Source organism: Juglans microcarpa x Juglans regia, chromosome 5S, assembly GCF_004785595.1.
Source record: "Juglans microcarpa x Juglans regia isolate MS1-56 chromosome 5S, Jm3101_v1.0, whole genome shotgun sequence".
NCBI classification, from domain to species: Eukaryota; Viridiplantae; Streptophyta; class Magnoliopsida; order Fagales; family Juglandaceae; genus Juglans; species Juglans microcarpa x Juglans regia.
This window is the reverse complement of record NC_054603.1, coordinates 380,878-502,980: the sequence shown is the minus strand read 5'-3', so window position 1 is coordinate 502,980 and position 122,103 is coordinate 380,878. Positions and strand designations below refer to the sequence as shown.

The following is a 122,103-nucleotide window of genomic DNA, read 5'->3' as shown; positions in this document are numbered from 1 at the left end:
TTGATATGAGGTAAAAATGTTGTGAAAACATTGATAACATTAGACTTTAGTCTTAAAGGAAAAAACCAGGTGTAACGGGTATAATAATCAACAAAAGATAGATAATATTTGTATCCAAGTCTTGAAACTTGAGGGGCTCGGCCCCAAAAATCAGCACAAATTAACTCTAAGGGTCGTGAATAGTTGGCTCGACTATTACAAAAAGAAAGTTGATGATGTTTGGCAAGAGAGCATTCGGGGCAGTAAAAGGTAGACTCCGTGGGAGATTTTGGAAAACAGTTGGAGTGTAGGATTTGTGAGACAAGTGAGAGATGGATGGCCTAACCTTCCGTGCCATTGAGCTAGAGTTGTACTTTCACCATCATGGGTAGAGAGAGAGGAAGCCGTAGACAATTTTGTTGGAAAAACGTAGAGGCCCTTACGTGTGGGTTTTGTGAGGAGGATTGTCCCCATTTGATTGTCCTTCACAGAAAAATGGGAAGAGTGAAACTCAAAGAAGCAAGAGTTATCAATGCAAAACTGAAGTACATAAACCAAATTTTTCGTAATGGATGGAACATGGAGCAAATTTTGAAGAGTGAAGGATAAAGAGGAAGAACCAGTGGAGAGATAGGAATCACCAAGGTTCTGAATAGGAAGACCAGTTACTTTTCCTACACGTATAGTATTGTCACCACCATGATACTGCTCATATGAAATATTCAGATTACTCAGATCATTAATAATGTGATGTGTGGTTGCAAAATCTGGGTACCATGTAGAATCAGAAAAGGAAGATGGTTTGCCGAGAATGAGCTTGGAGGAACAATTTGATAGGAATGATAGCACTGGAAGAAAACATGCCCTATTTTGTTGCAGACCTGACATGTAGGTCGTTGGGCTGTGTAGTGTTGGGCAGGATTACTTGAAGAAGACGAATGTCCACCACAAGAAGGACTGAAATGATGACCACAACCTCTGCCTTGAAGACCACTCCTAGGAGAGCCACGACGTTGATCACCACCACCAAAGGCACTGAAATTAGCAAAGGGCTCAATGGTGGAGATAACATTCTGAGTTAAATGGGAGACACGAGTTTCATGTATAAGTAAGAGTTGGTATAACTCATGAGAAGAAATAGGCTCTGCCCTTGTAGTAACTGAAGTGATAAAGGACTCGTAAGAAGGGCCAAGGCCATTGAGCAAGTAGGTGACAACCTCTTTATCTAGGAGGGGAGTCCCAGTAACAGCCGGAGAATCAACAAAGAAACGTACCTTGCCGAAGTATAAGGAAATCGTTTGATCTCCTTTGGAAAGATTTGTAAGCTGAAACCGAACCTGATACTCCTTTGCTTGAGAGTGCGAGGCAAATATTGAGTCTAGGGAATCCCAAAGCTCTTGAGCTGTTGTGGAGGAAAGAACATGTCCAAAAATAGAGTCGGATAATGAGGAGAATATAATACTTAAAACCAACTGATTCATACCGCACCATGAAGCGAAGGTTGGATTTGTTTTGGCTATGTTGTCTGTAGGGTCAAGTAAGGTTTCAGAGGGTTGGGAATGGGTTCCATCGATGTAGCCGAAGAGATCTTAGCCTTTTAGATAGGTTGAAATCTGGACTTTCCATAGAAGAGAGTTATCAATATTAAGTTTGGTGGTGACGATATGAGAGAATGAAGAAATATTTGAAGAGGAAGAAGAATTGGAAGAGCGTAGGGTAGCCATGGATCAAGGTGACGTTAGTCCTTAGAGGCTCTGAATATCATGTTAGACAGACAAAGTATATGGGATTTCAACATAACATTTCATTAATAATTTTGCATGTATTTATACACAGTGAAAAAAGAATAAAAGAATATTGTTTTGTTACAATATACTTTAGACAAAATAGTAACTAATTTCTCTGCTGTTAGCTTCTAGAATACATTTGTGTCTACTGTTGTACACTGCAAAATCCTTGCTATTGATTGCTTTCGATTGGTGCAGTGTCTAGTATGCCCTACTTGTGTTTGTGATAATGCACCATAGGATCACTTATTCTAATATGAAGGACTGCTAGCTATTCGTACATCCAAAATATTGAGATTTGACTGAAATAGCTGTTAACTTTTTTTTTCCCAATTTTTGAAGATTTTTGGAAGATGATCAGTTATAAAAATAATTTATTATTCAAAAAAAAAATTAAAAAGTAAAAAACTCGGATCAAATTTCTGTATTTTTGGCGTCCAATTATCATCTTCCTAACTGATCAAATGATGCTGGCAAAAGGGAGTAAGCTGGTTAAAAACTATTAAAATTAACAGTTCATGTAAATTAACCCACTCAAAATTAATATTTTTAAAATTTAATTTAAAATTTTGAATTAGATTTAAGTAATGTCCAATCTCAAATATGGAAAAAAATTAACAAATGAAGCACTCTGTAAAATCATAAAGGTTAAACAAGATTTGTCTATCTCATGCCACCATATCTATATGTGTTCCGCGAGGTTCACCAAGTTGCAGACTATTTGGCGGCCAAGCTGGGAGCCACAAGCTGGGAGATGTCGATTTATAGTTGTTGGTGATCTGATATCTCATGGAAATTAAGCGTGAGGGGTAATAAAATTAGATAAAATAGACTTACCATATCTTCGTAATTGTAACCCTTATCTTAATTTGTTATCACCGTTTTCCTCCGCCATATATAAGTGATATTATAATATTATTTTTATTTTGAATAAAAATACACTTAAAAAGGTACTGATCCGGATACACTTACCATGCATATTTTTGTTTCGATTTTTGCGGATTGAATGGAGCTACTAATTTTCGATCAAATTAGCACAGCAGATTATAGATATCCTTGATACATAAATACATACATACACACATAACAGTTGCCCAAATGATCTCGGATTAACGCATTATATATATATATATATATATATATATATATATATGATGTGGCTGCCATAACGGAAGAGACACTTCTCTTCGGTTATGTCAACCACAAATAGGAGTACTGGCATCTGCTTTAGAAAACCCAAGTACATGAATCGTTCACGCTTTCTTTTATCTCTAATGCGATTCAGCGGTTGAAACTTTTCAACAAATTTTTTCCTGAGTTTATGTCATTTTATAACTCTTGTTTTTTGTTATCTGCCTCTTACAATCTCATGTATTACGGCAACCATGCACCGGTTTGATCAGAAACAAGCTACAGGAAGACTGTATCCTTTTTTCTTTTAGTAGTCATAGCATTGGATGCTATAATATTTCTAGATGATCATGATGAGGAACAAATTATGCAGCAAGAACTTAGAAAATTTGATCCATCTTACCAAACAAGATCATTAACTACAATTTATATATACATTGTCCGTGTCTATCTGCTTGATGGTCTTGATTTTTACGCGTGACCTCTTGAGATTGATAGCAAAATTAATTTTAAGAATTTCAGTTAAGAATAATGCTATTCATTATCATTTTATTTATAATCCTCTATCATATTATGATGTTACATGAAATGATTAAAATATTATATATTATATTTTACTTATTTATAAATTATTTGACGTTATATTAAAAAGATAGTGAATAATGTTTTAGTGGAATTAAAGGTTGAGTAGTATAACATTGTATTTGAGTATTTTACTACTATTTACAAACAATTTATTACTATTTACAAGCTATTTACAATTTTTTTTATTACTATTCATAAATCATCTGATATTATCTTCCCACCGGCTCAAATGTATCCAAAAGCTAATATAATTTGGGTTCAGCGGCTCGATCCAGGTTTCAAAGTAGCAATAGAAGGAAACAATCCAAACAGCTCTTAAAACAAAAGTTAAATTGGATAATAATTAAGATGAAATGAGATAAAAGTTAAAAATTAAATAAAATATTATTAAAATATTATTTTGTAATATTATTTTATTTTAAAACTTTTTTAAAAATGAATTATTTGTTATATTTTATGTAAAAATTTTAAAAAATTATAATAATAAAAGGAAAAGAAGTTGAGTTGAAATATTTTACAAACTAAAAATAATTCTATATACAGTCAGTTTTATTTATTTTTTAAGTACTTTATTAACATGATTGATTATATTTTTTTTAATATAAAATAATTATTTTAGTTAGTCATACAAGAGACTGCATCAAAATTATATAAAATTGTCAGTATACAGCAGAACTACTCTCAAACCTCTAAACGAAAGTGTCCTTTTATCTTTGCCTTTATCTCTCTTTTTCTCCAAAAAGTCAACTGCTTTCGTCCATCAGTCTATGCTATCCGTCCATCATATAGCAGAAGGACACATGATGGCCCACCCATCGAAAAGAGGTCGGTCGGACCCATGCACATTCTCCGATGTTGTCAAGACAAGAGTTCCTTCCTCCTCAAATAATCCAGTCCCAATTAGAGGGTTTCAGCTCTTGAGTCTTGATGTTGCCATGTCGAGAGCCTGCCTGAATAGGGTCATAACAAATTAGGCTTAGCAGTGTTTCGTACCTGATCAGCGTGGTGAATGGGCCACTCGTGCACCCTTTTTCTTGTTGTCTGTTGCAATGCGTATGCATGGATGGAACGTTCTGCTCCTTCAAAAGCAAGCTATCAGATCTGAGGCTCTGATTGTTCTGAATCTGAGTCAGAGACTCAGATAGAGAGAGAGGGGACTGAGATGTTTCTGTAGAGTACGTTACGTTCCCATGTATTCCATTTTTATCCAGCCTCGTTACTTTCTCCTTTGTTGATCATTTCTTCTTCTTGGAATAGGATTCACTGTGCCTTTTTATTTTTTCCCTTCTTTCGTTTTTCTCTTTTCCTACGTTGACTACAAAACAATCAGATTCATATGCATACATCATATAAACACAAGGATGGAGCAGATTTGCGTAGGGATTGCTTTTTTTTTTTTTTTTTTTTTTTTTTTTTTTTTACGTAGAGAAAGGAAAAACCCCTGTCTCCCAGCTTTCTCATGAGGTAACCTCCACACAGGCTCCCTGCTGGTGGAGTTACTGAGCCAGGAAATGCAGATGGAGAAAATGGATCGATAACGGCCTTATCCTTATGGTTCTTACCGTCTGCTTTCTCGTAGACTTGAGAAAGACCAGTACTCTTATAGAGAAATAGGGCTTGCAGATATTGATCCCCTAAGACGGAAGACGCGATGCTTCTATAGACGGAGAAAAAATAAAGCTCGACAAGCTTACTAACAACACGCTTGTATAGATAGTATATTGCCTCTCGAATTGGTAGATCATTACCCCTGATCTCCATAGCAACGGAGTAATTAAAAGCAAATACATAAATATTGAAGAAGACTGTATAATTACGAAGGATTATTATATATATATATATATATATATATATATATCAGGAAACAAACTAATAAGCGATCTTTTTTTCTCTTCTCCTTCCCCATGTACGTCTTGATCAAGTTTTTTTTTTTTTTCCCCTGTTTTTAATTAACAACGTATAGAAAAAATTTCAGCCCCCATACAGTACTCTCCCAAAAATTTATCCATAAGCTTCTTCTTCCAACTAAACGGATAAGATTATGTATAAATTACTTGAGTTTTAAGACGGATGAAGGATATCTTATTATGATCACGAATGAAATCATATATGTTTGTTACTTTCATGTACTCTACAGGAAGCAATATTTGATTAAAGATCTAGGGAAAAATCTGAAAACTAAGGAACTTAAAACATTCTTTGCAATTATATTTGTTACCTACAGACATAAGTAAGTGATGATGTAAATGTAATAGACCCGGGACGAAGGGTTTACAAGACAAATAAACTTTTTTGCATCTTTAGGCTTCGTAGCTCAAGAAAGGCTACCTCTTACGTCGATGTTACAAAGTTCGTTTTGTTGCTAGTTTGAGTACTAACATATTTTCAAGTATTTTGAAGTATTCACAGCATACTTCACTATATACATTCATCATTTTATTATTATTATTTACTATTATTTAATATTTTATTATTTTTTATTACTAATTACAAAATAACTCAAAATACCTTTTAAAATTTTACCCTTTTAACTACCACGGACTTGAGCTCACAAGCAAACTGCTGATTGTCTAATCGAAAAAGACTTGAAAGCCACTGCAGTCGTAATTCAAGACAATTGACAAAAGATCGCTAGGTATGTACCGCGTTCGTAGTACACATTAATTAAATGCAGGTCGTGTGCACTGTTTAACATGTATAGTACCACTAAAGTATCGTTTGGATTCGAAGATGAGTTGAGATGTGTTGTGAATAGTAGTGAGATGAGTTGTAAATAATAGTGATATTTGTGAGTTAAAGTTAATGAATAATAATGAATAGTAGTGAGATGACTTGAGATGACTTGTGAATACAAACCGAGCCTAACTGCTTGTACTTACATGGCCGGGCTTGATCTCTACATACATACGTATATACATTATATACAAAGTAAGTAGCTTAATGTATATATTGATCATATATAATAGAATGACAACTAATATGTCCAAAATTAGATCAGGGTTCGGTACGTATCCCACAAATTAGCTGATGTAGTATTGATATTATATATTGCAAAGATTTTGGATGTTGAACTGAATTGAGTTGAGTTGAGTTTAGATGATAAAATATTATTAGAATATTATTTTTTAATATTATTATTATTTTAGGATTTGAAAATTTTGAATTGTTTATTATATTTTGTATTGAAATTTGAAAAAATTGTAATCATGAGTTGAGAGGAGTTTAAGAAGCAAACGTTTCTAATGTTGAAAAACTCAATTTAGATTCTCATTCGCGCCTTATATCATCATGCATTGTGAAGCATGTACTTTATTATATATTTTAGTTGTCACGGTGGAGTCTGTTAACCAAAATTCATTATGTGATCCTAATAGCCTCCAGCTGGTTTCCAATCAATCCAAGATCCCTGAAGACCAGTCCACAAATTCTACCATTAGAACTAATTTACCATGATAATGCTCTTTGTTACCTTATTTAGATATTAGTCTAATTGTTTACTCTTTATTGATTCAATGGCTGCAATCTCTCAAATTCTTTGTATTCAAACAAATCATTATCAATGAAATCATATACAGTTTTTCATCCATCTTCTGCTTTCTTACATGGTACCAGAGCCCCTCGAGTGATACCTTTTGATCCAAATGGCCGACAACACATCTTCATCCTTTGTGATTCCCAATATCACACAATTCATCTCCATCAAACTAGACCACCAAAACTATCTACTGTGGATTTCGTAATTTTTTCCAGTATTGCACACTTTTGATCTTCTAGGAATAGTTGATGGTAGTGAGCCATGCCCACCTCAATTTATTCCTAGCTCACAGGATGATCCCACCCCCAAACTCAATCATGATTTTGTCCTTTGGACAAAGAAGGATTAGTTCATACTTAGTTGGCTAAATGTCACCTTATCAGAAGGGCTGGGTACAGGCCACAGTTCATGGCCTCCATTCATCCAAGCAAGTTTGGACTTCTCTAGCTAGCAAATTTGCCTCTCACTCAAGGTCTCAAGTGGCACATCTCAAGAGACAGCTACAAACCCTTTGCCAAGACTTCAAAACTTGCACAACATATCTTCAATTAGTTAAGCAACTTGCTGCAGTTGGCAAAATAGTTGATGATGAAGATCTTATTACTTACATTGTAAGTGGTCTTCACCCCTCTTACACTCATTTTATCACAACATTTTTCTTTGCTAGCTGTGATCATCCCATGACTTTTGAAGCATTTCAATCTGAACTTCTTAACTTTGAAGCTCTCCTTACTTCTCAACAACAATATGTTCTTCTAGACTTGGGTAGCTTTGCCATGTTCTCAAACAAGCCTAACAAAAGCTTCCCTCTTCGCAAAAACAAGAATCAACACCCAAACAAGTCTTTTTATTCAATGAAACCAACAACTAAAAACTGTTTCCACTTCCTTATCTGCATAGCCCACTCCTGATAAAACCAACAATCCAAGTGGTGTTAACACTTGCTGTCACTTTTAACTGGCCCATCACACAACTGGACGTTTCAAATACTTTTTTACATGGTTCTTTGCAGGAAACAATGTACATGGAGTAACCACAAGGGTTCAAACACCCTTTTTTTCTTAATTATGTGTGCAAGCTCAAAAATCCATCTATGGACTCAAACAAGCACCACGAGCTTGGTTTAGTAAGCTCTGCCAAGTCCTAATGTCTTTTGACTTTATTAAGTCACAAGTGGATCACTCACTTTTTGTCTTTCAGCGGGAAAAATTCTCATCTATGTACTCATGTATGTAGATGACATTCTGGTCACCAAAACACATTCAAACCACATTTTATCTCTTATAAAGCTACTACATAAAGAATTTTCCCTGAAGGACCTTGGTGCTCTATCATTTTTTCTTGCCATTCAGGCCACACGTGATCACACTAGTCTATATCTCAACTTGTCCAAATATATTCTAGATATTCTACATCGAGCCAAAATGATAAGTGCCAAACCTTACTCTTCCCCAATTGCTTGTGGCACTAAACTCTCACAAAATGATGGTGATTCTCTTGATAATGAAACTGAGTATCATCAAATTGTTGGAGCTCTTCAATACTGCAGTTTGACAAGACCTGATATAGCCCACTCCGTTAACCAACTCTGTCAAGTTCTACATGCCCCAAGAACTAGCCATTGGTCTGCCGCTAAGTGAGTTTTACGATATCTCAAAGGAACCATCACACATGGGCTTCACTTCACTACTGACTCTATTAATCTCAATGCATTTTGTGACTCAGATTGGGCAGGTTCACTTGATGATAGACCAATGGCAGGTTCACAAGTGGTTTCAGCATCTACCTTGGATCTTGCCTCATTGCTTAGGGCGCCAAGAAACAACCCATTGTATCCCACAACAGCATCGAGATAGAATACATGTCTTTATCCATTGTTACTGCAGAATTATATTGGCTCCTCATGTTGTTAAAAAATTTGCACATCTTCCTTCCCAATACTCCAACCATATGGTGTGACAATCTCGGTGCCATAGCCCTTGCATCAAATCCTATTTTTCATGCAAGAACTAAATATATCGAAGTAGATTATCACTTCATTAGAGAAAATAAAAGGTACTTAACCAAGAGATTCAGATCAAATTCATCTCTCATCAGATCAATGTACTGATATCTTTATGAAGGGGCTAACTAGTGCAAGGTTCCTTTGGCTATGTGACAAGCTAATGCTCTGAGAACTCCCCACTAGCGTGAGGGGGCGTGTTAACCAATATTCATTATGTGATCCTAATAGCCTCCAGCTGGTTTCCAATCAATCCAAGATCCCTGAAGATTAGTCCACAGATTCTACCATTAGAACTAATTTAGCATGATAATTTGCTCTTTGTTACCTTATTTAGATATTAGTCTAATTGTACAAATTTTATTCTTTATTGATTTAATGGCTGCAATCTCTAAAATTCTTTGTATTTAAACAAATCATTATCAATGAAATCAAATACAGTTTTTCATCCATCTTCTGCTTTCTTACAGTCGATCACAGACGAGGTGCAACCAGGGGTGCAAGCTAGGCGCAATTTTTGGAGATAAACATTGATCATCGATCTTAAGATGGGCGAAACTTACCAGAGTATATTCTTCTTGTTTAATTAGAATTGATTATTTTCAATCTATAATTACAATTACATTGGAAGTGTTTTTGATATAAACTATATATATATATATATATAATATAATATTGATCCAGCTAAGACATAATGTCTATGTCTTTTTCAATTTGATTGAGAGTGATACGGCCATCTATTTAAGGTACGTTTAGAAGTATATATGTAAGTAGGTTTGTTTAAATGATGAATAAGCCTACTTATAAATATTAGAACAAATTAAAGGGTCAGTGGTAGCCTGAGTCCAGTTACAATTCAAAGGTCTCGAGCCATTTAAGAACTTTGGTTCAATATTGGACCTGATGCAGACATAAAGTACCTACGTACGTACACCAGAAGATGAATATAACTAGTAGCACTAGCGTGCAGCTGCAAGCGACCGTTGGTGCAAAATGCAGCGGCACGCTAGTGCAAAATTAGTGTTTTTTTTTTTAATCTAATTTTTTATTCATATTTTTTTAAAATATTTTTAAAAAATAAAAAAATTATATCAATATACTTAAAATCACTTCATTAATCACTAAGTAAAAAAAATGGCAAGCGGTCAAACTGAACAGTATAATTGGGGCAGCAGACTAGCTTTATTGAGAGCACTAGCATTGAACTCATCAAATGAGTTCAATATTCAAAATTTGATGATTTTAGTTTTAAAATCTTGGCATTAGATCCATCATATGTTCAAATATTAAGCTTTTAGTTACAGTACATTTTCCTTCATTTTCAAATTTAAAGACTCACTATTTACACTCTATAACTATTATTTTATTTACTTAAATTATTATTTTCCAATTTTGAGCTATAATATATTTAAGTTGAGAAATAATAATTTAAGTATCAAATTAAATTATTAATTAACATATAGTTAGTGTAATTGTAAAATATGAAAAAAATAAATTAAAAATATTATTATTAATAAAATAATATTATATTATTATTTTGATGAATTCAATAATTAATTTAATGTGAAATTATAAATAGAAAAATTTTAAATTTATAAAAAATATATATTTTTCATCAAATTTTAAAAATAAAAATGATGAATCCTTACAACAAGTTATAACAATGACCGGGAGTCTTTGAAGATATACCTAGCTAGCTAGCTAGGACGTTGAATTAGGCGTACTGGCCGGGACTAGCTTGAGTTTTTCTCACCATGAATATCACTGTACTTGTACTCTACTTTCGTAGCTAGCTAGGTCTTTATGTTTGGACCATGTAAATCTTATATCTCTGGAATGTGCATGATTAATTTTTTGGCGTTATTCCGTCTTCGATCTCTGTTACGTAAACAATAAATTGTACGTCGTACAAGTAGCTAGTATGTACATTCGTAACTAGGCATTATATATGTGTAGACATTTACCGCGTTGCAAGATCAATACATTATTGATCAAATGAAATTAATTATTTGCTTGATATTAACACTTAATTGGTGGTGATACTAGCTAGCGGCCATTGCTTGCATAAATAGTCATTAATTGTAGCGATCGACCCTTGAGTACATTGCGCGCGTGTAGGTAGTCATGTTTGTATATATATAATATGCATGCAACATGTATTTATGTATGTATGTACGTAACTACATACGTAGGCTAGTATGATAATTAATTAATATTCGAGTTTGTGAAAAAGTGTTGGAGATTTACACAAACTCGCGTGTTTAAAAGCCGAAATTCCATTATAGGCCGGATTAAAAAATTGAATAGATTTTATAGACTAAATACTTGCCTTTTTTTCCTTTTTTTTTTTTTTTTTTTTGCCCAAGTTCAGATAAGCACCATTAACAATTCAGCTATATACAGTCGAATTCGCGCACAAACTCACGCACCCCAGTTGACGTGGCAGCTTATTTTATTAAAAAAAAGTGGAAAACACCAAAATACGAAGAAGAGAAGAAGACGATGGATAACACTCACAGCAAGTCAGATTTTTGCCCACATCTTCCGATTTACGCACTCCCCCTTGTCGGCGGTTGTGGGTGGTTCTCTGTCTCTCTCGTTCCTCCCCCCAGTGTTCGGCTACTCTCTCTCCACTACCACTCACTTCAGATCCTGGGTTTCGACAGCTCCTCCACTGGCACTCATGTCTCTCTCTTAGATCCTTAGTTTCGGGCGCTACTCCTGACCACCACCCACGTGATCAACCAGAAGCTCCCCACTCCTCAGCGTCGTCAAATCTAGTTGGTTGGTAGGAATATTTGGTATTCTTGGATTTATTCACATTGTTTTTGGGTTGTAAATGGGTAGAAATTTCGTATTAGATGCATAATTATTTTACTCTAGCAATTATATTTTAGTTGTAGTATTAGAATAAGTGATCTGAATTGAGGAAGAAGATTAATTACTTTGATTTTTTTTATAATATCTCGAAAAAAGATTAAAATGTTGGATTTTGAGGCTTGAGCTACATTTGTAATTAATTATATGGTCTAAAAATCATATATAAATTATCACATTACAAATAACCAAACTTTTGAAAGCTAGTTATTTCAATTTGCTGGTGGAAAATGGTATCCCACTTTAAATAGATTTTGTAGGAGAAAATGGTGGATTGGTGGGAGTGAGAAGGAAATATAGCACTGAACTTAGTACCATGTATTATATCAACATTTTCTGGTCTCAAATGTAAATTAGTCCATGTGATGGCTCCTTTCCTTTTAGGCCGATAGTTGAAGTTTTTTTACAAGCAATATAAGTGGAGCAGGTGTGAAGAGTGAACTAGTGTAAATGAGAAGTCATGTTAAAGAAAATACAACTTCAAAGAAAATATAATAGGTGTAAACATGATGATAGATGCCAAGCAACTATTTTTCCTCTCTCTCTAAGCAGCGTTGTTAATGCTCACCCAAAGTGAGGGGGAATAATTTGATGGTGGTCAACAAAGATGAAGATGCATCAGTGCTAGTAGGGCCTGTACAATCACATCTCTACCAACTCAACCCTCAAACTCCAAGGTTTCCAACACTTTCTAAAGTCTCTCCTGTAAATATTCAAAATGAGGTCTGCCACTGCCATCATCTTATGGTCCCTCATATAATCCAGGATCACATAATTTATTGGGGCATTACATTGAGGGAAAGTTGTCAAACAATTTTAGAAACCATACTACAAAGACACCACAAATGGTTACACGATGGCTGACAGGCCTTTTACCAGACCAACCCAGGATGGTGGATTTATTTCTTTCATGGAGTCCCATGAGCATGAAAGTCACTTCAATGTTCCAGCTCAACAAAGCAAGTCTAAGAACAGACCAAATAGATCACCCACATGTAATATGGAGAAATCCTTAACATGAATTCATGGCTGCCAGTAGATGAATGGTCGTTCTGCTGCCAATACTGATTTAAAGAACAGACCAAATGGATCACCCACATGTAATATACTGATTTAGAAATTTCATATTAGATGCACAATTCCTAACATTAAACACTTTAAGCAAACACACACAAGGGATTCAGACATCAAACATATTTACCCTTTTAATATTACTTTCCCATAAATTATGTTAAAAAGAAATATAATGTTGCGTGAGGTTTTAGAAATGAGTCCAAAAACATGTAGTTCATTTCTTCATTTAGGATCTACCATTTTGGGGCATATGAAATGATAATTTTTTGGGTTGTTTTACAGCTTGATTGGTAAGAAACTATACCAGTTTTCTTTGGAAAAATTTTCTTCGGTTTCTTTTTGTCCCTTATAGTCATTACATTGCTAAACTGTTTTTTTTTAATAAATATTGTCTATTGGGGAAAGGGAAAGAGCACGCATCTCCATTAGCATGGCCCGCTATCCACAGATCCATCAACAAATCTCACGACTCAAGTATTCAAAATATTATTTTGAAAAATTCAGTTTAACTGCTTCACTTAATGTCTAGATTTAGCATGTGAGTTTTGGTTCATTAGAATGATTGGCTTATATGTTAGGAGATAGCAAGACCATATTATCCAAATTTCTCAACACCTCATACCACAAATCTGGCCCGTTATTTAACTACTATTAATATATTTATCTTAGGTCTTCAACACATTACCATTATTGGTTTATATGTTAGGTGATACCAACACCACGGTATCCGGATTTCTCAGCACCTTCTACCACTCATCCATCAACCAATCCAGCAACACAGATATTCTGAATATTAATTCTGAATGTTAATGACTATATTTATTTTTGGTCTTTGGCTCATTATCATTACTATTTTATATGTTAGGTGATACCAACACCATTTTATCCAGATTTCTCAAACTATATGCATGGTTGCCATGTACCAATGCCACATACATACTTACCACCATTTGTTCATCATCCTGATGCCACCCCATCTGTATTGATGCATCAGGTGATGGATTCATTTTTTAATATATGTACTTATTTCTGACGATGTTTATATTGATTTACACTTGGATTTTTATTGTTGTAAACTATAGAAAAAGCTTGTGTCCTTATTTCACTCTTCAACTATCCCTCTAATTGATTTAAACTTTGCAAGCTCAAGCCATGTTGAAGAAATTCAGGATCCCACACTTGACTCCATGGAGGCCGAGACTTTGTCTACACCCTCTATGCATTACTGCTAAATCCAAAGATAAAGATGCATTCGAGACACAAAATACAGTGAACACTGATGAAAATAATAGTATTGAGGAGCCCAAAATGAGAATGTTGTTTAAATTCAAAGAAGAGTTAGTTTCTTATTATAAGAGATATGGGAAATAATGTGGTTTGGGGTAATGACACAAATGAGTAAGAGGGATGTGCATGGATGAGAGTCTAAGATATGTCACGTTGGGTTGTGCTTGTGGTGGGAAGGCACGGAACTGGACATCAAATTTCGCAATGCCACATCCGACATTAAAGACAGACTGTAAGGCGAAGATAAATGCTACCTTGATTGATGGGATTTTGAAATTATTAACGGCTCACAAGTCTAGTAGTTCACACAAAGCTACATTCAACACTCCTTCATCCCTTGCTTTACAGCTACTACATCCCTCATTTACCAAGTTTATTAGTTCACACAAAGCTAAAAGCTTCCACCCTTTACCACTCTTTTCCCTCTTGAATGGACCAAAAGTTTTGATCTAAATCACGACAGCTGTTTTCCACCACCCTCATATGCATCATCCACATCCATCAGCGGAAGGGGAAAAAGTAGGTTAAACTAGGTAAAGAAAGTACATTGTGACATAAGGTATCAAACAACAAAGACAGATAAGGATTATTAACATCCCTATCCTTATATTTATGACTAATGCTGTTTGGAGTATTACAGAGACAGATGAGAAGAGAATAACATACTAAGCTACTGTTGTTTGAAAGTACATCAAAACAGATATTTAATCTTTTCTTCTGTTTTTATATCATCATTTGAGTAGAATTTTATTAACGAGAAATGTAGGCATGGCCCAAATAGTGCAACAAACAACATGGAAACAACTAATTTTCAGCATTCTAGTTAAGATCAAAGGTTTGTTTGCATCAATGCTTTCATAATTAAAATGTGTAAACTTCAAGGTCATGCCTAACCCATTTGTAAGTTAGAGGTTCGGGTGTTGTTAGGAAGAAGAAGAAAACCAAGTGATTCACACACTTATATCAAATTTTTATTTTTTTTTACAAAATAATGAGGGCGAGGCATGCAAGATTTCAACTACTTCCTGTCTAATTTCCTTGTCAATAATTGATGATTTCAAATGGAGGGCCACAATAATGCTAAACTATTGGATGGGTACTTTGGTGAAAGAGTAAGGAACCCATCCCAAAAGAAAAAAAAAGTAATAAAGAGAGATTTTCATATTACTTTTCCATAAGATATGTTTTTAAATTTTTTTGAAAATGTATCAGATATTTTCAAAAACATCTTACATCTATACAACTTCCTAAACTATCATTTTCCAAACAAGCCAAATATGTAATGCCAACTGGTGTGACTAATAATTCAAACAAGCATCTATAATAAAACTCCCATAAGTAAATCGTCAAAATCAGCAGAAGAAACATTAAGACTAGATCGTGTAAATAAAAATTTTCTTGAAAGATTCATAAAAAAAAAAAAAAATTAAGACTAAATCTATGATTGGTTGCTAAAGTGTTTATACTCTAATGCAAACAACATTGCGACATCAACAGAAGAAACATTAAGACTAAATCTAATCCAAGCAACGTTGCAGCAGTAGCAAAAGAAACATTAAGACTAAATCTAATGCAAACAACATTGTAGCATCATCTGTAAACCAAAGGACATGTTTTGGGATTAAGACTAGTTCAAACAAAATATAAACTAAAGCTAGAAACAGCCGCAGAAAACATTTCAAAAAAAATTCTAACACGTTGTACCATATATGAAAGTTTTTATCAAAAATTCATCTCAAAGCTATCAATTGAAAACCTAACTTTTACATCCTAGATATAAACAGCAAATCAAAATATATCTACAATGCAAACTTAATCAACCTAAATTTATCGAAAATCACAAAGAGATAAAGATACCGCACTGGACGAAATATCACATAGAAGAGGGAGAGTGAATCTAGGATTTACAGCAGGTGAAGATAAAGAAGTGGGGGTTAAACAAAAGAAGAAGAAGCGACGGCTTAGGGTTCAGAACAAAAAATGGGAGAATGAAGAAGAAGAAGAAGAAGCGACGGCTTTACTCACCCAAAATAAACTGTTTCATTTTACAGCCTTTCGCTCCCAGCACCCTCAAAACCAAAATGCACTGTTTGTTTTTTCTAAATCCCGCACAGCACCCCCGAAACACTCGTTCTCAGTTTCGAATAAAACGCCTTGTTTTATTTTTCATGCATGGCAGGTGGGATTTGTGTGCAAGGAGTATGCGAAATCGACTGTCTTTAGCATTTTTCCATCCCTAATTTCTCTTTTTCTTTTTACTCTTCCCACAGAGCATGAACGATATCGTTCAAGCTGCATGATGTGACGCGGCGTAATGACTTGTTGGTTCATTTTGTGTGTACACATGAGAGAACTCCCCCTTTTTTCATAGATGATACTGTACTCACATGATTGAGAGCTATCACGTATCAACAAAGGAATTAATCCTAGGCTCCTAGTTAGGAACTTTGCATTTTTCCAACAACACAAATCTACTTCTGATTGAGCCATGCTACGTTCCCGTAACATTCGCGTTAAACTACTAAGTTTGGCAAATATATTAATGAATGCTACATCAACCTTAAAAAATCATGTTGTGCAAATGTTATCCCAAGATTGTTACAAACATAATTTTTTTATGGCAACTCCGATCCATTTGTTTTCTTGCCCCAAGCCACACATCTCTCATTCACAGCCCCTAGCTAATTGATGTTACTATTATTGATTAAATGTAAAATTGGTCTCTAAGATTACATTCATATAAAAGAGTAATGCTAGATGCAATTTTAAAGTATGCAAACTTGAGATCATTTTAAAATAAGTGAAATCCATCAGTAAAAAATAATTTTTTCACATGGATCACAGATTTATCCACTTTTTTTCAAAAGAAACCTGTGAGATTTGCACATACACCTTAATATTGTAAATATCATTCCTCTTTAAAAAAATTCTTCATGAGTTTTTAATTTTTGTATTGTATTTAATTTTTCATAAACTTTCCATTAGGACTTTCTGTCGTACTCTCTCTCTCTCTCTCTCTCTCTCTCTTTTAAAGAAGACGGTACCTCAAATTTTATTGATAACCCTCACTTATGGTAGAGAAAAATCGTGGTTACAACAGGGACTTGGGGGTTACAAATATTCAAAAGACCAAAACCCAGGCCTAAAAAAAAAAACCTAGACACCAAGCCAACGACAAATACCTGGGGGCTACAGATATTCAAACAAGAAAAAAATCCAAACCCAAGTATAAAAAAGGCCATGAGCCAACCAAAACACTATACCATATACGTACCCAGAATACCAGAATAATCCAACCAAAAAAATTTCAAATAAACATTAAAACATGTGAGGCAAAACAAAACAGACCCAGTTAGAGAATAAAACAGTCCTAAGTAGATCGAATAATAGGGAGACCTAGTCTTTTTATACGCAAAGAGCACCTCAAGCGAAACGAAATATCCATAGAAGACCACCATAGGCATACAGTTGCTTCCCTCCGCTCTCATCCTTGCCAGAAAATCTGCCGAAACATTCCCCTCTCTAAAGATATGGAATACTTGGACTTTCTATCGTACTGTCGTTAAACTTTAAACAGCGCATAGCTTGCCACATGCATAGCATTAATTTTAAGTATGAACTAATCAAAATCGAAACATAGCATCAAATGCCATGTCATCCACCTGTTTAAAAAATTATAAAAAAAAAAAGAAGAGAAATGATTTGTATAATTTCTAAATAGACAAGTTTCGCCTAAGTTTTTTAAAAAAGTAGACTACATGTTGAAAAAGTAGAAAAAAAATTTATTCATCATCTATTTTCTCATCTTTTCATGATATAGTATTAAATAATAGGTTTATAAGTAAAATATAATAAATAGTTTCTAATCATCTAATATCACATTATGAAATGATGAGAAAATAATCATGAAAATTGAGATAGTAAATATCATTATTCTAAAAAAAAAAAAAAAAATAGTGAGACTAACATTTTTACAAAGATACTACGCAAGACTTGTCCATTAAAAAGTACAATACGTGTCCATTACTCTCAAACTTGAAATGCAGAAATTAAGCAAGTTAAATGCCATGGCATCTCGTAATGGCCCATGGGGTGAGAATCCCCTTTTCCTGTATATAGGCAGCCACCGACGGGGAGAGATATATAGTGATTGCCCAGTCTTGCAATTTTTTTGTCATTTTTAATTTTAGTTTTTTTTTATGTTTTAGTTTTTAAAAGAAAGAAAATCCCAAGTCTTTTGCAAACAATTAAAATTCAAAAATTCATTTTGCATTTTATTGTTACTATTATACAACAATATGTTTGTTCGCTTTCTCCTTTGCTATATAATCCTCATAATTGTATGGATATTATATATAATATGACATTACACTATAAAAAAAAAAAACCTGCTATACATTTATTACTAGTTATTTTCTATCAAAATAAATTTACTTTTGTCACAAATAATCATTCTTGTGTCGTAAATAATTCATCATAAATATTCTTTCTTTCTTTTTTTTGTAGTGTTTTCAGTTTCAAATTAAATCTTCAGATCGATTATTTTAGAGTGTCTTTCTAGTTTCTAACCTTCAATTTATATATACACCGAATCGAAGGAGCATACATAAATAAAGAGAAATAAGAGTTTACACGTTACATACGCTTTCATACGGACATGGGACCATTGTTCTGTACATAAATTCAAGCCTTTTCGAGGACGACACAATCCGAGTCTGACGCTCATATCTCTCTTTCTTTCTCTCGATACCTTTATCTTTATTCTCAGCCTTCTTTCTATTTCCTTTTTCTCGTATTTCAAACCCTATGGAAATGGAGGATCAGTACGGCATGCCTGATCTGAGGCAACTTATGAACGGCAGGTCGTCGTCCCATTTCCCGTCCATCCCTCAGCCCCCAGAGCTGTTCTCTAGCCACCATCGAAACCTCTCACCCAGCCACCACTACAATATGATGATGGTGGGTCGTGAAGTAGGGGCCGATGTGTTGTCCCGTGGCCTCCCCGAGTTTCGCTCTGATTCTGCTCCAAGTGTCGCTGCCACTACTCCCACCAATGCTGTCGCCACTTCTGCGTCCACTCCTTCGTTCAGTGGGTTTGAGGCCGAGACTGCAGGGTGCTTAGGAGGTGATGGCGGCACTGGAAGATGGCCCAGACAAGAGACTCTCACTCTTCTTGAGATCAGATCTCGACTGGATCCCAAGTTCAAAGAGGCAAATCAAAAGGGCCCTTTGTGGGACGAAATTTCAAGGTTTATACAATATATTTCAGCCCTAATCGTCCTCTCCTTTCTTTTTCTTTTATCATTAAATCTCTCTCTCTCTCTCTCTCTCTCTCTCTCTCTCCATATAAATATATATATATATATTGTATATATATGTTTGGGGAGGGGGTCTAGGTGCAAGTTTCTTTCTTCTGTTGTCGATGAAGGATTGAATGTCACTGAGTAGTATAGAGAAAGAGGACTGCTGCTAGTGTTTTTGGCAGTTACATCTGAAAACTTTGGAAGCGATATAAGGCTTTATAATCCGGTTTTGAGTTTGAAAATGAGCTTGATCAGTTGGAGACCCGTGTGTTACTTCTTTTTTATTTCGATTTGAAAAAATTCGAGGCTGATCGTCTGTGTAGTTACTCGTTATGATCTGTTTTGAAAATGTATAGTACCTTTCTTTCGAAGGCAAGGTGTTATTTATTTATTTTTTGGATGATTTGAAAATTGTGGACGACGCTTGGGATATTGCTTAAGCACCCGCAACTGCAAAAAACTCTCATATCTGAGACCTATCCTTGTTTAGCAATTTGAATGGTCAATATACTAAATTAGGTTAACTGTGATTACTCAGCAAGGAAAGGATATTATGAGATTCGCAGCACCATCATTAAACATCATCACCACATGATTTTTTTTTTCTGGGATATTCCTTTTTTTTTTTTTCCTTACAATGCAATCTAGGGTTCTCTCCTACCATGATTATGCATTTTCTTATACAAATCTTATTTCAGCATGTTAATGTCCATTTCTTTGATTTATTTTTATCTCCTCTCTTTTCAACTTTTTTTGCAGGATCATGTCTGAGGAACATGGTTACCCAAGAAGCGGGAAGAAATGTAGGGAGAAGTTTGAGAACTTGTACAAATATTACAAAAAGACAAAGGAAGGCAAGGCTGGAAGACAAGACGGTAAGCACTACAGGTTCTTTCGCCAACTCGAAGCTCTCTATGGAGAAACCAGCAACACCACCCCAGTCCCAGAAACCCATTTTGCTGGACATAGTCTTCGATTTCATAACACAAGCCAAAACACAACTCCAGCAAATCAAGAGGCTTTTCATTCTCAAAAGCATTGTGATCATAGTCTTAGCCTCTCTAATTCCTGTGAGTACGATACCTCTTCCTCCAATGACAATGATCTCAGCACCACGGTGCTGAGGGAGAACGATTCGGCGGAGAAGCGGAGGAAGAGGAAAGGTGGAAGGAGCTGGAAGGCTAAGATAAAGGGCTTCATTGACTCGCAGATGAGGAAGTTGATGGAGAAACAAGAGGCATGGTTAGAGAAGCTGATGAGAACTCTTGAACAGAAGGAACAGGAGAGGCAGTTAAGAGAGGAAGAGTGGAGGAAACAAGAGGCAGAAAGGATAGATAGGGAGCACACGTTTTTGGCTAAAGAACGGGCTTGGATTGAAGCTAGGGATGCCGCTTTAATGGATGCCTTGCAGAAAATTACAGGAAGCGAAGTAAAGGCTTCATCGTCTGAGGGTCTAATGGCCGCTGAAATCCAAAACCACAGTGAAAACCAGAATGAGGATGGAAGTGAAATACTAAATAATGGTGGGAAAGGTGAAAGCTGGCCGGAATCTGAGGTTTCGAGGCTGATACAATTGAGAAATGCCATTGAGTTAAGAATTGGGCCAAGTGGGTGTTCAGAAGAGGTTCTGTGGGAGGAAATCGCAGGAAAGATGGCTTGCTTAGGATATGAAAGGAATGCTTTAATGTACAAAGAGAAATGGGAGAGCATCAATAGTTATCCGAGAAAAACCAAGGCAGGTCACAAGAAGCGCAAGGAGAATTCACGAGGCTGTGCTTACTTTCAGAACAATGGATCGTCCTTATACAATCAAGGAGGAGCCTTCTGCGAAATCAGCGAACAAGAGCCAGAGACGGTGAGACTACAAGGGAATGATGGTTCTTCCCCTTCCAATTCCAATGCCGGAAATTCTGTGCACGAGAGCTGCTTTCCTTTCTTGTTCGGCGATGGGGAGAACTTGTGGGACAACTATGGTTTAAAGGTCAACAAAGGCGATCACAACCAGTAAGTACTAAAAGCGCATAGGCAGCTGGCGAGGAAACCTGAAACTGGGCGGGTGAAGTATTTGACTTATTAATTAAGAGGGTAAGAGATTTGAATTACAAATATAAGCCATGGGAAAATGGCCGGCTGTGAAAGGAAAGATCAGCTGACTGAGGATCATTAATTATGTATAGGGGTTGATATCTAGTGGGTATTAGAACTTCAGAATATGGACATTTAAGATCAAAATAATGGGTTTTTTGTTTTATCAGTTGATTGGGGAAGCTGGGATGTTGCGATCATGTTGCTCAAAGTGGTGCGGTTATCATCTCAACACTTGTAAGATTTCCATTTTGTGCTGAATTTCCTTCTTGTGCATGCAACTTGTATGATAATTGTAGTTCATTATTCCATCCGACATTTTTTTATCACTTCCATCATTAATTTTTTCTGTTTTTAATTAGCTAATTTCTTAACACCTACCGTATAATTAACTGCGGATGTGTCTGGGAGCACGTTTGTGAGAATTTGGATAATAATTCTCTTGGCATTTCTTAATCGATGCAAAGGAGAGCTAGAGAGGGGAAGAAATGATAGATATTAATTAATTACTAGCGGATGTACATGTTATATATACCATGATGATCAGCCTATATATGAACAAAATTATGTCCAAGTACTTAATTCGTCCTCTGATTTGCAATTAGCAAACTTATTTTCCAACTATTCAGTGCATGGATTACTTTAGTACCGTGAAAAAAGGTATTTAGTAAGTTTGGTCAGAGCAATTAAGGAAGGGATCGAGACATATGACAATTCATCATATCAGATTTCAAGAGTAGTAGAAAGGAGTCATGACTTTGCAATATGTCATAATTAATTCTGAAAGTGATTTGCAGCTGGGAATAGAAGTTAATAGTTATAGGCCGAAACAAGATTTCAGGTTTTTTTTTTAATCAAAACATGAACTACTTGATTTCATAGCGGAAACAAGATTTCATATAAAATGATGAATGCCTTGAAAGGATAATGTCACCTTTATTTTATACGTTGCGTTGATGGTAGCTCTTCAAAGAGCTCGTTTTGCAATTTCCAAACAGTGTATCAAACGTTATATGGATAGCATGAACATAATGAATTAAGAACTTGTCATTGGATCGAAGTTAAAACATGGTAATGACATGAGTTTTCTGCAGTTTGTCATGCTTGCGCTTTCATCCATGGTGGGGAAAATATCATGAAGGAGATCATATATATTGTTCGAATTCTCGGGTTACTTAACTAAGCGCTATGCATTCATTCTCTTTGAACACTCCTTTATATATATATATATATATATATATACCAGGAGATCAGTATTAATTAATGAGGTTTGCCTGTCAGAAAGAAAATGTTCAAAACAACTATTTATATTGAGGAAATTAAGGATGATCACGACTAACATATTTTTGCTATGATATTTATATATATGAATATTTCCATTGGTAATATGCAACTGAATTGTGCTTGATTTTCTTGCTGTTAATTTACGTAGTACTTATGCTGTTTGGATCTAATTAACTATTATTACTATATATTCAATGTTAATTTAAACCTTGCCTGCCGGACTCCAGATGATTTACATTCTTATAAGTTATAATAATCAGTGATTTATGGCATTAATTGGTAATGCTCTGGAAAGGAATTTTTATGAAAATAGCATCTCGAAGACGCATGCATATATATATATATATATATAGGACCAACAAGCGGCCATAAATGAATGATTGATTTGACTTATTTTATTCATTCTGTAAAGTAATTAAACCCAGTTGACGCACCATTAATTGATTAGTCAATTAAAAAACAGGTACCTGTATAAAGAACAAGCTTTGAAATTCGAAAATATTGTGATGAATGAGATATCTTTAGCCCTATAAAGACAGAAAAAAGTTGGATAGATAGAAAGATGGGATGGGGGCATTGCTGCAACCTTACTCTTCCTTCCGCAATAGACGTCGAGGTACGACTCATGCATAGTTTATTATTACAATCCAGAGAAAATGTGTCAATACGTTACACTCCAAGACAGTCACTGACCGTACTTAGGAAGGAGTAAAGAAGCTTCCCACCAGGGGGAACAAAACAAAGACAGATGTTGCAGTCATTGTCAGAGAGACTCAAGTACCAGAGTTTTGGGTCTTTTGTTTCTCTTTTTCCTCTCTCCTGAGTTTTGAGCCCAGGGAGGTTCCTTTGTCTAAACCCTAGAGACAGTTTTTAGTCATTAGCAATCAAAGGAAACGAAATTAATATCAATTATGGGAAAAATAATTTCGAATGGATCGGCTTTTTGGTGATGTCACTGAAGTCTGATGCGACTAGACTCGTAACTGAGTCAACATTAAGGCCTCGTAAATTCAAATTTGAGTATAATCTAACGTCCACAGTTATAAATCATTAAATATCACTTAACTCAAAACCATTTTAAATGTAAAACTCACTATTTTTTCTAACTTTTTATAAATATATTTAAATTCATCTTAACATCCAAATATATATAAACTCACTCTACCATCTTAACTCATTACTATGTATAAAAAATTCAACTAATCTCAACTCAACATGATACAAACGAGGTCTAAAAGCATCACGCCTTACTTTAAAACATATGCCAAATTAATACCAAAACGCCACTGCGTTAAATTCCTTCCGCCATGAAAGGCAACCATCAGTTACTCTTTCTTCCACTCTTAAATAGAAAAATCGATCAACTCTTTGATTTAACGTTCTTTTCCCTCAATAACAACACCAAATTGCGAGCTTTTATGATCAATTTCAGACTTATATATAGAGGCGTTCAAAAACAAAAAGAAAAAGAAAAAGGGAAATGGGAAAGTGAAAAATAATAAATAGGAGAGTCCTCGGAGGTAATAATCAATGGCCGGTTCTAGATCATGACCAGCTAGATTTCTTTTTTTTCGTCTTTGTGATCAAAACATGAAGAAAAATAAAAAACTAAAAAATTAAGTAAAAGCTTAACCTTATATAAGGGTATTGAATCCGAAGAGGTATCGTCCAATGGCGTTTATGGATGCTTTTGATTTCTCCGCGACCGCTTACTATACAAGGGCCAGAGTATTATGGAGCTTAGCTCACAGAGCCAGCAATTACCGGTATTAACTTTTATATGACCTCATATTTAAGAGACGAGATTACATTTTAAATCCTAAAATTTCAGACAAAAACTTCAATAGATCATCGATATGGATTATAATATAAGGATCATGCAGATCGGTCTGGCCCAATTTACCGAATGGATAATTAAGAAGTGAAAGTTAGCACTGCGATCTATTTTGCAGCGGATTTTTTTCTTTCTTCCCTTCATCGGAGAGATCACGGTATTCTATCAAAAAATTAATGGTAGTCCTTTGCTATCAGGTTTTGTTTTTTGTGTTTTTGGTTTCCGGGAATGAGTAAGATTTCTGCTTCATGGCCCAATAGGAAACATCGTTATCCTTGCTGCGAGTGAGAGCAATCCCAAGGAATATATAGGACCACTGCCATGAATCACAGCACTAATTTCCATTTTTCTGCCAATTCAAGCTCTGATATCTTGCATACGCTAGCTAGCTATGTTATTGATTCATAACTTCACTCCACAAAGCTAATGTTTGCAGCGATCCGTCAGTTCCAAATGACCAACTCATCTGCCCTCCTCATAAATTTCTCCTGTGCTATCTAGAGAACCGAGAAAAAAAAAACATACAATATATATGAATCAAATATTGGAAATCCATAAACTCGGTATAATAAATTGGGATTATAAATAATAATAATAATAAAAAAAAAAAAAAAAACCCTACATCACAAAAAGTACAGAGCGGATAAAAAAATATAAATATCATTATTAATGTCAAATGTTAATAAATATATTAATGCATCTTTAGGTAAAGAACCTGATCTATATATCTTGATGAGGAGGAGAATAAGAAAGTAGGAAAGAAAATGGCAAATGTTGCAAGAAGTTAATTAACCAACATGCTTTTGTGTGAGAGTTGAATTTCAAGTTCAATGTAAAAAAGGAAAGAGGGTGTAGTTGTCGTCATAGATTTTGGAGCATGTAGTAGCATATATAGGCTACAAAAGAGGTAGCGCTGAGACCGTACGAGAACCGCCGGGAAATCAGTGGCGATCGATGGCGCGAAAAGTGTATTAATTTTAAAGACTTGACCAGATTCTATTAGAGTATTGGCCATGATCTAGTAAAAGTTCAAATTAAAGCTTACCTGGAGGAAAATGTTAGTGAAGCCCTTCAAAATTACAGCTCAATTGTTTTAATTTTTTAATTTTTTTATTTAATGATTAAAAAAGTAACTATTAGTAAAATTATCTATTTTTTTTCTTAATAATTAAGAATATTAAAAAATTGTTGAAAAAACATAAAAGAAAAAAAAAAGTAGACTAGCCGTACGCCCAGCAGTAACCCCTAGGTGGCTCGTTAGAGCACTAGTATTGGTCTATGCATATGCATATGCAAAATCATCTCTTTTGCATATCCACTTTGTCATTCAAGCAAAATTTTCACATTGACTTATGCATATTTGAGACAAAATAATAATAAAATATTATTATTTTATTATTATTAATTTGTTTTTTATATATATTTTGCAATTAGCATCCACTACATACATTTGACATTAATAATACAAATACAATAATAAAAAATGTAATTTTTTTATATATTATATTAAAAATATAATCAAATGAAAAAAATATATAATATATTATAATAATAAAATAAATGTGCAAGTAAAGATTTCTTGTGTTGTTGAATGAGAGAGAAAAGGAAAGGATTGTGAGAGAGAGTGGGAGGAGAGAGAAATAATGATTAAAATATGATTTGTAGAGTGCATAGTAGTTATCCAAATTTGGATAAGAACTGTTCATAAGTAGCTAAATATTTAGATATGCATAAGTTAATGTGGAGGATTTTAAGGTCATATTATGCAAATATGACTTTGCATATGCATATGCATAGACCAATGCCAATACTCTTAGCACTTTCCTTACCTAAAATCACATGATTTTTCTTTTGCCTTTATCATTCAAGATATAACTCAACATTGTATTATCTATCTATAACCTAAAATAATAATAAAATCATATCTTTTTATAATTTTTTTTATATTTTGTAATTATACTATCATATGTTAATTAATAATTTAATTTTTATTAGTAATTAATAATTTGTCGGGACTCAAGAGCTCTCACGAGGCAAATGAAATTGGAGCAGTTAGAGTGAGCAATATTTGGAATAAAATTTTTTATGAACAGTATAACGCCAAATATGACTTTCCCTTTGGATTTACTTAACTCAACGGTTGAACTTATTCCTTCTAACTAGTCCAATGAAACAATTTTCAGAAGAAATGAGGCATATTTTTGGATTGGCTGGCATTTGGCTAAGTGCTCTAAAGTTCCCCGTGGGCGGATAAATCTGGATCATGTCTGATAAAGAACACCGTTTAAAGATAATTATTTTAAAAAATTAATAAAATAGTAAATAAGATCCATGTCACTATGTCACTGGAATAAAGGATTTGAGGGCCACGATCGAGTTAGATATTTTTAGAGAAATGCTACAAGAAATTCTTACACCACACACATCTACTTAATCAATATTTGATTTGTCGTTTTTGTTCTTCTATTTAAACATACACATTTAAAATTTAAGATAGAATAAAAAAAAATGACAAATCACATGTTGATGAGAAGTACTTAGCACTGTATCAGGGTTCGGGCGTCTTCTTTTCCTTGGGCTTAATGGATTTGGCATGCTAAGCTCTCTAAGAAAATCTCCATTATGATGTGGAAAGCTATCAATAACTGTTTTGAGTGTGGATGAGAAGATTAAAATGGTTGACATTCCTATAGTTTTAAAATGTAATTGTTGCTCTATGGGCCATTTTGAGTATCTTAATCATATTCTTTGTACAGGTGATTTTGCTATACAAATATGGCATTTGACAGCAATTCAATTAGGTGTGCATATGGGTCTTTTTCGCACCTGACAGAAGCAAGTTAATTTTTGGTTTCGTCATGCTGGGCACTCATCTCACATTCGGACTGTCTTTGGTCTCCTTCTATCTATTGTTTCTTGAAAACTATGGGATAGACGTTGCAAAGCCCGGTATGAGGGTAAGGTTGATACGATTGAGTCGGTTTGGCATGTTATTAAATTTTGGATCCGTCATGTCATGCAAGTGTCTATGAAATCTTTAAGGCTCCCTATGCAGGTTGTTGTTACTTTAAAGAAGTTGGATATTCCGATTTTAACTCCTAAAGCTAAGAAGGTTACTCTGGTGAAGTGGATTCGGCCTCAGCAAGATTGGGTGAAGCTTAATACTAATGACAATAATTTGGTAATCCAGGTCTGACTGGTGCCGTGAGAGTTATTCGAGATGCTAGTGGTAAGTTGTGTGTGGCTTACTATGTGTTCTTAGGCTAGGGCTCTAATAATTTTGCCAAAATTAGAAGTTTACTGGAAGGAGTTAGGAGGTGTTGTTGGCTTGGCTTTTATCGGGGTTATTTTGAGATAGACTCTCAACTTCTAGTCAACTAGGTTACTAGGGGTATTTGTAATATTTGACATTTTGAGGATTTTTGGGATGAGATCCAAGCTTATCTTCTATGCATGGACTATAAAATTACTCATATCTATCGCGAAAGTAATATTGTGACTAATTTTCTTGCTAATCAAGGTACTGGGGTTTAAATACAGATTTGATTGATGATAGAGATACTTTATCTAATCATTAAGAGGCCCTCTTCGCATGGATATAATTGGTTTTCCTTATTTGAGGTTATCAAAGTGAGATGTTTGATTTTTACTTCTCGTTTCTTTGTTATTTTCTTATATGTGTGATATGTTCCTTTTCTTGCAGGTTGGCTTCTTAGGATTATTCTTTCTATTTGGTTTGTAATTTTTTGGCTTTCTTAGTTTGTGGTTGGGTCTTTTGGTTTTTAATACCTGGATTTTGGTTTTATACTTATTTGTAACCCCCAGGTATCTGGTTATAACCACGATTTTCATTCGCCAAAAGTGATGATCAGAACTATCAATAAAATTGAGATATCGTCCTCTTCTTAAAAAAATGACTAGGTGAATGTGTGTGATGTAAGGTTTCTATGTAGAATTTCTCTTTTTTTATTATTGGAAAATATTACTATGACGCTTTAGTTATACCACTCACTTTATTCCATTGACATGACACCATTATGTCATCGTATCATGTGATATATTAAAAAAAATTAAAAACACATACATAAAAAGGGTAGATGGAACTTAGGGTTCAGTCTTTTTTTTTTTTTTTTTTTTTTTTTGTATTTTCAAACATATTTTGTATTAAATATATATATGTGTGTATGTATATATATATATATATTAAACCATGTAGCACCAAGTACTAGTGGTCATGTCACGTCAATAGAACAAAATGAACGATATAACTAAGGTGGCATAGTAACAATTCTCTTTTTTAATTCATTTTATTTAATATACATTATTTTTTCTTTTGTTAAAATTTAAAGATATTTTAAAAAGTTAATTCAAGAATTTTAGGAATTCCATCAAAGAATGATAAATTAATGACAATTTTAGAGTGCAAATTAAATTTCGTTTTCCAAAAATTATTTTAAGCCAATGCAGTAATCCAAAACAAAGTCTATTATTCACGTAATAATAAAACTCATTCCAGATTTCATGGTGGTGCATCGGGAAAACTACTGGACGCTTTATCTTTCATCAGTCGCCCCTTAATTCAACTTCCAGGATTGCTATGCAAAACTAGCAGGATGGAAGGGGAGTTTAAAACACTTTTTCAGAGCGGAAAGTCGACGCCGCACCAGAATGCTCGGGGCTCAGCAGGGAAGCCCTTACTAATACCCTCAGCATCAATCCCTCTTGAGCCAATCTTCTTCCAAAAGAAGAGGGTTTTGTTACCATTTTTCTGCTGGAACTCGTTCAAAATGGGAACCCCCTACATTAGAAAGCGTGTTTTTCGTGTTTTTGATATGGAACTTCCCAGTTCCACGTAGTGTGTCGATTGACAACGGCTAAAACACAGGTGCCAACAACGAGAACACCACGATCCGTTGCGCGCGCCTACTTTATACCCCTCCAACAGGGGAGGAAAAAACCGAAGCCCAGTCAGTCGCATTTCAGTAAGTTGTAGAATCAAATGATTGTTATTGTTTCCTATTACTCGCTTTTAAAATGACATAGAAATATAAGCAGTTCTCGGATTAAAAACCCAAGCTTGGGAATGCTTCCCGAGCTTTATTGCTCTACCACCGTCCTACCATGGCTGAGAAAACAAAAGAACTTCGAAAAAAGTGTCCTAACCCTATAACTGATAATAGGGCAAAATTAAAAACCGCATCAACTCTCCAAAACAAAACACAAACCACCAAAACCTCAATTTCATCAGTACTTGTAGTCCTTGACATGGAGACTCTCGGAGGCACCCTCACTGAGTTTTGCATCACCCTTGTAAATTCCCAGAGTTGCCTCTGAGTTTGCCTTGGCCCTAGCAAGAAATGCAGCCTGCGCCTTCTTAACATTTTCTGGCTTTCCTGCCCATGTCTTGAGAGTGCTCTGCTGAAGGGCCCGCCCAAAGGAGAAGGAAAGAGACCATGGCTTCTTTCCCTTGAGTTTGTTCATGGCATTGAGGTTGAGTGTCGCCTCCTCCTCACTCTGTCCACCAGACAAGAACACAATTGCAGGAACTGCAGGAGGCACAGTTCGCTGTAGTGCCCTAATGGTGTACTCAGCAATCACCTCTGGTGCAACCTTTGGCGCCTCAGATCCAGGGGTCACCATGTTAGGCTTCAACAAAGTTCCCTCAAGCAGGACATGGTGGTCGTTTAGAGCTTTATAGACCGCAGCAAGAACACGTTCAGTCACGTCAGCACACTTTTCAATATCGTGGGGTCCATCAACAAGGATCTCAGGCTCAACAATGGGGACAAGACCATTCTCCTGGCAGATGATAGCATAACGGGCCAATCCATTGGCATTTTCGTTGATGGCCAGCTGAGATGGCTCGGTCAGTCCAATATTGAGCACAGCACGCCATTTGGCAAATCGAGCACCAGCTTCGTAGTACTTCTGGCAACGCTGTGCAAGGCCATCAAGACCCTGGGTGGTGGTCTCCCCATTGGTGCCTGGAAGCTCAACAGTGCCCTTGTCGACCTTGATGCCAGGGAGAACACCGCCTTCCTTCAAAACCTCAACAAAGGGCTTACCTGCAAAGTATATATAGTATACGGAATTATATTCAGGGGAAATAAACATTAAAAAAAACATTAAAAATGGACTTTCAAAATCTTTCAATGACAGTAATTTTAATTTTTGTAATCAAACCTGGAAGTTAAACCAAAACACAATTTTGAATATTAGAAACTTAAAAGTATGATTTATCATATTCAAAATAACAGGACTAGAGTTGATCACAACACCTGAAGCTGTCTTCTGATAGAGCGTCTCCTCAAAGAGAATTACTCCACTGAGGTATTGGAGGGCACCAGGAGTGCAGAACAGAAGCTCACGGAGGGCACGCCTGTTGTCCTCATTATTCTCAACATTGATGCTAGAAAGACGCTTGCCAATTGTGCCAGTTGACTCGTCAGCAGCAAGGATACCCTTTCCAGGGGTGCCAATGTATGCAGCATTAGCAATAAGCTCATCTGAAGAAAGTAGACATTACTCAAAGAAACATTGATGACAATTTATGAGAATAAGAAAATTACAAATAAAAAAAAGGAAGATTACAAATAATCATTTCACTGTCAGTGAAGACGAATGAAATATATTGAAATAACCACAAATAAGAAATAAGAGGCTCAATATAAATAAAGTAATAAAAATATCAAGTTTGAATTTTTTTTCAAGTTTAAAAACTGATTAATGTTTAAGGGGCAACATGAGCGCAAAGGATAACAGCTGTGTATTACAAAGTTAAAAGACGTTACAACTTCAGCCTTTTTTAATAAATAAAGAGAAACGATATTTGCAATCCTATGATGGCAAGCTCCGTGCACTTTAAAAAAAAGGGGGGGGGGGGTTAATTTGGGAACCACATGAAAAAAATATATATTTTTTTTAATGGTGGACCCTACTTGTTTTCAATTGGAGTGAGAGGTGCTTGCACACCCTATGACTGTATCTAACATTACTCATAAATAAATACATAAATAAATACATAAATAAACCTTAGTAAATAAAGAGAGGACATTAAAGTTGTTAGCTGCTAAGTTTTATTGGACTTGAAACCACCACAAATAAGAAACAAGAGGCTCAATATAAATAAAGTAATAAATATCAAGTTTGAACTATTTTTTTAAGTTTAAAAACTGATTCATGTTTAAGGGGCAACATGAGCACAAAGGATAACAGCTGCGTATTACAAACTTAAAACACGTTACGGCTTCAACCTTTTTTAATAAATAAATAAAAACGATCTTTGCAGTCCTATGGTGTGCAAGTCTCACGCACTTCTTTTAAAAATAAGTAGGTTAATTTGAGACCCAAATGGAAAAAAAAAATTATTTTTTAATGGTGGACCCTAACTTTTTTCAAATGAAGTGTGCAGTGCTTGCACACCCTAGGACTATATCTAATATTACTCATAAATAAATACATAAATAAACCTTAGTTAATAAAGAAAGGACATTAAAGTTGTTAGCTACTAAATTTTATTAGACTTACGGCCTGTTTGGGAGCTAAATTGTTCTCAGACTAATTCACTACTATTCACAAACAGTTCACTGTTATTTTTTTTTTATTGGCACCGGGTGTTCAGGAACAGCATCCCGACTAATCCCAGGAGTGCATAGGCCCTCAGCAAGGAGTTTCCCGTCAAGTGCATCTCGGGTAATTCAAGGAGAAAATCCTCAAATCCAATGACCCTTAGAAATTGTTTGCACCCAAAGAGATTTGAACCTTAGATCTGGGGGAGCATACCCCAAAGCCCAAGGCATTTACCAATTGAGCCAACCCCTAGGGGTTAACAACATATTAACTAGGCAGTTACAAATTTAAAACACTAATTATATGCAGTACAAATAACTCTCAACATTTACTTCGATGAACCAGTAAACTTGGTCAAGTATCTAGAAGAATTATAGTATGCATTATGACTATTTAGATTCCTTATATATCTATGGAGCAAACTCATACAACATAATAAAAAAACACAATTCAAAAACCAATTTTTTGGTTCATCAATATTTCCATAAGCCCATGATTCGAAGAGTTTTGTTGGGTTACTACCAGATTTGCGTCATGCCCTTACAGACTGAATACGGAATTGATGTGGCATATGTCACAGAATTGACAGGGGCAATCTACGCATCGCAGTGAGAACAAAAATGGAGAAAAGAAACAAACTAATTGACAAAAGAGAAACTCATCCTCACCCTTGGCAAGGCCAAATGGCCGGGCTAGGGCAGGGGGACCCACCCAAGTACCTTCGCACAAAGAGGCTGTGAGGGGGACAATCTCTCCCACCCCCCAACCCCACAAACATAGTTGCCACTTGCTTGTGGATCTACACCTAGCATGACCTCCGGTACAAGTAAAAGAGATCTTTGAGCATGGAGGCAATGATCGAGGGAGGGACATCTCCTCCCCTCAATCGCAGTTGACTTGTGTGGGTCTTTCGCATGGGGAGGCAGCCAGAGGTGTTCCCACCCTCAATAGCTGCCTCTATGCAGGGAGACCATGACCAGGAGGTAGAGATGTCCCCCTTATCGCCCCGTCCGCATGAGGAGGCCAAGAGAAAGGCAATCTCCCCCTCTTTCTCAGAGCACGGAGGCCACAACCGAGGTAGGGAGAATTCTATGCAACAGCCTCAAGCCTCTCCACAGGAAGGCTGCGAGGGGAGTGTTCTCCCCCCTCATTGTGGCCTCCGCAAGGGGAGGAGGGCCTCCCACCTCTATCATGAGGACCACACGGCAGCGAAAAAGGATGCTGGGACCGAATTTCCCTTCAACTAAACTCATCTCAACTCATTATTACAACTTTTTCAAATCTCAACACAAAATATAACAAGCAATTCAACTTTTTCAAATCTCAAAATAATAATAATATTAAAAAATAATATTCTAACAATAGTTTATTATCTCAACTCAACTCAACTCAACTCAACTCAACGCAGCCTAAGAAATAAACTAAAAAACATATCCGTCTCTACTCCGCGTAGTTATTATTCGATTTATCACATACTAACCAGAAGCTGTACCATATAAAAAAATGAATTAAAATCATTTTTTGAAAAAAAAAAAGGATCTTGGGCGATTAGGGACTACTTCGGATTTCATTGAAATAGAGCAGCCAACGATCGGTTCAAACGCCCCCTATCTGAAAGATCTATATCTGTATCAACTAACAAGAAGGGTGATCTTTCGCGAGCAAACGGGAATTTTATTAATAATTGACTGAATAAAACAGCATCAAATAGAGCAATCGTCCCATAGAAATTCTAGATCTACCAGCGCCGAGCGATAGGCGGAAAATGTACAAAACTAAAGCACAAACAGGGAGAGAACATGAGGAGTAATTACCCTGGTATTTGCTCTTGAAAGCCGACATTTTTGTTATAAACGGAGACTGAAAGAGAGGATTTTTCACAGAGAGAGAGAGAGAGAGAGGGTTGAGAGAGAGCGGAAGGCAGAAAAATAGAGACCAGAGAGGGGTTAGGGTTTATATTTTAGGTGAGGGAAAGAAAGGTAAGTGGGAAGGGGTGTCATCAATATTGTCGCTTCAAGGTTCGGCTTTTTCCGCAAGCAACGTTGTCCATCAGATTGCTCTTTTCGATCGTTGATTTTACTTTTTCACCCTTGGGCCAGTTTTTGTGTTGAGCAGTACTCGCTTCCACGGCCCAACTGGATCCCGCAACGCTATGTGCTTCTATAGGAGTGTAAAATCGTGTTAATAGATTGTATTCATGTCATATCAAGACATATATATTATATTATATGGATCAACTCTAATCTGATTATTTAAACTTATGGTGTCAAAATCTCAAACCTTAATACGACTCATTAACATAACGAGTCGGGTCGAGTCAACTCGTTTTGACCTGTTTATGTAAATGGGTTGAACAAATCTAAAATTAACCCGTTTGACTTAGTTAATTTTAGCATAATTTTATATAAATGTTAAAATCTCAATATCTATAAAAAAAATATAAAACTAACTACAAATCTAAAATTACAATTCAAACAATAAAAATATCGAAATTAAAATTTCAATAAATTTATTTTTATATATAAGGATATAATTATAACTTTAAATTTCTTAACAGATAACGTGTCAAAATGGGTTGATTCGTTATCAATCTGCAAGCAATTATGTCTTAACCGGTCAACCTGTTTTGACCCTAACCCGTTTTTATCGTATCATGTTTGTGTTAGATTAACGGGTTGTGTCACATATTGTCACTCCTAAATTGTTGCATATGTTTCTCTTTTATTGTGCAGTGAATTTTTTTTTTTTTGGTTTTTTTGGAAGAAATTTAAAATTATATCATGAACTTATTTTTATCATAATATGTTATTAATCAGTTTCTGAAGTGTTTTTTAGAAAACAATTCGTTTAAGTTAATAAAATTAGTAACAAAGTTCCGACACAAGTTTTATTCTCTGTGGCGTGGTTCCAATGTCAACTAAGAAACCTTATCTTCCATTTTTTTTTTTTTTTTTTTTTGGGGGGGGGGGGGGGGGGGGGGGGGGGGGGGGGGGGGGGGGGGGGGGGGGGGTGTTGTTTTAATTGGGCTTTTGATGTCTATGCCTTCGGCTCAAGAAATGTTCTGTAGAGAGGAAGGGTAGAATTGACAATCAATTAAACAGTGGCTAAAAGGGAAAATGGTGGGGTACCCAGGTTTCACAAGAAAACCGCGGCTGAGGTTGGATTAGGTGGGGTCAAAATTCACCAAGATTTTTTCTTGAAATAAGTAGCCAACCTAATTGTGCGAGGCAGATAATGAACTCTCATAGGGGTTAGTTGGAAGTTTGAAGGCGTAACTCACCTATGACCTATACTACACCTCCGGTTAGGTTCCCATCTTTACTTTCAAGACCTTTTGGTTGTGGGTCTGGTAATCGGCATTATTTCTCTCTTTTGGTGTCATTTCCACTCCGTTTCTTCCACATATTTTGATTTTCTTACAGTTTCTCAAGTTCACGAGCATTTTAACCTTTTGTTGGGTCCCCACTATCTACTACGAGTTATTGACTGAATCGAAACCATAAACACCCTTTGCTAATTATTGCATTATTTTTATACCATTCCTACTCGATATTTATTTCCTTTTTAAAAAAGAGGACGGCACCTCCATAACGTATTAAACACTCATTTATAGCATAAGAAAACCTTAAAAACAACAAAACAAACTCCCTTTACAAACACAAACTTCCACCAAACAAAAAACAATAAAAACCAAAACAAAGAAACAATCACACTTTATGCCTAACATAGGCCATACCCAATTTATCTAATCTATGTAAGCCTCTCAAACAACATGGAAGCTGAGCAGCATCTAAGAAAAAATATTCCTCCCCCAGCGCACCAAGCCTAGCTAACGAATTCATTACTAACTTTATTCTCTTCCCTAAATAAATGCTTGATAATGAAATCAAAATCAACCAACAAATCCATCAACTGGTCTCAAAAATACCACACTGTACAAGTCTAAAAAATTAGAAAATTTACCAATCCTACTCGATATGGCATCACTTTGTATTTGTTTTCTACGAAGTATTTCCTAATCCCTGTACGATTCAAGCTCGGCCGTCCTCTGTCACCAACCAACTCTTCACTACTTAAAAGTCAAACAATAATCTACACACTTCATCTAACCAACCTTACCAAATATATAAATACGCATCATTAGTGGTTCGCTTTAACATTACTCTTTTATTGGCAAAACATTTTCTAAACAGAAAATTAAGGGAAAACTCGTCAGAAGAGAATAACATATCTTAATAATCACCTTCAAGAAGTAGATGCTAAATAGAAAAATAAATATAATCCAACTGAGCATTTATAATAAGTAATATTAGATATAATTTTAATATTTAAAAAGAATATACAAGACTTGCTCACTTTAAAATTGTAAATATCATTTCTTTTCAACAATATTCTATTAATCAAATTCCTTTAAATTATTTATTGATGACTTTGTTGGGTAGCCATCAAATAACTCCAATCCGAACTCTTTTAACATTTTCAAACAATGTTTGGTAGATAAAAAGGTACCTTCATTAAAAGAAAGCAACAACGCACTCTGAAAAAAATAGTGATGTTAAGTTGCTCCCAAAAGTGCCTTCAAAGTATATTTTATTTTATTAAATATTAAATAAAAAAATGCATAAATTTACTAGTGATAATTTTTTTAAACATTATATCCCCAAAAAAATAGAGGATATAATAGATGTTTATAAAACTAGCTACAGTAGTATTATGAAGCTCCATAGGTCCAGCTTAGAGCATTCTCGTTAGATTGATCAAATTCATCTTTAAAATTTAGTTAATATCATAGATTGATCAAATTCATCTTTAAAATTTAGTCAATATCATACTTTTTTATATTTTTCTATTCCATTTAAATTCAACCCCACATTGGATTATCCATTCACTTTCTATATAATAATAAAATATTAATAATTTAATATTTTGTTTATTTAATTTATTTTTATCACATTTTGTATCTCTACCAATTAAATGTTAATAATAATTATATTCTAATTAAATTAATATTAAAAAAATCATATTTTCAAAAGTTATTTAATGTTAATAACAAAAAATATTTGATTAAACTCATTTAAAATTCTATCTAAATTTTTTAATTACAAACCAAATAGTATTTTTGTTTAGAGTGAAAAATTAATATTTTAATATTTATTTAGAGTGAGAAATTAATATTTTAATATTTGGTGAATCAATTATAATTCTCCATATTTAGCCAATCACTATAACAAAAGTTTAAATTATTTTAAATTTATCTAATTTAATATGAGATGTTTTTTATATCAATTATTTAAATTTTAACCAATCTCCTCGTTTGGTCATGCCAGCAAGTACGATCTTGCAAAGATATTCTTTTCTTTAGAGGCTGCAGCGATGAACCTCAGATTTCATGTACGCATGCGCGTAGCCGGGGTTGAGCACACAGAGTCAACTATTCTCTCGCCTTTTACAAAAGAATGCCGTGATCTGCGGCATACGCTTTTTTGTATTTTTTTTTAATCGACTCGGATTTCATACCTGAAAATTCATTACCACACAAACTCACGCCCTTGCCACCTTGCTTTCACGGGAAAGTGGTGTGCTTCAGGCATTAATAATATATTTTCTGCTTTGCGTTTGTTTAATGTTGCCTTATCGAGTAACTAGGTGTGAATAGAAGGAAAATTAAATTTTAATATATCGTCAACTTAATATAATACAAATAATTAAATTTTTTTTTTTTTTTCATAAACTTAAACTTTACAACAATAACTCATTTAAATATAATTTTTTCTTTGTTATTTTGTAATAATTCAGACTTTGTTTGGATTCGAAACTCACATCAACTCATCTCAATTCATCATTATAATTTTTTCAAATTCTCACATAAAAAATAAAAAATAATTTAATTTTTTCAAAATTATTTTTATATAATTATTTTCTACAAAATTCAAAAGCTTTTTATAAGGCCGTTTTATGTTTTAGAAAATGGCTTACAAAAGAAATAACAATTGCACCATAAAATAAAAGTGCAAAAAAATGGTCGAGCAAGAAATGCCTCTTTAGAGATTTTAAAAGTTAACCTCTGTGATTGAAAAAAAAAAAAAAAAACAACAACAGTAAAAAAATCTTTTAAAATAAAATTACTAATAATTTGTTCATTTCTGTGGATGCGTCCAAAAAAGAAAGTTTTTTAAACTTATAACTGTGGAAGACGTTGATGGGCATGCAGCATGTGGCTTTTAAGACAGACCCAATCAATCGGCCGGTACCAAAGCCCAACGGTGGTCATGGATTAGACCCAAAATAGATGAATTTTAAAATTCTTCTTGGGCTGGACTTGAATCAACAGACTCTCACGGCTTCACATTTATTTTTATTTTTTATTTTTTATTTTATTTTTTCTACAGGTGTGTGATATAGAGCTGTTGGGCGGAAGAACACTCTTAGAAATGGAAGAAAGTAAAGAGGGCTCGGGATGCTTTGTATCCGAACCCATCTAAACTATCCTTTTACATATGGGAGAATAATAGGTGACAGATTAATTTTAGAAAATAATATAAAAGAAAAGTTAATTGGTATGATCAATTTGCCCCCACTAATAAATGCTTACTCAGTATATAAATGATACAGTGCAAATTCATCTATAGTCTTAATTCTTTCCTTTCTACCATTTTAATTTCCTACCAAATTGAATAGAAGACACTTTAGTGAAAAACACATATATTTTTCTAATTTATTGTCCTAGTTTTATAGTTGAAGTAGGACAGAAATACGTGGAGTTGGTACCACAACATTAATTAAATATTTATTATTATACAATAAATTCATTCAAATAACTACAAATAAGAACACAAACTGTTTGAAATCTACATTGTTTAAAAATGAAAAATTTTTACTTTTTATAATGTTCAAATGAAGCTCTAATTATATCATTGACCAGTCATCTTAGAATATAGACCATATAACTTGAACCCTCCATTAGACATTACACAAATCTCTAGATAATTAGGAGTGAAGGCAAAGATAAAACTACATAGCTAATTTTTATCGTTTATTTCAACAAGTCTCACATAACTATTTATATCTAAATTTTTATCGTTTACTTAAATCCTATGGAGCTCAAGTGAGAGGTTCATATTGGCGGCTTGAATAATTTAGTTATCCCTAGATAATTATCTTATATGGTTAATGTTAAATATTAGTGACACATTTTATTACATTAAATATTAGTTACCATTCACCCTTACATACGATACACTTTACTAATCACCCCCATGTACCAAATCCTAGTTACATTCCTATCCAAAGGTAGCTTAAGCTGAGACCAAGAAGAAATCATTTGAGTTGCCACTATTATTAAAAAGCTGAAAAATAAAGGTTGCCTAGGTATCCATCCACGTGAGACTACAAACCAAATGTGCGACGTGCTTATCTGCACAAAGTCCAGTTAAGTTGTATTCTTAACAGGTCCACAAAAGGCATATTTAAAAATTAGAATAGAGAAGCAAGAACAGAAATTATAATCCATTCAAAAAAGATGTATCATCTACAATTACATCACACTTCTTTCCATTCCAACCAAAGTCATATTTTAAAAGTAATCATGTCCCTTCTTCCGAATGTTAAAATCATGACAATAATTAAGAAATTAGTTTGTTTTTTTCCCATGTATGTACTGTTTGTATTACTTACTCGTTCACCTAGTAGAATTTAAAAAATAAAAATAAAAAATTGCCGACAAAGAATCAATCAGGGCTCTTACAAGCATAGATTAACAACGAAAATATCTCTTGTTCCTTCTGCTCCCAATTCTTTTCCTCCAACCACAGCCTGCTGTCCAACCCACTCCTTGTCCTAAACATGAAAACAGCGCACCCAGATGTTGGATTGAAGAACCAATCATGAACATCCCACATCATATCTACTACCAATCCATCTACAAAGATGGCTTGGTTCCCCCTAAAATTCCACCTTAATCGCTTCACCTGAAAACTCTCTTTATTGTCCATGCAAACAGATAATACCGGGCTCTTTGATCCTTCTTCTCTAACACACTTGATCAAGATGTCATGAGGAGTTCCTTTGTCGCAGAACCGTGCCTTGGTTGAATAAACAGCGTTCCCAGAGAAGTGCTCGCTCCTAGAAAGCAATGAGAACTTTGCGTTCGGGGTTTCTGTTTTGTATTTCTTCTCGTCCAATTCTTCATCCTTGTCTCCAAGGCGCATACCAAGCTCTGAGTCGGCCAAAACCACGACATAAAACCCATCGATCGGCTCAGGTCCAGCGCCATCATAATTGGCTTCGGAAATATCCCAGAAGACCTCAATCTTTAAGTTGCAAGATTGGAATGTTTTTGTGCCTTTACTCTTTTGCAGTCGGTAGGAATTGGAATTTAACTTGGAGGGGGAGGAGGACGTGTTGTGATCACCGACGTCAATAATGAAGCCTTGGCCCGTTAGGTTTCTGCACCAAGTGAGTGTGATCAGGAGCTCCTTTTCCGTTGAGAGTTTGGCTTTGTATATACATGTGATTGCATTTGGGAGTGAAGGGATCAGGTTGGTAGAAAGGTTGGGCTGGTTTGAAGGGCCTGAACAATATGAATCGGAAATCTTTATGGCGTTTTCACTGTAACAAGATGCTATTCTCCTCATCGTGGAGAAGATCAGAGAAAGGAAATTAAAAGGAAGATGACAATTGATTGAGGATGTGTTTTTGTTATGAGAGGGAGGGAGAGATTGCAGGTCTTTCTAATTTCCTTTACTTGAAGAAAATGAAAAGACTGAAGGTGACAAATTAAGAATGGATTACTTCCGCCCAATGGTCTTTTCAAGTGTGGAGTGTAGGCAGCTTTCTATTTTTCCATCTAATTTTAGGAGAAAAATCTGAACGGGATAATGATGGAAGGAGATAACATCCGTTACCCTTCCTTGCTCTGCTGTAGAGAAGAAAATTGAGACTTTGGAGGTTTAAACTGACAAAAGAAGGGACACTTTTCCAAGTGTAGTAGATACCTTTCTGTTTCTATTTTTCCATTTAATTTGAGGATCAAAATCTGAATTTCCTAATAAGTGAGAAAAACGGAATACGTTAGAAAATGAAATACATGTTCCTCGATCGCCAGCTCATCCACCTTCATATTGAATGCTCCCATAATCATAATGGCATAACCTTAAGTTTTATCTCATAAAACTTGGAAGATATGACCAACTCTCCTCTGTTTCGTTTGTGCAAAGTAAATATCTTAACATAAAACAAAGTTTGACCTAATCTGTACTAGGAATGCATAAATGTGTATTTTTTTTTTTTTTATTCCTTTTCGTTGGAGTAATCATAGATTTATGTTAATTTCAAAGAAATTAATGGTTTTTTGTTTTTTTAAAGAAGAGTAATTTGGATAGGTGGGAATGAAAAACAAGTGGCAGATTTAAGCCAAACAAGTTTATATCTTTCAATATACATGATTACACGAAGCTTTCCTACCACGAGATTACCTTAAGGTGCCTCTCTCTCTCTCTCTCAAAGAAGCCTCCAGAAATTTGTTTTTCACCGAGGCTTTCTCCTCCTTTTTTTTTTTTTTTTTTTTTTTCTCATTTTCTCATTTCTTAGTTTATTTTACTTCTTTCAAGAACAAAAAAAAAAAAAAAATAGATTTATAATTTTTTGACAACTCTTGAGAGACACTCGCAATACAAAAAGATTCTTAGGCTGCAAATCGTTCAGAGGATAGTGACGATTTTACGAAAATCACAGTACATGATCCTCACATACCATCCCTTCTAGCAAATTTTCTCGCCATATACGCCGGATCACCGGAATCGCCACTACCAAATCTTTCAGATATGACTTTTGTTGTTAAAAATAGACAAGCATGCTGCCTTCACACGCCGTCACAAATTTCAAAATCTACCAGAGTTTATCTAAACTGTAATCTATTTTTTTCGTTCATATTTTCCTTATTGTATAGTCAAAATAAAATAAGAAGTTGACCTCTTGGACAGTTTGATTGTAGAGGTTTAGTTCTCTCTTTTTATAAAAGGTAAAACTGAGTCAATATTTAGGCAGAATGTTATCTCGTAGACATTCGTCTATAGAGAATATTAATAATAGTAAGTTGTATATTAGTAGAACTCTAAACGATTGAAATAGAAATATCTCTACATATATCCATTCCGTAAATTTATTCTTAATGAATGAATAATTATATTTCTCTTAAAATATATATATATATATATATATATATATATATACACATGATAACACGTGGTATGTGGATGACTTGGTATGGGGCTGATGTGATGGTGATGACTATCAATTGATGATAAGGATGGTCGGTCCCTAGAATTAAAGAGAGGCCTGAGATTCACCCACTGCTACTGGAAGACCAAGATGAATATGGGTTTTCCATAGAACCCTATTCATTATCCTTAATTGGAGTTAGCCATGCAAAGTCTCAGTTACAAAAGTCCATCCTTTTAGAATTAGGATGGTCTTATTATTTGATTAAGATATAAAATAAATAATAAAAATTATATTTTTTTATTTGCTTAAATTTTTTAGATAATTGATGACTTTATATTTTATTTTATTTAATTAAATATTCTACGTGTTGGACCACACATTAAAAGAGAGTCTATCTAGATATAAAATAAATAATAAAAATTATATATTTATATCAATTTAAACTTTTGAGACAATCGGCAATTTTACATATTTGCATTGTACCCAATGAACTTGTTTCAAATGCAAATGAACTCATACTCTACCATCGTGAAACAGAGTAACGTTTAACTTCTCTATTTTCCTCTCTTTCCATATTAGGAGACTAGGGTTAAGGTAAACAATTGAATCGGACAGTACTTGACCGAGAAGATAAACAATCCCCAATTACAAAATAGCGTACATAATACATATGCATCGTGCAGAATATATGAAAGATAAGAATATTCTTTTCTTCTGCTAAAGTTCCATCTTAATTCCCTTCTCAAAGGTGATGAAGCAACCGTTCTTTATGCGACAAATAGGCTTGGCTGGCTTCACCTTTAAACTCTACATTAATCCTATACCCATCTTCCAACAAGTAAGTTAATCGTGTGGAATAATAATCTCAATCAGGCTGCAGATAAGAATATTCTTGAAGTGGTCGAGCATCTTAGAAGGCATAAACTTTCCAAAGACAATATCCAGCTAAGGCAGACTCCTGCCAAAACAACACGGAAACATACTTTTTCTTTCAGAACTCAATCTTAATTCCCACGATAAATTCACTTTCTAAATTAGAAGAAAGCGTGGGCATGTAGTTGGTTATATCATGCCCATTTCAGATGGAAATAGAGACCAAGAAGTAGCATAACCATTTAATTTATTCTTCATTCCCTGGGAAGCCTTTATAATCTAGTATTTTTTTGTTTTTTCTATTTTTTTAAACTATAAGCTTATTTTTTTACCCCAATTCAGGCTAGACTATTTATAATTTATATATATATATATGTATTTATATATAATTTATTCATATATAAACTATTATTTTAAAATTTAAATTTTATATATATTTATATATATAATTTATTTATATATCGACTATCCCAAAACAGTATTAATATCGAAATATTTCGTTTTAATGCTTTGACGGTAATCAAAATATTGATCCCAACAACTACAACAGTCCCTATCTACAGGAATTGAATCAATTTCCTGAAGAAAAGCACCATTATTAATAGGATGTTGTCGCAACAACTAACTGGGCCCGACGCAAAATGTGAGGCCCCTTGGTGATGGGCCTTCGCAACCCAAGAAGGGATCGATCTCCTTTTCCTAGTAAAACTAAGAGCAAAAGCCCAATTGACATTTTCTCAAGGAAGATGATGAATCCGTTGCAAATCCAGTATAATACCCGTGGGGACAAAAATCTAGAACAAAAAGTTCATCTCCTGCACACGTACGTAAAAATTCAAATTCGAAAGTACGTGGAACAATACGGATGGCTCCTTTAATATTTTGATGCTACTGTTGGAGATTTGTAATTTTATGAAACAACAAAAACAAGGCACGTGATCAGAGCATAAGACGACCTGATCAGATCCCTGGCCTTTCTCCACCAAAAAGTAGTCCATATTTTCATATTAATTGAAGAATGTTCATGGAAAAGTGTGCACGAATGTTGAGTATACAATAAGGACGGTGACCACCTTGATCTGTGGGAGAAGGTACGTTATATACTTGATAGTTGATATATGAGGATATCAAGTACTACTGCATGTCTTTTGAATTGCATGTACGTACGTTATATCCTTCCGTAATCAAGATAGTGCCAAAATCTTTGGACCATGCTCCAACAAATTAGAAACGATTATTTTATATAATCAATATATATTTGTTTGAACTTGTATATATATATATATATATAATATGAATCACGTACGGGCTCAGTGAATCAGCTCTATCGAGGGACTTGAAAAAAGAAAAAAAAAAAAAGAAATATATATATATATATATATATAATTCCAATCTGGGTGGGTTTACAAATTGCAAGGAGGGATGTGGCCGTTAAAAATTTAATACCCCATTAATTGATTGATACAGTGGCGAATATATGAAACCCTGAAGAGGTAGGCACGTGAGGCACGTCATGGCCACACTAACCTATACAAACTCACGGACCGTAAAACCATCACTGTACAGACAACATATATCCAGTTCATAATTATATTAGGTGGGCCCCACCACCACAACTCCGACCAAACGAAATATGAAAAAGAAACATAAATGCTAAACAGAAATAAGACAAAGACCGATAATGTAAAGTGAAAAAAAAGTAAAAGATCACTGTCAGTCAAACTTCCAACTCATTGCCAAAAATGTCATCCCATGCGTCATCATCATCTATTGGACATCTCGATGGACTTGAAGCTTGCCGACCCGAGATCCTTATACGGGCCGGGTGAGACCTCACCCTCCTCTGCCCGGGTCTTCCTCCTCCACATCTTGTACGTCCAAATTCCGATAGTACCAATCAAGACCACCGCCGCCAGACCCCCAAGTACATACCCAACTCGAACGGCTGCGTTCCGTTTCTTCTTCCCTACACCTTCCCGCACCTTGAAATACCCCACCTTACTCTCATCTGTGGCGGCCACCAACGTTTGAATCGGATAGCTCACCATATAACAAAACCCGGACCCGTTGTTGTACACTGCTCCCCAACAACTACAGTTGTTCTCGCAGAGACTCACGCACTCTCCAGGCGAGGAAGTCGTTTCGTACTGCATTTGCTCCTTGTACGGCAACTCCACGCCGTTCCTCCTCAGTACCCAAAAGTTATCCTTGATTACTTCTTCGCTGCAAAAGTCACCGGTCTCCAAGGGAAGACACTCCTCACCTGAGTGAAACGCCGTTCGGTTGTCCAAACATGAGCATCCATACCCAGGTCTGCACAAACCGTACGAACCGCACGGACTCGGGAGCTCGCATGGGTCCGAGATCGACTGGTAGTCCAAGGCCCACGCGGATCCGTCCCAGTAATACCCTTTGAGGTTCCCGTCCGGTTCTAACCGGAGCCGGAGGAATCCATTGATGGGTCTGTGGAAGCTGTTGAAGGGTTGTATGTCCACTGGTTTGCTTCCATTTTGATACATGCCCAGATATCCGTCTGTGTTTACTTGGGCGTAAATCGGTCCTTGTCCTTCGACTACCTCTGCTTTGGCCTCCATCGCTGTGTGTTTGCAGTATATCTGATCAGAGTTCGATCCAAAGTTCGCGTATAAGCCCCAAAAGTCGTAACCTAATCGCATCGAGTAAAGCCCATTCGATGAAATCAAAGACATGCTAGCGGTCAAATTTTGGGTCTCGACGAGGGTATCAGTGGGAAAGTCAAAACTTTGCCAGATAACCGAGGGGTGGTCTTCGAGCTTATGTATTTGGAGATTCGAGGAGTTGAGGAGCGCGACAAGGTCACCGTCGGTCCGAGTAGACCAAAACACATTCGAGTGAGGATCTGAAATGACGAGACTGCCATTGAAGAAGAGCTGCGTGGTATCGGACCAGCTAGCTAGCTTAGTTAGGTTGGCGAGCCAGAGTGATTCGGAGGACCGCAGGTGGAGGACGGCGAGGGAGAGCTGGGTATTGTTGACTCGGAAGAAAGCGAGTGAAAAATTGCCTGTGGAATCGTTAAGGAGAGGTTGGAACGACGACACCTTAGGGTCTGGGGTGGCTTTGAAGCCTCGGAGAAGCCCCTGGGCGGTGGCTCCAGCGCTAATATGCGTCCGTATGGACGTCAAGAGAATATAGGTAGTGAAAAGGAGGAGCCGAGTTTCACGTAGACGAGTCACCGATTTGGCGAGTGCGTTCATCGCTAGATATAGAGATATCGTGCAGATTGAGTGAGGATCAATCTTCAGAAACAGCGACGAAAAGTGTTCATGATATCGAGACGCACTTGATTTTCATCTGGTAGATAGCTGGCAGGCAGGGCTAGATGAATCAAAAGTAAACAATTTAAATGCAATAGACTAATTTATAATATATATAAGAATAATGAGTTTTGGGAAAGTACGAGATATTCTTGTAGATCGCCGATTTAGTTGAAATGAAATGAATTAAATTTTTTTTATGGGTAATAATAAATTGAGATGTTGAAGTGAGTTTAATAAGTTATATGAAAAAAATTATAAGGTTTTGTTTGTATTTGTAAATTATTTTAACTTATTTTAATTTATTTTATTATTATTTATTATTATTCATCAATTTTAACTCATAAATTTTATTACTATTCATAACTCATCTCATTACTATTGACAATACATCTCAACTCATTTTTGAATCTAAACAATACCTAAGTTTTGTGTGTAAAAAGATATTGAATTGAAAAAATTTATAAATCTTACGTATTTTGTGTAAAAAAATTTAAAATTGAGATGAATTTATTAATTTAAAAATTGATTATTTACATATTAAATTTAATTTAAAATTAAATTGAATTAAGATCCAAACAAGACCTCACAAAAAATGAAACCTTTTCACCGTCGCAAGTTGCTGTCACATTAACCTTATCACCGGCATTAGCTTTTCCGATGTTAATTAAATAATAGATTACCAAAAATAAGAAGAAAATAGACTTGTTTGTTTTCATAAAATTTTTCAATTCATTTTATTTAATTATTATAATTTTTTAAAATTTTAAAATAAAAAGAATATTAAAAAATATATTTTAACAATATTTTAATTATTTTCTAATAATATTTTAATTATTTTTCAACAACATATTTTAATAATATTTTAATTATTTTCTAATTTTTTATTTTTTATTTCATCTCATCTCAATTTCATCTATAAAAACAAACTATATCTAAGTCATAAGGCTGCGCTAGGTTGGTTGAAATCCGTATTAATTATTAATGATTTCATTTGCAAGTTGATTACCAAAAATAAAGAAGAGACCAATGTTTTGAATACCGTACCGGATAGCGTACCGGTCAAGGCACTGGAACGAAATATTTCGATACCGGTACCGTTTCGGGATAGCGTTTCGGGATAACGTTTCGGGATAGTCGATCTATAAATAAATTATATATATAAATATATATAAAAATTATATTCTAAAATAATAGTCTATATATAAATAAATTATATACAAATACATATATATATAAATTATAAATAGTCTAGTCTGAATTGAAGGTTAAAAAATAAGTTTGTAGTTTGAAAAAATGAAAAAACGAAAAAAAAAAAAAACACAGGCCGAAATATCGGCCGGTACCGGCCGAAATATAGGCCGGTACAGGCCGAAATTGAGGCCGGTATGAACGGTACCGGCCGGTATGGCTGGTATTTTGGCCGGTACGGAACAGGTATAGTACCTGTACCGGACGGTTGAAACGAAAAATTTCGACCGTACCGGCCGGTACGGTACGAAATTTAAAACTTTGGAAGAGACCGTTAATTACATATATCAGATATGGTTGAATTCTAGAAAGTAGAAACTACTTGAAAGGGATAAAATACAACATGCTCATGATTTTTTCTAAGCCTAGCTCAAGAGAGACTCATTAGGAGAGAAGAACAAAAAAAGAGAAGGAAATGACAAAATGCTGAGGGAGTCCAGACTATCGAGAAGAAGAGGAAGAAGTTACATAAAGCAATGAGGCAGAAGATAAAAGGGAATGGACACAGACGACTTGAAGGATTTTTGGCCAAGCTTCTTCTCAGGGGGCTTCTTCAACCTCATGACTGGAGTTCCAGCGATGATATCTCTACCAGAATATAGACATCCGATATCCATTGTACAATGAGAATGAGAAACTGTAAAACAAGTATATTATAGTGGACTATTCTCTTCCTGAACTTTCGTGGACATATGCCCAGTGTCAAACTACGTAAATCTGTGTGTCTCATTCTATTTATTTTCTTTGTATTTATCTATTGTTCATTGTCAAGAATGTATGCATGGATATCATATAGCCACACCGGACTACCGTTGGGGGCTCCACACCACACCGCTCGAGGCCCTGAACAACTTTAGCTGGCTGGGAATGGATATTTCTCTCATTTCCTCATGTTGTGCCCTTTTTAGGCATTAAAACTATGAACCATCCAAAATTGGACGTGTCATTAAGACTGTTCATCTGGGTTCCGGCCTGGGAACCCAAGTATACCCGAACTGAAACTCGGGTTTCAAACTCGAGCTGAAATCGAGGCCGGGTCTTTCTGGGTCAGACCCGGACCAAAACTCGGATGAATTCGGGATTTTAAAAATCCGGATTCCGAGTTCCGAGTTAAACCCTCTTATATATATAACATAACGGCCTACTTGTTTTGAACATTTTTTCATAAAATAAATGTTGATATAGGATTCAAACTCTATTTATTTAATTTTATAAAATAAATGTTTTTAATAAGTATGTTAACATTGTCCACAATAATAAAAATATATGAAAATGGAAAGCTAAATTTTATGTAAAAAATTACTAAAGTTAGAAACAACTAATTACCTAAATGCATCTAAGAAAAAGAAATATAATATTTAAAATGCATACAACACAATGCAATTCATTACATATTACATTACATTACAAAATAGAAAATTACAACAAATGAATTATAAATCAGTAACATGTTCTTCCATCAGCAATTTGCATTCTTGTATTTCAACTGTGGCTCTTTGTTAGGATCCAAATCTGAATACAGAAAAAAATAAGTTAAAACTACAAGAGATTGCCATATTCAACATATTTTTACTTGCACATGTTGAATCAAACAAACTATGTTGTTTGATAATATCTAATACCTATTGTGATTCTGTGAAAAGATTAACCATCTTATCAGATTGAACAACATTGCTTTGTAATAACAATATAAATGATCAAAAATTTATAACTATAAAGGTAGCTTCTTTAAAGTTTGGCACACAATAGTAGACAAATCTATTCTACTAACAGTCTCTAGATATATCTGCTATTTCAACCTAAAATCTCATGCATTATTGTATACAATATGTGAGTCACAGAATACAAAGCCTATTACCAGGTAACTAGAGGTTAAAAACAAGCTTATCACATGTCTAAAACAACACCGTCCAATTACTAAATTTTAAAAAATAAATCAAACATAAATAGCAGGCACAAAAGCAACAAATCCCCTTGTGTGCAAAATATGTTAAAATCAATATCATTATACTCACATCCAAGTCCAGAACACCATTATTTAATCACAAAGCGCATCGCATTAGACAGGACTTTAATGAAAATAACAATGATCAAGACAAATTACCGCTTTTTAATCAGGGCCATTGGCTTCCGCTTCAATCCCCTCTGGAATATGTAACGCCAACAACCAATACACAGAAATTAAACTAATTTTCAACCTTAACACAAAGGACCCTCAAAAATTTCAAAACCATATCCTTATATCATTTGCAAAAGTTATAAAATATACCTTCTACATCCAAATCTACAGCATCCTTCAACATTCACAATATGCATCAAAATCTATATCTCCACAAGTCTATAAAACTCTATTCACCACAAATCACAACTAACAAAATAATAACAACAAAGAATCTAAGCTAAACAAAAATCTAACAAAACACTACTCATGCACTACCACAACATAACAGGTTATAGATCTGGGCAACAAAATAAAACCCAAAAAGAAAAGAGCAAATCTAGCCAAATGGCAACCTCTGCTAATCACCGACGACGATGGCTAGGGTTTTGGCTTTCCCAACACACTCTAGATATGAAAGAAACCTCCCCTTAAGAGAAGAGATCTAAATGCTCAAAACAGAGAAAGAGAGAGAGAGAGAGAGAGGAACATACCGAGAGTAGCAAAAAGGCTTCTGTCTTTTGTGGACGGTGGCCTCTGATAGCACCAGCGGCGATGGTTATGGTTTTGGCGCTCGGTCAAGAGAGAGAAGGAGACGGAAAGAATAAAGAGAGCAGAGAGAGAAGTTAGACAGAGAAGAAAAGAGAAGAGAGAAGACTTTGGTCTGGACTTTGGGCAAGAGAGAGAGAGATCGAGAGCTAGGGTTTTCGTTTAACACTTTGGGCGAGAGAGAGAGAGAGAGAGAGAGAGAGATGAAGAGCTAGGGAGTCGGGGAAAAGGGTTTGGAGTCTGGACTTTGAGCGAGAGAGAGAGAGATAGGAGATCGCACGAAAGAATAGGATTTTTTTAAATATATATATAACCCGAGTACCGGATTTTAAATCCAAAACCCGGTTTCATAACTGGATCTAACCCGGATTAATCCGGGTTTTTGTAATGAGGGTTCCGGCCCAGATCAGATCCTGGACGAAACTCTGAATCGGAATCCAGTTATTCGAGTTCCGAACTGGGCTAGGAAAAAATCCGACCATGTATATAGTGCATGGAGTGGAGTAGCTCTTGGAACAAGTGGAAGCTAGCTAGGTTGACATTAGAGTAACACATTTAATTGAAGAGTTGAGAGTGTGAAAAGAACGTGGGCCAATTTAAGGCTATCATTCATACTAGCTCTTTATTAACGGACAGAATGCACGTCAGTTGACATTGAGAAATTAGGAGTCTGCATTTCTAAGATTTTGACCTTCACATAATATTAAAGTCATACATACACATAATATTAAAGTCATAAATATCATTTCTGATCGGTCATCTACATCTTAACTTGTCAGTTTTCACATACTCTTTCTTCCCTCTCTCCGTCTCTCTCCTCTAGTCTCGGGTACAAAAACTTTGTCGATTTGGCATTCATTTAGCAATGCTGTGTGTGTGTATATATATATATATATATATATATATATATATTAAGATACCACTGGAGATTGTAGTTAGTAAATTCTGAGCTGATACTTGTAATTATTGTTGGGTAATGCTAGGCTGCGTGCTGCTAAGACAAAATTCAACATTTTTTTTTTCATTTTTTCATTTCATATTTTTTTAACATCTTTAAATATTTAAAAAAAAAATATCAATACACTAATGATCATTTTTTTTAATGAGTAAAAAAAAATTTAAACCTATAAATGATCAAAATAAAGAGATAAAATAAAAAGACAAAGTAGCATTATTCGATATTGTTTGGTCATGTCTTACGGACGTTCAAACCTTAGACGCGACTCAGTTCGATCTGCGTAATGTTATCCGGAAATCTGGAAAAAAATATTTTTGCATTTTTTTACTATTTCGCGAGAGAGAGAGAGAGACAGAGATCAACACGTTGCCAATGACTAATGGTGCCTCAAAAGGAAATCAAATAAATATGTTTGTAAAAGAAAGATTCTTTATTATTAGTTACTATTTACTATTCGACGCTTCACATCTCATAAAAAATATTTTCTCATCTTATAAAAATAAAATTAAAAACTATAAATATGTATTATAAAAATAAATAATAACTGATGAATGAAATTTCTCATTTGCAAAGTGCCAAACACAAATTGCCAACTACGTAATTAGCAAGACCAAAATATGGTAAGGTTGATAATTAACAAGAGAGATATATAATATTCCAACTTGTCACTTTCCTTCTAGACGTATATGAAATATCTTATATATGATAATTTAATTATCAAGATAATATATCCTCAAAGAACCCCCAGAATGTTCTCCGAACCCGTGACTGTCTTTAATTAATTACAGCGATGGCTAGTATATTCAATTATATATATTTATATTATTCTTCATGATCTACAAATTAGCTAGCTAGCAACTTGTCCTAATTATATATATATATATATATATATATATATATATAGTCTACCTCATGTGCATGTTATATGTTTCCGCTTTAATTCAATTATATATTATTATTGTTCCATGCTTGCATGCATATTCAATTGATCAATACTCCCGCTTGAACAAATTATTTAATTAATCTGCTAGTAATGATATTCTAATCTAAATATTACTAAATATAACCTAATCCTGATAAAGTAGTACTTGTTGTTGTCATCATGATCTCTTTAATTTAGAGACGGATAATTAAAGCAGTTAATTGTCCTGCATGCTAACCAATAATATATAATATTTGAGGCAAGCTGATCATATTGTAGGCTCGATCGCGCACAGGCCGGTCCAGTACTCCAACAAATTAACCGGCTGGTCATGTAAAGCCACATTAACGTACAAAATGCCCATTACTTGAATTAGAACCGAGGAAAGATTAATATTTGATCGCCAGCTGGCTGCCGGACTTCACATATCTCACAGTAAATTAAAGTTTTATTCCTAGCTGATGGTGGGTTTATTTTTTGTCGGTCACGCTTTATAAATTAAACCAGATAGATTCAATCATTCAACGTTAGTGTTGCTAAATGCTAGCTGATGATCACTCTTATTATCTCATCATGTCCCTTCAATTTTCAAATCAAGCAATCTCATCGACCTTTTTGGAAGAAAAATACGTGTCATTAGTTAGATCAGAATAATTCGTGTCATTAGCTAGAGAATTTTCATTGCTACCAATAGTGGGTTATCTTAATGGGCTCATGATTTTGTCCACTTCTGGCCCGTTTCAAGCAGCCCAGACTCCCCCCCCCCCCCCCCCGGGTTTTCCCTATCTCTTTCTCCCCTTCGTGAACCCACTGCTTGCCCTTTAGAAATTAAAACTTTTACGCCTGCAGCAGATGAAAATTATTAATTAAAATTTCCGATGAAAGAATACAACAAAGGTGATTTATCTCAAAGGCAATGGATGCAGGAATTGTTACTGCAGAAGGGCTAACTGCTGTTTTTGAGGGTCCAGCTAGCCTTTTAGCAGCATATGATCGATTTTTTTTATCATGCAAAGAAAGAAAAAGGATTCAACATTTCCAGGATTCTAGAAAATAAAATTTTTTCATGATAGTTTCAATAAGCATACAAATTACAAAGGTTTATTGGTTATCTTTAGAGTTTGTCATTTATCATCATATATATAGAGAGTAGGTAATATTTAATCCCCATCCCTCTGCTATCTGATTCAGACAAAGGAATGGATTAATAAATGAAAATGAGAGAAATGGAGTTTGATGTTTCTCTATGGTCTTGGTGTTTATATTCATCTCTATATTTCGGTTTTATATGCAAAATTATCTATTTCCTTAAAAAAAAATTTCCATTCATTATTTGCTTAACAGGCATTTCTTTGGGCTTTGTTTGGAATTGCAGTATATATAGTTTATAACTTCTTACCTGAAATGTGATACCTTTGCTTGGCTCATATTACTATTATGCATACCATATTTATTGGAATGAATGCCTTTTGGTTTGAGCTACCCACGCTTATAATACTGGTTACCCTGTTTGTTTGTAGTATCTGCATCGTTGTTTGCAATGCCCAATCCAAAAGAAGACTTTTCATCATCTTTTTCACCCAGTGAAAATTAGTGGTCAGACTGAGAGAATATAGAATCAGTTGAAGGTAATATCGGCTACTGATCTCAAATGCTTCAATTTCTTCCAAAAGCTATCTGTCTACGCCGTCGTCTCCCATGTTCGTGATGAATCAAAGAAAAAGCAAGAGCAAAAATATCGTAGAAGGCCCGTTCCTGCGAAAAGGTTCTAGTCTTTTTATTTTTTCATTTCCTTTGTTTTATTATTTTTTTTTAATAAAAGTGATGTGGCAGTCGGCCACATCAGCCGATTGCATGGCGATTACATATGCCGACTAACCGTAGAAGAACTGTTTATGAAAACATACTACAATAAGCCTAATAACTGATTGTTTAAAAAAAAAAAAGCGGATGCATGTTGAGAGTGGGATTTGAACCCACGCCCTTTCGGACCAGAACCTTAATCTGGCGCCTTAGACCAACTCGGCCATCTCAACGTTGCTATCTAGGGCTTCCATATTAGTTATTTTCAACCTTTTGAAAACACATATCTTACGACAAAGCTCCTAAATACAATCACTGAAAAAATTATGTCCGTTGAAACGTTAAGTCCATACAAGTCAATTATTGTTTGTAGTCGTAAACAATATATATGCAAAATCACCGCAAATCACATCTCTTTGAAGTGATCGGTTGCGGCTTAGAACTTTACTTGCATAACGCAATGCATTTCGTCAATAGCTTGTGATTTTCCATCCTTGGATAAGGAAACATGCAAAATTCAGGAATCAAGTCTACCAAAGGTCAAATCTCGATCCACCAAAGGATGAATGCATGCCACGGTATACCACCACGCACCCAAATCTTCCTACGTACATATATATTGGCGATCGAGATCATGAAAAGGACTTTAAATGGTCTGCGAGCGATTATGTTCTAATCATTCATTGATATAACTGCTTTTAAGACTCGAGTTTTCAAGATGGATTGGTATATGTAAGCGTTGTAGGAGACAGGTGGGGATGATCGATCTCACTGGTAAAACTTGAGGTTGGGCAACAAAAAATTTGCAGTACTTACTAGATTGTGATTATATAAAGCTGCTAAGCGATGGAATATTTTAAATTATCAAACCATCCTTTTCCTTTCAGACAAATCTAACAATGTAGATGTAAAAGTTTGATTAGGATTAGGTGACTAAGTTGATAAGTTTTGATAGGATTATATGACTAAAATGATGTAGTTTATCTATCATTAAGTTGGTAATTTTGGATGAATGTAAATTATCTATTGATTTTATCTATAACAATATTAAGTTTATCTAAGAAATTGTTTAGATAAGTTATAAAGGGGAAAATCGGGTTTCAATGAGTCTGAAATTATCCAATTGAATGAAATATATATCTATAAGAAGACTCAGCGCCAGGTGTTAGCAAAATCATTTCCTAGCAGAGTTTTCCTGTCAGCAAATTCCTACTACACCTGAAAGTCCTAAAAGACTGAGCTCGTCACCAGAATCCTACTACAGATCAAACTCCTATCAGATTTGTTCCGTCAGCAGAATCTTACTGCAATTAGAATTTTTTTCAGAATATTTATTTAAGAGATCCTATTGGTTATGATCGGTAGAGATTCATATCTGCATATTTTCTAAAACACTTTTCAGTACATATTTTTGTGAGAAAGTTCATTGGAGAATTTTCATACTATTTCTCTCAGAGAGTGGTACTTGAGTATCTTGAGAATTTTCTAATGTTTTATCTCTCTTTCTAAGTGCATGGATACTTCATATTGGAGAATTGATTGGTTGAGTTTCAACCACTGGAGTTCTAGGAGAAAAGTCAATGTTTGAAGATCGTCAGAGGTTCTGGCTGCTACTGAGATAGAAGACAAATGAGTCATTTGTCTGGTCAAGTAAGAGTGTCAATTGATAAATATTTTGTAATTGAACTTTACTTGTAATTGATTTTCAAATAATAAAATTAATTTTTCTAGATTTGACTGTCCCGTAAAGTTTTACCTTTAAAGAGTTCTTTAAAGGTTCTATTTCGTTACCAATCATTGTCTAATGCAAAAGTATTTATTTACCTCAAGTATTTTGATTGTTTCATTAATTACATGCTTGACGACTAACCAATTTGTTGAGTGAATTGGTAGATATTTCCGCTGCATTACAGGAGTATTTTGGGAATTTCAAACAAGATAAGAGAGAATAAGTGTGAACATTTTGAGGTGGTGGAATGTGTTGGGATTTTAACATTGTGACGCCCCGACTCCCACGTACAAAAGAACAGGAATCGTGACGTCGGGATGATGACAATACGGTCATGCATCCCAACGAAATGTGCTCAAGTGTGTGTGCAACATGCAAAGGTGCACAATAAAAATTCGCAGCGGATATTATAATAGTCAACTAAGTACCAGAATTTTAAATATAAATATTCAACACAATTTATCTTTAAAGAGTTATACAGTCATCCCAAATATATTACAAAGGCAATATATAAATTGATAAAAACATAACTCGCTAAATAGGAGCAATCTCAAATCACTCCACCAACGGAGTCAAGCTAAGGCTCGTCATCATCATCTGCATCAAAATCTGTGATACCATAAAATGGTACCACAGGTAAGTATAAACCAAACAACTCTCGGGATAAAAATACATTAATGCAACCAACAATATGACAAAATACATTTAGTCATAAAATACCATTTTTTCCAGAAAAATGATTATTTCCAACACACGCCAAAAATCTCATTTTGGCCTAAAAATATAGTTTGTCATTTTCCTAGAAAATGATTCACACAAAACAACCCATTTATCGGACACTGTAGACGGGAATCGCAGGCGAGACTCTACCACCGTCCCTGCTTACCACCATCCCTACCGCGTGCACCGTAGGCGAGAATCACAGGCGGGACACAACCACCATCCCTGCTTACCACCATCCCTATCGCGTGCACCGTAGGCTGGAATCGCAGGCGGGACTCTACCACCATCTCTGGTTACCACCATCCCTACAGTTCATTTCCACACAATGAATACTTAACCGAGCACTGTAGGCGGGAATCACAGGCGGGACTCTACCACCGTCCCTGCTTACCACCATCCCTACCGCGTGCACCGTAGGCGGGAATCGCAGGTGGGACACAACCACCATCCCTGCTTACCACCATCCCTACAGTCTCTTTTTCTTTTACTCACATGAGAATCCAATTTTAATAAACACATGAATATGTATGCAATCATGCGAAAATCCAATTTTCTTTACAAACATGATCATGCGTGCAATATGCGATGTACATGAACAAGCCATAACCAACAACCAACAACCACAATTCACAATGCAAACAAACACACAACAACTCCATCCACAATCCATCCGACCCCCGAAACTCCTCGGACTCAGTTCGGCAAAACAAACCAATTCACAGATAATATGTGTTAGTGCAAAAATATATTTAAATCATGAAAGTTCTTTAAGGAAAATACTTACAACGCTATAATATGATTTCTGGAGGATCACGGAGTTGCAAAAGGTAGCGACTCAGCAACAACACAGTGTAAAATACATTGTGGCCGTGGGTCTCAAATACCCACTTTTCAACGGGGACAAACTAAGACCCAAAATTGATAGGGTAGGGCCTAGAGAGGTCGGTGAAGCCAATGGTGGTGGTGGTTTGCCGTGGGTGGCGGTGCAAGGGGTGGTTTTAGGTCAAATATGCACAAATCGGAAATGGGCTTGGTGGGGCTTCACCGGTGACGAATCGGAGCTGGGGTTAGATCCATTGGGTTGCTAGAAGGTCGGGGATGAAGTAGTGAAGAAATGGTGGCCGGAGGTGGCGCGACGGCGGCGCAACGGGGCAAAGAATGCAGCAGCTTCGTGGGGTGCGTGCGGGCTATCGGCGGCGAGGTAGGGGATGGGATTTGGGGTTGAGGTCGCCGGAGGGAGGGGCAGCTGGTCGGCCGGGAGGTGTCGCGCACGGCGGCGCGACGGTGGCGGTCTGGGTGAAGGTGACGAAGACGGGGAGAGGGAGGGAGAGAGAGGGAGCTGGGTCGCGCGCGCGGGGAGGGGGAATGCAGGGCAAAAAGAAAAAAAAAAGAAAGGAAAAGAAAAAAAGAAAAAAAAAAGAGGAAAGAGAAAATGGAGTGAAAGAAATGAGGTACAGTCCTCACATCTTGAGTCACGAAAATGATCCAACGGAAATGATTTTAAAATAACAAATTAATTAAAATAATTTAAACGTAATGATACAATGAAAATAAAATAATTAAATTCCACAATCAATTAATTTTAAAGAAGAATAATTTAAATGTATAACAATAAATAAATATTAAGAAAACATAACAATTTAATTCCCACAATTTAAAGATCATAAAATAACCCATTTAAAATATCCGATAATTATAAAATAAGAGAATAAATTTTGAATAAATAAATAAAAATGCTTCATTAAAAATGCACTAATTTACGGGGTGTTACAAACATATTGGTTGTGGAAGGTGTTGGTGATCAGTTTATAAGTGTAAGAAGAAATCTCATCTCTTGAGCTAATTTTTGAGGTTGAGAGAGGCCTAAGACCACTCAACACAGGTATTAGAGCCCAGATTTACTAATAGTCTTAGGCTCAATAATCTGCGGGAGAAACGGATTGTCCTTGCGACCCAAGGGAAGATTGTTGATGTTGTCCTAAATTCCTTGTAGAAGGGGGTGGTCAATTTATAAGTGTGAGGAAAAATTTGACCTCTTAAACTAAATTTTGAGATTGAGAGAGGTCTAAAAACACATATCTATTTGCACAAGTCCATTAGAGTACTGGAAAAAGAACCGTTTTGAAATGCATTATGCATGTCTGTCTGTTGAGTTCAACTACTGAGTATATTATTGAAGTAATTTTAAGCAAAAGTTTGACCCCGTGGACTGGGAAAAGCAACTTTAGCTTGCACAAAGTTCTTTAACGTGAGAATATTCAAAGTATGGGTACAAGCTAGATACCATGTTAATGGCAAAAAATCTATTCAGAAAACAAGGAAGGAGCAGAGAAACTTCGCAGAAATTTATATGGTTACGCACAGATGACAATAGATGAAGAAAGGAAGAACGAAAAGTGGGGGCTAAAGATCACCAAGGGTTTTTCTTCTCCCTTTCATCGCAAAAGTAGTGGAAGTTCCACCCACCAACTAAAAATAAAACCTCATTAATTAAAGAGAAATTCCAAGCTGATGATCAGGGCCAGAAGTTAAAACTAGAGCGTAACGAGTACGGCAAAATTACTTTGGCATAACTGAACTCGGCAAGACCAAGCAATAAAATATGAGTAATATTATATACAGTTGTTGAGTGCGTAAGTATTATGAAGTCATTTTAAAAAAGAGTGATATCTATTATTAAAAAATTAATTTCTTTTATATTAATTTTGTATTTATTTATTTTTTTCAAAATTATTATACGACTTTTACATACTCATAATTGTAACTAACATTTTTAAGTATAGGAAGTAAGAATTAGGCCCTTTTTTTTAATTGTTATCAATGGTAGGATGCAAATAGTTTATTAACAACTCAACTTCTCGAAAAGTTACTATTACAGCTTGCAGTTGTAGAGATATAGTTCATCTCTTACCCTAATAGTAATATCTCCCCGGCCTTTATCTTTTGAAAATGTAAGTACTCGTGGGTGGATTTATCATGCCTGAGGCAGTGTGTCGAAATTATTCTGGCACTAGCTTTTTCATTAGTCATATCATAATCCTGATCTCAGTCAAAGAGATCGAAAGTCATGAAGCTAGCGCTAGGTTTTTAGGAGAATATTTGTCACATATAATATTTATCCTCCTTCCTATATATGCATATATTATAAAAAGTCCTACTCCAATTCCTGTCAATACATTATCATATAATATTATAGAATGTCGAAAGCTAGCAATTCTATTTTCCTTACCAGCTTCTCTCCACTACTGATTTCTCACAGGCATGGTTATTGGTCGCCTTCCATAGAATGATCAGATCTTCAACAATCTTCGTACTTGAAATAAATCGTATCTATTTAATATGAAACAAGAAGCTGTATTAATTTTTATCGTTATATAATTTTTAAAATATCTTATAATTTAGTTAAATAAATAAATACTATATATCCAGTACTCTATACATGAGAATAGAGAGATCAATACTGATCAACGAGTCCAGTACCATTTGCAAGATCTTATCATTTAACGAAATCATTATCTAGTATTTACCATAGAATAATAACATCATGAGTTGTCATATGTGTATATATAGCTCGTGGAAAAAATGGAAGTGACTAAAATATCAAGATGGGAAACATGTTGACGCTTTGTAAACATTTCTGTATATATTTTTGAGTAATGCTACGTACAATTATAAAGTATGTAAGTGTCGTATAGTTATTTTGAAAAAGAATAAAATTAATTATTAAAAAATAATTTTTTTTATATGAATCTCATATTTATTTATTTTTATTAAAATAATTACGTGACGTTATTACGACTGTAATTACCATTTCTCATATTTTTCTCTTTAGCTTCCCTTGCAAATCAGAAAGGTTAGTAAAACTGGAAAGAACGAGGAAGGCGTCCGGATCATTCTCAGTGCTTATCCTTGTTTTGTTTTGTTTTTTGAACTCGACCCATTCGACCACTACGGCAATGACACGGAAGAACACGCACATATTCTGTTCAACGTTGTAAAATATGGTAAAAACTAAAAAGTGATAGGAAGTAGGACTGTAGTACGTTTATCGTATAAAGATAGGATGGTACTGCCTAACTAAAGCGGGTGCATATATTGAAAGAAAATAAATGGGTAGGACCCAATAACTATTTTAGTCAGTTTTGTGACTTCCTTGATGTTTTGGGTCTCGGCCATGTGACTTATTAGGTCATGAGAGAGCCCTACCCAGCTTTTTTCATCTTATTTATAGCTCTAATTATCACCATCCTTCCACACGACTTATGTACTGCTACTGATCGATCAACACTAGCTAGTACCGAAACAATGAAGCCACAAGATTTTCGTGTCTCCTTCATCTTTGTTCTTCTTCTTTGCACTTCTCTAACATCTTCTCGTCTCCTAACACCAAAACGAGGTATAGCTCAAAGCTTCTTATAATTCTCACAACGTTTTCCTAGTCTTTATCAGATCATACAAGATGATCTTAATTATTAGATTTTTAAGCTCATGAGGAACTTTATTTATTCTAATTTACAGGTGAAAAGGGGACGTTGAAGGTTGAAGGGATTAGTACTAATGCTGCTGGGTCATTAATAGACTTGGAAGATATTTCCAACGTAAATTAACTTATACTACCTTTCTCTCATGTGAAAATATAAACTAATTTGGGTGGTTGATTTTTCCTCAAATTTATATGGATGGCCTATTTTTCTGCAGCTGATGGGATTAGAGGAGTGCGATGACAAAGATGAAGGATGTTTGCATGGAAGGATGATTGCAGAGGCTCACTTGGATTATATATACACCCAGCACCGTAAGCCGTAATTACAACCCATGCATTTAAGTTATACAGTACGCACTTGATCATGATGATCAGCTCCTCCAAATTAAAGAAGTTTTAATTTAGATAAGAAATCCCATATATGTAACTATTTACATCCAAGTACTTGGTTTGAATTTGATTGTGTGCTTCTAAACGTTTATATTATATAATATGCTTTTATGATTAGCAGATAATTAATTAGACTTATATTAATAAATAAACTTATGTTTGCCATTAATTTTCAGAGGTATTAACCAGTTATTTGAGTAACGTACAGCACGATAAACAGCTTTCTCAATTGTTATATTCAATATTATTGTATTTGTAATGAATATTGAATATAAACTCAGGTTGGGACCTGGAAGAACAAGAAAAGCTAGCTACGTACCACTTCGCGTAAGAAAATTGATATAAAAAAGGGCTAATCTACATGTAATTTACTAGAAAAAAAAATATTATTGTAATGAATATTGATTCCCAACGGATCGCCATATCAACTTTTCTGGACAAAATATTATTGTATTGAATAATATTGATGCTTCAGTTCAGCGGGTTCGACTGTGAGATGGCCCATATGGGTATGCGAAGTAGGAGTAAATCCAAGAAATCCAATTGAATATAATCGTTACGTTGCCCAATGCTATCCCATTTCCCCGACCTTTTGCCCTATCTTTGGTGTTAATTTTCTTGTGATGATTCTTGGGGCTCTCCGCGCCCTGATTTTGTACCCTCATTGATTTCAATTCTCACGAAGATGTTAGACAGACCAGACCTAATGATTAGGGGATAAATTACTCAAAGGACTCCCCTCTTATGACCGAAACCGAAAATCTTGAATTTGTGTAATCCTGGCGTGCAACCGAACGATCATTTTAGGCTGTTTTTAGTTGTTAAACTAAACTCAATCCATCTCAACTTATCTCAAACTAATTATTAATGAAATCTACTGTTTTTTTAATTTTTCATAAAAAAGTTAAACTCATCTCAATAAGACCCATAAAATATTACTGTTTACAATTCAATTCGACATCCAAACGCAACATTAAATTACCAGATAGAGCCGCAGAGACCACCAACTCAAAATATTCCAACCATCAGATAATAATTATTATTATTAATCGAAGAGGCCGTAAATTTATAAAAAGGTCCTCACTCGGGCATAACACCACAACCAACCATCAGATGAAGAATATTCGGAAAAAAGAAAAAAAAAAAAAAAAAGCCATCAGATGAATAAAATCTTATCCAAACCGTTGGTACGCTGGGGTTGTCGAAGTAATCAAGGGTCATATCTCAACTAAAGTGACAGCAGCCATGATCATCAACCACTCTGGAGGTGATTAAGGATCCAAATTACTCATTCTTAAAGGAATATATGAACTTGAATGCTTGGTAGGGGTAACTCCATTATCACAACAAAACCTTGAAAACCCTCCAAAGGAGGTGAGATATACACTATAAGATAACGACCTGGTAATAATATATTCATTCTAAGTTGACCAAAGCACCAAAAGAGGGCAATCCAAAGACCCAACATCCAAGTAAGAACAATGCAACACCAATTCAAGGTGTAAAAACCCAAGAGGTCAATTAAGAAAATTGTTTTCGAAATTGGGGAAGTAACAGATTTTTTTTTTTTTTTAACTTCAAATTAACAAAAATGACGATCCATTACTGTCCCAGAAACCATATGATTCAAGAAATGACGCTCAAAACCACACCAAAAAGGGAAAGAAAGACCAACTTCGTTACTATTTTAATGATACAGAGAGCATCTCCGATTGCTGAGATTGAAAGGACATGGGTCGAAATGAGCATTTCCTTGTGTTGCTACCATCAGATTCTGGTGTGAAGACTGAAGAGCCTGCCGCTTGAGGAAATCAGAAACAAATAATAAAGGACCAACACATCAACCACATTAGCGAGCAAAGTTGAGGTGCAATGCACTAACTGACAATTATATGTATTTCTTTCTAACTGAATTAAACAGGAAAAAGAAAATAGGCAAAAAAAAATATATAGAAGAAATGTGAGCAGGAACAACAAAATGAAGAACCCTGAGTACCATTTTGAGGCACAACAAAATTATCGTGCAAGGACTCTGCACGTTTAAGCTATGTATAGTACACCTGGATTTCCATCGTCAGCTTCTACTAAAAGAATCTGGCTTATGGAAGGCTCTAACTTGCCTCAAAGAATTTATACATCCTTCTCCTGTCAAAAGATAAGAAGTACCATCAAACATACATCAGAGTGGGCTATTCATTTGCAATGCAACAAATAACGGTAGGAGAAAAATACATTTTCCACCCTCAAAACTTAAAAAGTACTTTACATTTAGTGCCCCAAATTATTAAAACCGATACACCGCACCCTCCAACTAGGGTCAACTGCCAAATAGCACCCTCCATTAGGATATGGTCGTTGGGAGATGCAGGTGTAAGTTCTAATAATTTTGAATGAAACACATGTTAGTTTGAGAGTGGACCATAAAAATGAGGGGGGGTGGCTACAAGTTTATAAACGGTAGTCATGGAAAACAAAAAAAGTAGTAGTTCACAGAACCCACAACACATTTCAACCATTTTAAGAACCAGCATGCATAATATGAGGATCAGGCCCACCACTTGCACTCATCTCAACTGCCAAAGTGCCGGATCAGAAAATCTAATCAGTCACATCCTTCCACGAATTAGAAACAAAATACAGCGAAGTCTCCAAAATTTTTTAAAACAAGGAACAATGGTGGGTCTGATCCTTCCAGATGTCAGCACAAGACATCCTTGTTAAATATCAAGCCTTACCATTTTAATACCACTAGCCAGTCCCAAGTCATGAATTGAACATTCTGAAATACAATTTGCATGCACAATGGGACCCTTAGCTGCATTGTCGTTTGAAATTTCTATCTCGCCAGCACAAGATGAGATGGTCATATACACTGCTCCTTTGAACATCCATTCATCCCTTTCTTGGCAGTAAAAATCTTCAAACACCTCTCCACACAAAACACAGGCACATTGAGTTTCATCTGCAGGAACCAAGCGCTCACCCTTGACCAGGGTCTCACTAGACTCATAGGCTGAGTCAGCAGACTCAATGCCAGATGCAAGTCCTGCCTTCCCAGCAACCCAGTCACTTGAGTTTGTATACCATCTCCTTGATGTGCTAATTAAACCATTAGGTTCAAGCTTTCTCTGAGCATGCCACTCCAAGTGTCTATCAAGACTTTCTTGAAGCTTCAATCGAATATCACAAATACTGCACCGAAGTGGAAGGTCATCAAATAGTCCATTGATCACGGATGGATGGAATTCTCGAATTACATCTGGCTTGAATTTGAAACCTATGAGATTTTCAATTTCCATTGGGATGGATTGAGGCATCACGGGAGAACTTTGATTGGCAGGTTCCGACAAGGATACCCCATCCCTTGTCGTCAGAAGATGGGAATCAGGTACAGAAGAAACTGATACAGAGCTAGTCACAATGGTGCCTGGGCTCTTCTTTTCTGATTGATTAGGGATTTGAGTTGGCACGGTAGTCGGCACCTCGGTCTTTGCAGCCGATATTAAACCTTTTGCAACTAATGAGCTCAAAAGGTTTGAAATTGGATCTGAGGCATTATTCACAGCACTTGAGGTTGGTGCAGATGCACTACCCGCAAGTGATGAAGGTGGTGGACCAGATGGCAAAGGTGGTTGTCCTGCATTTCTTTGAGATATACTGGCAGGAACTGGTGCATTATTATTTGATGAACCTAATGAAGTTGCTGACACAACACTGGGCCCTGAGGATGTAATCTGCACTGGAGGAGGCCCACTGGGCAGGGGAGGCTGAATACCAGAGTGTGATGGCATTTGCCCAATGTCTGGGACAGTCAGATTAGGTAGGCTACCCGTAATAGAATTGTTGGAGAAAATTCCACTCTTCATAACAGCTGCTAACAAACTACTTGTGCTTGGTTGTCCTGAAGATTCTGCGGCAAGATCTGAATGGTCTGATGCAGAATTCCCCAGTGTTGAGGGAGACCCAGTATCAGAGACAGAAGGGAGGATTGGCTTTCGAATCTCACTAGAAGGCTGAGACAGCATGGAGTCTGATTGTTGCTCATCATGGTGCCTTGGTTGAAAAGAAGGAACTGAAGCAGAAGCTTGTAAGCCTCGGGCTGCAGCTTTTGCAAGGGTCCTGGCTGAACATTTGGATGCTGGAAAGGTGATGAATCCTGAGCATATTGGTTGGAAGACCCCATGTTCGACCGGCCCAAAAATTGAGCTCCTTTTAAATTAGGTCGAGGCAGGGACAGAGTCTGTGGATGCTCCCGCTCGGCCAGATTTTGCAACTGATGATGGGAAGGGCGTACTACTAATGAAGGCGATTGAGGATGCTGGTGCATGGGTGACTGTGCAGATGGTGATGCTGCTCCCTGAGACTGAAACCGCTGCTGCCCTACAGTTCCAGTGGACCCTGACACTGCATTTATTAGAACCCCAAGGCCCCCCATCTGCTGATGACCTCCTATTCTTGATATTGAAGAAGCTACACTTGTTGACGACTGTGTGAGAGTGGCAGCAAAGCCTTCTGAATGGCCTGAAGTATGGACCAGCCCATCAATGGATTGTGATTCTTCCAACGGCCAGGAGGATGAAGTCCGGCTCCCAAAAGGAGTAAAATCATTCTGGTCCTTATACATAAAATCAGTGGAAACTTCCTTATTGACCTTCGACCCAACATCATCTAAACTGCGTGGTTTTTGAAGGTGATATTCAAACCCCTGTACACATAAAAAATCAGTCATAACACGTCATAGATGGTCCAAAGTCCAGCAGTGCTTTTTAGAAAAGAAGGCAGCTTGCCCCTCAATAGCAAATACATTACATGCACTTGTGGTTAAGCAATATTGTTCTTTAAAGAAGTTCTTATAGCAATCTGAGGCTGTAAAAGGATTCAGTCTTTGGAAAGAAACTGCAAATACATATCTGCATCTAAGTAATAATAAATTCATGCTTTTTATTTTTGCTCTTTTAACCTTTTTTTGTTTCCATTTGGCACTCAAATCAAACCATCAATAGGCATCAGACTCATTTTCAAAGTTCAATTCTTCTAACTTACCAATTTTTCTGAATGATTTTTCCTTGGGTCAATAGGAATATCAGATGCTCCATGAGCTGTTGATTTGGAGTTCATATCATCCCACATGAACTCCTCTTCTTCAGAATTCTTCCAGCTACTAGACATCACAGTGCTAGTCCTAAGTGCAATACTCTGTGTTGGCTTTAGTTGTGCATCAGCATATGCAGATTTGGGTGCTCGATAGTTGGGCAATCCTTGTTTGATATTGAAACCATTCTTCTGGCTAGAGATTGTCTCCGCAACACTTCCTACAGTTCCATACCAGGGTTTGTCATGTCCTTGCTCAGTCATCCTCCCACCGGTTCTTTCAGTTCCTGAGCCTGAATTCCTTGAAAGATCAGAAGAGTATTCATAGTCTCCAAATGCAGCACCAATGCTCTTCTCATGAACAGATTCACTTGGTCCATCTCTATTAGTTCGCTGAACATTCTACAAAATTTGCGACAAAAGTAATGAAGGGTACAATATCATGAAATCATGAAAGGGGAAACTTGCGCCTTAAAAAAAATTACCACAGGCACTCTTAAAAAAAGATCTACCCATGAAAGCCCAGCACTCATTATGGATCCCCTCTTTGTATCCTGGGTTGAGTCTACTATAGGCCCAGTCAAGTCATCAGGCATTCTTTCGGCCTTCATAACTTACTGGATTAGGTAAATACTAACATTATTCCTTCCAGCTAATTAGTAAAGGGGAAAACAAAAGCACGGTAAATGATTTGGTAGATGCACTATGCGGTATAGTGAGAATGAACACGAACAAATATCTTTGTGAGCATAGGCAAGGGAAAGTCACATTGTCACAAATATATTCTGTTGTCATATTATTAAAAATAAGTTTACTTAAATAAAGGTATTTCTAGTAAACTGGCTTCCACTTCTATATTCACAGATATATCAATAAACAAGACTTTGATGGGGCATAATGAATCGTTTGTCATGAGACTGACAATGCAGATAACAGGACAAAGTGAAAGCAAGGTTCAACAGCAACCATTATGATGGAACCCTTTTTTTTTATATGTAACCATTATGATGGAACCCTAGTATCATGGAGAAAGTAATCACTTGCGTTTCAAGTATCCAGACAAGTTTCATCAAACTACACATTCCACTTGCTTGCATGGAAACAGGACATGCAATCCTTAAATTTCAGATAAGGGAGATAATAATCATGTTCAATGTTATCCAGCACAACATTGCATGCCCAAAATTTCAATGCAGGTTCTCTTGCACATTCCACTCAACATTTGATCATATGGTTTCAGTGAAAAAATGCCTCAGAAAAGCTTTGCTGCACTAGGATAATTACTCCAAAGTCTAAACTTAAAACATGATTCCACATACCCTGCTAGACTGCTGAAGCCGCTGCCTTTCCAAATACTTGGGATTTACATGAATGCTGTGTGGTTGGCGTTGAGACTGCGAATCTGGCTTAGATGTTGTAGTAGCTACTGAAGAAGAAACATTGATTATGGGAGTAAAGCCAAGTTCTTTCTCAATCATCTGAAGTGCTTGAGGAGGGAAGACTCCTTTCCAAGTTCCAAAAAGATGACGCATACTCGAATGTACAGCAGGATCTACTTGCCTATATGCCTTGCAGAAAACCTAGAAGTGCAGATAAGAATTGGAAACTATAAAGTAATAAGCAAAAAATCCAACATCATACACACGAAGAATTGTTTTTTATTTGGTAGCAGGCAGATGTACGATCAATGAATGAATGCATGAAAAAAGTAAGAACAGTTGCAGTCTCTTTCCATAAATGTACAATTCACATAAAAACATCATAACATAAAGTATTCCATTGTTCTTTTCTGAGTAGTGCCTAAACATCACGACAATCTCTTTCTCATTCCTTGTGATAAGCACAATACCTAAATGCCTATGCTGTAACCAGAAAAGCACCTCCATTGAGAAAAGCTACGCACAAGATAAAAATCTGACCTCAGGTAGTCTAGCAGCAAAGTACTTTATGTAATCCCTCCCAATATTCTTTACGATACTGTCTAAAAGATAGAGTGAAGGCAGCTTTTGCTCAGTAGGAACCTGCAATTTTTAACTAATAGTTAGTTACAATATACCAGACAAGTTCCTTTCAACAAATAAGTGACTAAACATGCGAGGGTCCAAAACCAGAAACTCCACCACCCAAAAAGGGGGGAAGGAAAGATGCTTCAAATCTGGTTATTTGAGTCCACTAAAGCCAAGAAAAAACAAGACTGGCAAACAACACGCAGCGGGTACCATCATCTTCATAAACCAATTGTTCCCCAAAACCACGAAGGTAGCTATGATGGGAGTTCTCAACACTTCAGTATCAATAAAATTAACCAAATAACTTGAGAGATTCAATAATAATGAGGCCTATAAGGGCAAAAAAAAAAAAAAATCAAACCTTTCAACTCTCACTGAAAATCAGGATCATTCAATTCTTAGCGAACACCACTTCATGTAAGAAAATTTTCCAATACCAAATCCTGTGAAGTGTCCCAACTATCTTTTGCCTCCCATACTGCTTTACCATGTCAACAATTAATTCTTATCCCTCCCACAAAAGCAATTTTTCATTATCACATTCTTCGTGGAAGTAACTTCATTTGATATGTCTTGCAATGTTTCCCATTATCTCTGTACTTTCTAGAGAACTAGCCATCCCATTCCAAATTCATTATCTTAAGGAGAAAGAAATCCTATTTCTACCAGCTCGATCACTCAATATTCAAGTACCCATGCACCCCTGTCCCGTCCACTCCCACATCACCTTGCTTCTGAAGCAACATCCTCATCCTGATAAAGAAGGTTGTAACTGGGTATATTATTGTTAAAACTTTTTTCTTTTTTTTTTTGTAAGTATTGTTAAAACTTTATTATGTGTTGGCTTCTGCACTAATTGCTCAAATTCAAATCTAAACCTGACCATCTTTAAGCAATTGATTTATTTTGTTATGTATTGTTATATGCTTCGTGATGGAATATAATATATCATAGGCTCGACCATGACTCCCATGTATAGATTCAATAGTGCCTTGATCTTCATAATCAACTGAATACAAATGCAAGTATGAAACACCCACAGGGCCACAAGTCCAAGTAGATCCTCATTAAAGGAATGATAATTTCTTTTATAATCAAAGGAATGAAAATGTCTAATACTATTATTGTTCCCGCCATTATCCATATTTCCTTGACAAAATTACTGCATATAACAGAATTAATGCTAGCCAAAGAGTGATGTTGCATTGAGAATAATTGAACCTGAGACAAAATAAAATCTCTTGCATTGGACATGACGTTCTGATTCCATAGAACAGCTACATGTAGTGGGATCTAATACCCATGATCAAGAAAAGGAACACAACTGACATAATATGAAAGCAAGACCTAAAATGTGACAAAATCGTCTGTTTCAGCTGTAATGATTATACAGTTATGAAGCAATGCTGCAACATTATAGAATAAACGTATCATAAAATAAAATTGGCAGAATGCCACACGGCATTATTACGTGCACAAATCATTTTTTTATAAGTAAAATAAAATTGTATTAGAACAAGTACACAGGGAGTATACCACAAATCATAAGGATGGAACATAATGATTTGGTCCCAAAGCTGGTAGAACCCATATTCAGCAGTAACTATGTTCTTGCAGAATGCGGCCCTCTTTGCATACAATCTTGTAATAAAGTTCCCGTAAAGCTGTTCACTATTCACTCTATCTCATGCACTTATAATATAGAGACAATAGGGCCATTGATTTAAGAGTTGGCACAGGCAACCAAAACATCATAAAATGGAAGCCGTACACAAATAGTGGAATTAAAGAAAATCACACGGGATACAACTTGCAAACCCCCATCACATTCCATTGCGGCCAAAGCCTTGACTGAAACAACGATACCATACATCAGTCTGATATCTTCCAACCGTTATCTATCGCACATAAATACACGGATTGTGGATTTCTTTCATTGATATTTTTTTGCGAACTATCATAATAAAAATATTACCTCGCGCACTGGATGCAAAGCTTAGAAATGCACATCAACATCGTTCACACATATTTGGAAAAAGAGAAGGGAAGAAAAAAGAAGGAATAATCAGCAAATTAGATTGCGTTGATTTTGAAATCATACCACCACTTTGTGAGCAACATAAACATCCCACATGGCACATCCAAGTCAAGCACTTTATCCACAAAAGACTGGGGCATTAATTCAAAACCATAAGCATTCCATTAACCCCAAGTTACACATACAATATAACTATCTTTACTTTCGACGAAACACTATTCTAGCTACATTACCATGTAGTTTTTCTTTGATCCACCTTTTTTTTTTTTTTTTTGCTTTTCCTTTTCTATGCCAAAATTCCGTACAATCAATTCAAGCAAAAATTGGCGCCACACCCAAAAGAATCGTAAAAAAACTGGGTTCACCTCGAGAATGTTGGCGCAGACAGTGGCGGCGATTGCCTTGGCAGCGTGGAGGTTCTCGCCAGCAATTATAGTCAAGTTAGTGATGATAGGCTTCGAATTGAAAGTGAGCTCGGCGAGCGCAGTCCTGTACTGGCTGACGAGTTCCTGATGCTGGGGCGGTTGAGGCTGATAACCCCCTCGGCCCGAGTCGCTGCTTTCGGAATCTCTATCACTCGGTCGGAACCTTGGCGGCGGCACCACAACTGATCTCTGAACGAAAGGGCGGCCATTCCCGTTCGGGTTCGGGTTCTTACCGCGCTCAATCTCCTCAGCCAATCGGGGCTTCTTCAAGCCCGGTTCTCTCGATCTATCGAAGGATCTACGCGTTTCCATTACGATACCAGACAAAACCAATATTAAAGCCCTAACCCTAATCCACTATTTATATTCAGTACATCGTACTAACCCAACAAGAAAAAAAAAATACAACCAGTGAATTCCTGTCAATTCGATACTCCTGCTGCGTAGAGTTCATCAATATCTAATAAATCGAGAAAACGAAAACAAGAGAAAAACCATAGCCTAAATTGTACAAGCCAAAAGGAAAAGTCAAATTAAAGATAGATATTAAAACCCTAGTAATGAATTCTGACACATATTCATGAATTTGAGGAAGAGAATTGGAGCTTTTGAGAGAGGAGCTTGGGATTTGGGTGCGTTAGCAAGAAATGTGTAAGATAGACATACACGGGCTAGAAGCTCGGGTTGGGACGGCGGGGTATTCATGGATCGCGAAAAGGAAGCGTTTTTTAATGATTGTTAACCTTCATAATTCATGTTGATGTGGGTTTCGATGTCACAGAGAAAAGAGGTGGGTTGTGGTGGGCTGGCTTCGGCGTTTATGTTGTCGACTTTTTAACGTGAGCTGTTTCGGCCCACTTGTAGACACTTTGGACACACTACCACGGCAAGCATTAGCGTTAGGCTTTAGATGCGAGGTATTACATAAAAGTCACATTAATTTATTAATTTATTTTTATAAAATCTATGTACCTCTCACTAAATCATCCAATTTAAGGAGGGATGTGTTCCAACATATCCTTCATCCTCTTCTTCATTCTCTCGAACATTCTAAATAAACATGATCTTGATCTACTTATTTATATAATTTGTATTGGTGATTACTGTAAGATGAGTTTTATAGTAATTAATTTATATTTTTGTCAACTTCGGGCCAACCCTACATTATTTAAAGGATTGTTTGGGAATAGAAATGATCTCATCTCATTTGCTTTTCAAATCTCACTCAAATACAAACACTTTTTAATTTCAAATTTTTAACAGCTAACCATGTTGTCCGTTTGGGGTGGGTGGGATTGCAATTTTGCTACAGGCAACCGGGGGTGGGAACCCCGGGGAATCGCACACCAATCGAGATATTAAAAAAAATAAAAAAATAAAAAAGTGAAAGAAATCCATTAAAAAAAAAACAAAGGAAAATTTGTGGAAGGCGTCTTCGTCTGTCCAGACCCATTGGTTTCTTTCTTTTTGCATCTTGTACTGGGGTTTGGATAATATGTGTTTAGTACTTGTGGGAGCTCACGATGTTGCAAGTTTTTGTTTGGTACTGTTTGTGTAAGAGCTTGCATGTTAGATCGGTGTGGGTTATTCTTGGACAATTACTTCCTTTTTCTACCCCTTCTTTTCTCTTCGGGAAGTAAATTTATTTGAGATAGAATGGAAACGGCACCTCTTCTTCACAAATTTGTAGTCGTGAGGATTTTATTACTAATCTGAAGTCTGGTTTTGAAAAAAACCCAGAAACCAGGTCATAAAGAAATCATCAAGGTGTCTGAAATTTGACCCTAACCAGAGTCTGGTGGCCTTGAAAGCTTAGAAGGAACAGCTAAGGCACGTAGGGGGGCTGAGATTGTGTTTCTTTATCAGTTTAAAATAAAAGCGATAATGAGATTTAATTCTCACCTGTCTATTGTTTGTAACATATGAATTTAACAACTTCAAGGACAAAGAGGAAAAGTTTGGTAAGAACTGGGTCTACATATTAATGGATTGATGAGTTTATTTGAAGTCTCACAGCTAAGTGTAGATGGAGAAGACATACTCGATGAAGCTAGAAGCTTTTGCAAGCAACTTCTGAATGCGTGGTTAAGACATCTTGGCGTGAAGACGACGGTAGGGAGACAAAGTGCTGAAGGGGTAGAAGAGGAATGGAGGCTGGAGTGCAGGGGTTGAAGACGAATGGATTGTGACGAGATTGGGGCCAAAACGCCGCGTTTCATTTTCCACGGGGGCAACGGTTCCCCCACGGTTCCTCCTCCCGGTTGTGTATAGTATTTTTGGTGGGATTGTGGTGTAGAATGGGCAACATAAGCATGAGTGTTCACCGATTCCAGTAACAGATGGTTCTGTTGTCCAATTGCTGGCCTCAATGCTGTGTAAAAAAAATGCGATTTCGGATTTTACTTGGAATAGATGCTGGAGAAGTTTCCATGCTGGGGAGTTCAATATCGAATCTTTTGAACTGCATTTATCACATATATATCATAAAACTCGACGTGCTGTTGCACGGATTTATATTACGCCTTAGCATGCACATGTACGTACAGATAGAAGAGTAAAGATCAGTCTCTGCCTAAATCCTTTTAGACACTGCCGACGCCATTGGTGGTCTGTTCTGGCATTTAGTTACTTGTCAAAAGAAGCGCGATGAGTAAGCAAATGGCAGGTGCCCCTTCACACGGACTAGCATGCCATCAAACCCACAAAGATTACATCATAAAAACGGTAGTAAGGCATCGAAGGTTAGACATCAATCTATATACAGCAAATAGATGATGGTGAAGAGCTCATACTTAGAAATATACAGCCCTGCCTGCGCAATCACCCAACGGTATCCTCACTCCTCCATCCTGCAGATTGGCCGATCCGAACTTGCTAATTCAGTAAGCGATGCTTCGAAGAGTATCACAGATGCCGTATGAATTATATGCAAATGCAAGTAAGTTAGCTTACAGAGCCCCCATGAGGCAATCACATTCAACTTTGATTTTGAGGTCCGCCAACAGTAATGGATCTTCCACATACATTCCAGTCATGGATATACCAAGAATCAGTAGAGCTTAAGCACCCTGCAAAACAGAGTTGCCCAAGAAGCGTATTCATGACACCTTTAATCGAGTTTAGTGAAAAAAGAAAAAAAGATGAGCACGGAAATGTAAAAATTATGGTCAACTTTGTGTTGTCCAATAATTCACATCCACAATAGATTGCAGGCTTTTGAGGTATTGATTTCACAGTAATGGCCTCTCTCCAGGCTAGACAGCTTCAAAATCCTGTCCAGTCAAAGCACCCAACACAAGCACAATGGACTGAGCAGAAAAACAGACTCCTAACTACCATTATTTCTGCGAAGCTTGTTTCACTCCTTTCAGAAAGTAAATGATATAGTCGAAGCTGCTGAATATATCTAGATTTTAAGAACAAAACGTCCTTGCATTCAACTAAATGCCAAGTTTGTAGAACAAAAAAGTGTCTCCAGTGAACTAAAGTCATGAAGATGGATTACGAAGCCCGACACCAGACAACAGCCAAGCTCTATGATCATCCAGGTTTGTAATAGTGAGCAACTTAGTATGCAATGAGAGGACAGATGGGAGTTTTTTTTTAATCTTCCAACAAGAATGAACCATTTTATCAATAAAACATCTTACCTGAACCATACAATGCTAGAATGAGCATTATAGAATATGAAACCAAGCCCTGGGAAGCATGATACTCAATCCGAACGTTCACAAACCTGCACTGTTCATGACTTGAAATGTATTTGTCAGCAAGAAAACCCTGCATTAGTAATATAACTCATAAGATAGCATAATCAACTTGATGATAGAAATAAATAGACAGACTATCTGAAAAAAATAAAAAAATTAAATGAATAGCAATATAAAAAAATTAAATTTATTGATGTGGAAGCTGAAAATCAAGAGAGAAAAAATTAACACTGCAATTAATTGAATATATTTGTCAATAAATTGTCCAATGTTTATCTGTTCAACTAAATGAACTCAGATCCACAAGGGCAGCACGTGCAGAAGCAAATGAAGCCTCATGGATCCCTATTTTCAGGTATATCATCTTTGGGCTTGTGATCTCGACTCTCAGGCTCATCAAAGGGGATTCATCAATAGTCCATTTATCAATGCCCGAACCTTCTATCTCTTGCAGGAAGCCCAAATCCCAGATATCTGTTAATCCGCCAGTCACTTCCAAATCAGTAACTTCATAGTTGATTGGATTTCCCCACAATTCATTGCTAGGCACAGACATACCGTTACATGCATCAAAACCCATGCTCCATATATCCTCTTTTTTAACAATACTTTCAATCCCTGGAGACAACTCAGATATCATCTTCTCCTTCGTTATTTCTTCTGGGAAAGATACAAAATATTCTGGATTAGCCTCTTCTTGTGAGCTTATGCTATTCTTGCCTTTCAGGTCTTGATTACCCAACCTTGATGACCCTTCTCCCACCTGCTTGAGGGTTTTGTGAAATCCCTGCAGTAATGGTAGATCTTCTGGCATGACCAATTCATCTGATCCAAATGGTATGCTTTCAACACCTAATCCTGCTTGTTCTATCATAGCAACCATATCTTGTGAGAGAGAATCCTGAGACTTTCCAGCAGGAACTGGATTTAAATCTAGGGCTACAGAAGGCGTAATGAGGTGTCTCCAGTCTGGTTGGTACTTCACAATCCGCCCTTCCATGGAAGAATCCGATTTACCCATTTCATATTGATGCTGCTTCACAAACTTCCTCCTCACTCTTGAAGAACCTATTTCTCCCTTTACCTTCTGCTGTTGAAGACGGGCTAAGAATGCTGGGTTTTGCACTAACTTCGCCAAGAAAGAAACCATTTGCTTCTGTCTTTGCTCTGCAGACTGGAGCCTCTGGTTCACTGCTTCCATTTGGTGAATGGTCCCTTGCTGCTGCTGCTGCAATTCAACAACCTCCTGCATCAACCTACCCTTCTCCTTTCTCAACTTCTGTATCTCACCTTCCGGAACAGGCCTCCCAGCTTCAGTAGAAGGCTGAATATAGACCCCAATCTGTTGGGACTGAGGTGATTTGCGCCTCTGAATGTTCTTCAATAGATGTTTCTTCCCACGCTGGAAAGCTTCATTGGCAAACTCCCACCTGTCAGTATCAATCTTGCGGAACCCCTGAATACAGTAACCAAATTGATTTTTAAAATGAATGAGGAAGACATAGAAGTCCAGAAAATAACAGAAAATTTTGATGATTAACACTGTAATACAGTAGTTCATCACACAATAAAATCTGAAGCTGTCAATTTTCATGGGTAGAAGATGTCGAATTGCTTTATAATATAATCTGTAAAATCATAAAATCAACTTCCCTAAACACAAAAAAGATCGGTCAGATGATAATGTGCATATCTTGACTAACTTGGACAGAAACAAATGGGTGCAATAAACCTGAAATTCTACCTGCAGAAGAAGAACACCCCACTCTGGTACACACAAGGGGAAGATGTTCTTTGTTGGAGGAATGAAGATTAGAGCATGCTGCCCCTCAGCCCTAATTATGAGCCGATGAAGGGATAACCTTTTACCATTACTAAGACCTTCAGGCTTCACCATATTAAGTTTCATAAAAAGATAATTAAAGTCTTACATGAACACGATCCTTAGAAAGTACTCCTCAAGATAACATTTTTCTTAGATAATTCCACCAGTACACAAACTCCAAACAGTGGAGTAGACTAATCTAGATCAGAAAATATTAACCGGAGATCACAAGAATACCGCATCTTCATCATTTCAACGGGTACAAAGTACAAACAATAAGATAAATAATTTAAATGCAAGACACTATAAATTATACAACACATACTAGTTCAATCCAAAATCCGATACAACGAATTAAGAACTAACAAATGTACAGCAGCAGATCCTCCATAGATAGGAAAGCCCACACACTTAGAAGGCGATTATTTACAAATTTGAATCCAGTTACTCACCTAATTACAGAGTAAACATCAGCTAAAAGAAAAACAAAATACTAAAAACAAAGAAGAGAAAAATACAATCGAAAACAGTAGGAAACAGAAAACAGGTAAAAACATTTTACATACAGATCACACCAACCATTACAGGCGGTGTTACCGTAATACCCACATAAGTATTAAGCTGGCGAACAAAACTCGAGAAATTGTTGTGCTTGAAATTCAGAGGAAGGACCACTCTCGCAAAGTCCACCGGGTCCCACACCACGAAACTCTCTCCGCTGACGCCCCATGATATGATCGGGTCGAGCGCCGGGTCTTCCACGAGGTCGAACGTCTTCGACAGAAATGGCGGTGTAGGATTGCCCTGCAAGCACTCGAGCGGCTGAGGCACGCCGATATTCTCCGCGCCTCCTCCTCCTCCTCCAGTAATTGACGGTACCGTTCGGGGTACTTCGCAGAAAGAAGGCGATGGGCTTATGGTTGAGAAGGCTTCGAATTCCGTCAGGGGAGGAGATGCCGAGAACCCAATGTTCTCCATGAAAAAACCAGCTTCGGCATCCATAAAGAAAGACCCAGGCAAAAGAGGTTGCGACGTTGTTTCGGGTGGTAGAGGAGAGATTCCAGGAGTCTCAGATTCCGGTTGGGCTGAAGAAGACGAGGATGCACCAACGGAAGCTTTACCAGTGGATTTAACAGGAGCTCTGGGTGGAGATTTTGATAAAGGTTCGTCATTCGAATCCATATGTATGTGTGTGTATATATATATATATATATATGTGCGTGTGTATAAGGTCGATATGGTCCAGAGAGAGTATGTTTTGTTTGTTGAGGGATTAGAAATTGTGTAGTCGGCGAGAGAATGAGAAATGAGGGTTGTAGAAGGGTTTATAAGGGAGTGGGGGGTTTATACCGTAAGGGTGCTACATAAAAAATCTTGAGTCGAAAGGCGGTGGAGGTTGGCCTCTGCTTCTTCGTCTTCTAGCTCTACGGCTATGGTTGCGTCGTTGGTCTTTCCGGGCCATTGATTTTTGCTTCAAGTTGAGAGATAGAGAGAGAGAGAGAGAGCACCGACCTTTTGAGGGAGCTGGGAAGGTTTCCTGGCAGTAACGCTCGTTGAACGGTCGTCCCCGTGTGGACATCTGATGGCAAGAGACAGTTGGAACCTGGGGCCCAGACCTCCATAGATATTTTTGTCACTGTTGCCTTTTTTTTTTTTTTTTCTGCGGCTGCTAGGCCGGTTTTACTGTTGAGACTCTGAACTGAAAATGCTTGGGGACGAAGCGAACTCAGTGGCCAATGGGAAGAGAGTCCATTTGAGATTCGGGACTCACGCAACGGTGTTGCCCAGGACCAACCAATCATTAAAAAGAATAAAAAATCAACGTAATCTCTTTCTATTTATAAAACTTCTGAACATCATTTTTTTTTTAAATTTTTATTAATTTTTTCTTTTATCAAATATTTAATATATAAATAATAAATAAAAAAAATTAAATTAATTTAAAATGAATAAACTTAAAAAATATTTAAAAATTTAAAAAAATATGATTTATAGAAATTAGAGAGATTATGTAGCACTCCACTGTATAAAAAAAGCCAGCATATTGATTGCCCGCACTTGACCCACGCCGTCAAGGTAAGAAATTGAGATTCGGTGGTCGTCATCAGATCTTTTAGATTTTCTCCCTCTTCTTTCAATGTTTTTTATTGTCATTGTCAAGTCTAAAATTTATCTAGAATCTTAATTTTTAACTATAATATTAATTTTTGATTAGGTATATCTACATTGAACTAATTATCTTAAAATTAAAATAATAATATAATATTATATGTTTTAATAATATTTGACTTTTTTTAATTTTTTTTTATTTTACAAGTATATTTTATATATTTTCTAGATCTGCATGTCATGCATGTTTTACCCTTCAAAGTTCCAAAAGTCAAAGTAGTATTGAATAAATATTAATAACACAGTCTACAAAAATACCAATACAATCCATACAAATACCAATACAGTCTACAAAATACTAACACAGTCTATATAAATACCAATATAGTTCACAAAAATACCAACACAGTCTATACAAATTACCAATATAGTCCACAAAATACCAACACAATCCATATAAATACCACCTTCAGCAGGTTCAAGTATGCAACGAGAATCTCTAACAGATGCAACTTATGACCCATCCTTCTATTATTTTAAAGGTGAGAGTTGTTCCTAATCTCTATGCTGAGGCAACCATAACAAATGCATCAATAACATGAATGGAAATTATAGTACAAGAAAATGAAATAAAGGTTATAGGTCGAAACATAAAGCCACATAGCAAACTGTCCAACACACTAACCTTTACAAGAAGCCTGCAAAATATGTCCATCAATTAGCTGCAAAACATGGTTTAGTAAGAGTAGCCTACAAAAAATGAAGAGGACTGTGAATGATCAAATATTACAATATAACATAGATGAAATGTAGGCACCAGTACTCCAATGGTTTTTAAGCTCATAGATAACTAATATATTAATAAAAAGGCACAAATATACCAAAACTGAACCAAAAACCACAAATCAGCATAAACAAAAATGGAGAAAATATTACTAAAATCACGTCAAACTAACTGATGACTACATACCCAAAAGGCAAGCCTTTATATTCCTTGTCTGGCTTAAAATATTGTGAAGACCAAGTCAATCTTTTGCCAAAAAGAGAAGACTTGTATACAGAATATATTCACATAATACCAATCTCATTCACTAACTAGTCCTCACCTCCCAACGAAATTCCCCATATATACATATACACACATGCATGGTCAACTGTTAGGATTTGAACCCATGCCTTAAGACTTCACAATGTTAAAATGTTCATTACAACTATATCAATGAGTGGACTTGCTTCCGATATCACGATCTTCACACACACAAAGAATGCTCTAAAGTTTTCACAAAATTAGAAAAGTGTCCGTCTTTCAAACAAGATTGAAGATTGATATATATATATATATATATATATATATATATATTAATCCATACGACAGTTTTACATACAACCTTTGTGCAAATAGTGTATCTGGGGAACATTGATATATTTTTTTGAGTTACTATAAACTTTGCCAAGAGATCAAGATTTATGGATTAAAACTATATATAGGATGTTTCTGCCATGGCCTTACTCTTATTTTAAAGGCAGTGAATGCTATTGGATACAGAACACTTATGCATCAACATTAGGTTGGGGTGTGTAAAAAATAGGAATTGCTTTCTGTTTAAACTACCTGACAGACTGGATTATGATTGATATGTAGTGTTCGAAATTAATCATTAGTCATTAAACCTGACCCTAGACAGTCACAGAATATGCACTTTGTATAAGTCATAGATCAATGCTCTGAACTAAGAACCTAGCCGGGACAGTGGACCTTGTGAACCATACAGACGATAAAGATAATCGCTAAAACCTATGTATAAAACCCTTTGAATGCATGTTAACTAGACCTTTATATGTGTAACCGAGCTGATAAACACATGTAAGATCCATTCATTCAATTTATGGTAAAAATAATGAATAAAATTTTCAAAAACCAAAAATAAAAGTTTAAGCTGTTTCTGTCTTGTTTACTAAAGACACACATACAAGAATAAATCATATTTTTATTGTTCCCAGCAGAAATGCCTAAGAATCTACCACAATGAAATCTAATTAGTGGCAGAAATTATTGCACAAACACAATAATTAAACAAACAGATTTAATAGAGGATTTTTTTTTTTTCATTTCAATGAAATGACTTTTCAATTTGCAAACAAGGCTAATTAAGAACCAGTCATTTTGTCTGGCACCTAACAAATGACCAAAAAAGTTAAAATGCATATAGTAGGACAATAAACAATAATCTATTACAAGCTCCAATTCTTTAATTAAGGAAGAGCCACAATCGGATTAAGCATATATAATGCATGGCTAAAGCTTTTTCAGCCAATGCCATAACTCCTTTTGTTTTTCTTTTCACAATGTGAACTAGAAACATTCAAAAGTAGAATAGTCGAAGTTTTTCACAATGTTTTTCTTTTGTTTTTCTTTTTGACATAAAAGAACATTTGCAGCTCATATTACTTGATCCACTAGTGAAGGGCCATATTAAATCTGTCAAAGCAGAGGACAAGGTCCATAACATAATGCACAAAACCATCACAGTAGAAGACATAACTCATGCACAGCAGAAATACACCACAACAGACACAGTACAAGCACAACAAAGAAATAGGGAATCGATGTTCTCTAACAGAAGAAAGGACCAAATCAAGCCAAAACTAAACAATAAAATTACAAATTGAAAAAAACAAGAGAAAGGGAGTTGATTACCTTTTGTGAAGCATAATAGAACCCTAATAGAGGCTTGGCCAGTTGATTAAAATCGATGTTCTCTTGCAAATCGACGGCTCCTTCTCCTAGTACTAGATTCCCAACTTTGACAGCCTTGGAGTAATGAAAACAGCAAGAGAACTGAAAAAAAATGGAAAAAATGGAGAGAAGGGGAGAGAGGGAGTGTTGGGCCAAAGAGACAACCGATGAGAAAGAGAAGGGAAGAGAGAAATGAGGAGAAAAAAAATGAAGGGGGTGTTCGGCAAGGGAGAAAGGGAAAGAAAGTGAAGAGTTTTGGGGAGAACAGATTCACGGGGGAAATAGAATATTTCAGTTGAGGAGATGTGATTTTAGAATAAAATAACGATTTGACGATGAATAGGACCTCGCTATGTTTGGAGAAAAGGATGGACTTACTGTAGCTGAAAGCTTGAACTCTTCTATTTTACCGAGTCCAATGCAGCGGGTTTGAAGACGACGAAGTCCATAATTTGGCTTTTTTGGAGTTTTAGAGAGGCTGATGCTCTTACTATCATATTAATTGTGATTTAAAAATGCAGAAGAAAATTTTGTTCAACAACAAGAAGCCATCAAATTGGTTTTTTAATCTTAAGCTACGTATGCATCTTGTTAATGTAAAAAATTGAGAAAAAAAGTCATTATCGACTTGTTATGACTATCTGGACCTCGATCAATGTAGTCAAGATCTCACGGCATGGTTCGGTACAATTGTGCGTACGTCCATAACAGTGACTAAAAAATAAATACTGAGAATGTTAAATAGAGATGAATACACAATTTACATGGTTTGGCATAAAACCTACGTCCACGAGATTTTTAGGGAGGGAATATCCATTATAATAAACTTATTTACAATCCTTTATTGCCTCTCATTTCTCACTGTACAATAAAGATCTTAAATATATTTGTCGGAGAATATATTCTCGCTAGAGCCCCATTTCCTCAAGTTGAAGAAACTGAAGAAGAAGTCAAAAAATCCCCTTGAAGTCGTCTGGCCATTCCTTTTATCTGTCTTCTCTTTTCGTGTGCTCCTTGGGAGTGGTGATGATTAGTCGTCTTTCCCTTGCGTATCTAACATCTTCCTCTCATTTATGTTTTTTCCTTTCCCTTTTATCCCTTCCTGGCTTTTCTTCTCACATCCTCTCTCTCTCTCTCTCTCTCTCTCTCTCTCTCTCTCTCTCTTTCCTAGTGGTGGCCTTTAGGTGGGCTGGGCCTGGTCTTGGACTTGAGATATTTCATCACATTCAGTTGCTTGCGATTCTTAAGGTTGATCTGCTTCAAAATAAGGCCTTGAGAATCTCTAAGATAAAATATAAAACGGTGGTAGTTGCAATAATTAGGAGAGATGCGAGAGATAGGCTTGACCGCTTACAAGCGAGCACGGAACTCGACTGAGATGAGAGGTGTACTCGATCGCGTAACAGGAGAGCACGGAGCTCGGCTGAGGTGGGAGGTGTACTCGATTGAGGCGAAATGTGTACTCAATCACGTAAATGAAAAGTGCAAAGCTCGGATGTGGCCGAAGATGTACTCGATAGCGTAAGACATGAGTGCGAAGTTCAAACGTGGCGGGATATGTACCTAATCGCGTAAGACGAGAGCGTGGAGCTTAGTGTGATGGGAAGTATAATCAATTGTGTAAGATGCGAGCGCAAAGCTTAGTGTGGTGGGAGGTATACTCGACCGCGTAAGATGCACACAAGAGTGGTCAGGAAATCAAGTGACTTACCCGCCTACTCGAGTACCTGGGAGACCGAGCGGTCCTTGACGTTCCCGCATGTTAACTTGTTATGAAAATGGTGGTAAGCCAAGCAGCCAAACGACTGGACCCGTATTTTTGGCATGATGAAGATCGAGTAGTTCATAGGACTGGACTCGCCTGTCGTTGTCGAAAAGTGTATATTCATCCGACGTTTTTGTTTTCAATGGTGTTGGTGAAATTTTTCCCTTCCAATGCAAGCCGCTATTAACATTTCCAGTTTATTGTCAGTGTTGGAGTTGGTATGTGGTAACCCACGCAAAGTGGTCAGGAAGCCCGTTAACCCCCTGGATCTACCTTAGATGGTTACTGACCTCGTCGACTCGTTCCCTGAAGGTATCTTGTGCAAGGCAGTTGTGGAGCTCGAAGGCTCATTCTTGAAGGAGTCCCGCTAGCATCAGTTATGGCACCAGTGCGTACACCCGACGTTCGCTGGTGGAGATGTCATCCAAGGTTCTTCCTGTCCACCGTCGTAGACTAAAGGAAGGGATGAGGCAAGCCCGTGGAAACACGGTGCTTGGCTTCCCTAGGTTTCCTCGTTGACCTCGTAGACGGAGGGAATGGACGAGGCAAGCCTGTAGAGATAGGGTGCTTGGCTCCCCTGATCTTCTTGTCGACCTTATAGACTGAGAGAATGGATGAGGCAAACTCGTGGAGACACGGTACTTAGCTCTCATGGTCTTCTCGTCAACCTCATAGACTGAGGGAATGACCTAGTAGATTGATGGTAGGGATGAGGCATGCCCATGGAGACACAGGGCTTGGCTCCCATGGTCTTCTCGCTGACATTATAGGCTGAGGAAAGGGATGAGCTAAGCCCGTGGAGACATCGTGCTTGGCTCCCCTGGTCTTATCGTCGACCTCGTAGATTGAGGAAAGGGATAAGACAAGCCGGTGGACACATAGTGCTTGCCTTCTCTGGTCTTCTCGCCCCCCTCATAGACTGAGGGAAGGGATGAGGTAAGCTCGTGAACACACAGTCCTTGGCTCCTCTGGTCTTCTCATCAACCTTGTAGACTGAGGGAATAGATGAGGCAAGATAATGGAGACATTGTACTTGGCTCCCCTGGTCTTCTCGTCAACCTCATAAATTGAAGGAAGGAATGAGGCAAGCCCTTGGAGACACAGTGCTTGGTTCCCTAGTCTTCTCATCGATTTCGTAGACCGAGAGAAGGGATGAAGCAAGCCCATAAAGGTACGGTACTTGGCTACCTTGGTCTTATTGTCGACCTCATAAACTGAGGGAAGCGATGAGGCAAGCCTATGGACACCTGTTGCTTGGCTTCCCTGGTCTTGTCGTCTACCCTCTTAGACTAAATGGGATGGAGCAAGCTCGTGGAGACATGGTGCTTGGCTCCCCTGGTTTTCTCGCCCGCCCTCATAAACTGAAGGAAGGGATGAGCCAAGCCCATGGAAATACAGTGCTCGGCGCCCTTGGTCTTCTCTTTGCCGAAAGCTCAGGAGTCAATACAGACAGTTGAGCGCTTAATCGAGATGAATTGTCCTGTTGGATCGTAGAGAAAGTTTAAGGCGCATAGTTGTTGCCCACGAGCTGCCATGTTTCAGTGACAACAGAGATTCGGGGTGCCCGCGTGCATGTTAATTCCAAGAAATCAATTTTGATGAAGACAAACTTGGATGTCCAATCTGTGCTTGAATGGGGCTAGGCGGCCTGTGTTTCGCGCTACATGAATCAATTTTTTTAGTAAAACTCGAATTCACATAAATTTGAAAAATAGACAAACCGGTGCATTTTAGCCATTGCGTGCAAATTTTGCTCCGTTAAAATTGTCTCTGATTGCTACTTCTCTTCTTCCTTAACTTCCCTTTATCTTCATGTTTCCCTTTTATTCCTGTTTCTTCTTTTTCGTTTGTTGAGATATATGCTTTTGAATGCATGCTTGCCTTTCCTTCTTTTTTTTCTTTGTCTTTTTCTCTCTTTTTTTTTTGGTCCATGCCGAGGAGGGGACCCCATCATTGGGTTGGCCGACGTCTTAGTTGTAGCTAGGGTTGTAAACTTTTCGGTTCAGACCGGCCAAACCGATCAGACTGAAGTCTGGATCGGTTAATCTCGGTCCCAAAATATATGGACCAATGAAATTCGGTCCGGTCCTAGGGTTTACAAATTTTGGATCAGACTGAACTCCTATATATATTTTTAAAAATATTTTTAAAAATTTAATATATTATTTTTATATAATAATTATATAAGTTAATGATGTGATTTTCATCTAATCTATTATCAATAATCATATAAAATATTAAATAATATATGTTATTAATTAATAATATATCATTATATGTAAATAGACAATAGTCACAATAGTAATTATTTATGAAGTAATATTAGTTCCATAATTATTTTTTATTCTATTCATATGAACAAATATATATTACGTAAAAAATACATTATACACTACTACTAAATTACTAATCAGGCCAGCCAACCATTACTGATTTCATAAAAATATTTATTTCTTATAATTACCAATTCACGCAATTTTTCTTAAAAAAGAAATATAATACATAATTAAAGACTTGTATATATACAAAGAATATCGCCAGCACAACAAATAATTATAAATATAAAATCACCAACATCACAACACAGATTTTCAATATCTATATGCATGCATGAATCATGATGATGCATCATTAAAACTTAGAAGACTTTTGGTTGGAAGAATTCTTGCATGTTTTTTGGTCTCTTGATCAATTAGTCTTTAGAAATCTTCACATCTGGTTGATGAATAGAGAAACAAGCAAGCATTTAAAAATGAATGATAATATATTACTAAAATAGTAAATACATTATAATTTATATATCATAGGTTCATACATTTTCTATTATTTACATTTAATTAAATACTTAAAATAATTATTTTTAAGATACCTAAGTTGCAAACAAGCATTAGTAATATATGCTATCAATTAATCATATATGATATATTGTTGTGAAACTAAAGAGAGATAATAAAATATACAAGATAAAATTGGCTCTTCAGGAGCTCAATATTATTCACTGCTAATTTTTATTTTCTTCACATAGACTCTTAGTACACACTCATACTTAGGTCTTCGCTCGAGCAGTGTGTCGAGTGCCTTATCGAGCAGAAGTCGAGCGAACTCACGGGTTGATATTCGCTTTAGCTTGCTTTAGCTCCAGATCGAGTGGAAGTCGAGCGAACTCACGGGTTAGGGTTTCTATGGACGCTTGCTGAGTTGCGTGAAACAACACGCAATTCAAATTTGTTTTTAAAATTACCAGTGTTGAAACAACGTCGTTTCAACACAGGTTAGAACATCTTTCACTCCATTTTCCTTAGTTCTCTCTCACTCTCTCACTCTCCCTCCCAAGTCCCAACTCCCGACTCTCTCAAAACGACTAAAAAACCCTAAAGGCTAGAACTCCCAACACCTCTACTGCAGATCCCAGTGCCTCGTCTGTAGCTTCCAACCGTGAACTCCCAACACCTCTATTGCAAATCCATATAGTTTTTATACGGTATAACTTGTGAGTTACTACTTCCTATTTACATTGGAAAAAAATGGGAAAAAATAAAGTTGTTTAGGAAATATCAATTGATTTTTAATCCCAGTAATGGATAACCTCTTGTATGCTTTTAGTTTTGCATTATAACATATATCAATATGGATTTGAGATAGGGGTGGGCAGCGGGGGCCCGCCCCGCATGAAGGAGCCAGAGCGGGGGCGGGGGGTGGGCTGACCCCAGTGGGGCCCCGCCCCGCACCCCGCTCCGCACAGTCTAAAAAATAATAAAAAAAATTATTTTTTATATTTATATAAATAATTTCTATAAATATATATTGTATATAAATATATACAATTTGTTAAAAACTTAAATTCAAGTTAATAGATTGCTTGGCCTTCTAGACCAACCTTTATATAGGAGGCCAAGGCAATACAATAGTCATTCTTAAGCAATGTAGGACTTGACAGCAAGTCCCACATTGCTTAAGAATGACTATTGTATTGTCTTAGTCTCATATATAAAGGTTAGCCTAGGAGACCAAGATAATCTAAAATACAACTCTAATGAGTTTACATTTTTTTGAATAAAATTTATAATTATATTATATTATAATTATGATCTAAAAAAATTTAGACCCAAAAAAAAATTATAGATCCAGTGAATCACTGGATTGAGCGGGGGGCGGTTTCAACCTCACCCCCCGCCTACCGGGGCGGGGAGGGGGTTCCCCCGCCTCGCACCATGCGGATAGCACCCCTAATTTGAGATCTTATACGATTTCTTGTAATTTGGTCTTTGTAATTTTTTTTTATGTTTACATGCGTTTGATACTTTAAATTATTGGTTATGATGAGGTCTATGGATACTTTTTTGTTGTTTGTTACTAATATGTTAATTCTTAAGTTGGTTATCTTAAATCTGATTATTTGTTATTGGCTTAGATCTAGAAAAAATTCAGATTTGGACTTGTTTGATTATTTTTCTAGATGGACCCTACAAAAGAAACAATTCCGGGAGACCCTATCACCGATGATGTTAATGAGTCGACACAAGGGTTTAGTGGCATTCATCCACTCCCACCCAGACCCAATGTAAGTAGTAGTACTAAAACGAGTGGTGGTAGATCTAGGTCAATGGTTTGTAATCATTTTACAAAAATACCAAAAGGTGATCCCATTAAACCTAGAGCTACATATAATTACTGTAGTGCTTCGTGGTGCGATTGACATGGAGTGTGAATAAGGAAGTCCCTTGGTGGGATTAATGACAGCGAATATGGGAAAAAAATTTAATAAATATTGGGGTAACATTGAAAATATGAATTTGTTGTTGAATGTCAGGCAAATTCTAGATCTTCGGGACAAGATGAGATATCTTGAATTTTCATTAGAATCAATGTATGCCCATGAACCAACAAAAACGGTTGATTTGAGTTGGAAGGTGAAAGATGCTTTAACCCGCTTGTATAATGCACATTTGAAAATAAAGAAGGGAACAGTTTTGGTCAACAACAGCAGTGCACAAGTCTCATACGTGAAGATATAAATGCTACAGTTAATAGACTTGAGGATAGGAAGGCACAGAGATTGGCCCTATTTAAGCAACAATTACAGTCGAAAAACTCTTTAGAAAGCAAATCAAAGGTTGATAGATACTTCGTTGAAAGCTATGAGGAACAAGATGCAAGTTTCAACATTCTAAATTGGTGGAAGGTTAATTCAGTTAGATATCGGATACTTTCAAAAGTTGCACGTAATATACTTGCAATACCGGTATCTACAGTGACCTCTGAATCAACATCTAGTATGTCGGGTTGTTTGCTTGATCCTTTCCGAAGTAGTTTATATCTGATGATGGTTGGGGGCCTCATTTGTGCACAAAATTAGCTTCGTTCTTCTTCTACTCCAATCAGCCTTAGGACTTTAATGGATGAGGTGGAGGATTTTGAAAAGCAGATGGATATGGGTATGTAACAATTATAAATTTACTTCATTTTATATCTTTTATGATTTATATGTTATGTAAATTTATATAATTTGTTTTGTTTTATCTTTTATGTATAGAACTTGTTGGGGAGGTTGAAAATTCTATAGAGGTGTTGAATACAATGCCAACACACAATGCAGATGAATGAGGTGAGAAGAATATACTTTTATACTATTATATTAGTTATTTTTGTTATTAAACTAAGACATTTAATATTTGTTTGCTATGTTTTTGCAGTAAAGTTGTGAATACTTGAAGTTTTGGACTTGGAGACTAAAGACTTGGAATTTGAGTTTTTTTTTTTTTCATTGCTATTCAGTCATTTATAATTTGTAATTTGTAATTTGACTTAGATGCATAGATTGTAATTTGTAAATTTTATTGTGTATTTTCCTTACTTTTTTTTTTTTTTTATTTTGTAACTTTTTTTTTCTTTCATTTGGAGTTTGGATGATTAGGGTTTTTTAGTTTTATTAGTAATTTTTCATTTTTTTCTATATTGTTCATTTAGTTATATTTTGGATGTTATTGGAATTTTGCATCTTCTTCTACATCTTCTTCTAGTTGTTTTTTCTATTTTTTTTATGTCAAATTGTTTATAATAATTTAGGTTGAAAATAGTCTCAAAATCAGAACTTAGGCCAAAATTTGACTAATAAAGTTAGTTGGGCCGAAGCTAGAAAAGTGGCCCATTGGGGTAAGGGTCGGACCTACTAGACCGGTAAGACCGAACTGGACTGATTGGCAACAGTCTGACCTGGTCCATATGCCACTTCAGTCCAGTTCACAAAATCCCCTAGGGACCGACCAGACTGGACCTAATTCACCCTTAGTTGCAACGGTCGAAGAGCCAATGGCCGAGGGTGTTGGCTGACGAATCGCTAGACAACTTCGTTGGCCAGAACTCCTCGCCCAAGCTGCTCAGCAACTCTTCAACCACGGGGTAGGTCCCTCGGTCACAAGCTCCGCGCCCTGGCTTCCTCGATCGTTGGCCTTCCGAATTGACTTGTCAGCCAAATGCACCTGTGGTATGCTCCTCCTCTCCCATGGCCATGCACCATGACCCGTGACTCCCCCCCACAAATTCACCTTCGTCTATGATATTCCTCACCCATGACTCAACAGAACGCCTAGCCCAAGTTGCCCAGCAACTCGTTGGCTGGGCGCCGCAAGCCACCTGGGTGCACGGTAATGTGCACACCTTGTGCCCTATGCATGGCACAATGGGGACGTGCATGGGCTTTGCACTATGCACTTAAGTGTATAGTGGTTGCTTGCCAGTGCATGTGCTCAATGCACTTTGGACAACATGCACGTGCATGGCACTATGTGTAAGTGCACATTGCACTCAAAGTGCCAGGGTCGTGAGTAGTTATAGCTCAAGTGGCCGAGGAGTTTGGGCTCCCGACTTTACACACTGGGTGTATAAAAAGCATTTAAGCGCAATGCGCTTACCCAACTAGGCGAGAGAAAATTTACTCTCCCATTTGCTGCAATAGTGTTTTTAATAAAATAAAAACCAAAAGGTTGAGAACACTCATTTGGAAAAATTTCGTCCACTCGTTCAATGATTTTAGCGTGTCGAAAAATAGTCATTTTCCCACTTTTGGTGTAGAAAGGAAATCAGATCTCACAGACGACGCAAACTGTTAATTCAAAAAATCACACAACAGTTCGGGAAGGGAGAAAGAGTCATTTCCTGGCCGCTATAATGATCTGGGCCTTGATCGGTGTAGTATGGAGCCCCTGGCGTGGGCCAGTGCAAATGTGCATACATCCATGACAATGAATAAAAAATAAATACTGAGAATGTAAAAGAGAAATGAACACAGATTTACGTGGTTCAGCATAAAGCCTACGTCCACGGAGTTTTTAGGGGAGGGAATATCCACTATAATAAGTTTATTTACAGTCCATCGTTGACTCTTATTTCTCACCATACAATGGAGATCTCAAATATATTTGTCGGAGAATTTGTTCTCGCTAGAGCCCCTTTCCTCAGGTTGAAGAAATTGAAGAAGAAGTCGAAAAACCCCCTTGAGTCGTCGGGTCACTTCCTTTTATATGTCTCCTCTTTTCGTATGCTCCTTGGAAGTGGTAAGAATTGGCCGCCTTTCCCTTGTGTATCTGATATATCCCTCTCATTTCCGCATTTTTCTTTTTCTCTTATCTCTTCCTAACTTTTCTTCTTACATCCTCCCTTTCATTGTCCCATCATTATCCCCCTATCTCTCTCTCTCTCTCTCTCTCTCCTAGTGGTAGCCTTTAGGTGTGTTGGGTCTGGTCTTGAGTTTGGAATATTTTATCACCTTCACACCTTATCAAAATCAGTCCCCTACCCCTAATGCTGAGATATCAATGTTTGTTTTTCTTGAAACAATAATAAATTAATGTAGAAGGTTACTTCAAAAAATTTATTGTATATGAGTTTCAAGACTTATATATAATTGGAAAAGAGTTTTGCTATGTACAAGCAAGTTTGCGTACCAATCTGCATACTAATATTGTTGCCTTCATATTCTAAATTCAAATTAATACTGTTTTCAATAAAGTCTACTTTCTGACCAATCATTTTGAAATGGTGCGTATATTAGTGCGCATAATCACTTACAATTAGATTTTTCTATTGGAAAATAATGTCATGATACCTTTAAAAAAATAAAAAAACATATATAATACAATAGAAATATTTTTTAATTGCTTGTTCGAATTAGATGGACTAATTTGGATGAGAGATAGATGCAATAATGTCGTGTGTCTAGATTTTTATAAATGTAATTATGTAAATGCCACAAACATCTATTGATTTATATCTTCCCGTATTAGACCATCCAACTCAGTCGGATAATTAGAGAATTTTCACTATAATGTACGTGCGCGCGTGTTATTTCAAATTTGTTGGGCAATCTCGTATCGTTGTTCGCATCCAAACATATTAATTAGTACGTAGAAAGCCGCCAAGAGGCTAGTCAGTCAGGTTTAACCAATTGACTGCATTTCACAATTGGTACAAGTAAATACATGTGAAGAAGCTCATCTGGTGTACAAAGCCGGCAAAATAGCTTCCCATCAACTAATTCTAACTCTTTACATACAAAATTATGAAAGTATTTGTACAGTTTTCCATTATGGCACAATAGAACGACCTTGCAAACAATATTATGTAGATGGCAGTTCCTTGCTTTGCGTAAAAAAATCGGGGTTCTCAATTACCAATTAGAAGACATGTACAACAGAGATTCTGCAAACAATCAAAACAATTCAATCCATCAGGAATTTAAAAAATGGCCATCAAGCATAAACAAAAATAAATGACAACCAGGATATACTTGCTAAACGCCCAACCCGCCCCTACCCCGCAGGGGGAGGCAGAGGAAAATAACCGTTATCATATTGCCTTAAAGACTGCCAACATTTACCATTCTTCTCAAGAAACAACTATGAAATTCAAACCCCTACAACGTGCATATGCCATTCCTAGATTTCATTCAACATTGCAGCCACTGCCAGGTGGCTTCCACAGGTACGAGTACAACAAACAATTACCCATCTGCATGAGCCATTCCCAAATAAGATGTGTCACACATCACTTGAAGAGGAAACCTCAAGTTCAGGCAGTTCCTTGTAAGCTACACCGTTCCACTTCACTACTTGCCAAGAACTTCAGAGGCAAAAGAAAATGCAGACCTGGAATCTCACATAAAGTTGAAATTTTAAGGCTGCTTAAGATTCCAAGGCCTTCAGCCCCCTTTTCCACCTGGTAATATCTATATATGCTACAAGGAGGTCAAAATCTTGGGCACCACTAAATATTGGAAACCAAAAGCTGAAGTTTTAGGTGCACCTGACCTGAGACTATATGAAGAGCTTGTATTGCCTCCTGGCAGACATCAAAAGTCAAAAGAATGCTGTATTATGTGCATGAATAAGTCCTCTCACATCTTTTAACCCTTCAGGTACTTAATGGACCTGGTTGAGGCGTGGAAGGTTTAATCAATGGCCTCAAAGATTCCATGATACTGGCAAAGGATGGTCGTTTCCAGGGTTCACTGCAAAATCATTTATTAATGAAGAAAGCGAAGGAAAATAAATTGAAGCACTAAGCATATAGGAAGTAAAATGCTGAACTTACTTGGCCCAGGACGCCTCAATTATTGAAGCCACTTGAGGATTCAAATCACGTGGAATCTCGAGCCTTTTTCCCTTAAAGCCGACGGCTGCCACAACCTGCAAAGCAGTATACATTAAGCCATGAATGATCAAACAAATGAGCTCAGGCAAACATCTTGGGAGTGAGTGCAGATTTAATTCATTTAATTGGAAAAAAATGCAAGAGGTAACACGAGTTATGCCACATGGTTAGTAGACCCAATGTGTGCTTTTATTAGATAACAAATTTATCCTCTGAAAAGATTTTTTAAAAAACACATAATCAAAGATTTTACTAAAAAAACAACAGGCATAACGCAAGAGAAACACCTAATTAGAAATAGAAAAAGAGACAAGAAAATCATGGAAATTGAGCCCATTAAAATCTACAGAAGCTGTCCAAAGGAATAGAGCATCACAGCCAACCTCCTTAATATAGAGTTTAGGGACAAATTGATTATTTATAGATACATCTGACTCAGAAGTACAGAAACTATAGCTTAATATAGACCTCCACGAATTCACTTTCCACAATCCATCTCGTCAACAACATACACATTACGGACCTGTGCTGGATTCAAATTACTCCATGGCTGCTGCAATGTTGAAAGCTCCCATAAGATTACACCAAAGCTGTAAACATCTGATTTTTCATTTGATGGCTCATCACGAAGAACCTCTGGGGCCATCCACTCAGGCTAGTAACACAAAATAAGGATCGTTACACTTTACATATTACAGCCATATGGCTTATGCGACTTTATAATAATAATCAGCTAAAGTATGGTTGTCAAGTTCAATAGAACTTACAGTACCAGCGGCTGACTTCGATGACAAAAACGTGTTTGCCTTTAGTCGGGAAAGACCAAAATCACAAACCTAACCAAAAAGAATCGTACAAACAACATGAGGAAGAAGTGGAAAGTGGAAGCAACAAAGACAAAAACTTCTCTGCAAACTGTGGCTCTAAATCTAAAAGATAGAAGCCAGGGATGGTAACCAAAGACAACACTGATGACCAATATCAACAAACAGTAATATAGAACCGAGCAGATAACAAGTTTATTGATAAGTCTATCAATTTTATTAAAATACAAGGTGTATATACAAGAAAGCACCCAAACTAGAAAAGAGAGTGTAAACAGGAAGACATAAAATAGCAGATAACAGGTATGGCTCTGAAGATTCTGCATCTCATTCATACAAGCTTGTATCAACAAAAAATAACTCGAAGCCAAAGGAAAACAAGAGAATTAAAGTTATATTGCCAAGCTGATTAATCATTAGTGCAAAGATTAGCAATCTAAATTAGTAAGCTTCAATACTTTTCACTCCTACCTTTACTGTGTACTTTTTGTCAACTAGAAGATTGGGTGATTTTAAATCTCGATGAACAATCGGAGGGTTGCTTTTATGAAGATAATTCATTCCTTTTGCCTGTATTTGACAGCATACCGAGGATTATCATGAGCTTAATGAGATAACAGAAGAATATACAGAACTTCAGAACAGCAAATGCAAATCTTTGGAAATGCCTACCACATCATAAGCCATGCTCAACCGACGCTTCTCATCCAACATCTCTCTAGCCCCAGGCTTATGCAAAAGTCTATACAAGCTACCTCTGCAATTTAAAGCCAATATTTTAGTTCATTGAACAATCGATGCCTTTTAACCAAACTTTACGTTGCCTCCTCTCTCTCTCTCTCTCTCTCTCTTCAAAAAACCTTGATAGATATTCTGTGACTATGGATAAGTTTGGGCGCTGAATGACCGCACCCATAAAAAGAACAATATTCGGATGCCGTAGGCGTTTCATTATTGCAACCTAACAAACAAAAGAAGAGAATTCATATCTCAAATCAAGGCTAATAATGAAATTCTCAATATTAGAGCAAAATCTGTTCAAATTTTTAGCAGCACATACCTCCCTCAAAAATTCTTTGTATCGTTCAGCATGAAAGTCTTGTTCCATGAGAATCTTCACAGCAACTTCCTGGAATGTAGAATTTGATGTAATACATATGATTGGATAATAACTATCTAATTTCAAACCCTATTTATCGACCAAAGTTATACAGGAAACACAATACAAAATGGATCAGATATCGATTATTAGCTTAAAATGGAACTTCAAGAAAATACTGAAAGCAGAGTCCATGTCAAAAGTTAAAACCCCAAACATGAAAAAACTGAAATAGGACGTTTGCCATGAAAAAGAAGATGCAATCTTCACCATCAAACCAAAACCATAAGCCTATACAACATCAGGATGTGCCACCCAGCAAAAGTAGATGCATAGCCAATATATATAGTGAAATACTGTTAACTCCAAAAGTTAGTAACTTATGACAGATCATGTGGCTTAATGATACAACTACAAATCTGAGCATAACGGTGCAGATTATTGCCAACAAAATGTAGACATAGAAACAAAATTATACAACAAATAACCCAAACCATCATGGCGTTCAGCTCATTTATTTCTTAACAAGTCCTCGCCTAAATTAATAATATTCATTAATATAATAAAAATCCTGAAACTTTCAGAATTTTTCTGAATCAATTGAACAGCCATGCATGTATCTATAAGTTTTCACTTCCATACACAAATGGTTCTTCATTGAAATAGTATCTTGATCCTCAACCGGACCTCTAAACCCCAAAAGTCAACATAATTTTTCTTTTCTCTGTAAATAATAATTTTATTGATGATAGAAAGAAGGCATAGTCAACATAAATTACACATTTGATTTGCAAACACAGAAGATATTCTAGGACAGAAATAAGCCTTGAGATCAACTTTATTTAAGGTAAACCAGTCTTTGCATCTCTAGATTTTACATAAAAGATAATAATGAAAGAATAATTTGCTTACCGAGCCATTCCAATCAGCACGATGGACAGTTCCAAAAGAACCTGAAAACCAAGTTGATCTAAGTGCTGTTTGTGCAAAATTATTAAAATGAAATGCATGGCAGGATGGCTATATGGCCTCTCTATGCATTAGAGAATTATATTGTTTGTACTTGAGATTGTCTTTAAATGAGGTCAGGAAAATACCTGCTCCAATTCTCTCTTTTAGAACAAGAGCACTCCATGGTATGTTGAAATCCTCTATATCAAGAGAAGGCTCTGCACTTTTACCAGGAACGAGCTGACCTCCCTCAATGAACCTCGAATCCTTAACAGCATCCAGCCTTGAATTAGACAATACAAAAAGTGGTTGAACTTCTCTCTGCCCAATTGGTGGAACATGTTTAAGATGGGCTGTATCTTTGACCATGGCAGTCGAGTGTGTAATATTCTGAGCAGGATTACAGGATTTAAACAGTTCAGAATCTTGATCCTGGGCACTTGGCTGAGCAGGGTGCAGCTTAAAACGAGAAGTTTCATGATCATCACTCGTTATTAGCATATTCTCGTTCCCGTCAGTGTACTTCACATCATGCTGCTTGGGACGCATGGAAACCCCAGGATCTTCATCAACAGCGGTTCCTATGATGATAAAGGGCAATTGGTTGTGAAATGGCACCATTAAACAAGATCAACCAAAATACAAGATCAATTCTGGAAACTTAACTACAATATAGTAATTGTCAAAGTTATATATAAGAAAACATAATCCAGAAATAGAACCTAAAAAATAAGCTATAACATGCAACTCAATAATAAACAATCCTCTTTACACAGTTGAAATGCTGGACAAGCGTAGAATTATCAAAGAATGCGACCAAGCAACACAGAGCGCATTGTCCATCTACGGTAAATGAGCAAAGATCTTAAACTTATATCTTATGTACAGAGGCCACCGTGCTCATTTACATTCATTGGACTCCAGAAGTTAAATTTTTAACAAGTTACAAGTATTTCTGTACGTTATTGATATCAATAAAGTGAGAATCAATTAACCTTATGGAAACACCAAACTAATGTAAATTAATAGTGGACAATTGCTTAATTAAGTATTATGGTCATTACAAGGTTACTACAAACTCTATCATATATATATATATATATATGAAGTGAGCCAGCAGACACTCTCCAATAACCCATATCTGGAGCTCAAATTTGAGTTCCCTAACAACCATCAACTTAGGCTCATAAGCTATCCAGCATGAGTGTCAATGCAAGTTGACATCAGGGTTGATTATCAGCACACTTACACCAGAAACCTAAAAGTTTTCATCTATGCCTCTCATCTTATAAATAAATGGCCGTAAGAAACCAAAATCTGAAGATAAATTATATACAAGCTTCAAATGTAAGCACATGCTATGTAGTTGTGATGCATGTGCCTTCCATATGGCATATGACCTTATACAGTTAATCGTTCCATTTCAAACTTTACTGCCCCTAACATACACACGTTATAAATCCTGGTAAAAGGTTGAGCAGAACAGCTGGATATCAAATCTAATAATACAACCTAGATGCTAACTTGAAAATGACCTATCAATGGTTCAGTTCTCCCTGCTATGTTAGGGAAAATATGTCCACATATTTACTTATAAAAACAAATCTATGCCCATATGAGGAGTTCTTTTTAAACAATTAGCTTACTACAGTTTGATCAGAATACCAAGTATATAGACAACTAAAGCATATATGAACAGCCACAACATTCTTAATATTAGCAGATCATTATAGGCAATAAACAAGTCTCTATAAAATATACCAAATCCAAAGAAAAGTAGCTAGAATACAACTATATGAGTGTGTGCTTATATACATATACATATATATATATTATTGGTAAGAAAAATTAAGAAATAAATATAAATACACACACACACACACACACACACACACACACACACACACACACACACACACACACACATATATATTTAATTTGGTGCTTTGAGAACCTCCACCTGTGGATGGATCATCAAATTCAATATTGAGTGATTGGCAGTCTGAGAAAAACTGCTTGGCCAGTGACCTGAAATCAATGGTATGTTCAACTGGTTTAAGTCGTGGAAAGCGCAATGGCGAAGAAATTGAGATGGAAGAAGGACCGTTGAGCAAGGAATCTGGCTCGCATAAGTAGCCTGGCTTCCCAATCAAATCAACCAGATATTCCCTGAAATATAAAAAGATATGCTCCATGAGGCCTCGTAAAATAGATTGCACATGCTTGCAGATGTAATAAATACCTGCATAATATATATAAAGAATATTGTATATATTATTATACTGTTAGGAAAGTAAAATATAGATTTCAATGAGTAATGGACCAATAAGAAAGGTATAATATTATAAATCCATGGCATCAAATAACTAAACAAAAGGGTGTTAAATCCTAAAGTGGTCTCTGCCCTTTGCTTTAAAATAAAATTACTCCTTAGCATTTTCAACTGAACTTTTCACTCTTTATGCTTTTAAGATTGATCAAATTGGTCCCTCTGTTAAAGTTCCATTTGTAAACCGTTGGACATTTGATGTGGCAAGCCCCCCAGGAAAAAATTAAAATAATATAAATTTTCTAAAATCATTAAAATACATACATATATATATATATAATTTAGAGTGTTTTTATTAAAAAAATTTTACTTTTTTTTTCTGCCATGTGGCATGCCACATCACCATGTCTGGCTGTTGGTTTACTAACAGAATTTTGACATAGGAACCAATTTGATCAAGTCTTAAAATGCAAAGTAAAAATTTTTAAGAGAAATTATATTTGCAGTCATGGAATGTGCAAGTGCCGCGCAATCATTTCTCAAAAAGTGAGTAAATATAGGACCTACATGATAAAAAAACTAATTTTTTAATAGTGGACTCTACTCTTTTTCAAAAAAATTGTGTGGCACTTGCGCACTCCACAACTGTATCTAGGATTACTCAAAGTTTAATTAAAAACACAAAGAGGAATTTTTTTTTTTTTTTTATAGGTAATCAAGAAGTTTTATTCATATAATGAATGACACTTGCGCACTCCACAACTGTATCTAGGATTACTCAAAGTTTAATTAAAAACACAAAGAGGAATTTTTTTTTTTTTATAGGTAATCAAGAAGTTTTATTCATAGAATGAACACAGAGGAATTTGATTTTAAGGAAAAACAAAAGGACCAATTGAGTATTTAACCATAAACAAAAACACATAACTTAAACCAGGCCAAGTGTGTCTTTTCTTTAGGGGGTGGGGAGAGGAGATGTTTTCCACCATAGTCAAAATCTAATTCTCAAAACATTGAAGTACGACAACACCGCATAAATAATCTTAGCACAATAGCACCTTTAAATAATTTCAAAACATTTTTTGAATAAATAATTTCAAAAAATGGATCATAGGTATTTTAACCCTTTTTTATAATATGATCAAGTAACGTGATACAGACAAAGCATACCTGTCGAGCCCAAACCGAACAAGACAAGAGGAAGCATCATCTCTTGTGCAGTATTTACAGCCCTTGGCTATTCGACATGGTAGATCAATTGCGTCGGCTAGCACCTGCAGAATCATATTAAAAAAATCCTTTCATATAGTAATAAAAAAAAAGACCCTGAAAGTCCTCATAGAAAATGTACACAAAATAACCAGAGGGAAGAAAAAGATATTTTAAATTAAATGAAGATACATAAAAAATTGAATAAATGATATAGGTTTGATCCTTACTTTAAACAATATAGCCCGATGTCTGCAGAGGCCGACAGATAGGCTACCTATTGGAATGACAACAGATCCCAAGCAGTCCTTTAAATCATTAGTGCACTCTTTCCATATTGGGAAAAAATCATTTTCTCCTGTGGAGGTTGAACCCCTTGTAACAGCAATGAATTTTGGTTACAAAAGTATGATAGGAAGAGTTCTTCTGGGAATTTGTGGATAGAAAGTGTGATCAGCAAACTCACCCCATGCGGTTGCAGACGAGCTTTGCAAGCTGATCGACAACCTCTTTAGTGGTTATGCAGCTACAAGAAATGCTGAGAACCCTATTTTGGAGTTCCTTTAAGCTGGTATCACTACGTCGATCAATCAAAACCACTTCAATTGATGAATCAGTGGTTGAGTCAACAGACTTTAGTGATTCAATTGATGGAATACGACCCCTCTCTTGAAGATCAGTGCAAACAGTCCACACATATGGATCCATCCCATGAATCAAATAAAACCCATCAGGGACTTTGTCAAAGTATGACAGGCAGCCATTCACCTGATGCAGATTAGATTAATAAAACAATCTGTTAAGTATTAGATACATGCATCCTTACCCTCATTTGGTTGCAGATAAATATAGAAAAAAGAAAATGGAACTTAGAAGCTTGTTTTTAACCCTATGATCCCGAAACTCAACTCAACTAGAGCAAGCAGATTTATAGGTTCATTCCATATAGATTTTAATCTATATTATTATTTTCCAACGAGCTTTGGTTCAAATGGCACCTCTTCCCCTTGTGAGAACAATATGGATGATGAAGACCTATGATGAAGATTTAACAACACGAGGAACAATATTAGTTGTAAAATCCCAGGACGGGATTTAGATAGAGCATTAAAGGTAAGCTAGCAATTACGGAACCACTGATCGCAAGTCATCAAAAAAATCCAACTCTAAAAAATAGGCATATCAATTACAACAAAATGCGCATACTCCTCAACAAGTATACAGAAATCCCTAAGCATAAATTTCAGGAACTCTATGAACCAGAAACCTTACTCCCAAAACGAAAACGAAAACCAACCAGAGCAGATTATAGCTGAGATATATTACGGCTGAGAAAAAACATAAACTATAAATAAGAAATATCAAAAAACGATAAACCATACCCAGAATCGATGAGACACGGCCTCGATCGAACTCGTCCTCGGGGCGGATTCGTCCGGCACAGGATCCAAGAAATTAGGATCCTCGACACAGGTCGCTTCTGACGAAAGCCTCAGTGCCAGAGCCAGTTGCAATTGGTAACTCTCCTCTGTCTGCTGCGCCCAGCTCTTCCCAGAGAACGACCCTCCTCCCGTGGTCCCCACCGCCTTCGCTCTCAATTCTCCGCCGCCGCCGCCCACCCTGAACAGCACGTCCTCCTGAAAGTAACCGAAGCCTTCGATCTCGTTCGCCACCGCAGCAGTAGACGGAGTCGGCGCGTAGTACTCCCCGGAGAGAGAGCTCTCTCCGAAGCTGCTACCGCTCGATTGCCTCTGCAGCCCGATCGACGAGTAGACGTTTCCGATCCGGTTCCCCCTGTGATCGCCAACTGCGTCCCAATCGAGCCCCCTCTCCACCTTCCCCCTGTTTTTGTTCTTGCCCTCTCCGGACAACGACTCGTAGAACGACGTCGTCGAAGCTCCGGGGACGGTGCCGAACTGGTCGTCGGGGACTTGGCTCAAGAGCGTGTAGTTCGATCTTCTAGCGGGCATGTCCATCGAGATATTTCAGACTCTGTCGCTCACAAAACCCTGGAATTAGAAACCCTGGAACCCGCCATTGCTGGAGAGGATGCAAAGGTTCTCTCTCTAGAATTTCGGTGTTTCTCTCTCTAGAATTCAATTGTCAGGATTGAGAAAATGAAAGCGGTGCGCTTTTATTTGGTGGCGTAACTGTAATATTCTTTTTGGGATTTTTGTTTTTTAAGAAGCATTAGAAACTATTTTGACAGTTCGGTGACGGTGCGTGCTGAAACCCCTGTATGGTTTGGTTGTACTGCATGCTTGATTAAAAGAATAGCGTGAAGTTCGGACAGAAGTTGAAATTGAAAATTAAATAAAATTTTATTAGAATATTATTTTTTAATATTATTATTATTTTAAAATTTAAAAAAATTAAATTATTTATTATATTTTATATAAAAACTTATAAATTATGATAATAAAATAAAATGAAATGAAATAATTTTACAATCTAAAAACGATCAGCGAGAATATCTTTATCTTCCAGATGAAAAAATCAAATCAGAAAGAAGATTATCTTGTCTTTAATCGGGATAGATCCTTATTTTTTAGGAAAAATCTAATTGTAAGCGATTTTGCACACTAATACGCACTCATTCAGTATGATTGATCAGAAAGTAAATTTTATTATAAACAATACTAATTTACTTGTACATAACAAAACTCTATTTTCTATACATGTTAGCATTAAAAAATTAAAAAAATATTAGGTAGTATCGTAGATCATAAAACATTGTAGTACTCCGAGTCGAGCATTGGATTACGATAACGAAATGAAAATTCTTAATGCATTCTGATTATAATTATTTTGAATTAAAAATAACAATTATTATTTTGAAATGCTTCATCTTCTATTATGAAATAGTGTTAAAGTCGAATTTAATCATAAATATGAAACTTAATGAGAATAACTTGTTAAGATAGACTTCAAGAGTTTATAGTAATTTATATTAAATAATATATTTCAATTATACAAGAATGTTTAATATAAAAAAATAGCATTATTGTTTCAAAATATAAAATAGAAAAGTTGAGTATGAAATTATCGTTTGAAGGGCTTTGGTGAGCACTAGAATCATATCAGATACAATAGCTAAACTGCACCAACTAGGTATAATTATATTTAATGTTATTCTAATTAATAGTGACATCGTAAATCAATGTATTTTTGTCCCCTTTCTATCCTACTCCGTCTTTCACTTTCATATTCGACGATTCCATTGATTATAGAGTAGATTACATATATATATATATATATATATATATATATATATATATATATATATATATATTATAGGCAGTTCCAAAGCAAGGAAGTAAGGATCTTCTAACAGATATCAAGCAAGCTTTATTGCTCGTGCCCGCCTTCATTGTACTACTAACTATATAAAAAAAAGAGGAAGTAGTTCCTCTGATCAAATGCCAATGTTCGTTGTGCCCCATAGAAAATGAAATATATCTATATATATATATATATATATATATATATATATATATAAACATATACATTTTCCTAACTCACAGTGGTTGGTTTGGCTTGGATAGACGACAAAAATTCTCCACGTGTGGGAGCCGTGTTGCAGCTCAGACGAAACATATGGTATTAATCCACGTTCCCAACCATAAACCTTATTGTTTTAAGAAAAATCATTATTGAGGAGGCCGATAGATTCTGAGCTCTGATGGAGAATAATCTTTCTGTACCATAGTCCCCAAGTGGGATTAGATCCAAGCTGTGCCAGCTAGCTTAGCTTGGTTCATGTTAGCTTTGTCAGGACGGGATTAGCATGAAAGTTAACGAAGGATTCAATAACGAATTCAATCTACACCTCCACGGAAGAGGGGTTTGAAGAAGGAAAAAAAGTTTCACTCCTTTTATAACCTACACATCCATTAATATCTTGATCTAATTTAGTCAAATGTGTCGTATATAATAAACTCACAAGAAGCTATCTCATTTAGTAGTCCCACTTTCAAAGGCCGGAAAAAGAAAACAAGAGGAAAACTACAAGTATGGATAAAAACAACATAAAAATAAAGAACGGAATGCATGGAACTCTCTAGCTGCTGCACCCGGCAATATTTGATAGATCAAAAAGTCCAGGTGCTAATAGAAGTAAGGTAAATATTCTCCATGGAACAAGTCTATAGTATTCTGCCCAGACTTCTTCATCCCTCATTTCTCTCCAAATTATCAGAATAAGAAGATAGACGGGATAAAAGTATGGAATTGGGGAGCTGCAAAGTGACAGATATCTCAAAATGGAAATATTTTCCAAGGAAAGACATGGTGTAAAGGAATCATGAAATACCTTTTCCAACAGGGTAAACTGAAGAAAGAGCAAGCAGCACATGCCCTAGGTAATTACAGTGCCTTGCTACTCCCCTTCAACAGAACAATCGCAATGTCAGGAAGTTTTAAGACATAAAGCATCAGGACTAATTTCCATAACGCCATTAAGGAGATGGAGATTTCTACACTATGTTTAATAGACTAAACATGAACGTATCAGTATGACACACAAATTCGATCTGTCCCCTTTAAGGGAATATACTATACTCTAGTATTAAATGTGATGTGATGCGATGCAATATACTCTTTCTATTTACCTCCTCTCCTGTCCCTTGAGGGGTGAAACAATGAAAAAGGACTAAGCTTTAGAGATAGTCCACTATATTCTAGCTAGAAACAATACCACACGGAAGAGACAGTGCTGACTCCAATAATGGGTCCTGCACCAGCTATGATAGATAGTAGTTTCTCCTTAATTTTTATTGATAACAATTGAAATGAATGGTGTAAAAAAGTTGATGATGAGGAGAAAAGAACAATAACACGGTAAGCAATTTAATCATACAGCAGTCTTACCAGAAACCGGAAGCAAGGAACTTTCCCCCAATGACCTTTGGAGGCTTACCTCATATAAGTGCTTTGGCATTCTTCTTAAATACATGTTTTTGCTTGTTAGCTCCTCTAAATACCATATACCTGCCTGGTTATAAGGAAATTGGCTATTACAGCAGCTGTCGTAAACTTTGGTTTGTTAATCATAAGCAACCAACCCTGTCACAGAATCAAATGAATAATGTTTGAATGATCTTCGTAATTAGAAGTGCATCTGATGATAATGTGAATATTTGCAAAAGTGGTTGTGTGGTTAAAGCATGCATAGAAGTACACTAAAGTTTAGGCTTCACGGGGACTTGACATTTATGATTGGTGATCGTGCAAAAAGATGAAGAAAAACGCTATAAAGAGAATGAAAAGACATGGGTTATCAGGAGCAATAATAATAATCACTCAAGACAAAATTCCAACTATCAACAAAGTTCCCATTTAAAAAAGCATTAAACACAATTCAATTTTGTATGGGTATGAATGTATAACAATTTTGTTTTTGTACAATGTGTAAAATGTAAGACTGTTCTGCTTTTTTCTGGGAACTTGGGAATAAAAGCCACATTCTTGAATATCTTTTCAACAATTAAGCAGTTTGAATATCTTTTCCTTCGTTACAGTAACATTAAAACTTCTATCTCCATTCCCCATTCATTATCTTTTAGTTTCTTTTCCTAAGTTGCCACTTACCCCTTAAGTTCCGTGTTTTCCTATATATTTTCTCTCCAGGTTTGGATTTAATCATCACTTGGAAATGGAACCATATTTCTCTCTCGTGTAGAATTAATCTGACTAGTCTGTATGTACCATGTAGTTTTTAACAACACTCATTTGATCTGAATTCAAAATCGCTTGTTTAACCAATAGCGCAAGTACTATCTGCTGTGTATCTGCTTGTACAGAGAAACACAGACAATCTTCCATATTATCTAAGATTTAGTTCATGGTCACATGCCTTAATGCTTAAAGTGAAAGGGATCCACACTAGATCTTCAAGTACCAACATGAAGCCCAACCTTTCAGCAATCCTGTCCCATCTATAAAAAAAACAATAATGTATAAGAAGGTTAGATACGTGAAGTAAATGATATGCGAATACCAAATCAATATCTTCATAGGTTTTAATAGAAACAAGAGAGATGGAAAAATGTAAAATTATAGGTTCATAATAAAAGGGGGAAAATCTAGACCAGACCAGGAAAATTCATAACAAAAGGTTAGATGAATTTCAGGCGATCCTGAACTTGGCTAGAGCTACATAACATGGGGCACCTTTTTTTTTTTTTTTTTTTTTTTTTTTTTTTTTTTTTTTTTTTTTTTTTTTTTTAGGTAATCAAGAAGTTCTATTAATAAGGTAATAGGCATAGCCCACATGGTACTGCACTTACATGGAGGTCATATACTCCTCATAAACGAAGTAGTCTAGCTCCTAGGATGTATAACTGGAAAAAAGATTAAATAGAATCTTCAGTAATGGCACATGATGTCTAAATAAAAACTGAAAATGTTAATAAAGTATTACTTAGCATCGACAGATTACCAAACAGAAAAGTTGGTAGAGGATCATTGATCTGCCCATGGTAGCATCTTGAATGCTTCTTGCTAGAATTGATAGGTTCATAAGTAGCCAGCCCATCATTCAAGCTCTAACAAAGAAAAATCAACAGGAGAATCAGATTGTGTGAAAACCAAAACAAAAACAAAAAAGACTGTACATTATAATAATGTTGATTAAATAATGTCATGAAATCCTTCAGTACTCATATAATGTTATGGTCACCAGTGATTATAATAACAGAAATTAAGCCATTGTACTCATGATGTTGACAAGGGGCTTGAGTCGACATGTTATTATTAACTGATTACGAATAATGAACTAACATACTGGCAATAAATCAAAAAAAGCCCAATTCTCAAGTGCACAGGCAGGAAAGAGAGCCATAATATGTGGAGAATGAAAAGTCATTACAAAAGTCAAATTCATATGTATACAGTAAAAATCTCATTTGTTGACCATTGAAGAATATCCCCAGAAAAAATGATAACCAAATCGCGTACTTGAGGTCAATGCCCATAAACGAAGGATTCAACTGAATTCCAAACCACCTCTTCAATGACATAAAGGATAGCAATATAAGATAATTACTCAAAACGTTTCTCCAGGGAATGAAGCAAACAACATGAACGCTTAACCCTTCATCATTGAAAAAAAAGGTAAATTTTTTTTTTTTTTTTTGGGTTGTGTCTCAATGGTTGCTGAGATGATGCAATTAAGACAAAATTATATAGTCATCTCTTTATTAAGCCATCCAAGAGGCTGGTGGAAGATCACTTGTGTATTCATTAGCTTAATATAATTGAAAAATTATATAAGAATCCACCCTATGGAAAATGGGCAAACCAACCCTACCCCTCAATCTCACATGTACAACATTTCTTTTTCTGAATGTAATTAACTACGATAGCTAAAGCAGGATTCAACAATTCAAATTTGGATCAAAGCATATCAGGATGTGATTCTTCTTGGGCGCTGCAACCAGAGAGTTAATAGATTTTTAACCATTACATCTGAGGAGAGGATAAGAGCGTACTTTGTAAGTTTAGCATGCCTCCATAAAGTTAATTGTTCCCATTTTTCCTAACATAAAGCTTTTGTTACTGAGGAAAATTGCTGGAAACTTTTACTCACTGCATGTAAGAGCTACGATGATGGGCCAGAAAATACTTATGGGCATTACCAACCTAGAGTCTATTTCCTTGTTATATACAGCTCCCCAGACCTACATTGATTTATCTATAAAAAAAGATAAGTGGTTTCAAAAGTACCAGTCACGTATTAGGGTCCCGTGAGATGAGGTTTCAGGGAAAGAACCCAGACGGCTTTACTCGCAACCAGCAGTATAGAGCACCAAGGTCACCTAACATCAAAAATAAAAATAAAAAAACAAAGCAAATGCATGAACTGATCAGATAAAACAAAGATTAAAAAGCTCAACGTTAAAAGATTAGGAGGCAAAATAATTTAAATGGCTAGAGACAAGGAGCAAGAGTTTTCGGTACTTTTTCATCAATGTAATCAAATAATCATCATGAATGGAAATGACAATAAAGGGATGGACTTGCATTGACGAGATAAAGACCAAACCCCTCCTCCAACAACCTACCCCCCCCCCCCCCCCCAGGGGACCCCAATTCTTCCAATTCTTCAAGATCCAAATCATCTGGTCATCTGTTGAGTTTCTGAATTACTATGTATGACCACAACAGAACTTATGAGTGCTGGTAACCTTCAATGAATGGCTAAAACTATATTTGTCATGATCTGCTATTTTTTCAATCAACATGTAGATTCAAGGGGCAAAGGGATTTCCCCCATTGGTGTCTCTTGATATCAAATAACAGGTATATCTTTGACCTGGTGAGGTGAATATAACTAAAGTCAATAGTCTGTACGGATTTGAGGATCCCATGGCCATATATATGAACTATGAAGACTCTTCCATGTGTGAACAAATAGACAGTTGAAGATTGAAGAAGTACTATTCAACAACTTTAATATAAGTTTATCACAGCTGAACCCTCAGAGCTGCAATGAGTAAGTTTCATAAAATTTCAGCCACCGAATTGGAGAAAAATAATAATTATCAATTTTAACTTGCAAGAAAACTGAGCACAAAAGTTGCAGATAGCAACTCAAGCCCTCTACATGATATCACCGGCAAACATTGTTATCATGTTTATATCCACATGCACAGTAAGTTCAAACTTGCAGCAGTGTAATCTCAATTTATGTTTAACTTCTGGAAGAAGAAAACCAAACAAAAAAAAATTCCTGCAAAGCCTTCAAAACTGCACGCTTTGACTAATTAGTAGTGGTTTCTTATGAATTGGTCCAAGTACATCCGAGTAACCGACATATCCATAGAGGTTTATGGCAAACAAAATGTAGGTGACTGCTTGACAACCTAGTTGTTATTTGAAAGTGGGATACGCCCAATATGCATCTAATGCAGTACTGGATTTTCCAGCAGGGTTTTGGGCGTCTACGAATTCACAAATCAGAACAGGACCACATCAGTGATTCAGTGGAGAGCATTTTCTTCTTCTTCTTTTTTTTTCTTTTTTTTTTTATGCAATACTTTAATTTGATTTAGAACTCTACAGCTATTTCTGGTACAAAACCACATATTCTCTTCCCGTCATGGGAAGCTAGAGCTTAGTCAAATGCTTCTAGTCCTAAGACACATGTGAATAAATTGGAAGCGATACTTGGTGAAAAAAAAAAAAAACGAATAACTAATTGAAGGCCGTGAGCACATATAGAGGGTGACATGTAATTCATTTTTGCACCAATCGCAAGAAGTCCAACCAGCTCAATAAGCAAAAGCAAACCTTGATCGGGGAAGAAAAGGATAGCAAAAGAACTCATAAACAGGCACGCTGAACCTCAGAATCTCGACACAAGAAAAATTAGATACACTGATGGAAACACATATGTATGTAAGCACAGACCATTGCAACAATAGTGATCACGGGCACCGTTCTGTAAAATACACCGGGAACAGCTTTTCCAGGTAGTAGTTACTACAGATCCAATGATGGCCAACTACGTAAAGATTGAAGCTAAGATAGCGACCTGAAGCCCCAAGCGTATAAGAAAACGATTAGATAATCAATGGATTAGATATGGTATGTTACGAACTTGTGGCGGTTGATTCGAAGCAAGGGTTACTCACTGAGGTCCATGAGGGTATTAGAGCGTGGGGAAGAAAATCCAGATCCATGTTCTGTGTTTGTTGATTTTCTTCCAAGGGAATAGCACCGCAACACCACTACTTTGCGCCTACTTGATGACGTGTGCTATGACGCACAGGCTGTGAGCTTTGGTACACTTCAAATGGCTGTTTGGTTTGCTGGTGCTGCGAAGACTGAAGAGCAGCAGTGACCTGACTGCATACCCAGTATTCTTTGGCGCCTCACGATTGGGTCATCAGAAATACTTTAACCACGTTTTACAAAAATAAATTTTTATAATTCATAAATTCACCCAACTTGACGTGGTGGATTAAGCTTAGTTTGTTTATTAAATTTATCTCAATTTATTTTATTTTATTATTATAAAATTTTTAAATTTTAATATAAAATATAATAAATAATTTAATTTTTTTAAATTCTAAAATAATAATAATATTAAAAAATAATATTCTAACAATATTTTATCATTTCAACTCAACTCAGTTTAACATTTACAAACTAAATTATAAAATTAATTTTATTTAAATAATCTCATTAAGCCACGTCTTAATTTACTTTTGTGTAATTTATTAAAATATAATTTCGAAAGTTTTTGACTTTGATGTATCTAGTTCAATTATATCTAATAGAATAAAACCTCGTTTATTTTCAACTCCTTTCAATACATCTCATCTCATCTGATTATTATAATTTTTTTAATTCTAATATAATATAAAATAAATAATTCAACTTTTTCAAATTTTAAAATAAAAATAATATTAAAAATATATATTTTAATAATATTTTATTTAATTTTTAATTTTAATATCAACTATGCTCATCTTATCTACAAAAACAAACGAGACCCAACTAGATCTATGATATGGTGAATGCCTTATCTTGATAAGGGCAGAAATTCCAAATTAGCAAAAAGAGTTATTTTATTGATAATATGTAGAATACACTTAAATAGTAAAATTCAAAATTTAAAATTTATCTTACAAATTAAATTATATAATATAAGCACTTTATTAAATATACTCTACACAATTAAAAGTAAATGCAGTAGAATAGGGTGATTGATATTTGATATTTGATTCATCATCTTTAGAACTTACGAGCGGGGAAGGCTGCATTTCCGTTCATAATTTCCGAATTCACCGGCGGCTAGTCTTTTAAAAAACTTGTGAAAAAGATAAGTTGATATATCATTAATCATCCACAGAAGAGCTTTCTGTCTTCAATTCTATCTATCAGATTTCAAACCATCTACCAAGCGGTGGCTCTGTTTGGGAACTTTGGTATCCCCAGCCATAAATCATCCTCTAAAGCAATATATAATTAATAATACTGGACGTCGAGATAATTTAACAAAGAAAATCTCACTGACAAAACAATACTTCTTAGTTCTTGTCAACAACAGAATATCACTGGAAGAGATCAAAGATATATAGTCAGAAAACTAAATCATTATGCCAAATGACCTCACATTAAATTTAAACCATTGCTGTTTCCAAGTCCTACATAACTTAAAAGTCTGTTCTCCAAAAGATAGAAATCTTGACAAAACATGCCTTCTCTCGTATGAAGCTCCAAGAGAGTCAGCAATGCTTCCACATCACATACTTTACGTCCTGCACACATCCTCCCGAGACAACAGCCAACCTGTATACAAATATCATGGTAAGCCTGAGAAAACTGAGGCACGGTCCTGGGAAGCAGGAACACCTGAACCTGCAAAACTCGTAAAGTGGTAAGATTGCAAATTTTCATAGGAGTACATTTGGGTGGACAAAAATTCAAAACCTCAGATATGTCTGTTTGAAGAGTTCCACACTTCAACAAAATAAAAAAGACTCCTTATAAAATTTTCCCGCATGTAATGGCTTAACATCAGGAAAAAGTAACAATTGTATTCGCAATCTATCTCAACTCATTTCAACTCATCTCACTACTATTTATTACTATTCATAAACTTTAACTCACAAATCTCACTACTATTCACAACTCATCTCATTACTATTCACAACTCATCTCAACTCATCTTCGAATCCAAACGACACCTAAATTCTTTGAAAAGTGCTTTTCATTTTGCCCCAAGAACTATATCTGTTTTTTTTATAGAGGCCTTCTAATCTTGAAGAGAACTTACCTAGCAACATGCCTATTCCCCTTAGCATTAAAAATAAAAAATAAAAAATCACTTTGTAATCACATAAAACATGCATAAAAGTAGCATTCAACTGAAGAACGAAAAACAAAATATTATTAGAAAGAAAATGAATGCAATTACCTGATTAAGATTGGAAGTGAAATTTAAAGCATAACAAATGCATTGCAGCACCAAAATCGCAATTCTATATTTTATCACCTATTTGATTCTTTTTTATTTTTTGTATAGAAGGGGGAGAAAAACTTTAAAAGAAACAGAATTCTACTTTCAATAACACATGACAGAGAACCTGTACTCCGCCTGCACAGTGGAAATGGGTAGTAAGCTACACTTTCTAAATAGGCTGTATAAGAGAGAACAATATTCTATGTCCAAGAAACAAAAATTCTGATCAATCTTTAAAAAGAGAACTGGGACAAACCAGAAACACCCAATTTGGCTAATAATCGTATTGGCCACGCTGCTGCTGCTCAGGGTCATTATACTCATCACTGTTCTGTGCAAAACCATTCCTGTCATCGTCAATTCTGCCCTCATTGTTCTTCGGACCAGAGTCCACCTGTTCCCTTTCCCTATTCCACTGCTCAATCTTAGCTCTTCTTTCAGCACTACTTTCCCTGACCGGACTCCTATTCCTCCTTCCCCCAGGGCTTCTACTCCGTTCCCCTCTACGTCCAGGACTGCGGCTTCTAGGCCTCCTGCCCCTATCATGGTAGCGGAAATCTCTGTCCTCGTCTCTTCTACCATAACCACGACCGCCACCTCTACCAAAACCACGACCGCCACGAGGATGTTCCTCATAACCACGGTACCTAGCAGGACTGCGACTCCTGCTTCGACTGCGGCTACGCCGTCGTCTGTTTCTCCCAAACAATTTCCTCCTCAAATCCCTAAAATTTACATTTAAAAAAAAAAAAAAAAACATTAGCAACCAAATCAACAAGAAATAATTTGAACGTGTAGAGGTCAACAAACTTCTTTTTATAACAACAAAAAACTCACTTGCTAATTTTCTTCAGATGCATGAAATTGCAGTAGCCCCCCCGATTGCAAACATTTTCCTCATACTGTCTACATGTAGCTTCACGAAAATCTGTGACCGGAGAGAAGTCCACAATAATGGGGCGCCCTAGTACATTGGATAGTAATAAAACTGTCACAATGCTACTTTTATGAAATTAAAATAACAGAATATTTCTACTTATAACAGTACTAGTATTATGATGACACAGTAAAACCAAGTAAAGAGCAGGAAATAGTTAAAGAACAGTGGTAAAGATCCCATGAGACAATTCAATCTTCCAGGAAATGAACCAGAACGAGTACCGAAAAGACATTCTATAGATTACATAACTGAAAGATTTTAAGGGCAGGAAAAAACTTCTGTAGCTCACGTAATTTGAGGACTTGGGAATTGGCCTAGATCCACCACCGACATTCTGTAGGCCATCAAAAGCCACGGCCAATCAAGAAAATTAAGCCACTTAATTTTTATAAGCGATTACTCATAACTATATATCAGAAGTATGCATTTCCAGCTTCCTTTTTCTTTTCTTTTCTTTTCAACCCTTTGATTCCATTGTGGTGTGTTCTCGCGATAAATCCTTTTAGAGCCAAACTATAACTTCCAGTTGAAGCCAGACTTCTTAGCATGGAATTCCTCCCACGTAGTTGAGGAATTTCAGATATCAAAAGTTTTAAAAACTAACAAAAAGTACTTATTAAAAAAAAAAAAAAACTGACAAAAAGTAGAAACAAGGAGTGTTTTAATAATTAGATTTCTAATTAATTATCCTCCACAGGAACAAATAACAATGTTCAAAAAGAAAATTTTGAAGGACGAAAAGAATTTCCAAAACCAGTCCAGCAGTCATGAGTCATGAACGAGGTGAGGTAATTCGAGCATCAATTAGTTAATACATCATCCATGTTCCCCGCTACTTGAGTAATCTGGCTTATCATATGCACGTGCCTGCGTACAACAAACAGAAAAGGAAAAGGAAAACCCTAGGGCATAAATAAAAACCTGAGTAAAACCTTCCGGTCAAATTCCGAAGTGCGTTGGCGGCATCTTCTTCCTCTCTAAACTGAACGTACACATTGCCCACCTGCTCACAAACACATGTTTTTTAATTAAAACTAATTTATTTTATTTTCCGAAAGACAGACAGATACAGAGGGGGGGAGAGAGAGACCATGTGATCGGCCAAATTGTCGCAGATGTTCAAGCTCTCGATGTGGCCGTACTTGGAGAGCTCGTCAAACAGGTCCTGGTAGAAATCATCGAAGTGTTCTTGGATGTGAGCAGGATCGAGGTTGGGGTTGGGCTGAGCCTGTGGGGCAGGGTTGGTGAGCATGTCGGGGCGCTGGTACATGTTGGAGAGGCAGAGGGTGGGGCTGATGGTTGGCTTGGTGTGGAGCCTGGAGCACCGGTCGCCGTGCCTGCAAGCCCCGATCTTGAAGTAGAAGGGGCAATTCACCCTGTCCTTCTCAGTCCCGAATATCGAAGCCAAGTGTTCCGCCATCCTCCCTGCTCTGATTGATTTTCTTCCGACTTGAAACAAAGAAATACCAAAACGAAAAGAACTCTTCGATTCAGCTTTCGTCCCTCTCTCTATCTCTCCCCGTTTCCCTCAACGAGTCAATTCTAGTCGATCCATCGATCGATCTAGGGTTTTATATATTTTAACCAACGCTCAAATAACACTGAAGTTAAATTTTAATTATAAAGTGAGGAAAAAGGTTGCATAACCGCAGGTTTGCCCGAGAGGTTAAGGGGGCAGACTTAAGATCTGCTGCACATAAGTGCGCGTGGGTTCGAACCCCACAGCCTGCAATTCACTAATTAAGAAAAGCTTTTATATTTCTTTTTTTCTCCTCCGACTGCTCATCCGACTAGAGTGCCAGCGTGCGTTTCTTATCATTAATTTTTACCATTTTTTTTTAGGAAAATACTAGACCTCCCGCTGGGTATTTTTTAATAATTTTTTTTTTACTTTCTAATTAAGAAAATATTTTTTTAATAATGTTCTAAATTTATTTTATTTTTTTAAAATATTAAAAAATTTATATAAAAAATTACTTTAAATAAATACATAAAATAATACTACACCCCAGCGGGAGCTCCCCGCTGGGAAGCTCCAGGGGTCTGTAGCATGATCTTTTTTTTTTTTTGGTATTGTACATGGTTTACTGACATTTTCTTTTTGCATTGAACACTTCTCATGTAAAACAACAGAACAGATCGTGATAGCTTGGGCAAACTTTCCTCTTCCCCCTTGCAATGGCTTTAGCTTAATTTGTCTAATCAAATGGTGTAACTTTGTGCTCTAACCCGACCTCTACATGGATCAAAGCAACAAACATTATTGCACTTCACTTCAAGTGTTGGGAGGTAACAATGGCGCATCAGTAAGTATGGGTTTAACCGGTCCGGTTCAGTTTGGTTTTGGACAAAATCTAGGATTGAATCGGTATGTACTGGTTTTGTATTTTTTAAAACCGATTACGCACCGGTTACTCTCCTAAACCAGTATTTCCGATTTTACCAGTTTCCGGTCCGGTTTTCTGATTTTTTTTAAATGTAAGTTTTACAATTTGTCATTAAAAATTTGTTTATAAAAAAAAAAAAAAAAACTTTTAAAAAAATTTGTTTTATACTTTTATTAATATATTAGACTATATAATAGTATTAATATTAGACTATTGGTATAATTATAAGTTATATATTAGTATTAGTTATAAACTTTTAGTGATTTAGTATTAACATTTTATGTAATAATTTATAAATTATAATAAGAAATTATTTCATATATGAATATATATAATTATATATATTATATATAAAAATTTCACATAAAAATTTATAATTATACATAATATATAAAACTTATATATATTAATATATATATATATATAATATTTTGTATAAAACTTATATATACAATAATACAAATATTATTTTTTATATATATTTTTTACCAACCGATCCGGTCCGGTCTGAAAAATCCTAAAACCAAAACCGGACCTGAACCGGCCAGTTTTTACATTCTAAGAATCGGTCCCGAACTGGACCGGTTTAAAATCGATTAAACCGGACCGGTTTTTCGGTTTGAATTTACACCCCTATCAATAAGTTAGCTGATACGAGGGTAGAAATATTGGTAGTAATTGTAAAGATGGACGGGTAACATTGCCGAAGCCGAGTCTACTTGAGATAAGGTATAATTCAACTCAATGAACCAGTTAATTGTCACGTATAATCAATAGTGCCGTTTTAAGTGTTATTGAAATCAGACCATAGAAATCCTTGTCCAATGAAGTGCAATCAATACGATAAATTTCACAACATGACCGTCTTTGGAATTTAGATAGCCAAAGCTTTTTCTGAGGCCAACGAAACATGCACATTGCAGGTGCATCACTAGGCGAGCTAATTTCCATAGCATATCGTGAGCATGTTTGATTTCATGTTTTAGAGAGTAGCTGCAAGGAAGTGGAAGCTAAAAGTATATCAAAATCGAAGTTTTTAATTTCGTTGCGTTCTGATCAGAATGGTTAGAGTTTTTAATGCCAAAACAGTAATCGAAACAGTATAATGGGTTGTTCCGTTCCGGGTCAAATTCCAGAAATTTCGGTCCATTCTGGCTAGATTATAGTATTTCGGCCAAAACAATCCGAAATTATATTCATTTAACCAGCCACACTTCTACTTCCATAGTTCTTGACCGTTGGATCTTTCATTCATTTCTTAGCGGACGGGATTTAAACCTTTTAAATGCAAAGTTTGCATTGGTCTCGAGAATTACTATGTTCCCTTTTCTTATTTTCTTTGTTTAGACACTTTTTCTTTATCTTTTTTGTTTTTTTGTTTTTGCTTTTCTTGTGAGAAAAATTTGTAAACTTGGTCATCTAGTGCTCTTAATATATTAATTCCATTGCTTCCCAGCTATTGAATTTTCTTTTTTCTCGTAAAAATAACAATGCATAGTAATTTTCTAAATCATACTAATCAAATTAGGATAATTTTTAATGCAAGTCATATTTATCTATCTATTGTTGTTAGACTTCAACTTAGTAAAAAATAAAATCCCTTGCATTGAGACTTAACTGTGAATGATTGACTTTACTGCCCCAGCAATAAGTCGTCCTAAGTGGCCTATATACCCATATGATCCCATTGGTGAAGCACGCAAATACTTGTATTGATGTTATTTTATAATATAAATTTTTTATATATAGATATATATAATTTATCCAAATGGTACATTGAAACAGACTGGTATCGAAATATTTTATTTCAATACCTCAACCAGAATGGTCATGAAAACGAAATTCAAAACTTTGATCAAAACACTTCCAAAAAGTTAACAGAGGCCAACAAAGAAAGCAAACTCAAATCTAGTTAATGATTAAACATGCTTCAAATTAAGTAGATTTCTCAGTACAGCATTTGTTTTAGGCTCTCGTAACAAAACGGCCGTGAAAATTATTAAGAAAAAGGTCTCAAGTTTCACATGACTAAAAAGCCACTCTATGTATAAACTTATTCGCTGCATTTGGAACCCCCATTTGCTCTCAAGTCCCATGTAAAGATGTAAACACCAATTCCTGAAAATTCTAATAGGGTTCAACAGGCTTCCGGAAGTTTGCTCCAGCATAGACTGCTTCCGAACCAAGCTCCTCTTCAATACGCAAGAGCTACAAAACACAATAAAATAGAAATGTAAGAACCATCCCAAGACATTTTGTTTAAGTTCTGCAGAAAATTATATAAACATGGTATAATATTGTGACATCAGAAGCAAAAATTACTGGTAGTGCAAACTCAGAATGCTAACCTGGTTATATTTTGCAAGACGCTCTGACCTGCACGGGGCTCCTGTCTTAATTTGACCCTGGTAAAAAAACATATATATATATATATATATATATATATATCATGAGGAAATCCTTATATTGAGCCAAATCAAGACTCTTAACAATACAAGGTACTCAGAATAAGAACTCAGAGCACATAATTACCGTAGCCAGACCCACAGAGAGATCAGCAATGAATGTATCCTCAGTCTCACCACTGCAATCGGATAAGAGTAAACTATATTAGTAACTGTCACTTCAATGGATACAGTGATGACAATTGGATAACACTATCTTCTGCAGAATTCATGGTCGATTCATACCTGCGGTGGCTAGCCATCACTCCCCAACCAGCTTGCTTGGACATTTTTACGGCTTCAATACTCTCAGTTACAGATCCAATTTGATTGACCTGTTCCCAAACCACATTAGGGAGTGATCCATATATAAGTGAATAGTCATAAAAAAGCCCCAATAATCCCATTGGGGAGAGAGAGAGAGAGGGAGAGAGAGAGAGAGAGAGATTCAAAAAGGCACCTTGAGAAGAAGGGCATTGCAAGATTTTTCTTTGATTGCCTTCTCAACCCTCTGCATGCATTAATGGTGTTTTTCATTTCAGAGTTGCACCAGTTAGTAATATTATAACATAATTACTAACCTTGGGATCGGTGACCAAAAGGCCCTTGCAGTTTGTTCACTTATACCATTACAAAATAAGTTTAAAAGAAGGAAAAAATGGTTTTAGGAAACCATACTAACCTTGGGATTGGTGACCAAAAGATCATCACCAACAATTTGTACTTTCTCTCCAATTTCAGCAGTAAGCTTTGAGTAGTGTTCCCAGTCATCTTGGTCAAACGGATCTTCAATTGATACAATAGGGTACTCAGACACAAATGACTTGTACAGATTTATTAGAGCATCACCTGAGATCTTTTGTGAACCATCATTGTTCTGTGCAGGTAAACATAAGAATTAGTATATAGATTTTTAACCACAAAAGCAATTTGATCAAAGCGGATAAAAGGTAAGACCCAACCATGATTGACCAATTTGTATATAGGGGTTTAACCTGATGGCCCTTTCCTACCAAGTCAAGCAAACAGAGTCGGGTAACATGGAGTATGTGTTGAAAAATCCAGGATATGGTATTGAGCTAAATATAAAAGTAAACTATGGTATGTAGGAATTTATGCTAAAACAAGTCCATGAACTAGAAAGCTCCAAATATTATTAACAGATTCAGTTCTCAAACCTCATTAGCTCAAATATTTAAAGTCTCTAATGAGTCTGGCTCTGATTCTGATTCAAATGTACTAATAACCAGATTTAGTCCAAATTTCAAATATTGCAATCACCTAGAGAATAACACCCACTCACCTCTTCCTTGAAGTTCAGGTCATATGTTTTATCTTGTCCATAAAATTCTGATGCAGCAACATCCATACCAATGACAACCTGATATAATAAAGGAAATTGTCAGTAAGCTCTAATATCTTGATATATTAAAGCCTCGAAACAACTATAAAGGAAAAGAAAGAAAAACTAACTTGGCTTGTGTAACCAGCTTTAGCAATGGCTATTTTGAGCAATTCAAGACCCTCCTTGTTTTCCTGGATTTGCAGAAAAAAGGAAGTGAAGAAGCTAGTACCATGAAAACTAAACAAGCAACATAATTAAATGCCCAGACCGTCTATCAAACAATGAAGTTCACCTGAATATTAGGAGCGAAGCCACCTTCATCACCAACATTTGTCGCATCCTGACCATATTTCTTCTTAATTACAGCCTGAAAAGCAAAAGACACAATAGTCAGTATGAGAGAGTAGAAGTGAATTTTGAAATTATGTATGAGCACTAACAAGACAGATATTATGTATGCGACAGCTAAAATCCTTGTGGGCATGTAAGTTCATCATTCCATGTATAAGGAACGGGTTCAATTAAAACCTAAATATTACGAAACAAGAAGACCATATGGATCAGTTCACTTAGGTGATTCGGATAAAGCACTTTTTATTACAAAAAATGATTGGAATAACAAGAGACTCATTACATGATTCCTGAGTGATAACCAAAGAAACACAAATGCAATTGCCCCCCCCCCCCCCCCCAAAAAAAAAAAACTAAAACCAACCTTTAAATTGTGATATACTTCCACACCCATCTTCATTGCCTCCTTGAAAGAAGAAGCACCTACAGGAAGAATCATGAACTCCTGTAGACGCAAGTTGATCAGAAGCTCATAATCAATGAACACTGTTACAATATAAGAGGAAACTATTTCAAGAAACATGCCTGCATTGCAAGCTTGTTTCCTGCATGTGATCCACCATTAATCACATTGAAAGCAGGAACAGGCAACACCAACTTCTTGTTGCCAGAAAGGTTTGCGATATGCTGCATCCAGAAGAGGCAGTAATACAATGATCAAATCCAGCTTCAAGCTAAGCCCAAAAAAAAAATCATAGAAGATTCTCTGGTGATTAACGGCCTACATGTCACTGAACATTACTTAAGAGCCAAATTTGGAGATTATGGGGGTGTAGAAAATACGAAACCTTAATATACCTATAACAAGTGGTTAAAGAAGCATGCAAGAGCAGTACATAGTTAAACAGCGGACTTAGATATACCTTGTAAAGAGGAATGTTCTTAGCAATAGCCCCAGCTTTGCAGACTGCAAGAGACACAGCAAGTATGGCATTTGCTCCAAGCTAAAACACCACACGGGGCATCAGATTCATACTATGAAGTAATTACAAAAGCAATCTGGTATTGTACCTTCTGTTTGCACCAACCCCACTCATTAACAGTTCCATCAAGTTGTTGAACCATGAAGTTATCGATAGCAGCCTGCTCAGTTGGGTCCTGTCCAAAGCATTAATTGAGTACGGCTGTTAATATGCAGTCAACCATATTGACAAAACAAACAAGAGGGGTGAAATTCAGGGAAAGCACGAGATTCAACCAACCTTTCCAATCAAGGCAGGGCCGATGATCTTGTTGACATTCTCAACAGCCTACACATATAGAGGATCGGTATATGAGAAAATATAGATATATATATATATATGATGAGTATATATATACTCATAAAAAGTATACATATTTTTAATATATAGACATATATATATATATATATATAACTCAGCATCAACCCACCAAGCGGTAAATCATAACTCACCTTCAACACCCCTTTTCCAAGGTAGTCTGACCCTCCATCTCTTAGTTCAAGGGCCTCGTAAACTCCTAAAAAGGGAATCAAAAAGATGCAATTAACGGGAAAATCATGATTTTTCCACCAAAAAGTTGTCGGGAAATTTAAAACAATAACACAACCCGTAAGATCCTAAACTACTTTTCAAACATCTCTCAATCTCAGCAACATCCGAGATCAATCAACAGTGTCGGTAGGAAAACAAAGAAACATACCAGTGGATGCACCACTTGGAACAGCGGCTCTAGCAAAAATGCCATGTGAACATGTCACGTCAACCTACAGTGATAAGCACAAATTTTAAAAATGCATTCGAACCTCACGTATACCTCAAAAATCACGAAAGGAGCTCGGAAAATCCAAAAATAAGTCACATAAATGGATGCGAAGCATGGATCAATTAATTAGTAAAAGAAAAGCACTCGATCTTCTAATAACCAAAGGAAAGTTTCGTTTGCAAGAAAGTTAACAGAGAATTGGAAATGAGTCGAAAGCCTAATAAAAATACTGTCAAAAGTGAATATCGGAGAGAGAGGATCCAAGGAGAATGAAACCTCGACGGTCGGGTTTCCACGGCTGTCGAAGATCTGTCGGGCCTTGACGAGCCGGATGGTGGCCATAGCTGAGATCGGATCTGTGTGACTGAGAGAGAGCGCGTGAGCCGAAAGAGAAAGAAGAGTAGAGTGGCGGTGATTAGTAGCTGCGGGAGTTAGGTGAATCCACGATGCTGCTTTGCACGACTTATTTGTAGAGGAGAGAATGGGTCAATTGCAGCCGTACGATTAAATTTAGGGCTCCTTTGTTTTAGATGCGTTCGGAATAGTGTTAAAAATTTAAATAAAATATTATTAAAATATATTTTTAATATTATTTTTATTTTAAAATTTAAAAAAATTAAATTATTTATTTTATTTTATATTAAAAATAAAAAAATTATAATGATTAGATGATACGAGATATTTAGCGAAAACAAACGAAGAGATTAGCAAACCCCGGAACAAAATACTGACTTATTTGGACTCTGAGATATCACACCAGATTATTAAAAGAAAATTAAGAAAAGGAAGTCAATACAATGAAGGAAAATTTCTTACATATTATTTGTTAAGGGTTTTGGATGTGTACAAAGATGCCTAATTTAAACAGTATATTATTTACTGTTGACGTGAGTACCAAGCATTTTGCATTTTTTGGTTTTAAGTTCAACACCCCGAACGAACATATAAATGGAAGTTGAAACATAGTAGTCCACGACAAGACGGCATTGTAGCAATGGAGTTGGAAACGTGGGTAGGGCTGATGTAACCGACTTTCGTTGGGTAGGTCGGGTTCCAAAGTTTGGTCACAACGTTTATTTATGCATTAAAATAAATAATATTTGTATAACTATTTTATTTTGAATTTCAAATTTGACATGAAATGCTCTATAATTAAAATTAAATTATAAAAAATATTGTATGTATATCATTCCATTCCTTTAGAAACGAGAAAAAAACAAATTGAGTATTTTGTTGGGTTACATAATGGATGGATCCCTTAAAATCTCTCCAAGTCTTACTAGATTCAAAAATATGTAGAACCATGTCAAAATGTTTCATTAGCCTAACCAATCAACAAATACCATGTTTATACATTATCTTTTCACTTAATATTTGACAAGGCAGTGTCAAGGTGCTTTAGATCAATTAGCAACACTTTAATTTTTTATTAAGAGAATCAAATATCGAATTCTTCTCTCCCATGTACCAAAAAAAAATTTGACAAAGTAGTACAACAAAAACCCAATTTACCTATTATGTAAACTTTCACATACTTTGTTGGAAG

At 36.0% G+C, this 122,103-nt stretch overlaps 10 protein-coding genes, 2 non-coding genes and 1 pseudogene across 18 annotated transcripts; 3 read left to right on the top strand and 10 right to left on the bottom strand.

Annotated features, from left to right (window-relative positions):
• The first annotated feature begins 18,961 nt into the window (after nucleotides 1-18,961).
• Nucleotides 18,962-21,956, top strand: LOC121268561 (trihelix transcription factor PTL-like). The gene is made up of 2 exons (XM_041172881.1): nucleotides 18,962-19,506; nucleotides 20,320-21,956. The coding sequence occupies exons 1-2, from the start codon at nucleotides 19,064-19,066 to the stop codon at nucleotides 21,566-21,568; spliced, it is 1,692 nt and encodes a 563-aa protein (XP_041028815.1). The 5' UTR covers nucleotides 18,962-19,063; the 3' UTR covers nucleotides 21,569-21,956.
• Nucleotides 21,957-29,800: 7,844 nt separating this feature from the next.
• On the bottom strand, nucleotides 29,801-34,328 carry LOC121268560 (fructose-bisphosphate aldolase 6, cytosolic). The gene is made up of 3 exons (XM_041172880.1): nucleotides 34,147-34,328; nucleotides 31,042-31,269; nucleotides 29,801-30,828 (listed from the first exon to the last, which is right to left on the bottom strand). The coding sequence occupies exons 1-3, from the start codon at nucleotides 34,172-34,174 to the stop codon at nucleotides 30,008-30,010; spliced, it is 1,077 nt and encodes a 358-aa protein (XP_041028814.1). The 5' UTR covers nucleotides 34,175-34,328; the 3' UTR covers nucleotides 29,801-30,007.
• Nucleotides 34,329-40,059: 5,731 nt separating this feature from the next.
• On the bottom strand, nucleotides 40,060-40,965 carry LOC121267904. The gene has a single exon (XM_041172009.1). It carries the CDS (start codon nucleotides 40,963-40,965, stop codon nucleotides 40,060-40,062), a length of 906 nt encoding a protein of 301 aa, XP_041027943.1.
• A 3,886-nt stretch (nucleotides 40,966-44,851) lies between these two features.
• LOC121268559 (PAN domain-containing protein At5g03700-like) lies at nucleotides 44,852-46,791 on the bottom strand. The gene has a single exon (XM_041172879.1). It carries the CDS (start codon nucleotides 46,657-46,659, stop codon nucleotides 45,190-45,192), a length of 1,470 nt encoding a protein of 489 aa, XP_041028813.1. The 5' UTR covers nucleotides 46,660-46,791; the 3' UTR covers nucleotides 44,852-45,189.
• Nucleotides 46,792-54,512: 7,721 nt separating this feature from the next.
• TRNAL-AAG lies at nucleotides 54,513-54,593 on the bottom strand. Its single transcript has one exon. It is a non-coding gene; the product is annotated as a tRNA-Leu (tRNA).
• Nucleotides 54,594-61,027: 6,434 nt separating this feature from the next.
• Nucleotides 61,028-61,854, top strand: LOC121268558 (putative phytosulfokines 6). The gene is made up of 3 exons (XM_041172878.1): nucleotides 61,028-61,208; nucleotides 61,331-61,410; nucleotides 61,511-61,854. Exons 1-3 carry the CDS (start codon nucleotides 61,118-61,120, stop codon nucleotides 61,616-61,618), a joined length of 279 nt encoding a protein of 92 aa, XP_041028812.1. The 5' UTR covers nucleotides 61,028-61,117; the 3' UTR covers nucleotides 61,619-61,854.
• Nucleotides 61,855-63,836: 1,982 nt separating this feature from the next.
• Nucleotides 63,837-71,605, bottom strand: LOC121268557 (polyadenylation and cleavage factor homolog 4). Its single transcript, XM_041172877.1, has 7 exons — nucleotides 71,189-71,605; nucleotides 68,696-68,797; nucleotides 68,096-68,356; nucleotides 66,729-67,178; nucleotides 65,779-66,390; nucleotides 64,340-65,725; nucleotides 63,837-64,111 (listed from the first exon to the last, which is right to left on the bottom strand). The coding sequence occupies exons 1-6, from the start codon at nucleotides 71,558-71,560 to the stop codon at nucleotides 64,403-64,405; spliced, it is 3,120 nt and encodes a 1,039-aa protein (XP_041028811.1). The 5' UTR covers nucleotides 71,561-71,605; the 3' UTR covers nucleotides 63,837-64,111; nucleotides 64,340-64,402.
• A 2,122-nt stretch (nucleotides 71,606-73,727) lies between these two features.
• Nucleotides 73,728-77,926, bottom strand: LOC121268556 (heat stress transcription factor A-2d-like). Of its 2 annotated transcripts, none has more exons than XM_041172875.1 (5): nucleotides 77,393-77,926; nucleotides 74,899-76,414; nucleotides 74,201-74,316; nucleotides 74,041-74,097; nucleotides 73,728-73,930 (listed from the first exon to the last, which is right to left on the bottom strand). In XM_041172875.1, the coding sequence occupies exons 1-2, from the start codon at nucleotides 77,783-77,785 to the stop codon at nucleotides 75,239-75,241; spliced, it is 1,569 nt and encodes a 522-aa protein (XP_041028809.1). In that variant the 5' UTR covers nucleotides 77,786-77,926; the 3' UTR covers nucleotides 73,728-73,930; nucleotides 74,041-74,097; nucleotides 74,201-74,316; nucleotides 74,899-75,238. The 2 variants fall into 2 exon arrangements, with proteins under 2 accessions (XP_041028809.1, XP_041028810.1); XM_041172876.1 differs by having other exon boundaries at nucleotides 74,201-75,432; nucleotides 75,517-76,414.
• Nucleotides 77,927-91,854: 13,928 nt separating this feature from the next.
• On the bottom strand, nucleotides 91,855-101,587 carry LOC121268552 (serine/threonine-protein kinase CTR1). 4 transcript variants are annotated; one of them, XR_005941188.1, is made up of 16 exons: nucleotides 100,777-101,587; nucleotides 99,861-100,162; nucleotides 99,625-99,769; nucleotides 99,356-99,459; nucleotides 97,877-98,085; nucleotides 96,063-96,497; nucleotides 95,878-95,918; nucleotides 94,927-94,995; nucleotides 94,727-94,827; nucleotides 94,539-94,623; nucleotides 94,338-94,436; nucleotides 93,810-93,878; nucleotides 93,566-93,697; nucleotides 92,983-93,077; nucleotides 92,700-92,899; nucleotides 91,855-92,626 (listed from the first exon to the last, which is right to left on the bottom strand). XR_005941188.1 is itself a non-coding variant. In XM_041172870.1 (15 exons), the coding sequence occupies exons 1-15, from the start codon at nucleotides 101,368-101,370 to the stop codon at nucleotides 92,803-92,805; spliced, it is 2,577 nt and encodes an 858-aa protein (XP_041028804.1). In that variant the 5' UTR covers nucleotides 101,371-101,587; the 3' UTR covers nucleotides 91,855-92,802. The 4 variants fall into 4 exon arrangements, 1 of the variants encoding a protein (XP_041028804.1); XR_005941187.1 differs by having other exon boundaries at nucleotides 91,855-92,617; XR_005941186.1 differs by having other exon boundaries at nucleotides 91,855-92,091; nucleotides 100,777-101,586.
• A 1,680-nt stretch (nucleotides 101,588-103,267) lies between these two features.
• LOC121268555 lies at nucleotides 103,268-109,285 on the bottom strand (annotated as a pseudogene).
• A 1,105-nt stretch (nucleotides 109,286-110,390) lies between these two features.
• Nucleotides 110,391-113,895, bottom strand: LOC121268553 (splicing factor U2af small subunit B-like). 3 transcript variants are annotated; one of them, XM_041172871.1, is made up of 5 exons: nucleotides 113,396-113,895; nucleotides 113,227-113,308; nucleotides 112,203-112,329; nucleotides 111,622-112,090; nucleotides 110,391-110,692 (listed from the first exon to the last, which is right to left on the bottom strand). In XM_041172871.1, exons 1-4 carry the CDS (start codon nucleotides 113,723-113,725, stop codon nucleotides 111,640-111,642), a joined length of 990 nt encoding a protein of 329 aa, XP_041028805.1. In that variant the 5' UTR covers nucleotides 113,726-113,895; the 3' UTR covers nucleotides 110,391-110,692; nucleotides 111,622-111,639. The 3 variants fall into 3 exon arrangements, with proteins under 3 accessions (XP_041028805.1, XP_041028807.1, XP_041028806.1); XM_041172873.1 differs by having other exon boundaries at nucleotides 110,391-110,761; nucleotides 113,396-113,866; XM_041172872.1 differs by lacking the exon at nucleotides 110,391-110,692 and having other exon boundaries at nucleotides 111,117-112,090; nucleotides 113,396-113,866.
• A 58-nt stretch (nucleotides 113,896-113,953) lies between these two features.
• On the top strand, nucleotides 113,954-114,036 carry TRNAL-UAA. The gene has a single exon. It is a non-coding gene; the product is annotated as a tRNA-Leu (tRNA).
• Nucleotides 114,037-116,601: 2,565 nt separating this feature from the next.
• Nucleotides 116,602-121,031, bottom strand: LOC121268551 (enolase 1). Its single transcript, XM_041172869.1, has 17 exons — nucleotides 120,834-121,031; nucleotides 120,495-120,558; nucleotides 120,247-120,311; nucleotides 120,035-120,082; nucleotides 119,844-119,930; nucleotides 119,696-119,776; nucleotides 119,358-119,459; nucleotides 119,197-119,277; nucleotides 118,774-118,848; nucleotides 118,610-118,672; nucleotides 118,440-118,517; nucleotides 117,819-118,013; nucleotides 117,597-117,647; nucleotides 117,383-117,471; nucleotides 117,225-117,276; nucleotides 117,041-117,097; nucleotides 116,602-116,900 (listed from the first exon to the last, which is right to left on the bottom strand). Exons 1-17 carry the CDS (start codon nucleotides 120,897-120,899, stop codon nucleotides 116,820-116,822), a joined length of 1,335 nt encoding a protein of 444 aa, XP_041028803.1. The 5' UTR covers nucleotides 120,900-121,031; the 3' UTR covers nucleotides 116,602-116,819.
• Nucleotides 121,032-122,103: the final 1,072 nt, after the last annotated feature.

What these genes read in the sequence shown, in the direction of transcription:
- LOC121268558 (XM_041172878.1), top strand. Translation starts at nt 61,118, where the DNA reads ATGAAGCCACAAGATTTTCGTGTCTCCTTCATCTTTGTTCTTCTTCTT. An exon ending in TCTCCTAACACCAAAACGAG is followed by an intron (nt 61,209 to 61,330) that starts GTATAGCTCAAA and finishes TCTAATTTACAG; the next exon opens with GTGAAAAGGGGACGTTGAAG. An exon ending in ACTTGGAAGATATTTCCAAC is followed by an intron (nt 61,411 to 61,510) that starts GTAAATTAACTT and finishes ATTTTTCTGCAG; the next exon opens with CTGATGGGATTAGAGGAGTG.
- LOC121268553 (XM_041172871.1), bottom strand. Translation starts at nt 113,725, where the DNA reads ATGGCGGAACACTTGGCTTCGATATTCGGGACTGAGAAGGACAGGGTG. An exon ending in GACCGGAAGGTTTTACTCAG is followed by an intron (nt 112,330 to 113,226) that starts GTTTTTATTTAT and finishes CCAATGTACTAG; the next exon opens with GGCGCCCCATTATTGTGGAC. An exon ending in CATCTGAAGAAAATTAGCAA is followed by an intron (nt 112,091 to 112,202) that starts GTGAGTTTTTTG and finishes TGTAAATTTTAG; the next exon opens with GGATTTGAGGAGGAAATTGT.
- LOC121268560 (XM_041172880.1), bottom strand. Translation starts at nt 34,174, where the DNA reads ATGTCGGCTTTCAAGAGCAAATACCAGG. An exon ending in TTTCAAGAGCAAATACCAGG is followed by an intron (nt 31,270 to 34,146) that starts GTAATTACTCCT and finishes TACTTTCTTCAG; the next exon opens with ATGAGCTTATTGCTAATGCT. An exon ending in CTATCAGAAGACAGCTTCAG is followed by an intron (nt 30,829 to 31,041) that starts GTGTTGTGATCA and finishes TATACTTTGCAG; the next exon opens with GTAAGCCCTTTGTTGAGGTT.
- LOC121267904 (XM_041172009.1), bottom strand. Translation starts at nt 40,965, where the DNA reads ATGAGGAGAATAGCATCTTGTTACAGTGAAAACGCCATAAAGATTTCC.
- LOC121268556 (XM_041172875.1), bottom strand. Translation starts at nt 77,785, where the DNA reads ATGGATGCCGAAGCTGGTTTTTTCATGGAGAACATTGGGTTCTCGGCA. An exon ending in TTCGCCAGCTTAATACTTAT is followed by an intron (nt 76,415 to 77,392) that starts GTGGGTATTACG and finishes TACTGTATTCAG; the next exon opens with GGGTTCCGCAAGATTGATAC.
- LOC121268551 (XM_041172869.1), bottom strand. Translation starts at nt 120,899, where the DNA reads ATGGCCACCATCCGGCTCGTCAAGGCCCGACAGATCTTCGACAGCCGT. An exon ending in GCAATGCCCTTCTTCTCAAG is followed by an intron (nt 117,472 to 117,596) that starts GTGCCTTTTTGA and finishes GTTTGGGAACAG; the next exon opens with GTCAATCAAATTGGATCTGT. An exon ending in GTCTTGCAAAATATAACCAG is followed by an intron (nt 116,901 to 117,040) that starts GTTAGCATTCTG and finishes TGTGTTTTGTAG; the next exon opens with CTCTTGCGTATTGAAGAGGA.
- LOC121268557 (XM_041172877.1), bottom strand. Translation starts at nt 71,560, where the DNA reads ATGGAAACGCGTAGATCCTTCGATAGATCGAGAGAACCGGGCTTGAAG. An exon ending in TTGCTGCTAGACTACCTGAG is followed by an intron (nt 68,357 to 68,695) that starts GTCAGATTTTTA and finishes CTGCACTTCTAG; the next exon opens with GTTTTCTGCAAGGCATATAG. An exon ending in TGCAAAAGCTGCAGCCCGAG is followed by an intron (nt 65,726 to 65,778) that starts GCTTACAAGCTT and finishes CACCATGATGAG; the next exon opens with CAACAATCAGACTCCATGCT.
- LOC121268559 (XM_041172879.1), bottom strand. Translation starts at nt 46,659, where the DNA reads ATGAACGCACTCGCCAAATCGGTGACTCGTCTACGTGAAACTCGGCTC.
- LOC121268561 (XM_041172881.1), top strand. Translation starts at nt 19,064, where the DNA reads ATGGAAATGGAGGATCAGTACGGCATGCCTGATCTGAGGCAACTTATG. An exon ending in TTGTGGGACGAAATTTCAAG is followed by an intron (nt 19,507 to 20,319) that starts GTTTATACAATA and finishes CTTTTTTTGCAG; the next exon opens with GATCATGTCTGAGGAACATG.
- LOC121268552 (XM_041172870.1), bottom strand. Translation starts at nt 101,370, where the DNA reads ATGGACATGCCCGCTAGAAGATCGAACTACACGCTCTTGAGCCAAGTC. An exon ending in GTGCTGATTGGAATGGCTCG is followed by an intron (nt 94,996 to 95,877) that starts GTAAGCAAATTA and finishes TCTACATTCCAG; the next exon opens with GAAGTTGCTGTGAAGATTCT. An exon ending in ATTGAGGCGTCCTGGGCCAA is followed by an intron (nt 92,900 to 92,982) that starts GTAAGTTCAGCA and finishes ATGATTTTGCAG; the next exon opens with TGAACCCTGGAAACGACCAT.